At 41.6% G+C, this 126,507-nt stretch overlaps 12 protein-coding genes across 14 annotated transcripts; 3 read left to right on the top strand and 9 right to left on the bottom strand.

Annotated features, from left to right (window-relative positions):
- The first annotated feature begins 9,073 nt into the window (after positions 1-9,073).
- Positions 9,074-50,795, top strand: angpt4 (angiopoietin 4). The gene is given in 12 exon segments (XM_026307775.2): positions 9,074-9,495; positions 9,667-10,162; positions 10,164-10,535; positions 38,441-38,596; positions 38,672-38,793; positions 43,169-43,253; positions 43,635-43,782; positions 43,875-43,987; positions 44,630-44,731; positions 44,828-44,994; positions 46,175-46,308; positions 47,823-50,795. Coding segments are annotated over 11 exon segments (1,581 nt in total). The 5' UTR covers positions 9,074-9,495; positions 9,667-10,141; the 3' UTR covers positions 47,984-50,795.
- A 908-nt stretch (positions 50,796-51,703) lies between these two features.
- Positions 51,704-54,813, top strand: cox6c (cytochrome c oxidase subunit 6C). 3 transcript variants are annotated; one of them, XM_026307169.1, is made up of 4 exons: positions 51,704-51,796; positions 53,252-53,366; positions 53,658-53,790; positions 54,688-54,813. In XM_026307169.1, the coding sequence occupies exons 2-3, from the start codon at positions 53,262-53,264 to the stop codon at positions 53,781-53,783; spliced, it is 231 nt and encodes a 76-aa protein (XP_026162954.1). In that variant the 5' UTR covers positions 51,704-51,796; positions 53,252-53,261; the 3' UTR covers positions 53,784-53,790; positions 54,688-54,813. The 3 variants fall into 3 exon arrangements, with proteins under 3 accessions (XP_026162954.1, XP_026162955.1, XP_033181120.1); XM_026307170.2 differs by lacking the exon at positions 54,688-54,813 and adding an exon at positions 53,981-54,667; XM_033325229.1 differs by lacking the exon at positions 51,704-51,796 and having other exon boundaries at positions 53,233-53,366.
- Positions 54,814-55,516: 703 nt separating this feature from the next.
- On the top strand, positions 55,517-83,288 carry LOC113130186 (serine/threonine-protein kinase 4-like). Its single transcript, XM_026306569.1, has 11 exons — positions 55,517-55,902; positions 59,921-60,001; positions 61,475-61,603; positions 62,240-62,354; positions 62,726-62,890; positions 63,526-63,693; positions 63,921-64,058; positions 64,413-64,541; positions 64,843-65,056; positions 74,390-74,541; positions 79,697-83,288. Exons 1-11 carry the CDS (start codon positions 55,865-55,867, stop codon positions 79,853-79,855), a joined length of 1,488 nt encoding a protein of 495 aa, XP_026162354.1. The 5' UTR covers positions 55,517-55,864; the 3' UTR covers positions 79,856-83,288.
- A 3,770-nt stretch (positions 83,289-87,058) lies between these two features.
- On the bottom strand, positions 87,059-98,498 carry LOC113130185 (potassium voltage-gated channel subfamily S member 2). The gene is made up of 10 exons (XM_026306568.1): positions 98,441-98,498; positions 93,204-93,380; positions 92,966-93,099; positions 92,674-92,838; positions 92,424-92,595; positions 91,387-91,470; positions 91,151-91,312; positions 90,251-90,334; positions 87,799-87,891; positions 87,059-87,520 (listed from the first exon to the last, which is right to left on the bottom strand). Exons 2-10 carry the CDS (start codon positions 93,372-93,374, stop codon positions 87,059-87,061), a joined length of 1,527 nt encoding a protein of 508 aa, XP_026162353.1. The 5' UTR covers positions 93,375-93,380; positions 98,441-98,498.
- Positions 98,499-99,570: 1,072 nt separating this feature from the next.
- On the bottom strand, positions 99,571-103,570 carry LOC113129984 (odorant receptor 131-2-like). The gene is made up of 5 exons (XM_026306266.1): positions 103,425-103,570; positions 103,108-103,248; positions 101,924-102,188; positions 101,366-101,737; positions 99,571-99,636 (listed from the first exon to the last, which is right to left on the bottom strand). The coding sequence occupies exons 1-5, from the start codon at positions 103,568-103,570 to the stop codon at positions 99,571-99,573; spliced, it is 990 nt and encodes a 329-aa protein (XP_026162051.1).
- Positions 103,571-105,189: 1,619 nt separating this feature from the next.
- LOC113129983 (odorant receptor 131-2-like) lies at positions 105,190-107,401 on the bottom strand. Its single transcript, XM_026306265.1, has 4 exons — positions 107,295-107,401; positions 106,850-106,988; positions 105,632-106,057; positions 105,190-105,447 (listed from the first exon to the last, which is right to left on the bottom strand). Exons 1-4 carry the CDS (start codon positions 107,357-107,359, stop codon positions 105,190-105,192), a joined length of 888 nt encoding a protein of 295 aa, XP_026162050.1. The 5' UTR covers positions 107,360-107,401.
- Positions 107,402-109,434: 2,033 nt separating this feature from the next.
- Positions 109,435-110,511, bottom strand: LOC113129982 (odorant receptor 131-2-like). Its single transcript, XM_026306264.1, has 2 exons — positions 110,410-110,511; positions 109,435-110,253 (listed from the first exon to the last, which is right to left on the bottom strand). The coding sequence occupies exon 2, from the start codon at positions 110,212-110,214 to the stop codon at positions 109,435-109,437; it is 780 nt and encodes a 259-aa protein (XP_026162049.1). The 5' UTR covers positions 110,215-110,253; positions 110,410-110,511.
- Positions 110,512-112,519: 2,008 nt separating this feature from the next.
- Positions 112,520-113,975, bottom strand: LOC113129981 (odorant receptor 131-2-like). The gene is made up of 2 exons (XM_026306263.1): positions 113,835-113,975; positions 112,520-113,215 (listed from the first exon to the last, which is right to left on the bottom strand). Exons 1-2 carry the CDS (start codon positions 113,973-113,975, stop codon positions 112,520-112,522), a joined length of 837 nt encoding a protein of 278 aa, XP_026162048.1.
- Positions 113,976-115,795: 1,820 nt separating this feature from the next.
- On the bottom strand, positions 115,796-117,219 carry LOC113129980 (odorant receptor 131-2-like). The gene is made up of 2 exons (XM_026306262.1): positions 117,088-117,219; positions 115,796-116,602 (listed from the first exon to the last, which is right to left on the bottom strand). Exons 1-2 carry the CDS (start codon positions 117,217-117,219, stop codon positions 115,796-115,798), a joined length of 939 nt encoding a protein of 312 aa, XP_026162047.1.
- A 698-nt stretch (positions 117,220-117,917) lies between these two features.
- LOC113129979 (odorant receptor 131-2-like) lies at positions 117,918-118,952 on the bottom strand. The gene is made up of 2 exons (XM_026306260.1): positions 118,797-118,952; positions 117,918-118,706 (listed from the first exon to the last, which is right to left on the bottom strand). The coding sequence occupies exons 1-2, from the start codon at positions 118,950-118,952 to the stop codon at positions 117,918-117,920; spliced, it is 945 nt and encodes a 314-aa protein (XP_026162045.1).
- Positions 118,953-121,057: 2,105 nt separating this feature from the next.
- LOC113129978 (odorant receptor 131-2-like) lies at positions 121,058-122,190 on the bottom strand. The gene is made up of 2 exons (XM_026306259.1): positions 122,041-122,190; positions 121,058-121,858 (listed from the first exon to the last, which is right to left on the bottom strand). Exons 1-2 carry the CDS (start codon positions 122,188-122,190, stop codon positions 121,058-121,060), a joined length of 951 nt encoding a protein of 316 aa, XP_026162044.1.
- An 884-nt stretch (positions 122,191-123,074) lies between these two features.
- On the bottom strand, positions 123,075-124,475 carry LOC113129977 (odorant receptor 131-2-like). Its single transcript, XM_026306258.1, has 2 exons — positions 124,326-124,475; positions 123,075-123,842 (listed from the first exon to the last, which is right to left on the bottom strand). The coding sequence occupies exons 1-2, from the start codon at positions 124,473-124,475 to the stop codon at positions 123,075-123,077; spliced, it is 918 nt and encodes a 305-aa protein (XP_026162043.1).
- Positions 124,476-126,507: the final 2,032 nt, after the last annotated feature.

Here is a 126,507-nt window from a genome sequence, read left to right as displayed (position 1 = left end):
AGGCTGTTGGGGAAGCTGGTGCAAATGTGCCTGTAAATGAGGCACTTCCTGTTTCTCCATCAGTGTTTGGGTGTGTGGATGTGTGAAAGACGGCATCACTGAAGTGGCACAATAGTGAAATCATAAAAATATGATAACAGTGAATCTCCCCTGACACACTCACACTACACACACCATCGGATTGTGTTGATTGTGCTGAAACCTACAATTTCGGGCCGTCTCACAACTAATAACACAGCTCATTTTTCTTGACAGTCCTCTCTGGGTATCTTGGCTCTGTGGACTGGGAGGGACACCCGCCTTATTTCACAAAACACTAATGGCTTTTGGCCGATGCTGTGAGTTTGGAGTCTGATAACATATATCGTCTGCTCCAAGTGAAACACGGAACAATGGCTGAGTGTGTGTGTTAATGGTTTGTGAGTGTGTTTGCGATCAGCGGGATTGCCAGCCAATCTGGAAAGAAAACACAGATAAGATAGAGGTTTTATATGCTTAGAGGTTTGAAGATCAAATCCAAGAATTCACACACACACACACACACACACACATACAGACTTGATTGGTGTTTTTAAAGACTCTGGTTGTGATTTATTGTGATTTATTAGTTATTTATGACCTGCTGGTGAGAAGAACATTTACAAGAGCGATTGAGTAAAAGCAGAAGTCTCAGCTAGAGTAATGAACCGCAGAGTTTAAAGAGGCAAGCCTTTGAATATGTTGGGTTTAGCTGATTTTGTTTTTTTTGGTTTTTTTGTTTTGCTTGTTTGGGGTTTTCTTTGGTGGATTTGTTTGCTTGTGTGTTTTGCTATGAAGGCCATACCTACAAAGTCCAAAGACCTGATTCATGAATTGAGATGGTTATCTGACTAACGTTGGTCTTAACTCCGGTTAATGAGGTGGCTCACTTTTAGTCCAGGTACATCGCCATGGTAACAGATGCTGCAGGATCTGATCGAAACGTCTCAACCACCTGAACAGCTCACATTACAGTGAAAGAGCCATAGATGTTTTAAAGATCAGCGCAGTCAGACCATTGCAATAATTCCTGCACTTGTTTACAGTCCATTGGTCGACCGTGCTGTCCAAGTACGATGGGCACTGTACACACATCGTGCACACAGCATGTCTTTGTTCACCATGTGTGAGGTTCGCAGTTGTGGAATGTAACTAAACACATTCACGGTACTTAAAGGTGCAGTGTGTAAAATGTGAAAGATTAACTGGCAACTAGTGGTGAGATTCCTGAGCAGCGCTCTCCTTTAAAACAAAACATGTCTGGAACTGTCCAGCTCAAACTTTAAACGTGTGGGATCTTGTAGAATATGCACTGCTGCAGATGAAGTATAAAGTACTTCAAACTGGTCCAACCTTAAATAACTACTGTAGTAAAGTTCAGCATGTACATTAATGCAGCAGGAATATTCCAAAAACATCAGATATGAACAGTGTTCCAGAAATATAAATCTGATTTAAAAGTTTGAGTAAAATTTTCCTAGTCCACTTTAACATCTCACAAACTCAGCATTTACTAAAAACTATGAAACTGCAAAACACTGATGTACCTGCTTTACTTGGCCAGACACCAGAGAGTAAAACACAAGAACATCGCTGGTATTTCAACCAAAGCTGGTACATCAGCACCCACACTGCTTAAGGCTAAACTTTATCATGGTTTATGGTTTTAATGGTCCTGTTTCAGTCAGAGACAGTGAGTTTGGCCATAGTGAAAAGATGAGGCAGTGTCAGACGCTGTACATGTTTGATGAACACACAGATGGTTTTGTAGTGCTTCTTAATTGGCCTCTATAGTGGCATTTGATTTGTGTCAAAGTGAGTAATATAAAAAGTATGTGGCAGCTTTACATTACTGAATCATTCCAGAAGAATCTGTCATGGTATGATATACAGGAGCCCGATGTGTTAGAGAGTGTAGGCACGTCACTGTGATGTTTGATGGATGGGGGTTAATGTCAGCCCTCAGATAAGGAGCTGTAGCGTGTTTAATGTTTAATTAGGGATTTAAAAGCCTGTCGGCCCCAGTGACCTCCTGCAAATTCCACTCAGTCAAATGTGCATGTACTACAGCCAGTCCAGCCAGTGCCGGCCCACAGCGAGCCTGGATGCTCTGTACTGATTTCTAATGTGATACAGCCATTTAACATGAATAATCCTGCAGTCTCATCAGTGCTGTATTTAATTCCTGTAGTGCCACTAATAAGGTGGGAATCTTGCTTGGAAGATTTATCTTTTCGTTTGTTCCGGTATATCATTAATTCACAGCCTCTGTAGCTGCTGTTATCAGGCTCTGAATTGTGTGAAGCCGATAATGAAATGTAAACATGAACTGTGCTAATGGTGGCAAATCTTTTTGCATTTATGTTTCTTATGCCAAATATCTAAGAAGCTGAAGTCTTTGTGAATATATAACTGCAGTAAATTTTCCTTTTGAAAGTACTGACGTGTTTTTCCTCCCTCTCTGAAAGCATTCCTGCCTCCTTTTCCTTCCTCCCACACTGGACGAGGAGTTTAGTTTACATGCTACTGTACATAAACTTTTCATTCAATAAAACATTATGTCTTCAAGAAACACAGAACATTCCTGACATGTTTGAGCTTTTCTGTAGGGTCCCAACAGTGCATACAAAAATATTCCATTAATTGCTTTTAAACTGTGAGATATGAATGTTCAGTTCACACCAGGAGACATTCAGCTTCATTAAATCTGAACACAGCCTGTCTGTGCATGGAAATACCCAACACTGTCTTCAGGGTCTTCGACTTATTTTAGGGAATGAAAACAATTATGCAAAAAGTCAAATCCTTAAAAATGCATTTATTTACATTACATTTACATCAGTGCTCTACCACATCATGCCAGTGCTTATAAACGCTTTAGGGAAGATGCAGAGCTTCAAATTGGGTTATGTTTGATACAAACTATAGATAGAAGCTGTTGGTGAATCCCAACTTTGGGATTTACCTAAAAGATTCTTTGCTTTTAGGTTGTTTTTGTTCTAAATTGTCATTAGTTGTCACTTAGATGGTTCTAAAACTCCAGGGAGTGTTTTGAATGTACCGCCGCTCTGATTTGTGCCAGTGATTGGTTACAGCAGCTAGGGCTCATGGGTACTGTAGTTTTTACAACCATGTAAGACTCCTCAGAAACAACAGGTTAAGTTGATTCATGTTTCAGGACATGTAAAGCTCGTGTCCCGATCCCTGTCTGATGTGTGAGTGTGTGAGCTCCGTCAGAACGGTCAGACCAGAATCCATGTGGTCGTTTTAACGTCTCCCTCCTCTGCACATGTCGCCTGTCGTCATCGTTCAGTGTGGGAAACATCAACATGGAGGGAGGGGGGGGGGGCAGTGGAGAGACCAGGACGCTTCACATTGGTTGGACTTTTATGGAGAAGCTGCTGATGGAGCCAAACTGGAAGGAACATATGGGAACCCAGCAGCTTTGGAGGAAACTGCACAAATGACGTTGTTGTTCTTCACATTTCAGTTCAGTCTGTGCATGGTGGCAGTTTAGGAGCTCAGGGGGTTCACACTGGAGCCTGGTACATGTCCCTGACAGACATGGATAGGAAACGCAGACGCAGAATGATCAGAAATGAGCTTTAGGTGAAACATCCATCCGTCCATTATCTATACCTGCTTATTCCTGTTTAGGGTCGGGGGATCTGCTGGGGTACACCCTGGACAGGTCACCAGTCCATCACAGAGCTTTAGACCTGAAATGTTAGTGTGTTAGTTAACCAAGGACCACCTGTGGTTCAGTTGGACTTACGTCATAGATTTAATGTATGCTCCTTATTGTCTCTTTTCGTGTTCGTGTCCAGAGTGAAGTCAGAAATCAACTGCAGAATATCTGCACTGTAGCTTTATTTTTATCAACGTCATTTAGCGACACTTCTTTCAAATGAGTGTGGAATCAGTGTGGAATGTAACTGCACAAATAAACAGCTGCCAGAGTGTCGCTTTGCTTTGTTTCTGCTTAATAATATTTAATAACAACAGATTTGCCTGATGTGGCTCAGTAATTAAATATCATACAGGAACTGAAAGAATCACTTAAGCATAAAAAAGGTCAAAACCAGCCACAATATCTGCAGTCGACAGTTTGCTGCTCGGTTCATCTTTGGTCTGCTTCATGTGAAATCATAAATACTGTCTTTAATCTCAACAGATATGTTTGAATGACCATATTAAGTAAAACACAAGCACAATCTTCAAGACAAACATAAGTATGCACTTTAGCATTTATTATCCTGAACCCTATTCTGTCCTGTTCTGTCTTTGCATTTGTAGTTTTCAGAGCATCAGTCAAAAGCACAGTAGCTTTCAGAGCAGACTGGGCCTGATAATTAGGCTGAATAGCAGTTTGGTGTCTTTTTCCAGTGATGTTTGGCCCTAACCAGTGCATCACAAAGCACATATCCATCCTGTCAGTCGACCTGGAGGGTGGAGTGGTTAGAGGAGTCAAAGTGGAGTTTTCATGACCGTCCAACAAATTGTCAGTTTCAGTTCAGTTTCTCTAAAATGACGTCATCTCTACAGCTCGAGCTCTGTTTGCTGTTTTTCATGGTTTCAGCTCAAGAGCTTATTGGCCTGTAGTTTTCCCCACCAAAAATAAAATGCTCATGTTCCCGTTTCCAGTTTCCATTTGTATTGATATGTATTAGCTATTTTAATAAAGAAATCCCTTAGATAATGCCAGAAAATAAGACAAAAACTGTGGAAATTATGCATGAAATGTATAAATGTGGGCGGCACGGCGTGTGAGTGGTTAGCACTGCTGCCTCACATCAAGAAGGTTCCTGGTTTGAAACCCATCAGGGGCCTTTCTGTGTGGAGTCTGCATGTTCTCCCTGTGCTTGTGTGGGTTTTCTCCAGGTACTCTGGTTTCCTCCCACAGTCCAAAAACATGTATGTCAGGTTGATTGGTGTCTTCACGTCCTTGTTCATGACCCTTTGAATTTGTTTTGTGTCTGTGTTTAGCATTTTTTACTGCTTTACTTGTGTGTTTCTTATAGTTTTTATCAATTTTTCTGTTTTTCTTTTTGTACTTGTTTGGCTGTTTTTGGTGACATTTTCTGTCTCGTTTTTAGTTTTTTTATGTCTGTGTTGTTGACTTTTCAACAGAAAGTGTGTGTGTAAGCCGTCCATATATCGGTCCGTCCTCCACTCAGTGTGTGTGTATGTGTGTGTGTCCTTTGTCCTGGTCCTTTGTTTTTGCAGAGACTAACAAAGTGTGTCCATCAGGTTCAGACATTACTCCACAATGAGTGTGTGTCCACATATACGATACACTACAAAGTGTAGTGGAGTACCAGAAGGAAGCAAAGCATTATGGGTCAGCAAGTATCTGTCCTGCTGAAGAATTAAAGGTGAGACGCTGAAGCTGTCGATGCACTGACCATGACATGTGACCTTTTAAAGGAGTAAAACGATGAGATCTCATATTAGATTATATCCCAGAGGTGATGCAGCCATGGTCTTACATAAAACAAAATGACATGTATGAATTAATCACTTACTGTAGCATGAGCTATACAAAGAAAGTGAAGTTGTATTGAAATGTTTTGTCATTATAAAACGTCAACAGGAAATGAGGACACTCTTAGAAATGTGTTTACTTACATTATATCATCTTTATTTCTGGAGAGTTTGGCTTTTAGCTCAGTTTGACAGTGTTTTGGTGCCTCTTTCAGATGTGGCCTGTTGATACTCAGCCCAGACAAACTTTTTCTGGTTTCTTGTTGGGTGAACATGGTGACACTGCCCTAAAGTATGTTGGTTTTGGCTAAGGCTGTGTCATCTGGCTCGCTGTGAGATTCTTGTTGCTTAATACTCTGCCATGTTTGTGCATTTCCCTGACAACCAAAGCCACGGTGGATTTGTTGTGTCTGCATTTGGGTCGTTCGGCAAACAGACCTGCTTACATGTGGTGCTGGGAACATGAGGCGGCAGGTGTGATGCTGAACCTCTATCACATGATCATTAAACAGCAGCAGGTGGTGGGGATGCTATAGTAAACTTACATTTCACCATTTCACAGATGGCACAGACAGAACAGAGTCTTTTTCCATTTGGATTCAGCCACTGCATGGCCTGTGGGCTAGTGTGTGTGTGTGTGTGTGTGTGTGTGTGTGTGTTAGTGTGTTAGTTGCATTATTTTCATGTTTCTGGCATATGTGGACACTTTTCTGTAAAGTCATGACTGCGGTCACACTAGGTCAGACCCCGTCAGTAGAGATGCTCAAGATCCCGGCTGCTGCTGCAGGACGTTGTTGTCAGAACCAGAACCAGTTTATTGCTGAGTAACATTACACACACATTACAAGGAATTTCCTTTGTCCAAATAATAACTATAATAATAATAATATAATAATATCTATAGTGGACTTACCAACCACAACAGCCTCAGACATCATTGCTGTGTCTCTGTCCATCCCAGTCATGGGTACGTCTGAGTGAGTCCATGAGGGACATTAATGCTAAAGTCACCTGTGTGTGAATGAAAGAAAGCTGTTGCTTTTAATAGACTGATGAAACCAGCAGTGTCTGTATAGGAACCATTGTGATCCTCTATAGTAAAGAACTTATTTAAATCCAAACCCTGATCTTTAGTCACAGTATTACCAGCAGTGAGTAATGAAAAAAACAGAACGTTTGTCATCAGGTACAAATGCAAACATGAAATAGAAAAACATTTCTTGGTCTTTCTGTTTGTAAGGCAGTGAATGATTCTGCAGACTTTTGTCAAACTTTATTAGAGCCAAGATGGGTTTTTTTTTTTCTTGTAGAGACTCTGTCATGTGAAACCTCACGACAGGAAACCTTTTTCTGCCCTCCTCTCTTTCACTCTAAATCTTTGTTTCACCGTCCTTTCTCACCACCGTCTCTGCCACACATGAAGAGAAACAGTATTTTAAATGCAAGTTTATCATAGAGAACAAAGTAAATTTAGGAAAACATCCAAACACCTTCTTTCTTGTGACTCCAACCGCATGTTGTTTTAGAGGTGGTTTTAATAGCTGAAACACCAGGTTTCTACCTAACAGGAAGAGTGACAGCTGAGAAAACTACCACCAGAGGACCAAAGCACCAAAACAGTAGTTTTCAGACAAACATCAACATCAAACGTCATTTAGAAAAGGGGAAAAAGAGACTGAGCTGAAATCAAATCCCGAATTAAAAAAGCACATCCTCATTCATCCGTCCTGTTCCCACAGAGGGAAGGTGAAAGGGCTGGTTCATGACGGTTCATGTGCCCTCCGTTATTCCTGATATCAGCCTGAACAGAAGACAGCACAGACACCACCAGGACACAGAACCACAGACAGTAGAAAAGTCTCATCCTGTGTCGTCCTAATCTTCATGGGCATCCTGAGCAACAGCTGAAAAGTTATCATCCAGTCACAGGAACCCGCTGGTACTGAACCCTACTTTAGTCTTAACCACTGGGAATATTATCAAGCAGCTGGTGTGGTGATGAGTGCTGAGCCCTGAATAAATAAACCATAAATAAACCATAGCAGGTAATGCTGATGTCACATGATGCTGTTTTTTGGTTCTCATTAAACACAGATCTGCCCTCAATGCTAACAGCTGTAGCACTGGTTAGACAGATGGTTTGTGTTTTATCTAAAAAAAAAAAAGCTAAATTAAATCAACCTTGGCATCTAAGAACAATATAAATAAACTGGAAAAGTCACATCACTGATTTCAGAATAATCCAATCACTGCATTGATCAGTATTACTATTAATATTATTACTGTGTGTTCAAACTATCATTACTGCCAGGCAGTTAAATCACTTCCTGGACCCACACATGACTCACAGGTAGTTTATAGCTACACATTACACGTCCATTTCTCTCTGTTAGTTTGTGTGTCAGTGTCATGGCCGAGGGCATCAAGATGTCATCTCTAATCCATGAGTCAAAACTCTGCATGGATAAATGAAAACATAATTACAAACACGCAGATGGAGGAACCGTGAACTGAGGCTTTTTAACTTGACACAACACATATTGTCTTTGACAGAGACTGACACAAACTTTTTAAAACACAAAATACGAAGCAGATTGCAGCAGATTTTGAGCAGGAACAGCAGCTCTATGTGTTGCAGCTCTGTGCACCAGGCTCTCCATCCGCTCCTGTTCCCATGAGAATGATCTCTGGTTGGGGCAGAAGCCATTGGCTGCGTAACCTCTGTGTTTTTCCCCAAAGACCAATTGGCCAACATTAAGTAAGCGACCTGGCCCAGCCAAAATTAAGATCTGAGTGGCAGCACAGCGGTAACAGTAGACTGAGGTCAGGCCGTGCTGAAAATAAAACTGTGTTATGTCAAAATAAATAAGTGGGCGGTGGTGAGACGATGAGAGCAGCTTTTTATCCTAATGTCCTCTTTGACCAGCAGAGGATGGTGCAGTAACACAGCCACAGTCCTTTAATGCTCTTTGTATCTTAGCTTCCTTTGGCTGTTTTGAGATGCCTCTTTAATACTTGTCAGGATTTTTATCTCCTTGCGTCTCTTATCTCTCTGTTAAAGTATTTTATCCGTATCTGTATCAACCTCTGCAGGACAGTTTATCACTGTGCAAATAAACAGGAACATCGACATCTCCCATTGTCCCAACACATGTAGAGCTGGTGTTTCACAAGCCTGGGACCAAGCCATTTATCTGGAAATAATCTTGCTATGTATTTCCACGCAGAGTGCAGAGCAGCTGGACAGATGAGACGCAGTGAGGACATCCATCCCGCGACACAGTCAGACAGTTTTTAAACCAAATGATCAGGGACTAGTGGTTTGCTTCGACCCTCGATCTCCCATGATACCCCAGGGGGCAGCTCTGTTTAGTCAAATCTTCAGCTTCCAGTTGCTGACTCAGTGTGAATGACCATACAAGGCACCGGGATTCTGGACTGAGAGATCAGTCTGCAAAGAAGATTACAGCAGCTACTAGCTCCCTTTTAGGTCTCTCTTTCTTCTTCTACTCTCACCATTTCTTCCTGTCTTTCCTCTCTCTGTCAACGGTCTAGCTCCTTTTTCTGCCCTCTCTTTCTCGGTGTGTGTCTTATCTGCCTGTTTGTCTTTTTACCTCCCCCCTGTCTGTCCCTCCACTTATTTACTCCTTTAATCTTCTCCTTTTACTTTTTTTTGGTCTGCTTCTCATTCCTTCTTTTCTTCTTCCCTCGTTTCTTTTCCTTTCACCCTACAAATAGAGAGTGGACTGATAGACCTCCCTCAGGTCTCCTGTCCTTCCACTCCTCCCTCTCCTTCTCAGCCTTTTCTCTCTCTCCTCCTCCTCCCCCCTCCCTCGCTCATTGCTCCTTTTCTCAGCCAGCCCCAGATAAGAAGGGGGCAGAAGTATTTCTCTTTGGCCACTTCTGAAACTGGAGCCACCAGAGAAGGATAGGAAGCAGAACGATTGCATTTTTCCTCTCCTCTTAATTATTTTATTCCCTGACGTCTGAGAGGTTAATTTTTAAGTGATCGATCTTTCATTGAAATATAACTTTACATTTCTCCCTTTCTTAAGTTTCACCTTAAACATGCTTTTAATTGCTTCACTCACTTTGGACTATAACTAGTCTCCATCCTCACATCTTTTCTGCTTCCTTTGTTGTCTTCTCTTTTCATTTTCTTAGTTTCTCTCCATCCAAGATTATCCTGAGTGGATCTGGACCTGCACCAGCTACATTGAGGACAGCAGGCTGAGGAGTGGACCTCAAGAACACCATGAAAGACCTGGCCAGGCTCAAGCCAATGGACCCATCGTGAAAAATGATCATCAGCACGACAAACTGGACCACAGAGACAAAAATTCAGATAAAGAAAGCAGATGGACCCTTTCCTTAATATACATCTTGAGCACAAGTGGGAAAGGAAGGGGAGATGAAACAACACACGACTCCCTGCTCTTTAGGAAAAGTCATCTGAAATTTAAGAGAACAAGCTGGAGACGGTTGGTGCAGAATTAGACCTGACTCGTAAATTCAGAGACTCGTACGTTTGTCCTGCACACAGATTTGTTCTTCAGGTGAACTGAAGTCAAAGTGTGAACTAACTTCTCTTGACCCTCTTTGCACTGAGAGAAGAAACTTTAATAGAGTTGAGGACATCATGAAAGGCTTAAATCTCAGCTCGGGGGTTGCTGGTGCTTCTGCTGCTTTGGACTCTGTCAGCCGTTGCTGATGCAGCTGGTGCTGCGAGCGCAGAACGAGGAGGAGCAGGAAGAAGCCAGAGAAGAGGAGGAGGCAGCGGCGGTGGGGTCGCGGACAAAAGGAGGAGGTATCACCGCATCCAACATGGCCAGTGCAGCTACACCTTCATCCTCCCGGAGCTGGACGCATGCCACGGCGGAGGACCGCCATCACAGACAGAACCATATAGCGGTTCTCAAAGCAGGGCGAGCATCGTGCAGAGAGACTCGCCGCCCATCGATGGTGACTGGTCATCTCAGAAGCTGCAACACCTGCAGAGCACTATGGAGAACAACACACAGTGGCTGCAGAAGGTAAGACACAAACTGCCCTACCTCTGTTTTTATCTTCAGACTGATGTCTTACACTGGCCAGTGTGAAGTAGAATTGTGGGTAAAGAAAAAGCAACATGCACTGAATCCTTCACAGACGACAGATGCAAGTTTTCAGGAACGTTTGTGCTCTGACGTTCCGCTGCCTGACAGAAAGGGGAACTTTCAGAAACTGTGCAGAGTTTTTCACTTAACTCTGAAGAGTTTGTCACTGCTGTTGCAGAACAAACACATATCGTTTTAACATTTTAGCAGAACATGCCAGCGGGTGCATTAGTGGAATTTAAATAGTACACACCGATAAGAGGTTGAGTCCATCACCAGAGTGTGTTGGCTCGTCTTGCTGAATGATTTATCCTGGACAGTTTAACGCCGAGAAACAAAACTGAAAATGTGTTGAGCACAAGTACAAGTACCATGACTCAGCATTCCTTCAACACAAACTGCATTTTCCTCAGCAGCTGTGTACACAGTATGAGCATGTTGTTACTTTAGATCGGAACAGCTTGGATTTTCTTGCTTGGTGAGCTGTAGGATAAAGATCAAAGTTTCAGGTTATGACAGGAGATGAGTGGCAGCTGCTTCCAATAAGGGAAAAGCTGTGAGTGTTCCCTTCTGTTGTCCTAACAAACTATAACTCTTTCCTCTGTTGGTTCACTAGAGCTCCGACTGCATGTTGCATAAGTGGGTTCCCTCATTATCTCAGATCTATACTGAAGCAGTGCTGCAGAAAATTCTTGCTGTACAAAGTCATTAAGATGTGGCCATGAATAACTGACTGCTGTGCAGATGTGTAGGATCAAGCGTGAGTGAACTTTACACACACTGGTTGTTTGAGCCTGAACTCAAAGCATGAATTACAGGTCTCCGTTTTAAATAATATCATTTTTATACAAGTTGCAATGTAACGTGACTGCAGACAGACTGTGCAACCTGCAGACAGACTGCGCAGCCGGCATGACACATGGTCTCCAGCTACTTACCTTCACCTGCCAGCGAAGAACTTGCTTCAGGACAACTGGGAGGATATAATGTGTAGGTGGTCCATGGTAGTCTCTCTCTCAGGTCCACTCCCACTGTGCAGGAGTCCAGACAAACCAGCAGGAACTGCCACTGCAACAACAAGGAAAGAAGCCCTCACTGGCTTCCCACCCCCCCCACACACACACGCAGCCAGGATTCACAGCTCTCTCTCTGTGTTTGCTGCAAATTCCTCAAAATTCAAAGCTGTCCAAACTGTCGGGTCCAAACAGACACATGCAAGCTCAAAAAAACTCTGCTAACATCGTGTGCAATCAAGAATCAATGTGTTTATTTGAGTAGTGGAACAAATCTGCTCTGTAGATCAGCAGCACGAATTCAGAGAGATGGCACCACAACTACCTGCAGTTTTATCAGCCACCACAGGCTAAACTGTGTCAGCGACGCTTATTGTCCCAGAGCAGATGATCGAACTCTGAGCTGTGTCATCAGAGAGGTCAGGGCCCACATCAGCTCCTGTATCGTTTCCCCTGCTGGAAGAACTATTGACCACACTCAGACACAACATCTGCATCAGTTTCCTATGACTACCGTCTTGTTTAGCATGTTCACACTGATTTATTGCCCAAAGTACAGCAGAGACTGATGGGAATGTTTTTGTAAGATATAAACCGAATATTGGATAAATTGGGCCCAGTGATAGTGCAGGATAAGCGAACTAATACCAAATCAGTACCAATCCATCTCGTATATGGTGAGCTGTCTGAATAAGTGACAGGTTTGTGCTGATGGTCCTTCAGAGCATTAAGGGGAATGATCAGAATCAGCGTCTGTGCGAATTCCGGGCAAAATAGTGAAGTCATTGACAAACCAAGAGCTGAGCTGACGGCAGGCTGACAGTAGTAAGACCAGAGCTTTTTATTTCCTGTTAGGGGTTTTCACAGCAGATGAATTGATCCACGTGATTGATTTGGCAGTTTTACACCAGATGCCCTTCCTGACGCAACCCTCTCATTTACTCGGCCTTGGAACCGGCACTAAGACCACACTGGCTTGTGTAACCTCATTGGCTGAGTCTAATGGCCCCTGGTCTTCCAAGGCTCCCATCCAAGTACTAACCAGGCCCAGCCCTGCTTAGCTTCTGAGATCGGACGGGATCAGGCACTTGCAGAGTTTTCAAAAATAAAAGAGAGCAAATTACATGAGTTCATCAAGCGAGCTGAAGGGTATTTCTGTGACAGTGATGGCAGGATCTGTGTTGTACCTCATTATCACCTCTCTGATTAGAAGGTCCATTAATGCCTGAATGACTCTGGTTTAAATAATATGCTGTTTGAAGATGCACAGATATCCACAGAAGCCTTTCTCTAACGTCACCCAATAAAACACTCTCTGGCCTGTTTGATGGTTTTCAAACTGAATAGATTCTGATCAGCCATGAGATCCTGATTATTTCTGTACAGCAGTGGAGGACAAAGATAAATGAGGACCGATGCAGCAGCGTGTCCACATTACATAGGCAGCACACAGTGACTGCACAACCTCTGTCATCTCCTGACAGTCAGAGTCCTGCTGATGTGCAGACTGAAGTGGTTTAGGTGCAGCAGGTGATGTTGATCCATGAAATCAGATTAGTGAAAGAAAACATTTTTGAAAGGAGCCTGTGTGTGGGGAGTCCCCATTTGTCATCATTAGAATCATTCAAATGTTACACAAGAATGAGACCCACGGCATGAATAATGCTTCTGTTGTAGAGGCCAGAGCTCGTATGCATCATAATTCTTAGAAGAGGAATGTTGAGTTAACAGCAGGTTTATTTAGCTTTCTGAACGTTGGGTATATCCATCCATCCAGGCTTCAGACATGTTCTGAGGAAAAGATAAAAAAACCGAAGCTTCATGCAGGAGGTTATCTTGGATATGTTATATAAGTAAAGACTTTATACATGTCATTAATGTCTATCAGTCCAGTGAACATTAGATTATTGTGCTGAAAGCTGCTGAGGTTAAAGTTGTTCTGTGCTGCCTGACAGTATCTTCAGTGTGAATACCAATCCCTGTCCAATCGTCAGGAGCCATGTTTGCTGTAAGATTTCTCACAGATGGACTAAAGGTTCAAAGCAAACTGGTATCTGTCGGCTGCAGTACTCCGTCATTCTTGTCTTTGTAAAGTACAAATAATTAGGATGCCACACATTCCTCCTAATCTGAAGTCCCTCAGTATCACCTTGTTAGTGTCGGTATGTGGAAATATCATATTAATTACTCAAATGCAACCTGACAGACTTAATAACAGTAAATGGACCAGTCGTGTTTTATAACAAGTCGAGCATAACAACAGATATAATCAAATAAAAAGCATTAAGTGTTAGATGTGTTAGATAAATGGGAGTGTTCGGTTTGTTACAGATGTTGACTGGACCAACAAACAAAGAAGTAGTTGATCAACTGAAAATGAACTGGCAGCGATATTGGTAATCAATTAATTTACTAATTCCACACGATTACTTTAGACTTTTTCTGAAATGTTATGTATTAAATGTATTGAGAGCATAATCACCAGGTGAACTGAGAATAATTGTTAGATCCAGACCAAATTCTTCAATGAAATTGTGAGAAAAAGTGAAAAATGTGTTACGTGTGAAGATGGAAGAACAAACTAGAATTTATTTGGATGTAACGTCTTAAACATTTGACCAGTTTTCATGTGTGAACATTTGCTCCTTGTCGTTACCAAAGCAGAGGGGTGAAAAGACCATCGTGTGTTTTCTTCTGCTTTATCAGACTCTCTGCACAAACCCTTAAATCAGACCTGGTCTCCACATTGTGTTGCACTTTAGCTCAGCCTGTGATTGACATGCTGAGGGGTTTTAGTGTACATGGGCCAAATGAGAGTTTCATTATTTCTGAGTCTGCCCACCAGAGTCGATCCTTTTCTTCCAGTAGCTGAAGATGAGAGTGAAATACTTTCTGAGTGATGCTTGACTGGATTAAACCGCTGAGATTTCAGCAGCACGTCTAACCAGCCGGTGTGTGCGTGCCGGTGCATTTACCACCCACAGTGTAAAACCTCAGAGGAGGCTCGGGGTCAAGTCCAGAGTTGAAGTGTGCGGCACCCCGACAGGAGACAGAGGGCCGACCTCTCACCTTGTGCCCTCAGGGTTCAGTCGGGGTCAGCCGTCAGTATCTAATCGCTCTGTGCCTCCTGGACATCAGGCCACGTTTGTCACGTCAGGGCTTTAATTCAGTTCAGATAGAAGATAAACACGTCTCTTTTCTCTTTGGTTCTGTGTCCTCCTCTTTGTCCTTTGGTCTGCTTTAGTCTTTCGACTCCGTCCTCTGCTGAAAATTGCTGCACCAAAGGTGTTTAAGGTTGGGAGTGAAAAGATGAGAGAGACATGCAGACATTCCTTCAAACCGTCTTTTTAGCTGATCTCAGTTTATATCTGTGTAGTTTGCTTCTGTTTCTACAGGACACACTATCTGTTGTTGCCAGTAAGAGACATTTTCACTTGTTTATTTACCCGATAAAAGGCTCATTGAGATTACAGTCCACTTTTCAAAGGAGAGCTGGCTCCACTGTGGCGTAGAAGCAGCATTAGAACAAAAATACCATATAGACAATATGAACAGCTCCTACACTGCATACACTGAAAACAAGCAACAGCTAATATAACAATCAATGATATTTTACATGCTTGCTTTAGAGCTGCAGCCATGAGTACTTTCATTTTTATTTCATCTCCCCAATTATGTTCTAGATTAATCGATATCTTTTGTGGATATAATGTCAGAAACCGTGAAAAAAAGATATTTGCCAAAACCCAGAATATCATTAAAAATGATTTAAATTGCTTGGTTTGTGTGACCAAGTCCAAAAGCCAGAAATATTCAGTTCACTATAGTGAAAGGTCAGGACAGACAAGCCACTTTTGAGAAGCTGGAATCGGAGACGGACATTTTTGCTTGAAAAGGGACTTAAATGATTATCGAATTATCAAAATGTCTGCTGATTCATTTTCTCTAGATTGATTAATTAAGTTTAGCTCCAGTTTGTTCTAAACTGAGGCCAAATGCATTCACAGGCCTTTCAAAACACAGCTTGTTTTTCTTGTGAGCTGCAGACACAAGTGGGATTTTTGAAATCATAAAAAAAAAAGATGTAAAATTGCACAAAGCAAAGATTTCTGTAACAGCTGTCTTGTTTCTAAGTCATGAAGTCGAGCTGCAGTGGAGAAATGTATCCCATTCCCTGACCCCCAAAACTGGGACACAGCAGATTCACTCCATTTGTTCTGATTCTTCTCAATATTTGCGTTTCTCATGCAGTCACCGGTGGCAAATGTTTGCTCTCAGAGCTCAGGAAGTCACAAATCAGATTTTGAAGCCGGAGTCCTCAGCTTTGCTCAGGTTCAAACGGCAGCACAGATGATGGAGAATCTGCTGTGGCGTTTGTCAAGTTGCTGTACCTCGTTGTTTTTGGACCGAGGCGGCGATGTGAACCGCACAGCTGTGATCTGACAGAGCGATGGTAAACGGGCTGGTGGTCCAACAGCTCTGTCACGCTGATGTTAAACAAAAGTGACGTTTGCTTAAAGTGTTAGCGTGCTGGCATTAGTTAATTAGCTCTTAATGCAAACTGCAGCTGAGGCTGATGGGAATGTCATCGGTTTTTCAGGTATTTGGCCGTAAAGCAAAGTGCTGGACGCTGGCACCAGATGCAAAGTCAGAAAATCACCCAAGTCAGTAAAATTCATTCTCTGGAGAAGGTGAATGTCATGTTGAGATATTTCAGTCTAGACAAACGTGCTGGACTGACTGACCGACTGACTTACCAAGCACAGGGCTGTGCCACTGGTGTGGTTAAATAATGCTGTGGTTTTAGGAACAAAACCAGACATTTTCTAAGCAGTGAGGGGTCTGTCCAGAAAATGCTGACCTCACCATCAGTGGCTCTCTAAGGAAAAGAAAATCTGCATATTGGCAGCACAGCCCAGTGTTTTAGCCCGGACCAAAACACCCACTTCACTTTGAGTATTACTTTCAAATGGTGCAAGATGTCTGCGAGGAACAATAAGCACATGTTTCTGTTCTAAAAATGAAGCTGATGACCACCTCTTTAGCTATAATATCAAGTCAAACCCATATAAACCCAGTGTATTTCTGCTGCAGCAACACTAACACCAGCAGAAAGTGCAAATTTGTTTTTCTCAAGTTTCACCACTCGCTCACTCATTCCTTGGTTTCATGGGGCAGTGTGGCCTCTGCAGCAATTTGGTGTTTTTCTCCAGAGCCTCCCTGTAACCGGCAGCCAGCGAGGTGCTTAACAGGGAGCTTGTTTAGTTTTCTGCCAAATGACAAACTTCAAATGGAGCTGTGTCTGAGACTGAGAGGGAGACAGGAAAGCCACTGTGGTTAGATCACAGCGCAGCTATCAGCCACTGCTGCTGCTGCTTTGATGTGGTCAGGGGCTGTTTCCATGATAACCCTCTGCAGAGAGAAAAGACAAAGACAGACAGTGGCAGCTGATGGGATAAGATGGAAAGAAGTGGGTTTTAAAGAGGGAGAGAGAACAGATAAACTATAACCTCTGCAGTAGCTTTAGCAAAAGGTAAATGAACTCAGTTTGATGTGAAATGTGCAGAATATTCTGCAGTTTTTTTGGGCACATACAGTGGCTGCATTATAACGTTAACAGATTGCACATGTGAAATGTTTATGATGCAAAAGGAGTGAAAAACCTGCACCTGGTGAATGTTTTCGTTATAATTTAAGTGGCAAAGCAGCATCTGAGTGCCTGTTGAACATTTCTTTTCCTTTTCTATGTAGAAAAGCTAGAAAATGAAGCACAGGAAAATTAAGACAGAGCCAAAGAAAATGTAAGAAGTAGTTTATCTTTATCTTTTGATTCAGTTGGATTTATGTGATGCCACCAGCAGCAGGCAGCTGGACAACCCACTGTACAGAACAGACTAGCTGATGAAGAACGTGGGCATGTTTTTCCACGTTCCTGTCCGGAGTTTCTCGAGAGAATCCTAATGCCTTAATCTGAATGTGTTTGGAATATGATAAGACCCAAATAAAAACAATAATAAAACAGACAACACTTTACCCTCTGCTGATTGATACATGGCTGCTGATTGTACTAATGATCAAATCTCCCACCAGATGGTTTTCATCAGGCTGAAATGAGGAACAAGTTTAGAACAAGTTTGTTCCATTTAAAAACACGTTTGTGAAGCTGACCTGGGACATTTGAAGGAGCCTAAGAGAAAAAGGTATTTGAAGGTTTAATATATGAATATGAAATGTTCTTGTAGGGCGCCCAGTGTGAGTAGAATAATGTGAAGCACTGAAGCTTTTGAATATTAGCTTGATTGCAGTGTGGAGGAACACCTGGTCTGTGCTTCATCATCCTTCATCAAACATCTGACAGCACTAATAACAGCCTAATGACAGCCATTATCTGCAGCCTCCTGCCGTCTAAACACAACTGAGGACAATTCAGAGCAAATTCAGCCTCCACTGCCTTTAAAGGCATCATTAAAGGTACATTCCACTGTAAAAACTAGGAATCTGACCTTTAATTGAATCAGGAGGAAAAGTAAAATCCCTCCATGAAAGTAAATGTCCTGCTGACTCCTCTGTGATAGTCCTGATTTCATTTTATTTATATTTTCACAGTTTCAGTTTGTGATAAGTTTATATTCTCCATTATAATAGTTTGGGAATGAGAGCGCAGCTCCAGTGAAGTCTGATGGATGGAACAGTTTAGCCAGTATTATTATCTCTAAAGTGAATAATGACCACAACTGTAAAAATAAACTCCATGTTGTAATAAACCAGAGTCATATCTAATGTGTTCACTTAGTCAGTGTGAAGATGATGTTTTTCTTTTAATCACAGCAGCCTCCATGTTTCCAGTGTGACTCTTCATTTCCGTTTAAGTAGCCTCAGTGACATTAGAGCCCAAGATAAATATTTTTACATCACACATACAGTGCTGGATGTTCTCACTTTATTCCCTTTGTTCTAATTAGAGACCTGTATGGCTGCAATATTAGATTCCCATCATTTGCAGCAGGTTTCATACTAATAACGATTCCTCCCTGTATCTGTGTGTGGTGTTTTAATATTGGAATCATGTGAAAGGCTGACAGAGCATTTCAAAAACTCCATCCCTGTCCCTTGAACACAGCAGCCTGAGGACAGGAACACTAACAGTCTAGAGGAGCTCATGGTTCACTGTGTCCTTGACTGATTTCAATCGATCGATTGTCTGAATTGACAGTTTGTAGGTTTTTATTTCTGAGATTCCATCTGAGCTTATTGCTCTGTTGGGAATGGTTTGGAATGATTATTGTGGGCAGTGGGGATGTTTGGGAATGGTTTTACCTCAGCAGGATTTGATTGTGTTTCATGGACCTGCGGTGGAGAGGTGGGACTGTGTTGGCGAGTTTGAAACAAGCTCATAAAACATTTAGAGCGGCTTGTGCTGGCTGAGAAGCTGGTGCTTTAAGAGCTGATAATGTGCAGGCCCAGTGTGTTGCTGTGTGTGTTAGTGTAGCTGTAATGTGATAACTACAAAAATAACCTGAGCCAAAAGACGTCATGGTATTGTTTTTGTTTTTTAGAACGAGTACTGTATTGCACAACACAGCGTACGCTCCCCAAAACCAAGAGAAAGCTATAAAAGCAGATTCAGAACTTAAAAAGCAGCAGGAAATGTAGTCACAAGGGAAGTGATTGTGGTCATGAGTGGGAGAGTTCAAGTTTCTGTTTGTGTGAATGTGAGAGTCATTCAAATAAAACCCACAAGAGCCGACAGACCGAGGTAGACGTCCATACATGGTTAAATACTTATCGGCGCTAAATTCATCTCTGGACTCTTTTTTTAAAGGCACATTCCTCAGACACAGTTTTTGTTTGGGTCTTCAGTGTGTGGTTTGTTTACCTGCCATGAACAGCAGTGTTTATACTGTATGTTCATTATTTGATAAAACATTAGTGATGAGGAAGAAACCAATCAGGTCAGACTTTAAGATGGGGTGTAATACACAGCAAATACTCTTTATTTGTTGATTAATGAAGTGCAATTTATTTCTATTTATATTCCATGAGAATAATCTGGTACTAGTTCTACTCTGAACAATGTCCAGTTGTTGCTAAATGCTAAGCTAGCACTTTTAGAGCACACTTGTCGAGCTGCACATGTCAAACTGTGACAACAAAGATTAAATTCACTGTAAATGAAAAGTGTTTTCACTAATAAATGAATGAGTAGTAAATATTTCCTATTAAACTCACAGAACTGACTAAAACACCATCTCTGAGTTTGTCTCAGTGCTTCCTGTAATTACGACCAGGAACAGATTCTTTCTAGGAAACTTTCAAGAAATTTTTGGGAAAGAGCACATGTGTAAAACACTGTTATCTACAAATCGTATACAGGCACACAACTCCCCGAGCAAACCATTATATACCGTGCTGTGTACGAGTCGGCGGCTGCTGCCGTGTGCACCTCGCCACGTTATCGTGAGCAGCAGGATAATCACGCTCTGACCACATGCGGCTCATTTTCAGGCCCGAATGCTTTAACTGCCCCGTAAAGAGGAAAACATAAAACCACCACTTTACAGGGGTTTCTTTTAAACGGGGGCCAGCTGATTACCGGACTCTAATCATCACACTGAATCTGACTGGCTGCTGCTGAAGACACACTTCAAACAGGCTGAGAAACCGACGCTGGAGAGGAAATACAGAAGGAAACAAATTTTTAATAATCTGCTAAAACATAAAACAACTTTTTCCAACGTCTTCAGGCTCACATGTTGAACGGGACTTCATATGGAGGAAAGAAGAAGACATAACAAACAAACTTTCTCCACCTTCTAAATATCAATGGATCTAACTTTTATCAGTTTTTTTAGCTTTCTCTCATATTAACACTGAAGAAAATCTGCAGAGACCAGCTTGAAAGGAAGATCAGTGGCAGCTGCTTTACCAGGACGAGGGCGATGAGGCTAATGACAGAAGAGACTGAAGAGTCCCTGGAGAAAATGCTTGAGTTGTTGAAATTAAAATATTAAGCTGCATTATGAATCACAGTGTCGGTCCAGTGTCTACAAAGGTTTAGACAGAGAGAGGGAGTGTGTTAGACAGAGAGCACTGACAAAAACAAAATAAATGAGGATGAAACAGAGGAAGACATAGTTCAACACTTCCAGACAAGTCGCCTGTTATCCCATAACTCACTACAGTGAAGATGGAGAGGAACAAAGAGAGTGGAAGAGATAAAGTTTAGATAAATGGGTGTCAGAGGAAACTCAGGACGGAAACAAAGAGAGGGAGGAAAGAGACACAGATAGTGGAGAACTAGATTTATACCTTATCCAGACTGTAGCAGCTGGACCTGTATACTGAGGACGACACTGATGAAACGTGCAAACGTTTTAAACTGGCTGAAGTAGCATCACATTACTAAAAATCTTCTGGGTTGTGTCCAGATTCGCTCCCTGTTTACAACACACTTCACTAAAGTGTGTAAATGTGCAGCGGCAGCAGCAACTGATGTCCAGGCCGGTCTGGAGCTGGACTGGTTGGTGCTGAACCTTTTAGTTCCAGTTAAGGTAAATCTTTATCTCACAGTTTGTATTTATCTGATTGGAGTGTAGTGTGTTGTATAGATCGTAAAGCCTCTTGGTTACGTGGATAAATTTTCTGCTAAAATCTAATGAACTGCAGTTCTGACTGGGAGCCAACATCAGTGTTGGACCTCATTGAAGTGAATGGGAGCCAATCCCTGCAGCAGGTTCAACATCTGCTGGCCAGGCTGAAACCACCAGAAGGACCAACACTGGCCCTCATGCTGGTCCTGCCCCTTTATACAGAACCACAAATCTCCCAGTTTGAATGTGCAGTGTACAAGGTGCTACAGTCTCACTGTCTGCAGAGAAACATGGTTAAACTCAACTGGACAATGAGACATTTGTTAACTGGACTGTGTGTGCATGTTCAGTCACTGCAGAGACAAATCCATAACATGATTTCAGATAACTTCTTCATGCTATGTTCTGCAGCTGCTTTTCATCTCACTGATTTTTTAAAATTGGAGACCTTTTAATAACGCTTAAATAAACCCAGATACAGAGATACGTTATATAAACACACACTTTTCTTCTAATCAGCTGATCTGTTGCACACTGAACCACCATGATTACATGCGTATATGAGATTACATGCATGTATGAAAACAAAAACACTGTAAAACGGCCTTTCTCTCTGCCTTCATCTCTCTCTCTCATACAAAAGCCCATATTGTGAGTTGGCACAGAAGTATGCACTGTACATGCTGTCCCACTGATCAGTTGATTCATTACTCATTGGTCACATAATCAGAAACGCTGTGTGTCCCTCTATAATCAGCTGTTGTGATTCCCATATTTGCTGGGTTCATTTGTCTTTGAGCTTTTCCCAGAGAAAGGCTGCTGTCAGGAGAACAGCTGGACCTGAAACAAACCCACAGTCAGCAACTTTCCCATTACTGCCCTGAGAGCTGCCTCTGCTCTGTGTGTGTGTGTGTGTGTGTGTGTGTGTGTGTGTGTGTGTGTGTGTGTGTGTGTGTGTGTGTGTTATAAAGTGACATAGTGACATTCAGTGGTTTGATTAAACAACAACAGTTAGATCAGTATGCAGTGACGTACTGACTCATTAGTGGACCAGTGACAAAGCTGATTCTTGTGTCCTGGACTATGAGCAGGAACCAGAGTGTTGTTTTTAATGATGAACAGCCGTTTGCTGCAGGTTCAGCTCTGAGCTGCTACTGTTCAGACAGAAGGGATTTTGGAGCTGGTGTGAATGTAAAAACACACACAAGGTAAAAATGTTTAAACCTGAGTGAAATGTGATGTTATGAATGTGTTTCTTAAGTGTATGGAGGGAAAAGAGACAGTGCAGCCCATGAAGAACAATGTCAGTCTGTATTAAATCATAACATTTGTAAATTAAAACCTGTCAGACAGGCACAAACCTTAATAAGATTCTTTTGTTTTTGAACTAAATCCATGTTTCTTTAGTAGACATGATGTTCCCCTTAAGCTTATTCGAAACAGTCTGATATAAACCTGGACCAGATATGGTTCTGTCGCCTTTCAGTCCAGTTTTCTTTGTGTACTTTAAGTGCTTCACGTCAAAGTGTTGCAAAAACCTGCCATAACTCAGAATCATTAATCAATCATTAAGTCTGAATCACACGAGCTGGTTTGATGTCAGTGTTAAATTGTTCTGTGTCATTTTAAGCTGCTTTGATGAAATCCATGTCTGCTGCCAAAACAGGTGGCCAAGTCAAACAGAGATACGATGTTATTTAATCATGATTAGGAGCAGTACTCGGGGTCGAAGTGATTTTATTTGATGCCTCAGGCAACATATGTGCTTACATGAGCACAAATCAATCACTACTTGTAATAGTGTACAAACAAAAGGCTATCAATCGCACAAACACACAGCATGCCAACTCTCAAGATGGATGCTGATATTTCATCACTGACGTATTTTGTGTTCTCGGAGTAATACAGTACGTGCCATTTATGTTTGTAATGATTATTCAACCTGTCATCGAGCGCTTAGGCTACTGCCATTAGCTCAGTCCACTTAGCGCTACGTGCCGTGTGACAGAGCCAGCGGCAGCAGGCTCGGCTTTTATTAGGTCCAATTATGTAAATAGTCGATAATGATGCAAAAAAAGATCAAACTAATTCTGTTGATTTCCCCAGAGGGAACCTGGGAGATTACAGCCGAGGTGGAGCCTGGTGCATGAAGAGTAAAAGTTGCTGAGGACTATAAATTTAAATAAAAGGCACAGTAAAGCCGTCCATCAGTCGGTACTGTCACTGCCAACACAAAATAATTCTACAAGACATTATTTTCTCAGGAAACAGAGAGGACAGCCAGACTCAGGCAGGAGGAGCTGTGGACGGGGACATGGAGCCTCCAGAAAGCAAACATTTAGTCCTGAGGGGAGCATAAAAGCCTTGTCTGTGAATCCAGAGTTCTGGCTTCTGAGGTCTTGTTCCAAAGCATACTGCCTTGTTGAAGATGCTGTTGGAGAGCACTAGAAAGTGTAGCACACACAGACAAAGGCAGTGCCCAGTGTCCTGTGTCCACTGGGGTCGACGGCAGCCGTTTGAAGTCCAGTTTGGGATCACAGAGTCAGAGCTGAGGGCAGGGGGCGAGGCAGACAGGCAGACGACACGGACTGGCTTTATTAGACGTGTTTATTTGCAGTGTCGAGATGAAAAGCTTAGAGGGCGCCAGGAACAGGAAGCCATTACTGAAACAGGTTACAGGCAGGTTGCAGCTCTAAACAACATGAGAAGATGAAGAAGTTGACCACCAAGCAGCTCCTTGCTCAGCTCTGCACAGCTGACTGCTCAGTGCACACAGAAGTCATGATGCTGCTGCTTCAGGAACGATCGTAGAGAGACATGCCCGAATCAGAAAGGTGTGAGGGAAGGAGGACGTGAAGTCTGAATGAACTGGACAAACAGGGCTGATCAGTGAGTGAGCACATCCAGTCGGCCAATGAGTGAGAGCAGGAACAGGCTGTGACAACCAGCCAACGTCCGAGGACGTGCCATCACTTTGTGGGGTCGGGTGTAAACCCCCAAATGCTATTTCCAGCCAAAGATACACACATCCAGGACTTAAATAACACATCCAACCATAAACACACAACCATCCACACACACACACACACACACACACACACACTCGGGTGTGATTAGAAAACCATTATTTTGTCATTACCCTGGTTTTCTCAGGACATCTGGTAATAAACATTTGCTGCTTTCACAATGTCGTCACCGCTCCGATCCAAAGAGAATGTGCTGGGTCGACGATGTGCGGAAGGTGAACTGCAAAACTGTCCTTAGAAACTGTATCACGCAACATGGCTACTGGTTTCACTGGGCATTGCAACACTGATCTGGTCTTCCTTTGGATCTCTGGATTTCCTGCGTTTGATGCTGAGTTTCAGGTAACGGGTGTTGAGTCGGTGGAGCTGCACTGTTTGAGGAGTGTAACTCTTCCAGGCACAGGCGTGTTTCCAAAGCGCTCCAGTTAACATGTGTGAGTCTAATCGGACTTTAATCAGAGACAAAACACGTACCCATGGGCGTGTGTTTATTCCAGAACAAACTCTATACAGACACTTTGGATCCTTTCCTTTGATGTGCCCCCACCCCACATCATCCACTGACCTCATCTCTGCTGTTTGAGTGGAAACTTTCACAGTTCCATGGTCCAAATGTTCCTACTGTTTATATGTTGGCAAATCCCACAGGTGCTGGTTTCAAATGTCCTGTCCTGCCACCAGTTTCCATTCAACCTCCTGTTTTTATAGCCACTACTGTTCCACTGTTCTCTAGTAGCCTGATTGTGTTTGTCACATTTATTTTGGTAATAACTGAAGTAGACACGAATCACACTTCTCAGTGTTGCTCTCATTCAGAGGCAACAGTAAAAAGAGGCTGTGATCAGGGGAGTCGTTTCTACTGATGAACATTCAGCTGAATCTGCAGCTTCACACTGAGTCTCTGCTCGTTGTTTAATGTCCAGACACAACTTTGCTGTTCTGGTTCTCCCATCAGCTGCTGCTCTCTCTAAGCCAGACATGCTAGCAGGGTCAGGCTGGACTCGTGGTCCTAAACTGGTCTGGGACTTCTCACTTGTTATCAAACATGTTGCGTGCTTTGACTGTAGTGGTTGGACAGGCCAAATCGTCACTTAAAGTAAGAAATTAGAGTCAGTGAAGCCAGATGTCCTCCTACACAACAATGTCTACTTGTATCTGCCCCATGAAGCTGTAAAAACTCACACAGCTGGGTCATCGGTGTCTGAAAAATCAAAATAGAGTAAAATTAGAAAGGCAGGAATCTCAGCAGACACACACACACACGTTAGAAAGAGTCCTATTGAGGGTCGGTCATCTGAAAGCAGATCACAGTCCTAACGTCCGACCTGCACAAATTTCCAGCACCTGGGCAGCATGTTGCAGGTAACGCTGAGAATATTTTAACATTTTTAATGACTAACATTTTTGAAGAGTGCTGACCTCAGTCCAGTTGCTCAGTTGTGAAGGAGTTTTCACTGAGCTGGTTACCCCTGAGTATTCTCAGTACTTGGTTTCGTCGTACTGTGCCTCTGGCTGCTCTGTGGCTGTTTATGTGAGCCTGAGAGAGGAATCTCTCCTCTTGGCCCAGCGCTGCTCTTTCCCTCGGAGCAGCCGGGTCAAAGCTCCCAGGCCCAGTTTGGGGAAAGCCTGCACCATCTGAATTGCAAAGAAAACAGAAAATCCACTTCAGGCTCAGTCCGAACTTTACGATAACACATAATTAATCGGCTGGAATCTGCTGGCGCAATCAAATGTAGGCTTAACCCTGCAGCTCTGTGTAATTACTGGTTCAGGGCAGAGAACATGAAGTGTGTTTTGGGGGGAAATTGCTTTACTCAGAGGTGCTTCAAACGAACAAACAGCTGAGAGGAAGTGTCTGAGCAGGAACTGTTGACATGTTTTGCGTATTGCAGGATGCTTGGTTTGTTGATTTGCTTACAGCACTCTCAGTAATGAGGGAGTGTCTGTGGGGGGGGGGGGGGGTTGGGTCAGGTGGATGTTCAGAGCTCTGTCACTGTTCGCTGTGCTGAAAGGCTCATGTCGCCCAAGTCACCAGACATTTTCTCTTTTATCTCATCAGATATTCAGCCAAACATAAATCCCTGTTAAAGTCAAAGAGCCCATGAGTTTTTATTAGAGTAGGATAAATATTAAAAACTAAAATGATATGCTTGTATTTTATAAAAATTCCAAACAAAACAGTGAAATCCTCTAAAATAAGTGTATTGGTGCAAGAAGTGCAAACCAGAGCTGAAAACTGGTAGCAGCTCAGCCGTTGTAGTAAAAATGTGCAGAAACATCTCGGCTCTGACTGGTATCAGTATGTCTGACCCAAACTGCTCAGTCTGTTGTGATTTATTTAGCAGGGGAAGGACAAAGGATGAGTTCAGTTTCCGCTGTTTGAGTTTGAAGTTCATGGTTAATTTCTGATCTTTTTCCAGCCGACAGACGAACTTTAGTGAACCAAGTGTGTCCGCTGCTGTTCAACTCTTTTAATTCAGGCTGTTAAATTAACTTCCTTCCTGCACATTTTATGAACTTTCAGCAATTTCAGATCATCGTGCTCATTTATTGTCTGATGCTATCAGCTTCCCCTCCCTCAGCAGGTGAGGGGTCAGGAATGTCATCCATTCACTGGCTGCTGTGGTAAAGCAAACAGTGGCCCCTCTGACCAACAGACCACCAACATCTTTGGAGTAAACAAGGAATAAACAAGATGCTTCACAATAAACTATCTTATGGGACAGCTGCACAGGGACAGTGGCTACAAAGGGTCCATGATTATTTGGATGTGGTTCTGTACTGTCTGGGTCTTTGAGAACAGTTTATTAGACACTTTTATTTTTCTTCAGTGTATTTGGACTGAGATCTGTTGTTATTTCTCATGAGCAGGCCTACAGCACCTTTGGAATCTGTTGTTAGATCATCACTAATCCTGTTTTCTGCGAGAGATGTTTCTGCAGAAGCTTGCAAATTAGTTTAAGTCGATTCCTGTGAATATGTTGTTCAGGCAGCTGCGTAATAAGCATGAGAACATCTCCTTTTCCAGTTAGCTCTTGAAATGTGTTCAATAGTTGTGTCAGAAGCTGCTGTGGAAGTTAAACAGTGAAACTTTGCAACCGAAACCAGTGGTTTTAATCAGGGCCCCTGTTGACTGTCTTTGTGAGCCATGTTTGGGGCCTTAAGCCAGACATTGAGTCACAACGCATTAGATGATGAATAGGCGAGAGGAGGAAATGGAGAGAGACTCTAAGTGAGATATATCTTCTGTTCAGAAGGCCACCAAATTTGTCAGCGGAGGAGACAGGCTGTTATCAGCTGGACGGGGATGATATACTCCTCCTCAGTGTGTGTGTGTGTGTGTGTGTTAGAGTAAATGGTGCTTCATTTTGTTTTCAAATCCCAAATGAATCAGGAGTCATTCATCACCCTGCAGCTGTGAGTGGGCACTGTGAGAGATTTCAGTTGCCATAGAAGTGGACAGGCCGAGGGCACGGGGAGGATGGAGGGACCAAGACGAGGACAGCTGGGTGGTAGAGCTGTAGAGCTGCACAACAGATGAAAGTGAGGAGGTGCGAGTGGTGGACGGGGCGATGAAGAGGAGAAAAGAGGGGCAGCGAAGGAGGAAGAGATTCCCAGTGACTGGTGGCCCAGTGCCAAACTCACCACAGTCAGGCAGAGCTTCTTGGAAACATGTAGAGCAAACACACTCACAAATGCACACTGAGCCTGGCCTGAGGCCAAGCACCACAGCCTCTGAAGAGATTCAAACATTCCCTTTTTATTGACCCTAAAACGAATGAACTCAAAACCTTTTCTCTCTGCTCTCGGCTCTTTGGGGACAGCAGGTAGTCAGAACCAAAACCAAACACACTCCCCAAAGAGCTTTTCTGTTCCACACGTTCAGGAGTCTATTTGGCTTTTTTAGATAGTTGGACTATGAAGAGAAGCAGGAAGGATGGGTGAGCAGGGAGGAGGGAGAGGACGTATAAGACAAAAGTCCTGCAGCAGATTCAAACCCTGGACCTTACAACCCACCAGACCCTGCAGCAACAACACAGAGGCCTCAATGTTCAATAGTCCACTTATTCAGGACTGCTGCCAGGTGTGTTTACCTTAGATGTGCTACTGTTTTTGTAGGTGACTTTTTCTGTTGTAATCAGTCAGTGGTTTATCCAGCCCCTCCAATAATTTCTTTATCTTTTATCTTGTCCTTTGTATCTTTTTTGTCATTGTCTGTATCAGTGGCTTTGTTAACACTCAGTGGTTAATTTATTAGATTTACCTTCCTTAATGCCCAGATCAGCCAATTCAACAAGCTGCTGGAAATGTCCCTTGTAGCTTCGGCTCCATGTTGATGTTTGAGCTTCACAGAATTGTTGCTGCTTCAGAATGAACCTCATGGGTCTGGTGACTGTATTTTCATCCATAGTACCCCCACTTACTGGAGACTGCTGTGGTGAAAACTCCAGGACACCAGTAGCTTCTAAAATACCGACTCTCCCTCTGCACAGTGAAGCTTTTCTTAAATCTGAGTGTCACATGATTGGCTGGTCAGATAATTGCATTAACAAGTCAAACCAGTGGCCACAGAGTCTGCAGAACAATAACACGCAGCCAGTTTATTAACGCAGTGAGGGATAAAGGACACTACAGGTGCACTCACTGCTGCTTCACCTTTCACTCTTACAAGAAGAAAAAATAAGAAGCGATGCCTTATTAGTTCAGACAGCAGCTCAGTCACATGCAGTGTGTCAGGAGTCCTCATTGGCTGTGGACGACAGAACAAACTGTACTGGGGGATGGTTTTTAACATTTCTGCTCACTCTAACTACCCTGGTCTTTTTAGCCAATGAACTACATTTACCAAGGTGCTTTGGGGGATGTAAGTCAGATATTGTTAGCTGTGGGCTGCAGGTTTAGCTCCAGTTTTTGCTATAAATACCAAATTATCGTCATAGCAGTTCCTGTGTGCAACATGTCACTGGAAACTGTGAACATCCTTTTTCCATGATCTATGATTTATTGATCAGTATTTCGTGTCTGTGTTCAGGTTTGACTGAACTCAAAGTGAGGAAAGTGTTACTGTAGCTCGCTTTCCTCCATGAGCCGTGAGCTGAGGTTTGTGGTTTAGATATTACTGGTGTAGATGAACATTGGACTCTGCTGAGCAAAGGAATGGCAGTTTTGAAACATCATTACAACTCAAATATGACTAAATCAGTCAAAAACCCACCATTTTGGCTCCCTCACCAACCGCACTGTTATTTTCTAATGGTTGGAAGAAGCCATCAAACAGCAGAAACTACACTGTGACGCTTTTATTGCACCACAACCACAGTCTTTTGTTTTCTCCACTGAGGACTGGAACATCTCTGACCACAGGCACCTTTCCTTCCTGTTTTACCAAACTGATGTCAGCCCCACTGTCTGTCATCCAGTTAATGACTCCATCATTGAGTGGTCCGTCCAGCACCATCTGTTCAAACACGCTGACAGTGGAGCGCTCTGACAGGCCATTAAAATAAAACACCGGCTTTATTTATTGTCTTAGTAAATCGATTGGGACGTTCAGGTGATGCTACAGACTTGTTGTCGATGTCTTTCTTCTCTCCAGCTGCAGAGCAGATTTCAGTCAGGACACATCAGGCCCAGAACATACCTGATCTGACTTTTTCAGCCAATACCCCCTCACCTTAAATCCATCACAACTACCACAGCTAGTCACCTAAGCCCAACCTGAACCTGAACCCTAGAATCAGGTCTAGACCCTCTGAAGAAGATATGAAGCTCAGACATGTCCTCACAATGGTATCAATCTAAAACATGTCCAAACAAACATAGGAGGACGTGGACACACATACATACATGCAGCTCAACACACAAACATTAAAATACACATTAACCTCTCAGGAAGTGTCAGGCAGTCAGACACAGTCCTGCTGTTGAGTCTGTGTGTGTGTGTGTGTGTGTGTGTGTGTGTGTGTGTGTGTGTGTGTGTGTGTGTGTGTGTGTGTCATTGTGTTGACTTAGCCCATCTGGTCCTGATTGTGGTGAGATGATTGAGATATTTGTCGTGGCTCATTTGTGGGGGCGTAGTGGAGACCTGGCAGTCTAAGACACACACACACACACACACACACACACACACACACACACATATGTATGTATAGCTATATGTATGTGTTGGAGATGCATTTCCTGACATGCACACATCCATTTACACCCACAACAGACAGTCAGGAGGTCACTGGACTGTCATATTTGGGTTAGTGACACAACTCGGAGACACAGAAAACTGTGATATATATTAACCAGATGCAGGAAGTTGTTCTTTTCTTTGTTTTATTTTCATTTCATTTCATCACTTGTCTCATCTTTTGTGCATATTTGTTTTGGTGCTGGTGTCTCTGGTGGGAACTGAAGCACAGTATTTGTTCTTTTTCTCCACTTACTACACTTTTATGTAAATCATGCATCAGAATAAAAAGACTGAGAACCCAAAGAACCCAAAGTTCTTTAGAAAATATTTACTAATAGTGAAATATTTTTATTTTAACAGTAGCTGTGCAGCTTTAAGTCTCTAAATATAGTTAACACTAAACCACCATGCTGTTCTTTATTATTATATGTTGTGTGTGTGTTGTCATGTGAACAGTCATGTTCACTATCAATCAATTAGAAAATCTTTGAGTTTTCATTTGGCATCAACAGGTCAAACTTTTTCTAAAATGTTGCTTTATGACCAGATACCTGCACATTCCCATCAGCCTCAGCTGCACTATTGACTTAGTGTTAATTAGCAAATGTTAGCATGCTAACCTGCTAAACTGCTGCTTGGACAAACTGGAAAGTGTAAGTGCAGATGAGTTGAGAAGAGCAGAAGTGCCCGTAGACGTTCAGACGTGTTGAACTAGACCAAAACCTCCACTCAGTGGCTCGATCTGGAGAATCAGTTAAGGTGCTCTGAATAAAACAGTACGTGTTCTCTGATCTGCCATATTACTACAGTAGTGACTTTAATGTAGGACAGGGAGACGACAGGTGATAGATAAGGGGACGTGAGTTCCAGCTGTGATTGCTTAGATTTTATTTCGAGCTTGGTACATCTTATTAGGAAGAGCTTTGTTTGTGTCTGATGCACAGTCCTCATATTGGCATCCTGTGGGAAAATGAGTCAAAATAACAGGACCAACTTGGGGCCTGTTATGTCCAGTTCTTTCCCACTCCTACCCCTTCCACAAATTTAGTTTTCCCATAAAAAGAATTAAAACTCACTCAAGGTCTAAATTAGAGAAAATGAAAGTCAAAATTGCATCTGTTTCTAGTTTTGTTCCCCTCTGTCCAACGCAGAACTGTCAGCTCTGATAAAGATAGAGAGAAACTTTAGCAGCGTAAATATTTGAGCAAAATGTGGCCAAAGGAAAGTGTCCACAGGGCCACTGCAACTTGGACTAAATTTACATAAAAGGTTAATCTGTCATTGACACTGAATTAGGAGAAGGGTCCATATTATCAGTTATAGCTCTAAAATGTGCAACCTTATACACACACACACACACACACACATTGACATGGCCTCACTCTCTCAGAGGGGGTGTTGTAAGTGCGACAGTTTTTGCTTGCAGCCAACATAAACACGACGGGTTGTTAAAGAGGACTGAAGTGAATGTCGTCCCCCCTGGAGATTTTTCCATTGCACTCCCTGCGTGGTACCAAAACAAGCAACTGCGAGGTCCACGTTGGATTTAAGAGCCAGCCAAGTGACCCCGACACCCTGCAGACTGAACTGTTCTTCACTAAGAATAGTTCATATTAAAATTCATTACTGTTCTACTGCAATCAAAGTACAGTAAATTGGCTGTTGACCTGCTTGCAACTTTTCCATAACTGTAGAGATAAGAGCTAAGCTGTTGCTTCCATGAAACACAGTGCACATGATCTTCATCCTGTGATCGTCCGAGTACCAAGGCCTCCTGTACAAAAGCTTCTTCTTTCAGAAACAGTATTTAAGGAAAAGCTTGAACCTGAGCTTGACCTCTCCTTCCTGGGGATTTCTGTAAGATTGTCAGTCTAATAAAGATCACGTTTGCTGCTCCAGTCGCCCTCACAGCACAGCTCTCATGCTGTTGTTACAGTATATTCCCCAAGAGCAACACGTGTAAAACATCTCGGCAGTGGTCTGGTGTTTTAGAAAACACCTGTCAGGAGATGTGCTAAAGACGGAGCGTGTGAGGTGTGAGGAATGAAAACAGCAGCTCAGTCTTATAACAGAAGCCGACAGAGGAACGCTGAAGTTAACTCTGGCAGGTGGAAAAACACGGCACAGCTTACATCTGACCAGTATCTGCCCTGTTTGATAGACATGAGGCCAGGAAGGTTTGAGCTGTGGAAATTAAAGGGAAGTAACATTAATGTGGTCAGTCTGACAGTTTTCAATCAACTCGACTCCCACAAGGTCCGAACAAAACAAATCTGAGCACAGACCCTCATGAAACTAAAGATTTTAGATATTATAGACTGGTTCAGGTTCTGGCTCTGACTGACTTTAAGAAGGAAGGAGAATATGATTTTTTTATTAGGCATAACTCCAAGGATGGAAACAAGTTTGTTTAAACCTTGGACTTTTTCCTGCTCTACATTTATCTGATAACTTTAGTTCCTTTTCAGAACCAGATGGATCCAACAAAATACAGACTGATCATCAAACTTTATTGATCCCTGGTGGGAAATTCCCAAGATACCCAGCAGTATATAAAGTACTTCAAATTAGAAGTATATAAGGTAGTTAACGTCAGCTACTTTTACTTTGGATACTTCAGGTACATTTGGATGATGATACTTTTGGACTTTGTGACACTTTGAATGCAGGAGTTTTACTTGGAGCAGTATTACACTGTAGTACTCTTGCTTAAACTAGGATCTGAGAGCCCAGTACAGGTACAGGTGGGTCTGAAGACTGGCAGCAGATTGACCCCACACTGTTCCTAGCACTGCTTTGAGTCAGTGTGCAGAGCAGAGGAGTTTTGGGAGCAACAGTAATTCAGTGTGAATATTGTCAGTAATGTCCAAACATCACAAAGTTATGGCAGAACCTCCACAGATTGTTATCATGTCTGTTCGTCTCGATGGGACTGATAAGATTAGAGTCTGCTAAAACAAACATGAAATATCTTTTTCTCTTAGCAAAGACTTTGAGAAACATATTCCCTCCTGTTACCAGATAAAAACCAGTCAGAAACAATATCGTCTTGTGTCTCAGTAAAAATTTACTTGCACAAATAAAAGGGACAGTGAAATCCAGTAAAACACATCCAGCAATGTGTCTTTCCTGGAATCTGCACTGCTCTGTGAAACCCTTTAATAAGCTACTTGAAGGTTTCTCATTTTTTGATGGAGGTGTTTGTTAAATGATTTTCTTTGCCTTCCAGCCAGTCCTTACCTGAATATAATGTTCTGGATATTGATTCCCTTCTTATCCTGATGAACTCAGGTGCTTTGAGGAAGCACAAACCACTGAGGCCTCATGAGGAGATGAAATGTTGAGATAAGGCTCCCTCCATCCAGACCACCTTTAGGGAGTCCTGTCTGTGCCACAAAGGCTCATCAGCGTAAGAAGAAAGAGTGAAATAGACAGAAAGGTTTAACATCATATACACATTTATGACCGTTACCTAAACCTAAACCTTAACGTTAAACTTGAGATGTCTGTTGTGAACGTTGTCGAGCTGCTTTATGCTTCAAAGTTTTAGTAGAAAATATGGTTCTGTCTCCAGGTTGACTTATAAAGAAGAATAGAGACGCACAGAGATGCCCTGCACATCGTCACATACATGCATGACGGGGAAAAGAGAAAGCATGAACGATGCAGAGGGTGAAGGTCAGGCTTCATGCAGAGACATATTTCCCTGCAGTGTGCCAAGTGCAGCAGAGCTCAGGGACCAGGCCTGAGGCTGTTGGCTTGTTCTGCTGGTTCATAACATCCAAAGGTTCAGCCAAAACATCTGGGCTCTCTGACACTTGGTGACACGCTGCACTAATATAACAAGCTCTGCAAGTATGTGTGTGCATTTTGGTCCTGTATCATGTTCAGATTCATCAGGCTCATGGTGCATATGTAAAAAACAGTATCTGAGAACATGAGGTCACAGATACATTTCTCCTCAGAGTTATTTTTAAACATCATCATGCTGATCTCTTTGACCACGATGTATGAAAAATGAGGTCTGTTTACGGCTATTGGCCAATACTAATACTGCAGGTGTGAAAGTAGTAGTATCCTGTAGTATCTTAGTGTGTGTCCTGGGTGTGATCGTGTTAGAGGACTGTCCCACATAGCTGGCCATCAACATCCAGAACATAAACAAACATTAAGAGCTGTGTGGGTGAGATGGATGGACATGTTTCCTCAGTGAGTGTGGAAAATGCTCCTGTCTTCAGTCTCAGCTGCAAATCAAATCTTCACGCGTTACTGATGAAACAGGCTTTTATGAACGTGATGAGTGAAGGGAACTGAAACAGTGACTCAGTCTGAGCAGACATTAAAACAACTTAGTCTTGATTTAAAAACATCTTTGCAGCAGTTTGTAAGACCTGTGGTCACTCAGACACTTTCTGCCCCTCCACCCACCTGGACCACCCACCTGCAGGAGGTGCAGAGTTGTAAATACGTTCCTGCAGGTATGGGAACCACCATAAAAAGGTTTCAGCCCAAAATAAAGTGATGCCAAGGTCGGAGTCATGGCTCTTGGTTGAGTGCAGGTCACTTCAGAGAGCGGTCAGTGGGAAAGACGGGACGTGACACGTACGACCAGCCTCCAAACCTTCACTCCTCACTGAACTATGACGTGGGTCGTTTTTAGATTTTTGCCCCGTTCATTCCAGTCGCGCAGGATCCAGCTCAGATCCCGACACACTCCTGAGTCCCACAGTGCACTTGTTACCCCAGATCTCTATCGGTGCTTCTCGCCTGTGCGTCAGTCTCTGCCTGGTCACCCGCCCCCTTGTCGGTCCCCTGCCTCCGTTCCCTCTGTGAAGTCACCCAGAGGGCCAGATCACAGTGAAGCCAACATGTGGTTTGAGTTAAGGGCTCAGAAACAAGCCCTCCATACGTGGGGCTGCCTGCGTATTCCCAGTCCTCCGTGTTCAGCTCCGCTTGTGTAGTTTATAATTATGAGTGTGTGTGTTTGTGCTTCTATAAATGTATGCCAGTTTGTGTGTGTGTGTGGGTAGTTTTAATTCAACAGCAGGAAGTAAGGGTCAATTAAAAGTCAGCACATTGTGTCTCTAGAGATTCAACAGAAAATAACCTGCTGAACTTTGATTTTCTGTTTGTTTCAGTGAATCTCAGATCTTTTTCTTCTTCTTTACTCTTTATTTCTCTCTCATACTCACTCACTCATACTTGTTCATAGCTGCTGCCTGGACTCAGGTGGAGGCTCTGGCTTTCGTCAGAGTTTATCTGTGCAGCATCACAGGAAGCAGAGCAGGAGGGAGAAAGGAACCAGCTCGTCCCAGCTATTTTCTCCTTCTCTGATTATTTAATTAACTTCTCGCTGCGTCACAACATCAGCCTTTTCCCTCTCTCACTCCATGTTAGTCCAGTTTGTCTCCTCACACAAAAGTCCCCCCAAAAAGCCACTTGGGTCTGTGGCCACAGCGATTGGTATCTCTCCACTCGTTTTCTGATTGAACAGAGCTCCTCTTGTTAAATCTGAGTCTGAATTGAAGCAGACTAAACACAATTGTGCTCAAATAACTGTAATTGGGCAGTGAAAATGAGTAATAGTGCCGTCGGCATGAAGAGTGACGATAAAGTCAGTCAGTGTTGATAACATCAGCAGCTGAGAGGAGTAAAAACCATGAAAACTAACTTGGAGGATTAGTCGGCAGTGATGAAAAATGAATCAGCTGTCAGCCTCCTGTAGCCATAACAAACGCTCTGTGTCAGCGTCCATCTTCAGCCGCTCTCTCAGGGTTTCTGCCTTATTTTCACCACGCTGGGCTTTGGTGTTTATGTCTCAGCAGTTTGAGCGGTTTCATTGAGGTTTGGTGCCAAGTTTGGCCACAAGTTGAGAAAAAAGGATGTGTATGTGGTCAGGATTGATGGGGTCTCAGTTTTGTGAGTACCTAGTCATATTTCATCTTTTCTCATAAACTGCTCCATTTACTTTGCCTTTAATATCTTTGATCCAGGGGCAAATTGAAGTTTTATCAGTTGGTGTCATAACAGTTAATTTTGTGTAACAGTCAGTTATTTCTAGTCATGTTTTTAATGTGTCCTTTGTGTTGAGGATTTTTGCTCATTAATCACGTTTTACAAACCAGCCCATAGTGTGAAGGTGGACTGATTAAAACGGACCTTTCGTTGAAGTCCAAAGTCCAGAAAACCACGTTTATCTCACTCAGCTGACCAGTTGTTCAGCAGGTACACTGCTCACAGAGACATTATCATGATTACAGAAGATCTAATTAAATGATCATTAGTATTGGGCAGTTAGAAACACTCTGAAGTGTCTCCAGACACTTCAACTGAGCCTATTTCCAGGTTTGTGACACTACACAAACTCCAGCCTCACTTCACAAACCTGATCCCAGTGTTAGTGCAGGATTTTGGTGTTGGACACACTCGGGGTCCAGAACTGTCCCATATCATATAATGAGAGTGATTCCCAGTATCCTGGACCATAGTTTAACTAAACTCCCAGAAAGATTCACTCATATGAAACCTGTTTCGTTATTTCAGCTGAGTAAACACAAAGCGAGTTAGACTTTCTGTCTGTAATTATTTATTAATCAGTGAAGATGCAGCAGCTACTCAACATGTATGATAACTGACCAGTCTTAGTGCAAGATTAGATTATTTAGATTAGATTAGATTAGATTAGATTAGATTAGATTAGATTAGATTAGATTAGATTAGATTATTTAGATTAGATTAGATTAGATTAGATTAGATTAGATTAGATTAGATTAGATTAGATTAGATTAGATTAGATTAGATTAGATTGTTTTTAAATATAGTCCCTGCTGTGTTTGTAAGGCAGGTGTAGCGCACCTGTTTCCCTTCTCATGTCCCAGAATCCTTCTCACTGCCTGAACACTAAACCCAAACCACCCAAATACTGGTCTGCAATGAGGTCCACAGCAGACCCAGATGTGAGCTTCTCCTGCGATTCATCAAACAGCCTCCATGCTAACTGACCGTCCCACCGGGACCAATCTGTTTGTTGCTGCAGGGGTATATTTATCAACGCTCAGTGCTTCTCAGTGGCACTGATATCGTGGGGACGAATAGCTGGTTGGATGGATAGATTATTTATTTGTCAGGGGTCAAAGGTCACAGCATGCCAGGCCGAGTTGGCATCAGTTGATATTCCCAGACCTGCATCTTTATATACCAGACCTCCTGACAAGTTTCATTATATATGTTTGGTTTGGTGCACGCTCAGTGGGTGGTTTGAGTGTTCAACGTGCAGTATTTCAATGCTGAGTCTCTGGAAAGACTCAGTTCACATCACATTTCACAGAGTTATTTGCTAATGAGAATATGCGTCTGATTTACTGTCAGTAAGTCTCATATAGACCATGTTTGTGTTTGTCTTTGTGTCACATGTTCTCAGGTTTTTGTGGGTCCTTAGAAAGTGACTTCTTTAATGTCACATTCATATCAGTCGGGCTTTTGTGTGTTTTTGCGGTGACAGAGTCGAACCACCTGTGTTTCGTCGGTTTCATGGTGTGGTCCAGCTCATCACCCTGAACTGAAGCTACAAAACCAACATGGAGCCAGAACATCTGAAACTTTGCAGCCTGGTCAGAATTTGTCAGAGAACAAGCAGCTTGTTGTGTGGGAAGACGTAGCGTGGCCTCCATCAGTGGTTGTTTCTGTTACTTTCATCACTGTAATTTGTGGAAGTTCAATGAGAGCCTTCACAGCTGCTGCAAGAAACCACTGAAATGAGGAACTTTGGGTCTAAAGAAAGTGGAGTCACTTAAGAAGTTAGAAAAACACAAAACCCTTCTCAGTGTCTTCCAAACAACACTGTTCTGTATCACAGGGTTCAGCAGGTTCCATCAAGTCCAGTTTTGTAAGACCTTCTTTGGACTGTCTTAAGTCTTCCATTTACCTTGAAGAAACCTTCTTTCTCTTTTGTCTTTTTTCTTTCTTTTCTTGCAGTTTGACTTAATCTCTGTCACATCTCTGACTCTGACAACATGAATCTTTTCGTCTGCAGCTGGAGAGCGTCATCCAGAGAAGCATGAGGCCCGACATCACCAACATACCGTCACATGTCGTTCACAACCAGACGGCCGCCATGCTGGAGATTGGAACGAACCTCCTGACACGCACAGCGGAGCAGACACACAAACTCAACGTGGTGGAAGCCAAGGTAACGTGTTGCCCGTTTGTGGATCTTGTCGTTCGAAAGCAGAGTTCCTGTGTTTAATGTTGTTTCCTTGACCAGGTGCTGAACCACACGTCCCGCATAGAGATCCAGCTTCTGGAGAACTCCCTGTCCACCAACAAGCTGGAGAAGGAGCTGTTACTGCAGACCTCGGAGATCAGTCGGCTACGAGACAAGAACAGGTAGAACAGTTTTCAGTCCCGTCGCAGGCGTACATGGTTTTCATACTGTACACCTTAATTAAACTAACACATCTACACAGAACCAGTAACAGCTTCATTTTCCTCCACACTCTGCTCCTGTAAAAACAACCCAAAGTGTATTTTTACCCTTCAAGTCTATTTTCTTTGTGTGGAACTCCAGTGATTGTGTACTGAGCTCTGAGCACTTCCCAAACAGGAAGAACCTACAGCTCAATACAGCGTCTGTGAAACAGCCCATTCAGTGGTATCAGTTTGTCAACAGGAGCACAGATCAGCTAGTAGGCCCGACTCCACCTCCAGCTCAGCAGGGAGTAATCGTGCATGAGGTCTTTGGTGTCGAAGGTTTAGGCACAAACTACCTGGTTTTGTTCAGGGAAATGTTAAAGAAACTGTAACAATGCTGTCTATCAGTTTGAAACTGGAAACAAACAGCTGCTCCTGCTCCAGCCGGACCTCCTCCCTGTGTGGACTCTAACACACGTACACCTATTGGGCAACTATTGGCCAACTTGGCATTTCTGAAGCATAATCGTGAAAGCAGCAGCAGGTTAATTGGGCAATAACTGTCGAAACAGCTGGTGTCTTCTGTGTTGGCACGGTGCAAGTTTCACATGAGACTCTGGGATTTAGGATGAGCTCGTCCTTCAGATGACCTCGGCACATTCGTCGCTCTGCACTGTGTCAGAAACGTCCAAAATGTTCCTGCAGATCCTGGTTTTGAGCTCAGTCTTGAGTGGAGCTGATCTGAGACGTCATAAAATAGTTTTTACTGCAGCTCCGTTCTTCAGCAGCACGAGTCCATGCTCAGCTTCATTACTAACAACATATTTCGGTGATGTTCCCCCGAGGCACATGAAAGACTCAAATACTTTTTGTTATAATCCCTTGACCCAAGTATGAGCATGAGTTTAGAAAACAGCCCTTTATCAGCGAGAATATTTGAAATACAAGCAAGTCAGAACAGATGATGGCAACGCGTCCACAGCTGTCGCTGCGAGACACGCCAGTGTTTACACTGACAATATTTTCTCTGTGAGGTGAAGTTGGCCTGTTCACTGTGGTGAAACATGCAGACTAATTATCAGGCGTGGCCTTCGTTTACAGGAACAGATATAAAGTAAACAGAATGTGTGTGTGTGTGTGTGTGTGTGTGTGTAATTACAGCCCCAGCTCTACATTTAGTCTAAGTCTTACAATGAAAATATTTATTTCTTCTTTAGTCCAGTGTTGCAGTTTAGTCTCATTTCTGTTTTTGATATTTATGTCCTGTTTGTGGTGTAAACTTCCTCTTGTCGTTCTCATCCATCACAGCATTAATGAAAAAGACACTTATGTCTGTGATTGTTTCGCTCAGAAAACACTGTTTTCATTTCCAAACCAGCAGTTTGAACAGGATCTGTTGTTCCTGCTCACCTACTTCCCTCATCCAACACATCAGGTCACGTTCCTCACAGGGACAGTTCCAGGCTGGAGGAGAGGCAGCTGAATATTTCTGATATTTTGGGCAGAGGAGACACTGATTTACTAACCAGGTTGTGATTTAATAAAACTTTTCATTAAATTGCTAATTAATTCATCAGTCTGTTTATTCTAATTGTGGTTTAGTTTTTATTTGTAATAGTTATTATCAGATTGTTTGTGGTTTTGTCATGTGGAAGTTGTTGGTGTTCACTGATGAAATCAGCTCTGGTGTGTGGGTGAGAACGACACAGACAGTAGTTTTTAATGTGTGAACTCGTCTGTGTGGGTGGATACAAATGTGGATTTCATGAGCACATCTTTGACTCAGGCGACGTGTTTTACAGTGTTTCAAGTGCTGAACACGACGCACTGACTCACCTGACTGTGTCTTTGCTCCTGCACTGTAGTTTGTTCTGGGACTGTCCCGCAGACACCTCTGGTTTTGATTTTTGTGCTCAGGTTTTCTCAGTTTGTGCAGACACAACTTCACCTCACTTCCTCCTCATCAAATTAACATCTGCTCTCTTCCACGCCTGTGTTCGCTTTGACCTTCTACACTTCTGCTGAAATTCAAATTTGTTCTTCCCTCTTCAACCTGTGAGACCACATCTCGTCTTCTACCAACACACTTTATGTTGTTTCCTTCCTGAAGCTTCACCACAAAGTTTTACTTCCTTAAACCTGATCAAATCAGAAAGACCTGTCAAATGCACAGAACCAAATTTGGCTGAGTGACAACTGAAGGACTAAAAATAGACTCTTTGAATTGCAGTGCAGACAATCCACTGGTTCCTAATGAAACAGAACAAAAGGAGCATTTAATCCCTTAAAATGCCCCAAAACTTAATCCCACAATAAATTCATATGAAGACGTCCAGTCTGCTCAGTTTGTGTCAGAAAAGTGTTTTAAATGCTTTTTCTGTGTAGTAGGAATGCATACGTGCACACACACACACACACACACACACACTGTGCAAACCGCATCACCACAACGATCAGCGGCTCCCCATCAGTCCACGTCACAGGAAATGATGTCGCCTCGTTCCTGTGCAGGTCAGCATGTTGAAGTGATCAGAGCCAGGAGCTGATCGTGTGCTGCGGCTCTTAATACGACCACTAATGTGAACTAATATCACTCATAGGTGTAAAACAGCTGCTGGAAACATCTGGGTATGTGCAGAATGATGGACGGTCGTGTCCGAGTCTTGTCAGTCACACCTCAGCAGAAACTGGACCTCTGACTGAAGAGCCTGGTTAGACAGACATCACTAGCACATATTAGATCACCTGCACACATCATGTGGTGTGAACGTTAAAATCCAGCAGTTTCCTTGGTGCAGTGTGAGCAGGGTATTTGCATTTTCCATAACCAGAAGCATTTTCTGAGACAACAGTAACAAACGTATGTATTTTCAGCAGGACACAGCTGTAGGATGCACAGGGACAATAAGTGTGTAAACCACTATGATCCCTCACTTAATATTAGTATGTTGAAGTGTAACTAAGTAAATAGAGAGGGCGTCCCTTCATTATAAAGCAGCAGTCGCTCCTAGGTTGTGTCCTGTTAGTGTTTTTTTAGTTTAGAGTTTAGTTTTATTGCATTTACTGAGCAGAACGGTTTAAATTAATGTCTTCAGGTTGTTTAAAACATGCTCCAACCGGAGTCTTTTCATTATAAACTGTTATCACTATGATAAGTCTCATGTTACTCCATGTATATTTGTTTAAATTATGTCTGTATGGTTTTGATACTGTGCAGTACTGATAATATGTAGTAATGACTCAGTGAAATCCAACCGGAGCAGGATGATTAAAGTATTTCACTGTCCCACATTTTGCTCTGAAGCTGCTGCGGCTCCTTTGTCAGGTTTCATTCATTTGGCTCGAGCGTTGTTGATCTAACCGTGGACTAGAGTCTATTTTCAGCAGCTGCTCTGCTGGTTCAGCTGCTCAGACATCGAGTCTGCTCTCAGAAAGACTCACAGTCATTCATTTCACCTTTTCACAGCTTCTCTAACAAGAGGCAGAATCAGCAATCAGAGCGTTGAACAAATAGTTTGGACGCGTCCTCCTCCTGACACACATGTACATTACACAGTGATATTAATATGAGGCAGTCCAGGGATGACTTATAGTTTTCATAGTCCTCGCCTTCCTTCTACCTCCCTCCTTCTCCTCTTGGTGATTTAGTGGTTTCCTGCACTTCACAGAAAGCCTCTGGCAGCTGCTCTGTCTCTACTGTGTGGTACATGCAGGTAAAGTCATGTGGTGAGTTTACAAGGTCTGAGTTGGAAAGAGCTGCTGTGGATCTTTCTCTGCCTCTGCCGTCACGAATTTAATTCAAATAAAAACGCTTTGCTTTTGAAATCAGGTTCTGCTTTTGTTTTCTTGAGACTAAAACATGTTTAGGCTTCAGTGACAGTGCCCTCTAGTGGCTGCAGTAATACAGCAGGTGATGTGCGTCCTTGAGTGTGCACAGGACCAACAAAACATAGACAAACAGCTCAGTTTCAGTTTCACAGGGAACCTTTAACCGACTGCTGTTTGCTTCCCAACAGTCCCTGTTATTTTTCCTTAGAAGCTTTTACCACGCATTTTTGTTAGTATGATGACAAAGCTCATAACCTTAACAAAGTTAGAAACTTAACTGAAACCATGTTTCCCTGAACCTAACCAAGTCGTTTCTGTCAGACTCAAACCAGACCCTAGACGAATATGTCAAACCAGCAGATTTTACAGTTTAATTTGTAGAACCTGTTTTATTAGAAAGTTGTAATTTCATCTCATGTTGTCCTCAGTAACACACACAAAGGCGAGTGCACTGAGTGGAACCAGCTCATTTGAAATCTGAAGTGAATCTCTTGTGTTAAAACTTTCTTTTTTTGCCTTTCAGTCGTCTGGAGAGTAAAGTGCAGATGTTGGAGTCTCAGCAGAGAGGAGAGCTGGAGGACATGAGGGAGGAGAAGAACAGACTTCAGGTACAGCCAATAAAAAAAACACCACCTGTATGTTTTACAGCCATAACTGCAGCAGGCATCTGTGGATTTATTAACTGTAATCTTTATGGATTTCATGTTTACAAAGCCAGACTCGTGAATGTACATTTTACAGAAATGTGTTCAGAAGATTTGAGGATTTATTTCACTGGTTCAAACAGCTTTGGTCTCAGCTGGATGACATAAAGATAAAACATCCAAACTCTGTGACCGCAAAGTCGAACTCACACAGTATGAAAAGTAAAACATAAATAGGAATAATTAAAACTCCTTCTCTTGGATGGATGAGTGTGGATGATTAAACAAATGGAAGAAACAGAGGCTGGTGATTGTCGTTATTAACCTGATGAGTTTTTCTCCCAGTCTGTCATCAGGACTCAGATGGCCGCCATCGAGTCCCTGGAGAAGCAGCTGAGAGTCGCCAGCAGCAACAACTCGGCCCTGCAGAGGCAGCAGGCTCAGCTGATGGAGTCAGTGCACACACTCATTAACATGGTGGCTAGTGCTACAGGTACACACACACACACACACACACACACACACGTTTCCATACTGTACGTTTGTCCATTCAGACTATACTGATTTGTTTGTTTGTGTGTGCAGGGTCCCCTCCCAGGGCCCAGCTGTGGAGGGACTGTGCTGATGTTTACAAGGCCGGTCAGTCCGTCAGCGGCATGTATCACATCTACCTTGGCAACAGGACTGAACCGGTGCAGGTAAAGTCCGACCTGCGGCCACGTCTTTAAAATCATTTGGTACACTCTGTGGATGCTGTTAAGGCTGAACTGAGCTGACACTCACCACAAATGTATCCCAGTGTTTCGGACTAAATATCCCAACATGGATATAATGGAGCTGTATTTTAACAACAGCAGTTAATACAGCAGGTTAATGGTGTTCTGCTGCATGTGCATGTGCCAGATGTGGTGCAGACATGACTTCACTGAACAGCTGTGGAGAAATTTACCTCCAGTCAGCAAAGTCAACCAGCGTGTTCCTCAGTTTAACAGGAGCATAAAGTCAGACACACTTTAACTTCTGATACTGAGGAGTCTCTGCCTCATGTTGCGTTTCCAGCGTTTCAGCAATAAACAGTTAAGTCAAACTGGAAGTTCACAGTTTCTCTTCATCATTGACTTTACATCTGATAATCACAATGCATTCCACTTGTCTTATAACATTAGTAGTTTATAGCTAAGTGTTATTCCAGGTAGTACCAGTTTGAGTGTAGACATATTCAGATTTATTCACCTTTGCTCTTGTGCTCGTCGGGGTCAAGTGGTTTTAAGTTGCTGTTCCAGCTGACGTAGATGATCCCCGACACTCTGACAGGCCCCTGGTGATTTCTCCACCTGCAGGTCTACTGTGACATGGAGACGAGCGGCGGCGGCTGGACGGTCTTCCAGCGGCGATTTAACGGCAGCGTGGACTTCCAGAGGAGCTGGAAGGAGTACAAAATGGTCAGTGTGTCTCGAGGGAGCGATCAATCAGAGTGAAGTTTAATATAAGACCTGTGAGTGTTTCATACCCGAACCTGACGTGCTCCCCTCCTGCAGGGCTTCGGGGACGTGTTAGGAGAGCACTGGCTGGGGAATGAGGTTTTGTACCTGCTGACCAGTCAGGGTCAGTACTCTCTGAGAGTGGAGGTCAGGGACTGGGAGGGAAACCCCGCCCACGCCCAGTACGACCGATTTTCACTGGCCAGTGAGAAGCAGCAGTACAGGTGACTAACTCTTCCACTCAGCTTCCAGTCCTGCAGCACAATTCAAAGTATCTGAAGGTTTTTTATTCACATATTTCTGTTTCAGCCCTTTTGAGAAGGACACATCTCCAACACTACCAAACAACTGAAACTGTGTTTTGATGTTGTGCTTCATCTACACTGCACCACCTTTAGCAGAACAGGTTCAACAGCATCAGTGTCACTGACTCAAAGTCTTTTTCACTACATTAAAAATTTGACTGGACAGAAGAAAACGTGTTTTTGAATCTCACTCTGACCTGCTGATGAGACTCAGTGTGTTTCTAAATTCTCCCAAATCTTCAGTATCAATAAAGACTAGAGTTGTTCATGTTGGCCTCACATTTTTGGATCTGTCACTGATTGAATTTATGGCAGAAATATCAAAAAGCTTCCTCAGGCTTAAGGGATTAAACTAGTTTTCACTGTTTTACTACATTTCAAAGGAAAATATTCTTTTCTTTTCTTACTCCACTACATTTATTTGTCATCTATAGTTTCTACATACTTTGCTGATTCCAGTTTTAGATACAAAAATATCTGATCAGTGTAGAAGATATGGATATGGAGGGCGTGTGGTGGTTAGCTCTGTCTCCTCATGGGAAGAAGGTTGTGGGTCTGAACCCAGGTGGACCCGGGGCCTTTCTGTGTGGAGTCTGCATGTTGTCCCTGTGTCTGTGTGGGTTTTCTCCTCCCACAGTCCAAACACATGCAGGTCAGGATTAGGGTCTGAACCCAGGTGGACCCGGGGCCTTTCTGTGTGGAGTCTGCATGTTGTCCCTGTGTCTGTGTGGGTTTTCTCCTCCCACAGTCCAAACACATGCAGGTCAGGATTAGGGTCTGAACCCAGGTGGACCCGGGGCCTTTCTGTGTGGAGTCTGCATGTTGTCCCTGTGTCTGTGTGGGTTTTCTCCTCCCACAGTCCAAACACATGCAGGTTAGGATTAGGGTCTGAACCCAGGTGGACCCGGGGCCTTTCTGTGTGGAGTCTGCATGTTGTCCCTGTGTCTGTGTGGGTTTTCTCCTGTCCGTAGGTGTCAGTCTGCAGCACAGACAGAAAAGAAACTACATTTATTCATACAGTTGAACTGTCCACTAAAAGGACTAACAGGCTCGATTCAGTCAGGTACCAGCCCGTCATCCCGTCTCTCCTCTGGCTCAGGTTGTATCTGCGGGGTTACACCGGGACAGCAGGGAGGCAGAGCAGCCTGGCCACACATGGGACCGGCTTCAGTACCCGAGACCAGGACAACGACAACTGCGACCACTGCAAATGTGCCCTGATGCTCACTGGAGGTAACGTATGTCCTGCCCGTCCTGCCTGAGCCGTCGTCCAGGTCAAATTTAACAGTTTCTGTCAGTAGGAAGACTAGGACTCAAATAGTCTAAGGAAATCTAAACCAAAGGCCTGAAACAAGTTTTCTTTGAATATGTGGTTTCATAGGGTGGAAACACAAAGATAAGAGTTTGATTCATGTAATAAAAGTTTTATTATAGAGTCATTAAATTATATCTCTCTTTCATAAATCACCACATATAAGAAAATTCACAATGATTCCAAAAATACATATTTTGTTGTTTTGAGGATCAGAATAAGTGTTATTCTCTCTAAGTCTGGTCTTTCAAACATCTGTCTCCATCACCCTCCAGCGCACTGCCCTTCACCCTGCGTTAACGCCAAGACAAACAGCTCTTTAGTTCCCCTCGATGGTGATCGGTGATTAACTTAATCGTTCCGGCAAAACCTCGAGATCTCTGAGGAAAAGTCTCCAGTGGTCACCATTCGTCATTTAGGAGTCATTAAAAATCACTGCAGTTTAGAGAGTGACAGGGTTGCCAAAGGAACAACGGAGGGAGGAAAAGAGACGACAAAAAACAGAAGCTCCTGAAATAAAAACTGAGAAGTGGACTCGGGTTTGTCAGTAATTAGGATTGTTTTATATTGAATTTCAGCATCAAACACTGAGGACGTTATTACATATTTTATAAATGCAACAGCAGCTGTAAATGAAACCCATACGGAGCAGATGTCCTTCTGTTCTTTAAGCTTAGCATGAACCAGAAGTTTCCTATTGTGATGTACAACATGTTGCAGCCTGTGTCATGTCAGGAGACTGTGCATGTGCAAGTGTTTGACTTTGTCATAGAGGAAGCAGGAGCATGTAGTGACCAACAGCAGCTCTACTGGTCTAAACCTTACCAAGCCTCAAACACTGACGTGGCACAGCTGCAGTGACAAATGATTCATTTTTGGTCTCTTGTGTATGAAGACATGTTGGTTGGTAACTAGAGACAGACATGAGAGACAAAGACACGAACAATGGAAAAGAAAGTCAGACACAAATGATAAATAAATGTCAGATATGAAGAAGGAAGCAGGAAATGTTGTGTGATGTCGATAATAGATCATCTGACTCATCACCGTTTGGGACCCTAATGAAGAAGGGCAGTGGAGATGAGGCAGGAGAGGAGAGCTAATGGGCCATTGAGTCTTTTTCTGGAGGGTTGTGGTTTTTCCACTGTAATTAATTTGCAATAACTTCAAACTCTCTCCCTCGTTGCTTTTTCCTCCTGCTCTTCCTTCTCCATCGCTGCTTCTTAACCTCCTTTTTCATTGCTCTTCTTTCATCTCTGTAATTCTTCCTCCTTCTTCCCTCTTTTCAAACCCCGATCTTGCTTTTTTGACCTTCATCCATTTCCTCTCTTTCCATTTCTTTCCCCCCATTCTTCCCTCTTCCTGCCACTCCATCTTTTCCTCCTGTCTACTTCCCTCTGTCTCCTCCTGCTCTGCCACACCTTCTCTCCACCAGGTTGGTGGTTTGACGCCTGTGGTTTCTCCAACCTCAATGGGATCTACTACTCTGTCGGGAATAACATCAGGAAGCTCAACGGCATCAAGTGGCACCACTTCCGAGGTCCCAGCTACTCCCTGCGTTCCACCTCCATGATGGTGCGACCCTACGACTTCTAACAACACGGGTCCTCCACCTATAGACTTCCAGTGTTATGGTGGTACAACCGTGTGGCTCCCAGCATTCCTTTAAAAAGCCTTTGTAATGATGTGAAACGTCTAAAAACAGAGCTCAGCTCTGGCATCATGATGGTACAACCCTACAATTTATAACGACCCCCTGATCCACAGTGGTGCCAACCTGGTTTACAGCTATGTTGTCATGAGCACCTGTCTGCTCCACCTTCATCCTCATGAAAGTCTTAAATGTCTCCTCTTTGGGATTTTGTTTTCACAACCCACCCTGGATCCGCAGGATCCACTGGATTACACTAGAAAATAACAGGTCGGTACGACTTTTCAGAGAACGTTCATGTTCTGTGGCCACAGTCTGTGGTGGAGTAAAACACAGAGAGGTTCCAGATGCGGCAGATGTTGAAATATGAAGACAGCATTGCAGAGATTGAGATTGTTGTGGCAGACGTTGTGAAACATCCTGATCATGTCCTCCTGTTTTTTGTCACATTAAAACCTTCCTCTCTGACATGATCAGGCTCTTTAAATAAATACGATGCTCACGAGCTCTGGAAATTTAACAACGTGGAGGTCAGTGGTGCAGAACGACAGATGGGATGTGTGATAGTTTTCCAATACAGGAGCAAAATAATATATGCAGTGGCACCAAGGATGGTATAAAGTATAAACTTGACCCTAGCTTCTGTTTTCCTTGACATTATGATGGTAACAAGGTGAAGAAGAATTATGGATATGTATATGTATGTGTATATGTATGTGGATAGGAAAAGCATAACTGGGTAAAATGTGCAATTTGGATGAGAGGTCAGCTCATTCCAATTGCTTTAAGTTTTTATAACACTAATGTTTACACATATTAATCAACAATTCTTTACTCAAATGTACGGTGAAAATGGTGCAGCTTCAGAAAGGCAGAAATACAGACTGTGATCGGTCTGGTGGCATTACTGAAGCCGGTATGGAGGAATCACATCAGGAGCCACAACCTCCAGCAGGATGTGATTTTCTCCTCCTGTGGTCTGGTCTTGTTGCAGCGGGGTGTCCGGGCTGCCCTGAGAGGGGACCCACAGGCTACTAAAAAAATAAATGTCCCTCCCAGGATCATGTTTTCTTCTTCAATACTCAAGGGCACCTGAAAACCACAAAGATGCTTGTGATTTATGGACATCTGAAATTCCTTAACAGCTGAGCGGACAAACACCAGAGCAACTTCCATTTTCTGTTTCATTTAAATCTAAATCTCTCTTGGGTGCTGCTAATTAAAGCAAAGAGACGCAGAGACCTGTACATTTTAAACTGAAGGACAAGCTACTATGAGACTTGCAGCCTGAGAGATGCTGGACATTCTGGTTTTAACTATTATTCTGGAAGAGAAACAATAATGGCAGCCAGACTGAATTTTTCATGGATAAGTCATCAGACTTTCATGCCATAGGCCAGAGGATGGACATGGCAACACTTTCTGCAGCCTCCAGTCTGCATTTCTAAACAATGGAGCAAACAAAGAGGAAACAAAGTCAGAAAATGGAAAGAACAAAATAATAAATAAAAGTCTAAGTCAACCTTTTGTTTGATTTACTCTGTCTGGTCTGGTCAGTGGAGTAACAAAGGAAAAAGAAATAAAAAAATGTCCACATAATGATGTCCTAGTTCTTAAGCTGAGAAATGTTGCTTTAATTATCGTCATAATCCAAACCGGCTTGTTGTTCCTCTGTGTCTTGTACTGAGCTTTGGTGTACATTCATACAAACCTTTAAATGAATTTAAATTTATGGGACATTTTTATCGTATCAATGCATTGGACTGTCATTGTGTTTTATCTGTTTGAAACACACAAAAAGATTGCAAAGAAAGAAGTGTCCTCAGCTTCTTCAGGTTGTTGACATTTAGCAGGTGGTTTTTAGTTTATTGGTATCAAATTGTGAAAACTGGACTGTGTGTGTGTGTGTTTGACAAAGAAGCGAGCCATCATCCGTCTTTGGTCAAAATAGTTTTTGTCATTTATCAACCAGCTTCAGAAAACTGTGTTTTCTTAGAACAAATAAAAGAAGCAGCGACACAATACTCTTATATTTACAACGTCTGATCAATAACTTCAGCCTGATTGATATTTAGGTCAAAGTTAACTCTTATTTACTAGAGAGTTCAGTGAAGGTTGAAACAAACTCACAGCATAAACTGCTCTCAGAGCCTCTTCACACAGAACATTAAAAGAGCTAAGAGCTGCCTCACCGCAAGATTTTATCCTGAACAGAACGACTGAGGGACCTGAGGGCTCGTCCTGGTTCATATTTGCAGCATGTTGGACAAATAGGGTTTTGCAAGACCATGAACTGCTTTAAAGACAAGTTAACCACTATTGGCAGGAGTTCTTGGAGTGATATCTATCTCTCCAACAAAGTAAATAAGTATATTTCACGACATATTGATTGAAAGGACAACATTCAGCTATTCTTTAGACAACACTGACGGTGATGAGGCTGATGTCGTGGTGATCCAGGTTTTCCATCCAACAATGATCAATTATTTCCCTTTATGTTGACAATACAGGTCTGTTTATGATGTTTTAAACAAGTCTGTCCTTCACCCTTATTAAAATGCACTTTATAAAAAGATAATGGTGACCTATGAGACAGATGGAGTTTATAGTTCAATCTTTGTTCTCACTGCTACGGCGTGTTGTGGTGAAGCTGTTCCAGGATACTGCTAACAGTAACAAATTACACTTTTCAGGTTCAAACTTGTCTTGTATTTACTGCATACGTATATTTGTACAATAAAATACGCTGATAAAACCCGTCTGAGCAGGTGTGGTTGGTCACTGACACAGCTGTCCGGCAGTTTGGAGGCGGGACAGGAAGAAGATTATATGTAAATTCAACATTTTACCTTATTTCATTAATATATTTTAATATAACACCTTTTTTATTTTTTACCACATTTATTGGAAGATTATAACTCATGATGTGTACAGATGTGTACATTCATGCAATGAGCAGGGATGCAGTGAAAGGTTGGTGTAGCCTTTTTTCATCATTTAGTTCTTTTAAAGTCAAAAAATGAGAAAATAAAGTATAGCTTGTTTCCATACATACGTATCCTATAGAAATGTCAGGTCGTCCATGAAGATGAATAAAAACCTCTAAAGGAAACTGACACCAGTTTGATAAAGTCATTTCAGTGCTGCTCTGCCTCCCTCTGATGTTCACTCTGTGTTAGTGCAATAGATTTAGTCTGTGGACACCAGGCTGCTGCTCTGAGGCTTTTCTTACCACAAGGGAGTGTAGAAGAAATACCCAGAGCCTCAACTGAAGTATAAATACTGACATACTGCATTACAAAAGTCAAATCTTTAAAATTTTAAGACAGTAAACAAAGTAGGTAAACATATTAAACATATCAAAATGGGGGAATTTAGGAACCACAGGTATCTGTATTTTTTATCTTTTACTGTTTAGTCTTTATTTGTCAAACCACCAGCAATATAATGAAGTGAAACATACAATATCTGTGTTCAAGTACAAATATAACATAACATGGAAGTACAGAAAGCTATAACAAATATTACAGTTACAGTACTATTACAGTGTGGAGGTACAGAACCCATAAAGATACAAATGGACCCTGATCCAGATTTTGTTCCAGGATTAATTTCTCACTGCGCATTTTCTTCCCATGACCTTAGTTCGCTTCTGATGGGATCAAGTTTGTCCCTCCGTGGCTGCAGTAAGTCTCTTCCGTTGTGGAAGTGTAGTTGCGCCGTGTTAGCTCTTTCTGTGAAGGTCGTGAGTCCAACCTGTGAGTATTCCCTAACATGGCCATAAATGAACCTTTAATTGAGTTAAGCATATAAGACGATGCATTTTCATACAAACATCTAGACCTGAATTCTTCTAACTTCTCAGGATTTTGACTCGTGTTTCACATTTTGTTGGATTGCTAACACTTAGCAGTCTCGGGCTAGCCAGCTAGCGTTAGCTCAATGCTAACCGCAAATAGCTTCTTCTTATTAGTTAAAACGAAAAGATGAGGTTAGATTTAAATGAATGTTTTCTGTCATTGTGCTGTTGGAGAGAAACGTTTGCACAGTGACGCAGTTTTTATTTGGCTAATTTGACCCTGAAACTTTCTTCCTGTTCGGGTTCCCTGAATTATAAAATTACTAATATTATTAGAAATGTATTAATGACATTCCCTGAACACTGTTTATATATTTATATATAATGTGTGGAACCACATTTTAAGTACAAGCACATACCACCCAGAGGTCACACCGTAGTTTGAGTGGTGACCTGCCCTCAGGAGCTAATTGATCAGATATCTACAGATATTATCAATTTATCTGATTGATTATTAAGAGTCAGTTGAATTTCTTTCTATGTATCTGAAGAGAAGAGGAGGTAAAAGTAAAACATGATGGTTTAATCTTAAAGAACATTTGTAAATTGCTTTGCACCTGATAAAATACATATCACACAACACACACAGTGTAGGATGAAAAAACTAAACTAGAATAAGATAATGTGACAGCACAGTTATAGTGCAGTGCTATAAAATGTTGTGCCTGTCATTGTTTCATTAAGAAGCAGCCTGTGTCTGAATGTTGAAATTAAAGAAAAAAGAAAAGCGATGGCTGATTTTGATGCAATGACTCAATATCGACTGTTTTTATGATTTCAAGTTTGGAGCTTTGTTGGTTCACTTTAAACGAGATGCTAAGATGTTTGGAAATCTCTTAAAGATAAGACGAAGCTTTGTTTGTCCAGCAAATAGAAATAGGAGGAAACATCAGCCTAAAAATTACTCATAATTGTCAAGTAGCTGCAGATTCACACACTGTTGTGGTTGTATATAAAAAACTGAATATGCTGTTTCATAAATGTATTGTGAGCTGATTTCTGTTTGACTGGTTTCTGTGACAGGTTCATAATAGTCCTGGCTCAGTCTTGAAAGCGTTAGGAGTTAATCCTCTCCCCGTCAGTTAAATTGTTGTAGGAAACAGCAGTTATGTCAGGAAGTGTGTTACCCAGTGATCTGGCATATTGAAAGATATTTGTTTTATATATTGACTGAGATTATTAGTTGATCAGAAGAAAATCATTTGCTATCTCAATCTCTAAAACTGAGAATTTTTATCTGACTGGGGCTGTAGAGTCATTCCTTGACTATCTAGTGTATTTGTGTCATGGGGATGCAAATGTTGACTAAACTAATTTTCCTCAGCATTAGATTAAGGTGTTTGTCTCTGTGCAGGTGATCCACTATGTCTCTGCCAAAGCCTGTGATGAGGGGGCTGCTGGGAAAGCGCCTGAGGTTTCACCTGCCCATCGCTTTCACTCTGGCTCTGGGAGCTGCAGTAGTGTTCAAGGTGACACGCGGCCAAAGATTTATTCTGATGGTGGTGATATAATGAGAGCTAATGTTTTAATCTTTTCAGAGCTAGTTTACACATCCTTCCAGTAAAAATGTCTGTATCACATCTCTGACGCATCTTTGCCATAAATTCACCCTCACAAACTGGCACACAGAAATGTCTTCAGCTATTTAGTTGATTTAACATCTTCTCTGAATCAGGTGAATTAATATATAAGCATCCCCTGTTGTTTTAGGTTTGACTTGAAACGGCAAAATAAACAGATTTGTCTTTTGTTCTCCACAGTATACAGTGACAGAGCCCAGGAAACAGGCATACGCTGATTTCTACAAGAAGTACGACGCTGTCAAAGAGTTCAACGCCATGAGGGAAGCTGGCGTCTTTGAGAGCGTGCGGCCCTCTGGGGAGTAAACCCACCGTGAGTCTTTTCATGTGTGAGGTTGGATTAATGGATCCAATTTTTTAATGGGACTAGAACACTGTCAAGCAACATGAAAAATACTGAAAATGGTCAATGTGACACACTGAGGTACAGACTGACCGTGAAGGACCAGTATTTCATTTCAACTCAGTAACAGTCCTTATTTATTCCCTTGTCTATTTTACAGCAACAAATAACAGAAACACCGTCCAGACACACAAGGTCTTTTGGTTAGGCTTTTAAATCAAAGTTAAAATGTCCAAACAGTTGTCCCAATAAACAAAATCACCAGGAAGAAACAAAACAAACAAGCTGTGAGAATCAGAATCGGCTCTATCGTCCAAGTATGTGGGAGCTCGAAGTGCTTCATAATCAAAAGAACTTAATAAGAAAAACATAGAAATAAGCTGTAATATAAATATACATATTGGAAATGTCTATAAAATGTACACAGTCATGTCAATATCGACATAAGTCTGTTTACTTGTATATGTTATGTGTTATAGTTATCTTGGTTTCCAGACCAGGTCGGTGTGATTGTAAATACAAAGTCACTGTTTGTGAATTCAGATAAGTGAGTTACAGGTTTTGCATTAGATGCACCAATTGTGTCAACATGGTAAAAACATTGGTCAATAGCAGCTTAGACAATTATAATCGGTTGATTATATATTGCAGCTCGTATCTTCTGAGTTTTTAGTTTGAAACTTTCACATTATAGTCATTAAAAGAGACTGTTAAATGTCCTTTGTTAATTGTTTCTTCCTATATACATGCTGGGTACAAAGGTACAATGAAGCAAAGGCTCCTATTTTTGAACACAAATACAAATGTTTTAGTTGGACAGGACAGGAAATAGTTTAATTAATGTGGTTTTGTGTTTTCTTCCTGCAGCTCTTCATCTCTGCCTTTCATTCCTGATCTCAAGATACTTCTTGTCCCCTTGGCTGTAATTTACTGATCAGATCATTAACATCTCTGTTATGTACCTCGAAAATAAACTATTCTGTTAATGTGAGAGCCCTTTTGTCTTCCTTCTCTTCTAGTGTTGAAATATCAGCCTGTTGTTTGCTCATAGTTAACATACAAGGAAGAAATTCATTTAATAATTTACACTACCTGGACATATCGAAATATCCACCAGACTCAAGTTAAACTTAACATGGGGCAGAAAATGGTTTTTCATAAGTTTTATTATATCTCCTGCAGCAGTGTCACCACCACCTACTGTCTTATTAGTGATTTTAACAAGGGCTTAACAACAACATACAAAAGACATGACATATTAAATTGGTATTCGAGAAGGGAAATGATAAACATTAAAGGAAAGTTCAGAGAATAAAAAACATGATTGTGTTTTCTATCCATGCAGCCCACAGGTGTCAGACTCCAGTCTTTCTGGTCCACTGTCCTGCTTATTTAACAGCTATCCCTGCACTCCTCCTGCTGATTACCTGGATCAGGTGTGTTCATGCAGTCAGAAGTTGCAGGGGCAGGACTGGACTCTGATACTCCTGACTGGGTCACCCTCTTTGTTTAGATCCATAAACAGACTCTGGACTTGGGGAAATAGTTAAATCTAGTTAATAATGCAGGGGACTGAGTATTTCATCCCCCAGGTGGTTGGTTATTACCTTTAAACAAACGGATGGTTAACACCGGGGTAGTGTCGGTGGCGCCCCCTGCCGCCGCTCCCCGGTACTGCGGCCTTTGTTCGCGCCGCCTTCCTGCCGCTTCCTGGTTGTTTCTGTCTCCGGTTGTCAGACAAGTCCGAAGTTATCCAGACTCGGGAGGAGGATGAGCCCAGGGGTGGGGAAACGGCAGCCGGGTTAAGCCTGTACATCGCGCGGACTCGTTTTCACCGAAACGATGACTGGTCGTTGTGTTTTTGGCGGCGGCCGCTTCACCGGGGACGCTGCCGTGGCTCCTGCTAGCTGCTGCTAGCCCGTTAGCGTTAGCCTGCACACGGTGCTCGGTCCGGTTAGCACCCAGGGGCTGGGCCGAAACCGACCGGACTCAGGTTTGGACCGCAGACTATAAAAAAGTTTCTGGGTTTGTAGAAGAGGACGGCATGGAGAACAAAGTGCAGATGAGGAATCACCCTCGCAGGTAACGCCATGCTAACACACACCTGAGCTGTAATTAGCTGGAAATTAGCCTAAAACTAACTAAACTAGTCTTTATCAAGTCACTAACCCGGGACAAAGTTTATAAAACATCACGTAACCCACCAAAGAAACCCGGGTTATTAGTAGGAAACTAGTGGAAAAGGAGAGGACTCACGGAAGTCAGGTCAGCTCAGTCAGGTCTCTAACTTTTTACTTTAACCGACTTATTTATCACATGTTTGACCTGTGAATATAAACAGTGTTTCATTATAAATGACAGATTTTACTCATTTTATTAAGCCCCGAGTGTTCACAAAACCAGAGAAACTACGAGGCAGGCTAAAGCAAAAAGACTCAATTATATAAAAACCCAAATAAACTAAAGTACAAATTTAAATGGACATAAGGAGCAGAGTGTAAAGGTAAAGCCATGTTTACATGTGAGTATAGGATTGTCCATGGATGTTAGACAGAATTAAATGAGTGTATGTTTCATATATATATAGTCACTTATATATAAGCACTTGGACAGTAAATGAAGTCTGATATATAATCGATATATTGATACATCGTGTGATTGATATATAAAAGTCTAAGTCCTGTTCAGAAAACAGTGAAATAATAATCGTTCTTATAGTTTATCAAATACTGAAGTGGCATCTTGAAATCTGAAGTTTATTATATCATGTTACACAGAGAAGACACAAATTCTCACATGGGAAATCAAACAAATTTTTTGATTATCAGAATAGTTTTATCGATCAATTGACCGATGCTCTGTTTTTAACTGCATTTTTGTATAATGATAATGAAAGAGCAGCACTGGAAGTGTTATGACAGGACTTACTTATGAGTGTTGCTGTGTTGTTTGCATTTTATTTCAGTATTACTGTTCACCGATACATTTTCACACATACACACTTTAAACATAAACCACAATGCAATCTCACGCAGTGTAAAGACGCTACAGACAAATCTACTGTTTGCAGAAACACTTTGAAAGAAGACGATGAGCGTGAGCTCAGGTCTAGTCTCTGTCCTATTCAGCTGCTGTTTCTCATCCTGGATTTGTCTCTACTAAAGCAGGTGATCCAGTTTAATCTGTTTGTTGATCTTAGCTTAGTCACTGTAATCTATGCTCAGTGACTCGTGTTTGCCAGGTCGATGTATTGTGTGTGTGAAACAGTCTAAAAATATAAGGCAGCGTAGTGGGGCAGCGGTTAGCGCTGTCGCCTCACAGCAGAAAGGTTGTGGGTTTGTACCTGTTGGCCAGGGGGGTTTTCTCTGTGAAGTTTATGTGTTGTCCCCGTGTCTGTGTGGGGTTTTTTTCCCTCCCACAGCCCAAACACAGGCAGGGTTAGGGTGACTTGGTGACTCTAAACAAATTACTTGAAGTGATCTCCATGGATGAAGGCAGAATTAGTAGAAAGACTAAAAATGCGATGGTGCTCTGTCGGGTTCCAAGTATTGATTAGACACAAGATGCAATCTCGAGGCGTCACCTTAGACCCTGAGTAATTATAATTTGTTAAAATAAGAAACTGATTTTAAAAATGAGCACACCAGTCATCATTATCTGCAGCCGGGGTTAGAAATTGTTCCTGTTGCATTTCGGTTTTAGGAAGCAAACAGCATGAACAACAGCCACTCATTAAACAAACAGCCTGTCCTCTGAAATAGCACTTCTGCTCTTCTCAGTGAATGTTAATGTTTTATTCTACTTTTTCTGATGTTAGTGGTGATAGGAGTCTTTGTTTCAGTGCTCTTAAAACTGTGGTATAACCCTGATAATACCCCTCATAAATATTTACTGGGTTGTAAGAAAAAATTGAACAAATTAATTTTTATGAAGGTAAAACAGTAAAAGCCATAGAAACACTTAAAACTAAAAACAAGCTCAATCTCAATTACTCTGTTTTTATGGCATCATAATGTTTTACATGGATTATACCCAGAGAGTCATTAACATGTGAACTTCACTGGTTAGTTTAGAAACCAGTTTTTCAGCCCAGTTTGGTGTGTGTGTGTGTGTGTGTGTGTGTGTGTGTGTGTGTGTGTGTGTGTGTGTGTGTGTGTGTGTGTGTGTGTGTGTGTGTGTGTGTGTGTGTGTGTGTGGTGGAACTGAGAAGTTCCTTTTCTCTCCATTTATCATGAGGATGCTGGTAAAACACGCTGCTCTCTGATTATCGTGTCCACTCACACATCCAGTGTTTCCTCATCAGTCTGACGTAATAGTGGAGTTTTGAGTTCAGTCCTTTATGTTGAGGCAGGAATCAGCCTCATCAAAGTTACAGCACAGTGTGTCCTGAAGGCTCTAGTCATGTTTAGTCATTTTCTTTAGTATTAGCAGGAGCAGCACTTTTTTTCAGCCCATCTTTATTTATTTATTTATTAATTTATTTATGTGTTGACTTTACTCTCGTTATGAGTGAAAGGCCTTGTCGACTGAGGAAAAACATGGACTTTGCTTAAATTTGCACAAATTAGTTTGTCAAATGTCCATCAGCAGCTTCAGCGTGAGGTTTTTATTCTGATGTATGTTTTGTTTTTCTAAGGGTTTCTACTCTGCTTCAAGTTAGGGTTAGCATCTTCTCAAACCTGCTAACTGTGAATGTTTCAGGACATTTCTTTATTTTAATTCTTAATATTTTGAGTGTGCTGCTGGTTTATAGAGCAACATTATAAGCAGCAGTTATTTCTGAGCGAAGGAGGCAGATCAGTAGTACTGCCACTGCATGCCCATCAAAAACTGTAGTTTAGAAGTAAAAGGACGGAGACGGAGAACGATAATGTAAAATTAGAAATGCAAACATTTGCTGTGTTCATTACGTTTAGCCACAGAATAAGCACACATGCATTTCTAGAGGTTTTCAGAGCCCACTTGAAAAGCAGATTATGGGCTGTTCTGGTAGATTAGCATTTCAGCAGGCAGCCCTGTGCCTTCTGTGGCTGGCAGTGGGTGCACTGGGTTTAAGACCACGCTGAGTGTACAGTTTGCTTTAAAGAAAGTCTCTAACTTTCTGCTAAGTCAGCTCTTTTACCAAACAGACACCGCAGAAGATGAGTTTCAGTTTGAGGAGAGTTTTTTTTTTTTTTTTTTTTTTTTCCACAGCTTTTCAGATGATTCAGATTGGAGCTTTAGCCATTTTCCCTGTGTGTGACTGCAAATAGAGGAAACACTTGACCTGTTTTCTTTTTGTAATTCAAGTTTTATTCTTTCAGGCATTAATTGAATTAATTCAGCCTGAGACAGAATTTGCAGTCGTAGTGCATCTCTGTACGCAACACAAATGTTGTGTAAACGCATCAGTAGATACACGAGTCTTTCTTAAAATAAAATCGGACTTCTCAGAGCTGATGCACCAAAAAGTGGAGCAGCAGCCTGACCGCGTGTCTTTGATTTAAAATGGACTTAATTTGATATTTCCTCCTGTCTTCCTGTAAGCTTCCTGACAATGCCTTGTCAAAAACTGCATCTAGGACATGTCTGGTTCTATTTTTGTTGGTATGATGAGGTTATTTTTGTCTCGTAGCTTATTAGATGTCTGGAGAAGTTTTGTAATAGCACTCACAGGAGAGAGAAAACGTGAATGTTTGCACCCAGCACCCAGCAGGAGGATGATTTCAGTATTCAGGCTGGATTTATTAGAACAGCACATCCGGACAAACTGAAACAAACTCAGTCTTTAACCAGATGACTGAAATGTTTTGCGTTCTTCATTCATTTTTCCTGTTTAACTTGCTGTTGAAGAAAAGAGGAGCACATATAAACGAAAGCATTAAAAATCTGTTACTCAGGAATAATGAGTGTTGACTTTTCTGTTTTTATTATAGTAAACCATTTGTTTTTGGGTTGTGTTTTGTTGGTCAGACAAAAAAGTAAAACACCAACAATATAATTAACCATTAGATCCAACCCTGTCCTGAAATATTTGCTTTAAAAGTTTAAATTTAACTTTCTGACTTCCCCTCTTGTCTTGTTCTTTCCCCACCACTGACACCTTCGTCTGTGCGTGCAGGCAGTTCAAGAAGCTGAGCGAGGACAGTCTCACCAAGCAGCCAGAAGAGGTGTTTGATGTCCTGGAGAAGCTGGGTGAAGGGTGAGTCATTCACTCGCACAGTGAGTCAAATCAGTGGGACGATGGGCGACGCAGAAGCTTTGCACGGTCCTGATGGACGGACCGTCTGTGTTTACAGATCTCTGTCTGTCTGTCTGTCTGTCTCTGGCCCTCTCACATTCTCCGTCCCATCTGGTATCTGTCTTTGTGTACAGCTCCACCCTTCTCGTGCCCGTCAACATTGCTGCTTCATATCCTGTGTCTCAACACTCTTCCTGTTCTGAGCAGCTCTGTGTGTGTGTGTGTGCGTGCGTGTGTGTGTGTGTGATGCTGCTTTTCTCATTTTCAGTGACTAACCCTCCAGCGACTGTCACTCAAACTGTGTGTCGCTTCATTCTGCATCGGGACACTGGTGTTAATATTCACAGCAGTTTAAAGTGACGACACCGCTCAGTGTTGTCTGTTTTTAGTTCATGTATGTATGAACAAATTCATATGTGTGAAAAGCCACAACACGAGACAATAATCCGGAACATCAGCAGGAAGGACATTTAAAGCATTTAAAGTGACAGATGTTGACAGCTGTGCTTACAAAAGACAAAACCCAGCATAACAAAACACAGTATTATGAGACAATGAATGTGAATGAGGTTCATACCAATGGTGGCTGCTCATCCTGACTGGCTGATATTCCTTTTATTAGAATGACTGGCAGAATTTGTCTTCTCCAACACATAATTCTGCAAAAGATGTTGAGACGGGTCCTGTGGGACAGTTCACACAGAGCTGGTGTTACAGCAAAATATGTTATCGATCTTTATCATTCTGTAAACATGTGATTTTAATGAAGTCTCACAACTATATTAATCAAACATTTAACTAAATCATTCAAGAATTAGTTTGAAACCTCAAATCAGCAACACAGACAGGTCACCACATTAAAACGTAATGCAGTTCGTCTGTCGGGGCAGCCCGCCCAAAGAGAAACTCTCTTTCAACCTCCCAGCCCCACATCCGGCCGCCAGGCCCCCCATCCCTGACCCACTACCCCGGGGGAAACGCTGTTAATGGATCTGTAGAGACGGAGAGATCACATCGCAGTGTTTCTCAAAACTGTGTGTGGTTGTCACAGAATCACTTCACGCACCATTAGGACTCAGTTATATTCATATTCTAGTTAATGACAATTTAAAGATTTATGGTAATTTTATTAATGCTGGGCAGAAATAAAGTAAACACAGCCTGCCAACATTAGCTGCTGCAGCAATATAACTGGTATTATGGCCTTTAGGTGTTTTGATGATTGACAATAGAAACACAGAGAATTTGACTGATGCTGCTTTAAAGTTATAAAGTTATAAATACAGGATGTATATCACAGGGATCTGGGCATTTGCTCGTTCTGCATACAAAACACAAAAAGTTTCTAATGGTTTGATTGGTGTCCGGAGATTTACTGGTCACAGGCTAGAAAAGTAACACAAACATGTTACACAACTGTTTGTGTCTGTGCAGGTCGTATGGCTGTGTGTTTAAAGCCAACTACAAAGAGACCGGGGAGATTGTAGCCATCAAACAAGTTCCTGTGGAGTCCGATCTTCAGGAGATTATTAAGGAAATTTCCATCATGCAGCAGTGCAACAGGTATTTGTACACATGGTTTATATGACATCAATAACCATTCAGCTTTATCTGGCAGAGGGTTTGTGAAAAATGTCTCGAAAGTGCCTTTAGCCTTCATAGAAATTAGAATCAGAAACACTCTTATCGTGTTTTTGGGGATTTCCTATAAGTTCACACCCTCGACTCTTCCAGGCAACATGGGTGTTACTATAAAAACTTTTAGGGGAACCACTGGACTTTGTGATTAAAATATTTTCTTGGGTTTTTACTCAACTTGATGCTTTTATTCACTGAGTAGGAGGGACGTACTCCAAACGGTGGCAGAGATATTTCGATAGGGACTGTTTGTGTTTCAAGGTTTCAGTTTGACTTTAAAAGCAGTTGAATTTGTTTACCCGAAGCTGTTTGTGTGTGTGATGCCTGTCACACTGGTGTTTACTGAGCACACTGCTTTGTTTTCACTATTACCATGCATAAAGTTTACCTTCATTGTTTGGAGAAACATTACTCTTTCATGCGTAGGTAGAACACACATTTAGACCTGCTATAAGAAGAAAAGAAAATACACTTGGAAAATTAAAACTACTATGTGATACTTAATATGTGTGTGTGTGTGTGTGTGTGTGTGTGTCTGTGTGTGTGTGCGTGTGTGTGCAGTCCCCATGTAGTGCGATACTATGGCAGCTACTTCAAAAACAGTGACCTGTGGATCGTCATGGAGTACTGTGGAGCCGGATCCGTGTCTGATATCATCCGGATGCGCAACAAGACGGTAAAGAAATACACAAACATGCTCTTGCACTCATGGTTTGCATGAAGTGTTTCAGAGCAGGTGCTGTTGCTGATGTCAGACTGTGACAGTACAGGGTAAGAAGTGTTGTTATTATGACCTTTAGGTGCTGGCCCAGGCTTTTACGTGTGTGTTCACTGTGTGTATATATATATATATATATATATATATATATATATATATATATATATATATATATATATATATATATATATATATATATGTATATGTATATGTAAATCTCCTGTAGGTGATACGGTTTGTGCGTATATACACCTGAGGACAGGTGGACTTTTGCTAGGATTTTTTTAATACTCTCACAGAGGTCGTCCTCATCTCGGTCTGTCTTGCAGCTAACAGAAGAGGAGATAGCCACCATCCTGCAGTCGACTCTGAAGGGTCTGGAGTATCTTCACTTCATGAGGAAAATCCACAGGGACATTAAAGCAGGAAACATCCTGCTCAACGCTGAGGGTCAGGCCAAACTGGCCGACTTTGGAGTTGCTGGACAGCTCACGGTAAGGAGAAAATAAAATTTGCTGTTTGTGTATGCAGTTTTTTTCCCAGCAGACATTTTGACTTGTCAAAACACACTGTGCATATCGACTGCAAGTAACTTTACCAGAGCAGCACCTGAGGTGACTGTTTTGCTATTTCTAACCTCTGGAGCGTTGCTTTTTTTGGTAAATACAGACAGGTACATGAAATTTTGTTCTGCATTTGACTTAATGTGCAATGAGGCAACTCGACTCAGAAACAATGAACATAAAGACGAATGTCAGAAATCGTTGGTGCTTACAGTGAATTAGAAGATCGTAAATGAATAATAAAACTTTAGTCTGGGTGTGTAGTGTTTTTTATGAGGTTGCTATTGTATAAATATTTTAGAGCATGTTCCTTAAAATTAGTCCAAACCTGAAAGAGCTGAAATAATTTGTCGTTATTGTCCTCATGCAGTTTTCTAAACCTGCTCTTCAAGTCGTTTTAGTTAAATATTCAAAAGATCACAAACACCCTGCACCTATATCCACATAGAAGAACTATCAGTTCCCCACAGCTGGATATGCAGGAGAAAGTGTTTATATCAAGGCAGCACAGGAACAGGAACACATGACAGTTTCTGCATCCCCCCTTCTTCATCTGTTTTCCTCAGGACACAATGGCGAAACGAAACACGGTCATCGGCACGCCGTTCTGGATGGCTCCAGAGGTCATACAGGAGATCGGCTACAACTGTGTGGCCGACATCTGGTCTCTGGGGATAACAGCTATAGAGATGGCTGAGGGGAAGCCCCCCTACGCTGACATACACCCTATGAGGGTAAGAGTGTGTGTTTACGGTGTGTGTGCTTGTGTTGATAAAGTGTGAGACAGTGTTTGTGAACAGGAAGAATTGTGTGGTTGTGTATTAGAGCATTTGCTTCCTTTATGGAAGCAGAAAGAGGGATGGGGCGAGTGTTAAATGAAATGGTTTGAATGTGAGCAGGTGACTGAACCTGTCATTAGTCACTACTACCTGGATGTGCTGAATTGTGTTTCCTCTTCTAGGCCATCTTCATGATTCCCACCAATCCTCCCCCAACGTTTCGGAACCCAGATCTGTGGTCGCTTGCCTTTCGAGAGTTTGTTGGACAGTGTTTGGTGAAGAACCCAGAAAACAGGGCGACTGCCACGCAGCTGTTACAGGTGACACCATCTGACACCTTTTTACACCATCTGACACCTTTCTGCTGAGTGTAGATGGAGCAAGCTGGTCCATAAAACTTCAGATGGGACACTGAAATTACAGCAAAGCATCTTACACAACAATCAGCAGTGTGTGTGTCAGTCAGGGTGCACGGGGACAAATAATAGTAATAACAATAATCTGTTGTTTAGTTACTACAGTCCATTTTTACATGCACTTTGAGGATTAAAGGCTGAATTTATACTGCAATTTAAAAGCCATCAAACTAAAGCTTCATCAGGAAATGTGTTGGAACCTGCCTCCTCCGTCTTTTGTCAGTTTCATCTTTCTGTCTTTGTCTTTTTCGTCTTCAGCATCCATTTATCAAGTCAGCCAAGCCCAATTCCATCCTCAGAGCCCTGATCACAGACGCCATGGAGATCAAACTGAAGAGACAAGAGGCAGAGCAGCGAGAGCAGGACGCAGACGACGACGACAACTCGGTACAGACTTAAAGAATCAAAGAAAGCTGGCGAATGGAGAAGGTTTACTTCTGCTGTAGTAGTGTTTGAGAGGCAGAGCTTCTCTGTTCTACAGCCCAATGAAACCTGCAGAACAAATAACTAGAACTAAGAAAAGCTGGAACCTTAACTGATGAGAATGTGTCACTCTGGTCGATTTACTTTGCAGATATTGCTCTGCAATGGACACTTTACTAAAATTATATTTGCTGTTGGCAGTAATCACTTAATCAGAATAATTACTTAATTTAAAATAAGCCTTTGCCTCCTGCCTCTGTTTCAGGATGAGGACGAGGTTGACCAGGGGACGATGGTGCGGGCCGGGACAGGCGACTCAGGAACCGTCCGGGCCGCTGGTTCGTTATCAGGTCCGCTTGGTGGAACGGCACGGACCATGATCGCACACGACGACACGGGGACCCTGCAGTCACAGTTGGGCACCATGGTCATCAACAATGATGATGATGAGGATGAGGAAGAAGCCGGTACCATGAAAAGTAAGACCCCTTTAAATACCCTAGTTGGGGCAGGACATTAAGTGAATTCATTTGAATTCTCCAAACCGAACACAGTGATTCTTAAAAGTCCTGTGGAAATGCACTCAAGCTGATGCAGAGACAGATCATCGTGTCTGATGAAGGTGATGAGGAATTGGATTCCAGTTTACTGAGAAATGTAGAGGAACCAGAATTGATGAGGAACATACTGACACTATTTAAAACAGAGTCTCTCTGTTGACACGTACTGGTTGTCATGACATGTAGTCCTGCTGCTGCAGAGTAAATCCTAGTTGGCGTCCGAGATCAGATTAGATATGTTTATGTTTCTGATTGAATTCATTGTCTACCCATGCACTGTTTAAAACTGATGTAGTCGTGGTGTTGAAGGGCTTTGCAGACAGTGCTGACCAATAAAAACCAGGATCACAAAGCTGCAAAACTTCTTAACTAGAGTTTTAGCAAACCTGCCGAACGGTATTGACGTTCTTCTCGGAAGTCGATCAACAAAGAAAAAGTCTGATAAGGGGAAGGAGATGTAGGCGTCCGAAAGTGTAGCTGTAGTTTGTTTTTTATCCATTAGGGGGCGCAGTATGACCATCACACTGAAGGTTCCCTGATTCACCTGTGACCTGAAGGATCCCTTGTGTGTGTGTGTGTGTGTGTGTGTGTGCGTGTGCGTGCGTGCGTGCGTGTGTGTGTGTGTGCGTGCGTGTGTGTGTGTGTGTGTTCATGAACCCATTAACCAACACTGACAAAAGTGTTTTCTTTCAGAAGCCTGAATGTTAAGTGGCATTTATCATAGTCTGGCCTTGTAGCTTTTCAGTGTGATCCATGGTAGCAGAGTTTATAAAGCACAGTTTATAATCCACTATACCACAGTAGCTTCAGATTCATAATGCAAAGGTAGATAAAACTTGTTTTGTGAAAAATTAGTCGGTGACTCATTGCAAAGTAGTTGAAGGCAGTTTTCCGGCACGAAGACTATCTGAATGTGACCACAATGGATTATTTACCTAAAATACACAAAGTAGTTTCAGGCTTCATGTAGAGGAGCCGTAGGATCAGTTTGTTGTAGTGCAGGAATCAGGGGAAATGTCTCTGAATTTGGCACGGTCAGATATCAAGAGCCCGAGCACCCAGGGGAGAAGCAAATGCTGTTTATTATCAGGTGGCCAACAGAGTCGATAAACTTCTGTCTAGATCCCACTTCATCCAGTGAATATATTAGCCTGTGCTGTAATTTACTGAGAGATATGATGGTGCTGCATCAGACTGTTGGAGTCTTTCTTTTATTGCAGTGTGGGAGTTGTAAGCGTTGGATGTATTGGTGCTTTTGGACGACAGTCTCAATAAGAGTTGGATGGTATTCATCGGTGCTGGCAGTCTGTGGGTGTGTTGTATGTGTTTGTTTTTATACGCAAAGAATTAACCCCTGTGTGTGTGTGTGTGTGTGTGTGTGTGTGTGTGTGTGTGTGTGTGTGTGTGTGTGTGTGTGTGTGTGTGTGTGTGTATTTGCTTTTTTCTGTGTGACTCCCATAATGCACAACACTGAGCATCTCTAACACCAAATCACGGGACCAGGCAAATTAATCTGCTGTGGAGGTTTATGTCACTATATTACAACTTTTCCACCGGATTTAATGAGAATTATGTTTCAGCATTGGCACCGTGGTAGATTTTTACAGCCACTGATCAGGATTTCCCACCCTTCAGTGCCGTGCTTAACAAAATTGAACCACAGTCTAATGAGCCATCTGCAGAGTGACAAAGCAGACTGTGGACACAGTCACAGACATATTAAAGAAGTGATGGCTTTTTCTCATTAATTCACAGGTGACTTTTACGTTCACTTTCCTCATGGCGTCATTCAGAAATGGCTGTACATTTTCAGAATGAGAGGGAGCAGAGAGAAAACGGCTTCATGTCTTAAAAGTTATTAGATGTTCTCTCTCATCTTGTTTCACTGATGGAATTTAAAATGGTTTTTTTTGCCATCGAAGCCTTAAGGGCTTGAGGTTGCGAGCCAGAGGGACGTTAAGTTGGGACTCCTAGTTCCAGTTTGCTCACGTGTTGTTTGTGAATAGTTTTCCTGTATATTCAGTTTAATTATCACTGCAGTTTGCACAGATGAACAATAGAAATATAAAACTGTGCAAAACATCTTAGACACCCATCACACAGTCTCGTCAGGAGGCGTCTGATTGGCCCCTGATTGATCATGTAGCCTGACACTGAGCCCAGACCTGCAGCAGATGGTGTGGCCCCCACAGAGTCCTGATCTCAGCATCATGGATTTAGTCTGGGATCACATGAATAGACGGTGTGCTAAGAAGACCAGGAGCTGGTTTACAAGAGGGTCACAGTAAATACTGATCAGGTTTTGTGTTTTTGTTTGACTGATCTAATAGAAGATCAATTCGTTGCGTTCTCTCTGACCGGCCGTAGTCCAAGTTCAGTCTCATCAGCTTTTCTGCTCTTTGTTTTGGTTCCCGTCTCATTTGCAGCTGTGGCTGTTGGTGTGTTGTCGGCTTTACTCGTCGTCCTGTCACAGACGGGTCCAAGCTAACAGTGTAGTCCTGTGGATTATTCATATTTAGCCGTGGCTGCACTGTACTGGTGAACATGAACCTGCAGAGAGACACGTGTACGCACAGTCATGTGCCTCAACACAAAAACTGGCAACTGACAAATCTCTGACACACATCGTCATAAATACACACACACACACACACACACACACACACACACACTGTCTCCTGTCTGGTGTCTTAGTATTGGGTTAGTATGGATCTCCACTGCTGGCAGCTTGAGCCGCATTAGCACAGGAACATTCAGAGTTGATAATTACATTAGTACCCCAGTATCTTTCAGTTGTGTGTTTGTGTGAGTGTGTGTCTTTGTTGGGGCCTTTAATGTTGTGCTTTAATGTCTGCGTCAGCGTGTGTGTCCCAAACTAATGAGGCCCTGAGGATTCAGATAAGGTATTAGATCAGATATTGATCCTCTCCAATGGTGCTGAATAATAAACAGCCATTTAATTTGTACTGATTAGTCACCAACCTTCACTCACTGGAATCCATGTTGTCCTCTGTATGTCGCTCTCATCTCTCTTTGTCTTCTGCACTCCTTCCCCCATTCATTCACAGACAGGGTGGATTTATGACATGACAAATGTGTTAATGTGACCAACAGGGTGTTAAAATCCACCACAGAACATTTATCATCGTAGAAAACAAACATCATTGGTATGGGTGGGATTCACTCTTTTTTTTCCAACAGATAGCACAGAGGCAGATACTGAGAGATATGCAACATACCGATAAACACAAATTATGACGGTCGGTCGGTTTTATAAACTGTTCTCTTTCCCATTTTTCAGGTTATTAAATTGTCAGAACATAAATGGCCAATTTCTATGAATAGGAGACTCCTCTTTGTTCATTTTCCTTGTTATTGCCTTCTTGGTTGTTGCTATTAGAGCAAAAATGCAGTATATTCTGCTGTGCCATGTTAATTGTCGCACAGTGCGTGTTTTGGGTAATTCATAACTTGATGTGATTTTCATCTCTACCCATTTCAGTAATTTCTTTATTCCAGACATTCATCGATTTCTCAGAAAAGGTTTGGTGTTTCAGTGAATTAAAAAATGAAATAACGATTTTACTATTTTTTGATATTAAATTGAGTTTATATCCAGTTTGAAGAAAGAGTTTATCTACCATTACATAAAGTGGAATCAGTGATCTGCTTGGTTCACTCTGATGATGATGAATGCATTTACTCAGTATTATGGACTGTACATTTTGCAGTTCGTGATCATTGCGTTAACCCTCAGGCCACCCACACTTCTCAAGGAAGTACAGTATTTAAAAAAAGAGATAAATTAAAAGGTCAAGATCTCTGTAAATTTGTTTTTAATAAGGTTGTTCTTCTTTCCATTTTGTTCTTATGGATCTCAAATTTAATTTCCTTGCAGAGGCGTGGATGTAGTGCTGTACTTTATGACAGCAGCTGCTTCTTTTGATTCCTTGTCACAGCCTCTGATTTGGTTCATCAAACATAATAGTAATCTCTTTTTGAATTTAGATGATATTACACTTTCAAAATATCAGTTCAAATATTTATAGCAGCTTATGATGTATTTTTAGGCTTCCGGTTTTTTTCTGGTCTTGCTCTTCACAGCAACAGACACAAAACAGCAGCGTAAAACAAACGGTAGATGCAGCCATGACATTAGTCTTCTTTCCGTCTTGCTGGAGCGTCCACAGACTCTGTACGAACTGCAACTGGCATCTAAAGTGCGAGTGGTTCAGACTTTCCATCTGTTGTTTGAGACGCATGTAGACAGAAGCATTATGTTGACTTAAATGAATTATTTAAATTGAGTTTTCCATCTCCGAGCCTCAGCGATGTTCTCTAATTATCTGATGCTTAAATGCTTTGTTCTGTGAATACAGTCAGTCATTACACGCTTTAGCCTTGTTCTCATTCAGCGAACAAGTACAAACAGTACAGTGACCTGTGCACTCACTCAAAATAAATAAACGTGTGTGTTTCTGATAACGCCTTGATAAGAGTTTTACTTATTGGGCTCAACAGCTCCATGTACAGCTCTCACATGTATTTATTAAAGTTTTGTTTTGGAAAGTTGCAGGAGCAACTGGCAGTCATCTCTCGAGGCCACACTGACTTGGCTTTCACTTTAAGTTCAAACCTTTCCTTTTCTAAAGTTGTGTTTTATGCTCGGCCTGGTTTAGAGGCTGCAGCATTTATGTAACTGAGTAGAAAAAGTATTAGCACTGCTGGTGTTTGGAGATCTTAATCCCTCTGAGGTCTGTTAGTCGTGACGTACCTGCAGAGCATCATCACCTCAATCTGCAGCTAAGTTTTACGGTGACTCTCAGCTCATTAATTGGTGTCTAGACCACAATTGTTTTGATTTACTCTCATAGTGTTGTTCCTCGCCTCAGTGTTTCAGCAGCTGTTTCTAGAGCTTTAAAAACACTGTCCTCTACCTGCTCAGCAGCAAATAGCAGCTGGTGAACATAGTGGAGCATTTAGCAGCTAAAGAGCCAGAGATTTCTCTCAGAAGGTGGTGGAGACCAAACCCAGAGCTCAAACTGAGGGAACACTGGGCTGAGACTCAGCAGGTGGACCACATGGACCAGGAGGTTGGTCTGTAGCTGCTGGAGATAAGAAACTGCTTGGAGAAAAGCTGCTAGTGTCGACTATTATGTTCACAACTTGTTTTTGCATCCCCCAAGTGGCAAAAAATGTAGTTGTTACATTTGAAAACATGGAAAAGACCTACATTTATAATTCAAAGTAAACAACAAAACATCTCCTTCGTGCAGGGATGTGACTGCTGTGAGGTGAACTGGTGGTCTGATTGGTCGGAAAAGCCCAGAACAGAGACAAGTCGGTGTCAGAGCAGAGGAAACAAAATAATGGGCTTATCAGTGGGTGACAAACAATAATGGCAGAAAACATTTTTAGTTCTTTTTGTTTCTCTTTTGTATTTTTGGCTTCGGTCTCATTAACCAGCCAGCTTGTCAGACAGCCTCTCCAAACCTTTCCATGTCTGTGCGGTAATACAATTAAATTCTAAAATTAATCACACAGTTGTATTAAAGTAATTTTAGTTCATGTTGCTTCCAGTCAAAAGATACGAGCACTCCCTCTTCTTCTCCCTTCATTCTTCAATAAGTCTTAACCATCTGTTGTCACAATGTGGAAAAATGACAAAGCACCAATGTCATGAGAATCCTTTCATTAGAAAAAGGCGTATGAGCATGACAGTGACTGAGCAGCTTAAATTAATGGCAAATCAGTCACAAAATTGAGTTTTGATGACTCACTCAGCTCCCTTTTATTTTCTTCATCTACCTGTGGACGGGAAAAGGTCAGGTAGGAATATTCGTGCTACTTGCAGCTCCCCCTACATTTCTTCTCTCATTAGATCCCACAGTTTATGTTCTTGTTTTATTCCTGAGTGCAGAACTGCTTTGTCACCCATCACAAGGCTAAAGCTCACTCCTGATTACACAGAGAACTGATCTGGGGTCAGGATGTGATGTTTGGAGGTCAGGATGTGTTTGAGGATCTGCTCTGTGACTGTGCATCATGGAAGTTATTAAACATTTACATTAGGATCCAACAACACTGGACCAGTACAACGTAAGATCAAACAGATCTGCTGTTTTCTGCATTGTCATAGTACACCACTTTATGTTTTTCTCCCTGAGGCTGATGTTTAAAGTGGAAAATCATGTTTGAAAACCTCACATTTTAAACATTTAGGAGTCTAACTCTTACTCATGTTGTCTTTTTTTTATATAAAATAAGCCTGTGTGGGCAGACACTTCTTAAACTGAGTTACATCACAGCTAAAAGAAAGAGAAACACCAAGTTTCCTAAAGCAGGAGCCGTGAGAGTGTAAAGCTCTTCAATGGAAAAACTGTGTGGTCATTTTTACATCGCGATTCATTTCACTTTAAAAACTACATGAACTTTCATACAACTTTTCTTCTCGAAGGCGAGTGATGTTCATACAGTTGCGACAGAAATCAACACAGTAATGGGAACACTTAAACGACACTTCCTCACACCTAACAGGAAATATGAAACTGTACACGAAGAAGTATAAGACACAAGAAACGCTGCTTATTAGCTTGCTTGCCTCCACATGTGGGCTGGCATAGCAGCCATCAGAGCACAGCAGGTCACAGTTTATTGGAATGTGAAGCGCAGTTGGAAAGAGTCTTCGACTAGTCAGATAATTGCTCGAGTTACCCGACAACACCAGACACCAACTTAGAGTCTGACACATCGTGATCTTTATGAGACTGACCTTCTTCCATCTGATTATGTTGAAAAAAAAAGTCCATATTGGGAAAGCAGGTCTGTTCTTGGCAGCTTAATCCGATGCCACAGCACCAGGCAACAGGGATGGAGAACAAACAACCATTAACTGTGCTTTAAATTTATTCTGAGTGAAAACATGAGGTCATGAGATCTTAGAAGTGTACTGACGTGAACTACTGCTACTACAGTGCTCTCCGTTACCGAGCAGAGAATTCAGTCACAGCACGTCTGTCTGCAGATCTGCTGTTTTTTTTTTTTTGCAACAGGTTTGTGTCTTTGTGGATGGTTGTGGTTTGACCTCTAGGAGACAGACAGTCTATGAATCAAACTGACAAGAAGACGACATACAATCAGTTTAAGTGCTTCAGCAATCCACGACTGCAACTAACAATAAGTTTCATAATCGTTTCATCATCTGCCAGTTATTTTCCTAATGAATCATTTGATATATAAAACATCTGAAGATTGCCCAGAGCCACGGTAATGTTCAGATGTGTTATCTTGTTTAACGGTTTAAAACTTTACTGTAATGTGTCGCCATATAACCAAGAAAAAGCTGTGAATTATGAGATTTGCTCAAATGTTTATCCACATCAAAACAGTCATTGGTTATGATTTTTTTCTATCACCTAATCATCTGATCGTAACGCTATAAATCACATTAATACCTTCAGCAGAAACAATGTACTACAGAATCTCTGTTGCAGTAATACCTTCACATGCACTGAAAAAACCAGCTTGCTGCAATTATTTTCTGAAAATCTTAAGACTCCCTTGATGATACTTTCAGTTTTAAGGGGAAAGACCCACTGCAAGGTTAACTCCTGTCAATTTTGAGAGCCATTGTCGGTGAAGTGGAGCTGCTTGGTTACATAAATTAGTGGAAAATGTTTGCGAGCTAGTTTGAGAGTGTTGACAGCCAGGTTACAGAGAAATGTGGTCAGGGACTTGGAGAGAGCAAACACTGGGGATGTTTATCTTTTTACACAATAAAGATCAGTTTAGTCAGTTATTACATAAGGAAAACTCTTGACCTTTCTAATGTAAAAGCTACACAATACTCAACTCTCAATATATCACTTTTTACAGCAGCTGAACTCTGACTCACCATCCTGCCGTTCTAGTTATTACCCGTCCATTTATATAAACTGACTATTGGCCGTAAATACACACACATAAACCAGTTATAATTTCCTTTAGGTATGACATCAGATTTTCCCCTGTGTGATAATAGAGGTCTGCCCTGTAAAATGAAAACGCTCAGGCTGAGAAGAGCAATAAATCTGACTAATCCCAGGTTTATTAGATATTACCAATTAGTAGTATAAAGACCAGCTCAAAATGGAGAATTGTTCAAACAGTTGTTGTTGTTGTTGTTTTCCAGAGCGTTTACAGTGTGGCTGTATGTGATTGCACTGTACATGCAGCTGGCGCCTCTGTAACAGCAGCTTATTGAAGCCATGAATCAAGCTCTGAACTGCACTGAAGCACTCATTGATTATTATGAAAAGAGGTCCAGCCAGTACAAATGCGGTTGATCATTAAAATGACAGAGGAACTGTAGTGCCAGTGTTTTACACCTGATTTTATTTAGTTTATTACACTCCTGAAAACGTATTGATAGGCAATTACAATTAATCCTTAGTATTAAAATTGTGTCACGATCATTAAGGCTGTATTTTGTTGACTTAGTCACATTTAAGCTGCCAGTAAAAACAAAACTGTTGACTTTTAAACTGACTACAAATTGTCTTTCTCGTGCTCGGTCACCATAAGAGAATATGTGTAATGTTGACCCCTGTATCGTCTCGACTGCAAGAGAGTTTTAAATGTCTCAGCACGTTCGATTCACTTGTATTGATTAATGATTCTATCAAGTTAGTGCGGATATATTAAAGTGATTTTGTTCTGTAATCGCTTCCTCTTTAATAATGCAACATCTGATTGATCCACAGAAAGAAAAAATGTCTTTACATTTGTCCAACCAATACTCTGCTTAAGGATTCAGGGACATCTGAGCAGGGGAAATGCTGATGATTGAGTTTGCACTGGGGTCGTTTGGTTTCCTGATAATCGCTATTCTAATTCTGTGCCATTTTATGTGTAGATGTGACTGTTTGACAAGAATTGCACCAATTCCTGTTTGGGTTGTGAATAAGAAAGAGAGTGAACAGAGTGGGGGAGGGAATGTTAATATCTAAACAAAAATATTTAAAGTACCTTGTCCCTGCCAGTATCAAAGTACGATACTGTTGTTAAAAGCAGAATATGTTTATTCGATGTACCATCCAGAAATCTGAAATTCACCCAACCCAACATTTCAACCAAGCAAATGTCCTCCTGCCAGGAGAGCCATGGGGGTGTCAGACAGTACGTCTGCTGTTGAGACTACAGTCTTTTTATGGTTTAAAATGGATTCCTGTGCCTCTGAAGTCATTAAGCTAATGTTGTTTCTGTCATACACAGGGAGAGATGAGACGATGCAGCCAGCTAAGCCGTCCTTCCTTGAGTACTTCGAGCAGAAAGAGAAGGAGGCCAACAGCCATAATGACGGAGGAGGGAGAGGAGATGCCAACGCAGATAACCGCAAACTGCCCGGGGAGGGAGATCTCGAAGTGGTGAGTTAGAAGCATCATGTGTGGATTGTTATTACTCCTGATGTGGGTCTCAGCTCAACCCCAAAATGTAAATCAAGACCTTCCAGGGTGTTGACCTGGTTTAAGGTTAAGGATAAGTCTCCAGGAAATTCATGTACATCAAAACCATGTGTGGTGTGAAAATGGTCGGCAAATGCTGCTTTGGTTATGCTTTGTATATCTGCAGTACAGGTCTTCCACTGTCCCTTTTTGAATCACCAATGCAGACTACCGCCCCCTGCTGGTGTGGAGAGGTATTTCGTCTCACCAGGTGCAGAACGTACAAGCTGGTTGTTCGCTGGAGTGTGTGTGGTGTGTTTAAGGGACACACACAGAGGCAACGTTCGGAGGCTCAGTAATTCCCAAGTTGCTGCGCTGCGGCAATAAATTCCTTATTTTTATATTTGCATAAATGTCATATACATCGTTATCTGTGATCTGACAAAATCAACAGAAATCCATGTTCTCGCCCACGGTTCTGCCGTACGTTCAGCTGTATTGGCGTTTTAATCTGATCGTTAAAGAGCATCACGGGGGGCTGGTTGTCTTCTTGATGTTAAAGCCACTGATTCACATCATTTTGTGAAATTTCTGTTTACCCCCGTGCGTCACCAGTTCAGGTTTACTCAACATCAGTGCAGGAGAAGGTGTTTGATGATGCAGGGCAGAGTCTTAACTGTTAATGTAGTCGAAGCGACGCGTGGCCCTGCTGCGGCTGCAGTCTGTGGTTGTGTTCTCGCTCTGTCTCGGCGTATTCGGGTCAGCTGCTGAGTTGAATTATCCTCAGGTCGGTTTAGATCAGGTCTGCTGTCCTCAGACCAACCCGTGAAGACCCCTCATCTAAAAGGGATTCTGAAACAGCCTTGTTTTCCACTTTTCTAATTATTTCCTAAGTTGTTCACTCCCTCAGGGGTAAAGAAGGATTTTTACAGGCTAACGTTTACATATCACCTCAGCTTGAACGACTTGGTTCTTGCCGTTTTATTGTCGGCACATTTTAGAGCAGTTTTCTGACGCCTTGGTGGAAAGGGTCCTCCAACCAGTGATAAAGCACAGGGTGTTTCTCTCACACAAGGAGATTTAAACAGGACAAATGGCTGCTGTTAGAATTAAATATTAAATATGTGACCTTTTAAATACGTGGTGGTTTCTCTTATCACACCACCCTGCTGCCTGTTGAGCTTTAGATATTCAGAGGACACTGCAGCCTCTTCCCTCACATCTGCTGCAAAGCAAAAACTGAAACGGATATTAGAGCAATAAATCTTTGTTCTTCAAACAGCTGTTTCTTCTTCTCGTGTTTTTTAAAATGAACAAAATTAGTTTTTTTTACAAGAATTTTTTTCATAGTTTTAGCAGCGAAGGAGTGTTTGGATACTGTTTACATGGCTGTTTGAGCTTGTTGTCTCAATCTGTACAGGAACACAGCTCTGTGTGTGTGTGTGTGTGTGTGTGTGTGTGTGTGTGTGTGTGTGTGTGTGTGTGTGTGTGTGTGTGTGTGTGTGTGTGTGTGTGTGTGTGTGTGTGTGTGTGTGTTGCTTATTTGAAGCTGTTACACTAACAGACAGTGACAGGTGCCCCCCGACTGACCCCGAGTTACTCTCTTGTTCTCCTGGATCTTTAATACTGAAAACAATGAAACACATCGTCTCTCTCACACACACACACACACACACACACACACACACACACACAGACACACACACAGACAACAGACACACTGCAGCATCTTCAGTAGGGATGCAGATCATGGCTGTCATATCTATATATATCAGACTTCATACAAGAACAGGGTTTCTGTGGCTCCTTAAAAAGTCAGTTTACATCTAAAAAATTCTTTAATTTGACGATTAATTTGATATTCTCTTGTACCTCTCTCGTACCGCCTGTAAGACGTTGGTTCCATCTTGCGGTTCTCTTTCCCATCTGTTTGTCAGGCTGGAATAAAACTACAAAGCCAAATTAAAACTTTGCAGCCTGGTGCGATTTAACCAAAGGACACTGAGCGAGCACATTGTGCTGTGTGATGCAGAAATGAATTGGACAAAACGGTTTATAACTTAATACAAAATTAACATATTTTAACAATAAATGATAAAATAATGAAGGAGCTATAAATAAATCAGACATCAGCCTCAAAACCACCACTCTGACCTGGTTTACAGTTTTTAAAAACGGAGACGAGTTAAAGGATTTTGTCCTTTTGTTACTGACGCAGAGACAAACTGAGTTTGCAGAATAATTCAGTGTTTTCAGAGGCAGCAGGACCTTATAGTGTTTAACACCAGGAGTAAAATAAATATCTGCACCCCTTAGAGTTTCAGGCAGCTAGAGGAAAATCTAACGGACTTTCCTTGACGACATAAGACCCACTTGGGGGGATTAATTGTTCCATTAGACTTGCAAATGTGAGGATAAAAAGCCAGTTCTTTAATACTTTGAGGCAGCTTGTTGACAGCTTGACTTAATTTTAGATCTGTCTACTCTCCTATTTCTGTGTTTTGCCACCAGATGTTTTTTTAATGAAGTAATTCGGGACAGTCGGCTCGTCGTCGTGCTGGTTAGAAGCTGTTTGTTGTCAAGACGTGCATTTATTTCAACTTTTTGATTTAACTGCGTGTGAGAGACAGTTTCTCTTCAATAAATCTCTGGTAATTGTGTAGCAGCTACAGCAAAGGTCCCACTAGTTTTAGCACTTAGTCATCCCTGTGGTTGGTAACAGGCTCATATTAACCACGTGTTCTATTGTTATACACTATATGCTGGACTTAAAGCCTGTGTTTGGTTGCCTCTTCTTGATATTTACTATTTTATCTGTGGCTTATGCCTCAGTCAGCTCGGTGGTGTGACACTGCAGCATAGAACATGTGGTGGGAAACCATTAAGTTTCATTATTCATGAAACCAGACGTAGAACAACCAGTCTCCCGCTATTGCTCCATCCCAGCCTCCCCCTTTTCTCTGTTTTCCTCCATTATCTATTTTTATTCTTCCCTTATTGGTTTTTCCTTTTTCCATCTCCCTTCCCTCCTGCCTGCTTTTTTTTTTTTTTTTTCCACCCGTCCTCTTCTCAAGGTGAAACTGTCTCTGATAGATCCTGACAAAGTTAAATCTCACTCATTACCAGCCCATGAGCCCACCATCAGTCACTTTCTGTCACTGTGTCCTTGGGTTTGGACAGCTCAGCCACAGATGCTGTTTTTGGTGTGTGTGTGTGTGTGTGTGTGTGTGTGTGTGTGTGTGTGTGTGTGTGTGTGTGTGTGTGTGTGTGTGTGTGTGTGTGTGTGTGTGTGTGTGTGTGTTTTCACTGTGGTACCAGTCAATCCATAACTCCCAGTTTGCTGCTGGAGCTTGTACCAGAGACTGCACTGATTTGAATTTTGGTTAAATGGACATGAGCTCATGTGTGAGCTGATGTCTTCTTGAATTAAACATCTGTCCCCCCACATGTTTAAAATGAAGGGAGCTCTGCAGTACAGACTCATCCTCAGCACCCAGAGGCTTGTTGACGTTGAAAGACGACAGCCTTGTATGTTTCAAATCCAGAATCTGAACAGGATTTTTTACCAATAACGAGGAATCTGTGCAGAGATATTTTAACCTTGTCGGTGTATTTTAGTTGAGGGCTAGACTGCTGTCAGCTCAAATCCTAAATGTTTTTCTCTTTTTGTTTGCTTAGAAAATAAAAACACTGCAGCTGCTACAGTTATCGTGCCAAGAAAATATTTTCAGAAGGAATTTTACTGTTTTTTTGTTTTTGTTTTTTTGACCTAATCCATGCAGAGGAAAAATCTGTTTTACACTCAAAATCTGTGGTTTGTGTCCTGTCACACTTTTCTTCTAAATGGTTTTTGTTGTGTTTATCAAATTATCCATAAAGATATTGCATCCAGAAGATTTTAGGTATTTTTTCCATTCATATATTATCAATAGTTGTCAATTAACTCATCAATTCATTGTTTCGACTCAAAATCCACCAAAGACTTAAAGAAGACGTCTTAAATCAGCCATAGATATTTCTCACAATTCCTGCTGTTGAAATAAGGTAATTTTTTTTTTTTTTTTTTTTTGATGAGCTGATTGACAGAATATTGATCTGCAATTATTTGCAGAACATAGACACTAACCTAATACACTTCTCTGCTGTTGATCCCAGTCAAAGAAATGTCATCAGTAAATCATAGATGAGTATTGGAACCAGATCAGTGGTGGGAAAGAGGATTATGTGTAATTGGACTGTTCCTGTAATCAATAAGCCTCATTGATCACGGTGTATTCACAATGAAAGATATTACAACCTTTAAAACTAATTTGAGGTTCAGTTTTTCAGTGCTGGTTTCACCTTGGGTGTAGTCCAGCTGTAGGACCTTCCCTTCCCTGTTCACAGTCACCTGTCCAGTGGACGTGGACGCTATGGTTATTTTAGCTCCATTGATTGTGGGTAATAAATAGCTTGGGAGCAGAGGGCTGCTGGTAAAAGCTGAGAGGGGGAATCCCCCAGGGAGAAGCTGAAGCTAGTAGCAGGTCCCTGTTTGAGGCCTCCAACACCGGGAGACTGAATAATAGTGAGCAGCAGCCTTTGAAAGCCACTAAAATAGAGACACTTACCAGACACCTTAGTTATCACTGCCATGCATGAGATATTTTTAGGCTGTGGTAAAGATTACCCTGATGTACTTGGGATCTCTGGAATTTGAGTCCTGGAGCCTTTCGCCTGCACAGGACAGTACCAAGAAGGAGTTTCACTTTGACTTGAATCTGACTCCAGTGGAGGCTTTGGAAAGAACAATAAGTTCAACATGTTCTTGAAGTGAGACGGAGCATTAAAGGTTGGACACGTATGCACACACAGCGGCCCAGACTGGACGTCACAGCCACACACAAACACACACGTTGTCGGCATTAAATGTTTTTTTTCCTGTGAGTGATATTTTATTTTATTTACTAAATTTACCTCCAAAAAAAAAGCATCTCTAGCGTTTGTGTAGTGTGTTGGCCAGAGTTGACGTGCTCATTACCGACTGACGAGGACTAACAATCTGGGGCAGTTGGTGGAAACAGCCGTCAGTTGTCTCTGCCTTTAGCTGCACACAGGTGAGAATATCTTCCTTGACGCTGTTGGATGTGTCTCCATGCAGGTGAGCACGTGGTCAGCGGAGGAGCTGCGGCTGCGTCTGGCCTCTCTGGACCCTCAGATGGAGCAGGAGATCGAAGAGATCCGTCAGCGCTACCAGGCCAAGCGACAGCCAATCCTCGATGCCATCGAGGCCAAAAAACGGCGGCAGCAGAACTTCTGAGAAGGATCTGCCGAACTCCTTAACAGCAAAAACGGCATTTTTATCTTTTTCTGTAGCAGTTTGGTGAAACGACTCTGACAGAGCCGACGTTCACTGGTCCTGATAACTGGTCATGAGATGACCCAGTTGGATGTGACGTGAGGTGGAAAACTGTCCGAGGACGTCTGATGATCAAGAGAACTTCCAAAGAGCTGTTCTCTGTTTGACAGAATGACATTGACTTTTGTTCAGACCCACATTTCTTTTGATAATCTTTGAGAACTGTTTTTGCATTTCTGGTTTCATCAGTTTAAGAAATGAGTTAATTTTGATATCACGATCAGCTGATCCGGCTTCTTTCTGGTTATTCCACACTTCGACTGTGACACACAGTTGACTGAAGCCACAGTGCTGATTGTGAAGAATACCTTCAGGTTTTGTTTTTTTTTTGTGTTAATCGTGTGGTACAGTATCATTTTAACTGCTGACTGTTCACCTCCGGTACTCTTCAGTTTCCTCCTCAGCTGCTTCCTAGATGCTGCTGCTGGACTCCAGTGTTTCCTCTCTGGGCTGTGAACCTCCCTGTTTGTAAGTTTGTGAAATTCACCAAAATGCAGCATCTGCCTCTTTTTTCATAACATGTCAATATGAAGCTACATTTTATCGTCACATATCATAGTATAGTTTCACAGCATGATAAACGGGAACAAAAGAGAGAAGATGAGGATTTTATCTTTTCCTTTTAGCGCCCAGTCCAAGAAACTAGACTACTTTTTATTTTGAAAATTTGAAATTTCACTTTCATACATGTTCCTGAACATGCAGCTGATGTTGACATCCCTTGTCCTCATCTTGTAGTTCTTCCAATAATTTCTCGTGTTACATTGGAAAAGTTTACTCACAGTTTGTGTCTCAGCAAAATCGTTTTCTTGCCTAAAATAAAATGTGATACTTGTGTTTGTCCTCGTCCTGCTGCAGCATGAGGCCAAACTGCTCAGTAAAGAGGTAGGAAACATAGTATAACTAAGTTTAGTTGAAAGGAGACTAACCAGCTGTTTGTCTCGGTGAATAACAGGCAGCTTTCCTCTGTATGACCCATGTGCAGAGCTCAGACAATGGAAAAAAGTCTCTCGTCAACTGGAAGTTGGTGTTAAACCGAACTACAGTGTTGACATGGGATGCACTAGGCACAATGCATCCTGGGTGTTGTATGATTTCTGGGAATAAGACGTCCCTTTTCACTGTTTCCTCCAGTCAAAGGGCATTAGTGACTTTTATTCTCCTGTCTGTCCACGTTGTATTGAATGATCATCTATGGAGCAGTGAATTATTCCTTTAATGGAAACAATCTGACTGATTTTTCACCTCATTTTACTTAAGTGACACTTAAAGCCTGAATGATGAGTGCACTTATTTTACCTGACAATGTTTCACTGGGGCAGCGTGTGAGGATTAAGCCTCCAAAACAACAATAATGCAAATATCTTCATTTCAAACTGGACGTTTGGTTCAGCAGCAGGTGAACGTCCAAAAAAAGCTCAGCTTGCTGTTCAATGATCACCATGAGTTTTCAGATGAAGATGTAGAAACTCTGTGAAAGATTTTATTTCTTCCTTGTATTCTCACCTGCAGTCAACGTTGTGGTTACAGTTTCCAAACCAGGGGGCACGTTATGAATCTCTGGGGTCCTGAGATGACTGACAGCTTAGGAAAGTGAAACAGGAAAAAATATTTTCCACATTAAATTCTATATTTTTATGTAACTATTTTAAATGTTAGAGCCGCTGGCACAATATGGGCCAATTTTGGAAAACATAACTGCACATGCAGAACATGTGTCTGCCTTTTTAATATCATAATGATCATTGATGCCCTTTAAACAGGGCTGTGCCAGGGGAGCTACCCTGTGTTAACATGTCTGAACTGGCTTATAACACACTATAATGTAGCTGTAGACACACAACGTTTATTAATCTACAGATTCATACAGAATTATAAGGAGTTACATTTGCTAAACACATTATTGTGTGTTATAAACCATTTATTACATGTGTATATTTGACCTGTAGCAGCCAACTATGGAGAGATGTAAGAAAATTGAAGATCACCTGAATATATTTTCACATCTGTGGGTAATTTTGTCTCTTGAGGTGTATAAATAATAATTACTTGTTGATGAAAAAGGTTGGGAACATACAGATGCACATATTTTTGTCTCAACGTGGGGAAAAAAGCCCTTTGGCCTTTGTTTAACCATCAGTGCCCCATTTATTGTTTTTAATTTGCTGTTTTTATTTTAATGTCCAGGGTTTGTTTGTTTGTTTGTTTTAAGTAAGCTCTAGAAAAGACCTGGGTCAGCAAATCTACAGAGCAGCTTTTAGCAAAGCTTTTATTTCTCAGATTTATGAGAGTAATCTGGCACAATGCAGTCAAAATAAAATTACCTCCAAAGAAGTGCCAGGAGTTGCCGGACTGAAGCTGGCGTCCACCCAGGTCTGATTCAACTTTACTTCCAACATTCCTCTGAGCTGGTCCGGCCCAAAACAACACCAGAGTCCATTTCTATTTTTCTACATGTTTAGTGGTTACACAGCCAACAAGGAGAGTTTGGTGTCGGTCACAGGGACGTGAGGCAAAATGAAAACGAGCTTCTCAGGTCAGAAAAGTCTCAGGGTGTAAAATACTGTCAGCGATGACGACACACTCAGTCCTGTCTGTATATATGAGCACCTGTATCTGTATATTGTGAGGAATTTGCTGAGGTGAAGGGTCCAAACAAGAATCTTTCCATTAAGTTATTACTAAATGTTAAATGTCTTTTTGGAGGGAACCTTGAGACCTGATAAAACGCTGTATTAACCTGCAGACCTGCTCTGTGCGTGCAGGAGGTTTGTGTGTTTCGTTTTCTGTCATGTTACAAACTAAGCACAGGGTTTTTATTTCTGCCTCACCAGCTTTGATGCACTGTTTTGTTTCCAGTCATTAGCCGATCGCTCGTCTATATGTAAAAACCGGTTTTGCTGACTTGATTTTTGCTTCAGTGATACTGTGGAGAAGGGAAACATGGGCAGTAATGACACTTGGTTGTTATTGAGCTTGAGCCGTTTGGTGCTGGAGTCACTCAGCTGCTGGAAAAGTCATAATCACTGGAATGACATAATCATAATCACTTTATGTGCTTAATGCTGAGTCAGCACCTGCAGATGAGCAGCATGAAGAGTTAGAATCTCCACTCACCAACACAGTTTCATGGTCATGGTCTTAAGTCAGAGTGATGTTTGAGTGAAATTTGACTTTGGTTTGTGCTAAGAATTATAGTTTTTAAAGGCACCAACTGGTGATTCTGTGTGTCAATGAGTCCAGATCCCATCCAGAGACTGACAGCAACAAATGTGGTGTCCTCAGCGTAATGTGTGTGAGTCCAGAACCTGGTTCAGCTTATGGGTCTGTGCCGTAGACCTCCATTGTTGTCCTAAAACTATTAAAAACCCAGCAGGGAGCCACACCGCTGACCTGGCTCACATGGTTCTTCCTCACCAACAAAGGGAGGCCCGTCTGTTTCCAAAAACCAGCTCCAGACGCTGAGAACGGCCGACACAGTCTCTGAGGGAGCAGAATCCACTGGACTCTGTTCTGTTCTGTGTGACTCCCTGAGGTCAATGGAGGTCTACGGCACAGACCGATAAGCTGAACCGGGTTCAGGATTCACACACATTGATTGGTGCTGTCCGTCTCTGGATGGGATGTGGACTCAGTAAGACACAGAGAATCAGCCGTCTCAGTTATAAAGTGTAAAACCTACTGAAACATACAGAATCTGTGGATTCATTATTTCTCATGTGTTACCACTGTTAAAGCTGCTCGAGTGTCTAATTTATTCATTTTCATCTTCAGGGGTTTTTCTGTTTTCTGCTCACAGGCGCAGATTTTGGATGTTTGGTTAAATATCATGTAGAAACACAAACATCTCAACAATGAAATGTTCAAACACGTCGTCACTGGCTTCCATATTAAACTGTGATACCTGCAAAAGTGAAAGAATAAATGAAACGAAGGGAAGTGGAGGGAAGAGCTCAGACTGTTGTCACAGTAAAGACAAATTCACATTCAGCAGCAGTTTCAGCTGCGTCTTTGCTGTTTAGGTGAAAAGTTGTTTTTCAGCCTTTTATGTGCAAAGCTGTTTATTTTTTTCTAGCATGTACAGATCTGCTGTTCACTGTTTTGCACACTTTGCGTATGATGCCTGATCTGTCGTCCACAGAAAGTTTCTGATGTATTTTTGCCTTAAAATATGTTTGGTTGTGTATCTTATCGTTTTGCTTGTCTAAACAGAGATTAAAAACTAAAGAGGGTCAAAGTGTTGGTCTGATTTCACATTTTTACACGAGTGTGTCTGAAGCTGGATTCAGTTCAAGTTAATGAGGCGTTTGGGTGTTTTCAGGATAAACCTGGTGATTTTCAGGATTTTTCTTATTGTTAAATTTGATGAAAAGGCAAAAAACAGTAAATGAATCAAACTGGGTGCTGTATCACACACACTACACAAACACACACCGTCCTGCTACCACCAATACTCAGAATGTGGATTCATCCGCTGCTGAAAGTAGTCCCAGCAGATGCACTGTTTGAGTCACGCTTGTTGAAAGCAGCAGTGAGCAGACGCAGTCATTGTTGGGTTTTCAGATTTGTTAAGACAAATTAGGATTAAAAACAGGATTGTCCTTGAAACATGATCATAACCAGGACTCAACACAGTAACACTCCAGGTTATTACATATCAGAGGGCTTCTGACGTTCGATCATAGATTTTTTTATTATTTTTTTTTTTTAAACATCAGCTCTTTATCGGTTTTGACTGACTCACTGTTTGTCCGACTTCCTGAAAGTCTCGTCTCGTCCTGTCTCATCCGTCAGAAACACTGGAAGCTTCAAGGTGCAGCTCGTTCCCTTCGTCTTCTCTGAGTCCAGAGTTCTGTCCGCCAAAACAGCAGAGATGAATTTTTAATCAGCGAATCTGATCTCTCTGCTTCACTGCTGTTCCTCTCGGTGCAGAAACAGAGGGAGAGGCGTGTGTGGCCACTTACGTCTGATCTCAGACATGTTTACTGGATAATTTAATGCATGTCAGATTCCCTGAAAGCCCATGAATAACCAAGGAAGTAACAGTAAGAAGTATGAGGTGTACTTCAGTCTGTGAACTTCATATCCAGGCCTCCTCAGCTGAAACATCAGCTGAACAGAAAACTGGGACATTAAACACATTTTTACTGATCTGTTGAAGGTAAAAATACCACCAGGCTAAAACCTGAGTCTGGACCAGTACCAGGTATCACTGACACACCTGGCCCTGACACCTTCCTGTGCTCCAGACTCTAAGCAGAACTTGATCCCGTCCAGAGCTGTTTAAAGTCCTAGAAAAGAGCTGACAGTTATTGAAGTGTCGTGTTTCTGGGATGAAACTGGATCGCAGTTTGGCGTATCAGCACATGAAGGAAGTAAATGTGATTTAAATTCCCTTAAATGTTTGATTAGATGAGAACTAATCACAGGAATTTGTGATGCATCCTTTCATGCATTAAATAAACAATAATTTGTATCCTTATAATAAAGAGCTACTATTCAGAAAGAACAGTATTTTTCTACAGAACATGTAGTTTTATTTTTGATACTGCCAGTACATTTAACTAATACTTCTATGTTTATATTTTCACATGTAGCGCAGTATTTTTCTGTCGTGTTGGTACTTTAATGATAAGTGCTGTCTGACGTGGAGCTTGTGCAGCTTCCATCCACAGCCTCCTCTGTGAGGATCTTAAGGTCTGGTCCATTTTAAACAAAGCAGCTGGATGTTTCTCAGTAAATTCCGTTCATGCATCTGGACCAGTCCAAGGTTCTTATGAGAGTACATGTAAAACTTTTCACAGACACTCACTGCTCTTGTGTTTCCCTGAGGGACATTAGTCTGACTGAACCCTGGTTGTTACACAGGTAATGAAAAGGCCACGTCATCTCCGGTCGAGCGGCTGAACTTTGGTTCATACCACAGAAACCAGTGGATGGGTTTCCATCAGATTTCATATCAACATTCACATCTTCACGGCTTTGGCGACCCCGACTGCTCCTTCTGCTCCACCATGCTGACTGCGAGCTGATTCATGAAGTATGTATGACTGTGCATGCATGTGCCTGCTCCAGAGGAATTCATTAGTGAAGTCAAGACTGTCCCAGAGGAAGTGTGAGTAAATGTTTTGGTGCATTAGCAGCCACTTTCTGCTACAACCTGTGCACTTAAAAGGGTTTTCTCCTGTGCTAATGCAGCATGTGTTTCTCTGCTGCCAATGCATTACTGCACCTGTGTTACATCACATCTGTTATCTTTTGTTTTAGCCACAAATATTCAGAGGAGCTACAGTACACTCAGGATGTTATTTGCCTTTCAGCTCACAAAGTTGATGCTTTGGGAAGTTGGTTATTTGTGCAGATCAACTCCTCCCTCATGTCTGTTCAGGAAATAGCAGCTTAGCAAAGCTGCACTATTTCTTCGCTCCGAGCAGGTTTCAGGTCTTTGAGTCTCCAAAAATTCACAGCTCAGAAAACTGGTTTATAATCCGTGTAAAATGGGTGGGTCATAATCGTAATGACTTTTTATTTTCACAGAGCAAACTTTATAAAGTCACACTTCTGTAGTTACGTTTTATTAACAAAACAATAAAACGTGTTGCAGTCCCAGCTCTGGTCCTGTTTTAATGTTAAGCTAACCTTTAGCTGGCTGTATCTTTATTTTCTCTCTACTTCAGAAACAAAAGTACTTTTTTCAGTTTTTTATTATGTTTTTATTGTGTGAATTTCATTTGCATGCATGCAAAGTTCACTGTTCAGTTCTGCAGGCCTTTATGCTCCTTTACAAACACGTCCACTACCAACGAACTTTCCTAAAGCAGGACAACATGCACAAACAGGTGACAACAAACCACGAGAGTCATGTGACATGGAACGCCGAACGTTATCGTCCGCCTCCTTCGGGACTTCAGCCTTCCTGATTTGCTGTCCTCCATGTTTGTTGGGCTCAGTGCAGTTTTTATGACAGCTCTCGTCATGGAGTGACGTTTTCCTTGGACCAGACAAACATCAGATTTATGACCTCATATGAACTGAAAGAATTTGATCTGTGCCCCATTTAAAGGAAAAACTGTTTGAGTTGAGCAGTTTTAGTGCAGCTGGTCCTCACAGCTGATGCAGCCCCTTCTTCCTCACGACTGACGTGTAGGATGGATGCTCCACGTAGCTGTAATTTATTACGCCTCCTTCATCCTCGTAATCTATATCATCGTCCTCGACCTCATCACTGTCATCATCCAGACACAGACTGTCCCCGTCTGATTTCTCCTCCTCCTCCTCCTCATTGTCCTCTTCGTCCCCGGGCTCGTTCTCGCAGCTCATCCTCATCTTCCTGCGGTTGTTGTTCCTCACCGACGCCTCCAGAGCTTTCTGCTTCCGGTAGAAGTGGGAGAACTTGTTGAAGATGATGGTGATGGGCAACGCCACCACCAGGGTGCCGCCAAGGATGCAGCCGCTGGCCGCCAGCTTCCCGGGCACCGTGACGGGCACCACGTCCCCGTAGCCCACCGTGGTCATGCTGACTGTCCCCCACCACCAGCAGGCAGGGATGGTGTCCAGACCCACATCCTGGAAACACAGAGACATGTATGTGAGTTACCACTTTACTAACTTAAAGGTGCAATGTGTAAAATGTGAAAGATTTAATGCCACCTAGTGTTGAGACTGCAGAATGCAACCTTCTGGTCACCTCACATTGAACCTTCGGAGACTAACGTTATTAAACTTTCAAAAATAAGAGCAGGAGGTGTTAACCTCTGGTCTCTTTAAACAAAAAAAGCAGGCCAAAGACAGAAATCTCTCATGTTCAATAATCAACACTGTTCTAACTTTAGCAGAGACCTCACCTCTTCATATTCGGCGGTGTAGGCGATGCCCGAGAAGACGGACACTCCGACAGCCAGGTACAGCAGCAGGATGCCGACCTCACGGTAACTGTGCTGCAGACACACGGGGGAGGGCGTGTTAAAAGTTTATAGCTGCAAACCTCAACACGCTGCTGCCGCATCCTCAGTCTATTCACAATAAACCAAGTGAAGCCACAGCGGAGAGATTTGGTCCTTATCTCACGAGGTCTACAAAATAAAAGTACATTCTTGTTGCTTCCTCTCGCACAACTTATTTCAGTTTACTGAAAACAACAAACCTTTTTCTTTCAACCACGAAAAAGAACCGAAGTACAGGAAGGTTTTTGTTTGTACTCATGTTGGGACTCCTAATATTCACCCTGTGTTTGTGTTTATTCTAATACTACAATTAGAACATTTGAAACATTAGCATAAAGTTCAGGGGAATTCTGCTCTACTGCACAAAACGGTGGTTTAAATTAGGATTAATGTTCATCTTGTTCTTCTGTTTTTGTATTTCTGTGTCTGTCCAGGGACACAAACTGTTCTCAGACTGTTCAATCTAAATCTTCCCTTAATGAACTGATGCTGCATCATTTAATACTAAATATTTGGTATTTTTATAGAGATTATAAGATTTAGTTTTCCTTTAAAATGAGTTCAAAGGAAAAAAAGTTTTGCTTTTGTAATTTCATATAATATTCTGTGATATTACTTTAAACAAATACACATAGTAAACCATCACATATACATTATACACATTAGATTAATGTAATGTAGGAAAGATTTGCACCTCTATAGTTTTAATGTTCTTCAGTGTATTTATGGAAAAAACTTCAGGACTAATTTAAAGTACTGTGATACTTTCTCATTATCTAATGTATTTTGAAGCAGCAGCATAAAAAATTCAATCTTCCTGCGGCAACAAACAAAAGTAAAATTCGAGACTGAATGAGCCTGTTTATGTTTTTCATTAGGCGAAGTGTTGCTCTTCTGTATTTATTGTGTTTTGAGGTTAACGTTTTGTCAGCGTGCCCAAGTCCTTCGGATTGAAACTGATGTCTGTGCGTGAGTTGATATGCAGGGAGGAGAGCAGCAAAGCTCTCAGCGTTTCACTCCTCATGCTGATCACGGATCAGGAGCATTTATTAAAGTGCTGCTGCAAAGTAAATGTAAACACGATGCCTCCTGATCCATTCAAGCAGCAGCATTTTAAAAAAGCAGACAAATGATTTAAGACAGTGATTGATCTATTTCCATTATATCTTATGCATAATGAGGTTTTTCATCCAGATAACCCACTCTGCATCAGTCTGCTGGGTGGACTCGGCCTGATGGTATGATACAGACGATAGATGAGGCTGTAACGTGACTTCAGATATTTCACATCTGGTTTGAAGTGGAGCAGATGTAATGAAACCTCGTTTGTGCATCAGGTCTAGTCTGTGCTGGTGTAGCGGGCGTTTCATAGACGAACCACATTAGATGGTTCAGCAGCTAAATCCTGACAGTGAACCTGAGAAGAGTCCTTCACTGAAACACAGCTTGAAATGGAAATGTGGGTGTCAGGAGGCTCCTGCAGATGAAGATGAACTTTACTAATCCCATTTAAATCTCACAAGCATCATTTTCACTGCTTTAATTGTAGAAGTGCAGACTAACGGCACAGAGCAATTAGCATCATGTTTGGTGCCGCTCCGTGAAAAAACAACCGTTCCTTCCAGTTGTCCTCAGACATGTTTAGAAGCTGTTTGCACAGGATCATTTAGAAGAAACAAACACATTTCAACCGTTACACCGACATGAAACCTCACAAACAACAGTGAGTGTGAGTCTTAGATTCATCCAGTCAGATGTGACAAAAGACATGAAAAAGAACTTTTAGAATATGATCTAATGTAATTTGCTTCTGAGCACAGAGTTATTTATAAAGTTTACGCCTCACGTTGTTCATTCAATTCATATTTTCCAGATCAAACAGCATTTTATTATATTTTTACATCCAACTTTGTTTCACTGCGACTAAGTTGAACGTTACATCACAAGAAACCATCTCAAAAGACTTAAATCCAATGAAAGAATCTCTACTGTCACTGTTTGTAGAAACTAATGAAATGGGGTCAAACTGATGGCTGCCTCTGCCGAGCAGTGACACTCGCTTGGGTCTCTGCTGTGTCTCTGATGGATCAATAACAAATCATCGGATTCGAAGATTTAACGCAGGTAGGGAAAGTACAACCACAACAAAATCCAGAAAGAGAAAGTTAAAGGTCGCCTGTGGAGTTTTTGACCACTAGAGGTGCTACTGAGCAACGTGTCTGTCAACACAAAATAAAACAATGAAACCTCCTTCACAAATGTTCTAACAGGAAGGACGTGCAGTGAACACATTGTCAGCGTCTGTGCTGCTTTTAGTACAACCTGAAGCTGCACATTTGAAAACTTCACTCACCCGTAGTGTCGCTCCCAGGGACCGCAGGCCTGTCGAGTGTCGGGCCAACTTCAAAACTCTGAAAATCCTCATCAACCTGAACACCTGACAGAGAGGAGAGATGGTGCTACAAACTTTTAAAAACAGCCCAGGTAACTTTGGCTATGGGCTATTAGCCTACATTTCCCATGATCCCCTTCAGTTAGCCATTTTAATGATGTCATCATCAGGCTGTGCTGTGTGTTTAACTGTTGGATTTAATGTGAGAAAACACTTCACACACTGACTGATCAGGCTGATCAAACACCAGCGTGTCGATAAATTCAGCTTTTCATGTCTTTGTTCAAATGTTTTAAACATCAGTTTGTTGTGAGAAATAAAAGAAGTCTGGAACCACCAGGACTCGTCCTGGAGTCAGGCCTCAGTCAGAGTGGAGAGCGAGAACTCTGCGGTCCCTCTGGCAGAGCTTCAGGAGTCCTCTGCAGAGGGGCAGACACTGCAGCAGTTCTCCATGACACAGTGGATGGATCGTGGGTTACTGAGGTGGATCGATGGGCAAAAATGTTGTTTTTATCCATCAGGGTTTAGTCAACAGCACAAAGTGTGCAGAAGGAACGTGAAGGCGTCTGAGTGTCACAGTGCTGATCCTGACAGGCAACATTAGTTAGGGAGCGTCTCAAAAGTGAAGGCTTTGCAAATAGAGTTAGCGTTTTAAAACAGCTCTTCAAACTGAATTAATTTTCATCTGGATCTCTTCCTCTTCCAACCTCACACTTTTTCTGCTTCATCTATTGATTTTCTTTTGGCCTTTTATTACAATTATAAGTTACGTGTTTTTAATTTAATGGTTCAGGTACATGGTTCAGGTGTGGCTAAATGTTTAGCTGCAGGAGAGAGGAGTAGAGTGGCAGCAGAACTAACCTGTATGAGTCGTCCCAGGTCTCCCAGTTCAGACTCTGACCCCAGAGTCATGTCAAAGATCAGGGTGATGTAGATGGGAACCACCGACACCATGTCGATGATGTTCAGAGGGTGATGAAAGAACTTCTTCCTGTTCGGTGCCAGCAGCAGCCGCGTCACCACCTCAGGAAGAGAAAAATTGTGTTTCTCTTCGGTTTTCACTGATACGTCCGTATGAACCAACGCAGGACACTCACCTCGAAGGTGAACCAGCAGGTGCAGAACACCTCCAGAGACTGCATGGTCGGGTCCTCGATCAGCTTCCCATCGGAGTCGAACGTCTGGGAGGAAAGAGGAGAAATGTAACGATCACATCTGAGACGTTCGGTTCTGGGTTGACTGAGCTGTAACAACACACACCCAGCACAGTGTCATTATTTCACACAGGCTTGTAGTCAGGTTGTAGCTCAGCTGTTAATGCACTCATCCTTTAATTCTGTTATCTCTGTAGCTTCACACACACAGCTCTGAGTGTCTGTCTCATCATGGTCTGGCTCAGCTGGATCTGTGCAGCACATCACTTTATTCACTGAGACATTAACAAGAACGCTTCCTGCATCTGATTGCACTAATTCACCTCTCACTGGGCTGGTGCTGCTTTTTACTTCCAGGTTTCACACCGAATGAACCCACCAGGGTTCCTTCATCATTAGAACGTTTCTGTGTAAATTGCTGTGTGTAGGTTTAGAGAGTTGGGAGATATAATTAGAGAGTTTTACTGTGGGCCCTCCCTCAGATAAACTTCAAACAGCTGTACCACCACATCCCACACCAGCCCTGGTGTCATTCTGAGAAACTGGCCCCGTTCAAAGTTTGTGGAACCAGCTATTATTCCCTCCTGTGTGAGGATGAACAGTCAGGTGTCAGTGAAATACTGTGATACTGAAGGAAACCTCTGCAGTTTTAAGAAACATGATTCTTCTTCTGTGGTTTCTACATGGATTTTTGGACATTTATCAGTGAAGTGGGGACAGAGAGAAGTAGCAGAGTTTTAGGTGCATTAATTTGCTGCAAATGGTTTTGAAGAACCTTATTTGTCCCCATCAGCTTCATGATCTCAAATCAAGAGAACACATGCAGTAACTAAATATTTGTATTTGTATCTGTCCATGTTCCCTTTCTAATTATCATCACCTTCAACCTCACCAGGCACAGTTTGGGAATCTCTGTGAATATGTTGCAGACTGAGCGTGTGAATCGTGTTTGGCTTCGTGATCTTTCCCCCTGCACCGACCTGATACTCTGGGATGCTGTTGATACACATGGTGGCGATGGATGTGAGCACCACCCCGATGGAGAGCAGACTGAAGAGCTTGCTGGGGATGGAGTATCCTGGGTTCTCCAGCGTCAGCCACAGGCACTTCCGGACGTTCCCGTAACGCACCTCCTGGAAATGCTGCATGTCTCTGTGAGGATGGAGGAAAACTGTGAGTGCACAATTAACAGGAGGAGATGAGGCAAAAACCTTTTCTGGCGTCTTTTACCTGTTTAGGTCAGAAATCTCGTCCACAGATGTGTCTATGCTGCTGACGTCGCTCTCGTCGTCCCAGCTTCGATGCCGGCTGCTCTCCAGCTTACGGTCATGGTAGCGATAACTGCAGCAACTGTCCAGGAAGAACTCGTTGATGCCCCAGTACTCAATCTCCTGACTGTGTAGGAAACACAAGTCAAACAGCAGAAAATCCTCCCAAAAACCAGAAAACCTCTGACAGAGTAAATGGACTGAACAGAAGGACGTAGATTTAAAGTTTGTGAGGCAGGATGATGGTGAGAGACCTGAAGGAGAAGACACACAGCTCCTCCATGACGTGAAGTTTCCCAGTCTGGTAAAAGTGCAGGACATAAGGGAAGAGGCCAGGATTCCTATCAAAATAAAACTCCTTCTGCTGCACGTCATAGTCATCACACACCTACAGGAGGGGAGAGAGGGGCAAAGGGCAGGACGAGGGAAATTATGAGCAGAAGAAAGAAGAAAGAAGGACTGTGGGTCATCTGTCAGTCTGTTCTGACTAACCTGCAGTATGTCTTCCTCTGAATCACATGCCAGCAGTTTTCCCAGCCTGGTGTCAGGGAACTTCTTCAGCGTGCTGGAACAGAGGCTGCTCTTCAGGCCGCCGACGTTCACGTGGACGAGACCCTCGTCAGAGTCCTGGTGGACCCAGCCGGGCAGACTCTCCTTCACCATGATTATCTACACACACAAGGAGAAATGGTTAGAGCAAGAACCATAATTGAAGACAGAATCTGTCCTTTAACCATATGGGCAGTGAAGATGTCAAACCTTTACTATACTGAGCACAGACTGCGTTTGCTCCCTGCTGACACATTTATTCAGTGTCAAATCTGAAGTTTTAGTTTTTCCCACGGTGATATTCAACTATTTCCCACGTTCACACTCTTTTTCCTGATCTCTTTGCCCCCGAAAGCTTATAAATCTGTGAAACTGTGTGTTATTCCTGCAGCAAGTCTATGTGTCTGTTCTGTATGTCTGAAAATGCCCCACAAATGTTTGTAACCTAAGGACCAAATATTTTTCATTGTTCGTATAAAATTAGCCTCTAATACTGTTTATGCAGTGAGAGCCGCACTGGTTAGGATCTAAATTTGTGTTTAATCAGATGTGGCAGGGTTGTGCTCCAATGAAGAAAAGCGGATTAGATAAATAAGAATCGGACTGAGGCACCTATTGGTGCTCATTTTATTCTCATGTGACTGTAACCTCAAAGATCAGCTTGGTCCTTTCATGCATTTCTTCACCTTCGAATGGAAACCTCGCTCCCTAATCAGTGACAAGCAGAGACGACTATTAGAATCAGAAATGCAGTTTTTGCAGGTCTCCTGCAGTCTGCTGATGCTGCAGCGGGGCATCACTTTCCTTAGCATCTTTTTTTGTATGTTTATCGACGTATGTTTGACATGTGATCTTTCTCATTGAGATTCAGTTACACAGGAGCTGCATTATAATGTGACCACTATCTTCTAGTGAGGGAGGGAGTTTGAGTAACACGCCAATGAAAGACGATCTTTCTCCTTTTTACTATTGCTCATTCAGACTTTGTGCCATATAATACATTTATTACTCCCCAGAGCACCACATGTGGATTAATCCACTGCTGAAAATAGTCCCTCAACAGATGCATTATTTCCTCCTGTGTGAGAATCTGCAGCGTCCAGCTGGTTTAGGAATTAATTCAAACAGTTGTTTTCAAAGCTAAATCTGTATAAGCTTTAAATTGGTCAGTAGCGACACATGGACAAGGGGCTGAGTCAAATATACCTCAGAGACAGACTAACACAGTTGTGGGTTAAATGAGATTCGTTGACCCTAACAAAAATATAAAGTAACTCCAGTGTTGTCCTTTAACTGCAGCGTGTGAACATTTTGACAGCTTTACTGCAACTTACTTTTTGAATCACGACCTGGCTGCTGGCTGAGATTCAGATCTCGTCCTCTCCTTCACTCCTCTGTTTCCTTTGTCTCAAGCTGAGTCAGCAAACACTAAAACCTCCCATGAAGAGCTTCTGACAAGGACAAGCTTCACTTTTATGTTCTGCTCTAAACATTTAATCTTCTAATTTTATAACGTCGATGCTTGAATTTCACCGGATGTGTCAGATGTACTTCTAATTTCCTTCTATGTCTGAACTGTCTCTGTGTGAGTTTAGTTAAATTCACCTGATAGTTCTGTTAAAAAAAAAAAATACTTCAATTATTCATTATTTTCTATTAACACTCACCACGGTTGCAAAAACTTGTCTCTGTGTGATAAATATAAAAAAACACAAATGCAGCCAAACAGAAACTGACTCCCACTCATGCTCATCTACTGTACTCCCAGAACAATCACCCACATAGTGCACACGCTTTCACAATAAAACTACACTATAAAATCACTCAGCAGACAAATGAATGTCAAACTTATGAACTGTGGGAAGATTTTCAGACGCAGTAAAGTGAAACGTTTCAGTTGATCTCCTCCACAAAGACCTAAAACGTTCCCACCGTTGCCTAAAATATGTTTTCCAGTGAAATGTTAATATCACTGCCGGGAAACATCATGGAGCTCAGTTGGCAAATGTTGGTTTAATATTGTTTAACAAGAAGTTTCAGAAACTTAAAGGTGGAAAACAACAAGTACATTTACTCACTTAGTGTACTTAGGTCCAGCTCTGAGGTATTTGTACTACTTTGTATTTCCATGTTGTGCTACTTCATCCTTGGACTTCACTACATGTCAGAGCCAAACCTTGTACTTTTTCCTGCTCTACATTAGTAGTAAGCTAATGTACCCAGCAGTATGGAAAGTACTTCAAATTAAAAGTATATAAGGTAGTTAACATCAGCTACCCAGCGGTATATAAAGTACTTCAAATTAGAAGTATATAAGGTAGTTAACGTCAGATACCCAGCGGTATATAAAGTACTTCAAATTAAAAGTATATAAGGTAGTTAACGTCAGCTACCCGGCGGTATATAAAGTACTTCAAATTAAAAGTATATAAGGTAGTTAACGTCAGCTACCCAGCGGTATATAAAGTACTTCAAATTAGAAGTATATAAGGTAGTTAACGTCAGCTACCCAGCGGTATATAAAGTACTTCAAATTAGAAGTATATAAGGTAGTTAACGTCAGCTACCCGGCGGTATATAAAGTACTTCAAATTAGAAGTATATAAGGTAGTTAACGTCAGCTACCCGGCGGTATATAAAGTACTTTCAAATTAAAAGTATATAAGGTAGTTAACGTCAGCTACCCGGCGGTATATAAAGTACTTCAAATTAGAAGTATATAAGGTAGTTAACGTCAGCTACCCAGCGGTATATAAAGTACTTCAAATTAGAAGTATATAAGGTAGTTAACGTCAGCTACCCAGATCAGAGGACTGTTACTCTCTGGTATTTCTACTGTTACTGCAGTAAAGGATCTGAGTACTTCTTCCACCCCTGATATCTGGATCATAATTTTAGTTTTCATATTATTATTATTATTTTTTTTTTTTTATCAGAGTGATGCCTCCTGGTTTGTAATATCCACACATCACCAGCTGTTCCACATGTAGCACTCGCTCTAACGGGACTGGAACTATCCGTCCATTTGGAGGCAGCAGAAAGTGGCTCACTTCAGGTAAAGTGTAGCTGTAATGTAACGTAATAAAGTTATATCGTCTCTAATTGTATGGTGTAGGAAATGGCCTGAGGAATCACAGGCAGGTGTTAACCTAATGTCGACTTAATGGTGTTTCAACCAGAGCAGTCTGACTTCATCATGCTCTGAATCTTTCACTCTCTTCCTGCTGCTATTTAATCAGGTTTCTCTCTCTCTTGCTGCAGCTCAGTGGATTATGGTCACATGACCTGCCTACAGTAAAGTGCGGCAGCCCAGATCCGTCTTCATCTGTCGGCGGCATGTGTGTGTGAATTTGGAGGTTGGTGGTGGGTGTGTATGTGGGAACTGAAATGGCAGTGGTGGATAGTAACCAAGTACATTTACTTAAGTACTATGTCTAAGAGGAAATTTGAGTTTCTCAATTTTATACTTCTACACATCATAAGGAAATGTTCTTTCTACTTCACTATGAGAACTTTCTGTTTATACTGTAGTAATACTACTTTAACCCACAAAAACTGACTGTTGTGACCACTTGACCACAGTGAAAATATGCTATGAACTCAACTCTTAAATATCATCACCCTTTAGATTGATATGTTTAATTTGTGAGTAAACATACTCACACCCATCAGGCACAGGTCCCACCTAATAAATCTCAGCCCGGTGTTCCCTCAGGTTGAGCTCTGGGTTTGGTCTCCACCACCTCCTGAGGGAAACCTCTGGCTCTTTAGCTGCTAAATGTTCACCAGCTGGTCTCTGACTGTGTCTGTCTGCTGTCTGCTGCTGAGCAGGTAGAGGACTGTGGCTTTTTAGAGCTTTTATTTTGAAAATAGCTGCTTCCTGCTGTGACTGAAAAACACCATAAGTGTGGTGAGAGGGAACCAGAACAGTAAGGTTGTGTCCAGACACTAAACAACGAGCTGAGACTGTAGAGCTGCTGACCTGATCGTTGTCTTTAGGTTTATCATTACCAGTGACTCCATTGTTGTTGTAAAAATGAAGATCATTGCTGCTTTAAGTAAAAAGCTTCTATATGTTTTTTACTCTACTGAAAATGTGAATTTTGGATCAGAAATGTCTTATATGGAGTCACTTTACAAAATGAATTTCAGCAGCATCGGATTCAACACATCCTCAGCTGAAACGCGATAGTCAGACAGGACACGTCTTCAGGAGGACGAGCTGCACCAAAAACAGAAAATGAGCCAAAACAGAAGTGATCCAGCTGGTCTCTGTTGCACCCCTAGAACTCTTTAATATTAGGATAATTTATTAAAAAATAATTACTGCTCTTTGCAGCTCTCGTGTTCTTGTGAGTGTGTGTAAACAGGTTGTGGAAGAAGCAGAGAATTATTTGTCAAATATACATAAAGTATGATAAGCCTGGATCAGGGTGTAATGCTGTGGGGGGTTCAGTTCTCGTGGTCTCGTCTTTGTTTTAGTTGAGCGGTTATTTGGGTGCAGGTTTGGGTGGATCACCTGCGGACGCTGTGTATTTGCAGGTAAAAGTACAGTGTGTAGTTTCTGATGACCATAGTAGCTATGGAGTAATATGATTTTCAGATATTCGGTTTGGTCTTAGAGGAAAAACAGAAGAAAAGCTGGATGGAAACTGTGTTTACTGTAGAAAACGATTAAAGCTCAAAGTTCAGGTTCATTTTTGCCTCTTGTTTACATTTGTTCATCTCATCTGGACTAAAAGTCTAGTCACTTCCACCATAATCTCTTTTTAATTTCAGCATCATTTATATTAATGTTAAGGACTCAGCCAAGAATGTGAATATTTTATTAAACTGTGAGTTTACGACGAGATTATTTATTTATCTATTTGTTTTCTGTGATTATATTTAACCTTTCAAAGTCAACAAAGCGAGAGGAGAGGAGCGCACAGAGGGACGACGGGACTCTGAGTCTGTAATTACATGTCGGGGCCACGCTGAGCTCTCAGGGCTGCAGCCACACAGAAATAAAGTTGATCTATAATTCAGCATCGGAAAAAAGCGCAGCGGCTTCAAATCACAGCGGTGGAAAACTGCATCTCCAATAACATGCAATGAAGTGAATCAGAAAATAAGACTCAAACTGCGGTACAGGCTTCTGTGCTAAAGGACAGGAAGGATTTACCTTTATTGAGACTCACCTGGGAGTTTTGTGTGGACGCTGTTTCATCGCAGGATCAGGAGGATGCCAGATTCAGCCCATGATGCGTTTCTAAGTTTTTCACTTTCGCGACAGAAAAAAAAAACAAAAACATTAAAGACGAGTCACAACGAGTCGTGGAAACCGAGAAGAGACTGTGAGATTCTTCTGGCAAAAACTTCCAACAACCTTCCCTCAGCCTGCGACAATAAACTGCCGTGTCCGCCGTGAGGAGGCAGGTCTGCTCCATCTGAGCTGTTTGTCCGTCTTCTGTCGGAGGCAGCCTTCGGCTATTTCCGCCAGTTTCCGGAAAAGGGGCCTGACTCCGAACGAACAATACCTGTAATATATTTATTTGTCAGTGATGGAAAGTAACTAAGTACATTTACTCAAGTACTGCACTTAAACACAGTTCTGAGTTATATGTACTTTTTCCATGTGGTGCTACAGTAGTATATAAAGTACTTCAAATTAGAAGTATGTAATACCTTATATATACATCAGCTACCCAGCAGTGTATAAAGTACTTCAAATTAGAAGTATATAAGGTAGTTAACGTCAGCTACCCAGAAGTATATAAAGTACTTCAAATTAGAAGTACATTTGGATGATGATACTTTTGGACTTTTACTGCAGTAACAATGTGAATGCAGGACTTTTACTTGGATCAAAGTATCTCACGTGTCATTTAACAGATGTGTGTTTTTATATTCTATAATTATGCCTCCAGTACTGACAGAGAAACTACATACCTGGAAACACCTTATGTTTCCCACTAACTTGAGATTTAATTATGCTGTTTTATTTATTTTTATAGCCAACTTTTTAAAAGTAATTTCCCCATTTAATATAGTGAAGGAACAAGACAAGTTGCAGAGACCTCATAAATTAAAGCTGCAAAGTCTCATGAAAGTAGAAAACCAGACAAACAGAAAAAGACTATATGTATCCACATCTGTCTTATGTCTTTACAATATTCATGCCTCACACCTGTAGACCTAACCTTTTTTAGAAATGCACGTTTATTTATAAGGACATAGATCCACCTAGTGGCCAAAATCTGGTTTTACATCTCACTGTCAATATGTGGACCTTTACCCCTGCTTCATTTTTTTCATAATTGACTTCACACTATAGAACCACGGGTCTGTGATAGTTGGCTCCACTGCCATGGCAGCCAGGTTCAGAGGGCTGTTCCTGGAGAATACAAATAAAAACACAATAATGATTTGTTAAAGGTTTGTAACACGTCATCAGTGTATACATTTCTATGCAGCCTCTGGTCTACCAGCAGTTCATATCATGTCAGGCAGCAGATTTATACTTTTGATCACCACAACATGAAAGTGCAAATGTCCTGCTGGCAGCCATGAAATGGTGTAATGGTTAAAGTAGATATTAAACAATACATTTACTCGCTCAAAGCAGAAAAGGGTATTTGGTATTTAACGATTAATACTCGCTTTTCTTTCAGCCATATAGACTATAAACATGTAATATTTTCATCTTTGTGTTTTTGTAGTGGAGGAAAGTAACTATTTATTCAAGTACTGTCCTTGAGTACCACAGTGAAGTACTGGTACTTTTCTATTTTATGCTGCTTTACAGTGTCCTCTGCCACAAAGTGACATGACATCCTCCACACGCCGGAGATTAAATCGAGCGCACCTGCTGCAGTAATGGCGGGTTTTTAAAACCGTCTCCGCCCCAGCGGCTTGTTCGCAAACACCTGAGAACACCTGAGAACACCTGAGAACACCTGAGAACACCTGATGCTGAGGTTTTACCGTTCCTCAGGTAAGTCATTTTTCCGACAAGCTCCGTAAAACGATCGTGTTTCCTCGGGGATGAAGTTTTTGTTGCTGGTCAGTCGTTGTTGTTGTTATTAATTGACTCATGGCGACGATTGTTGTGTCTTCGGTTTGTTGGTTCCCTGACCAAACATTAAGCTAGTTGGCTAATTGTTTGTGGTTCTGTGTGGATTTGTTTGTCAGCCCAGAGACTGTGTTCATGTACCGGGGCCTCACTCGTGTTGTTTTCTCCGCCCTGTTGTTATTCACCGTCAGTTGTTGTTGTTGTGGTGCTAAAGCTGTGCTAGCTAACGCTAGCCCGTAGCATTAAAGCTAACTTAGTCAAAACTTGTTAAGGGTTCTTGTCCTTCTCTAAACACACGAGAACCACGAGAACCCAAAGCATTTAATGCTGAAACTTAGAGGAAAACACTTTATTTAATATTTTAAATTACATGAAGTATTTGTAGATAAAGTGAGCATGTTGTTAGCTGATGTGTTAGCTAATGGTAATTTGCTACAGCTCATTTAATTTTCTTGTTTTGTTGGATTAACAGTTTGTGTAACCACATTAACCACCGCGTTATTTTTAAAATCCTCAGAGTCTTAGTCATTTGGATGGAAAAACTATTATAAGTTATTTACTGCACAAGAAAATATGTTTTAACCTTCTCAGCACTTTGGGCCTTAGCCTGGCCTAAATGGTATAAAGGCCATTATTTTGTCTGGGAAAATATTCATGAATAATACCAATATAAGGAAATATAGCACTAAGTAGTATCAGTAAAGACAAATAGATATTGGACATGGACATAGATCCACCTAGTGGTCAAAATCTGGTTTTACATCTCACTGTCAATATGTTGACCTTTACCCCTGCTTCATTTTTTTCATAATTGACTTCACACTATAGAACCACGGGTCTGTGATAGTTGTTTCTGTTTAGAACAGATGAGTTTTGGATGTTAATAAATAAAGACCTTTAGATTTTCAGGAGAACAGAGTAGAACTTTACATGTATCCTTTAATGCATGTGCATCAGTGGCATTTGGATAATAGAGTAAAATATTTTTATAAAATCACATGTAAAGTCTTTTAAGGCCTTTCCCCTGTGTGGACCTTCTGTGGGGTCCTACCGTCCTGTTCAGCCTCTTTTCTACGGAGTTGCAGCATTTAGAGCAGAAGTTGAGTCGGATGTGAGCGCTGAACCTCTGGTCTCGGACGCCGTAGATGAGTGGACTGAGCAGACGTGGAAGCACGTTGGTAAACAGGAAGGTGGTGAAGATGATGTTGGTGCGGTTGCGGGGCCAAGTGGTGACTAAGATAGTGATGAGGAAGGGAGAGATGAATGACAACATGCAGAGGAAGAGCTGGACTCCGTGCAGCAGGATAGTGTTGCGGGCGTTTCTGGCCGACGCCTGGTTGGAACCAGAAGCTGCTTGGGCAGTGTAGAGGACGTTCAGGTAGGTGATGATCAGAGTCAAGAACACAAATGAAAACAGAAGGACCTGATGGAAGGAAAGGAGGCCACAAAATCACTACAGTCTGACATTTGTGTGTTTTGTGTCAGTTAATTGTCTCCTGCTGTGTGTGTACTGTGGTTTCTGGTCAAGTCTCTTGCTGAGCAGCTCTTGTGCAGCACAGTCAAATGTCAAAGCTTAACTTATAAAACCAATGGAATAATGATTCTTCACCTGGACTGTCAGACTTTGAACCTCGTGGTACTTTGTGTTGTACACATAGGTGGGGTAACATAGAACAGCTCCAGAGAAGGCAGAGAGGGGCTTAGTGGCGAGGAGGATGATGATATCTGTGAGGGCCAGGATGAAGGAGACACCCCAGATCAGTGCAATCAGGGCGTAGGCTCGCTGCACAGTACAGATGTGGACGTGGTGCAGAGGTCGACAAACAGCAATGTAACGCTCCACTGCCATGCCAGCCAGGTTCAGAGGGCTGTTCCTGGAAAATACAAATAAAAACACAACAATGATTTGTTAAAGGTTTGTAACACAATTGTATAAATTTATAAAACTGAACACTATTATATCTGCTGGACAAGAAAATAAATGTTTTAACCTGCTTCTCACATTCAGACTTGCTGTGCAAATTGTATAAAGGCATTATTTTGGCTGGAACAATAAACATAAATAGATATTAACATTTTCTGTTTTGGGTTTTCAGGTTAGAACTTATTGAGCAAAGACCTCAGCCTGGCTGCTTTGTTTGACTTGAGTCGTCACTTCTGAAAATGGTTAAGTTTGTATTTGCTCTAAAGGTTTCATAAGAAGGATTTAATGTTCTAAGGTTTTGACATTACAGTAAAACTATTAAATACTATTTGAAACCACAGGCATTCATGTATCACACAGCATTGTTTCATTCAGATGTCTAGGGTAGTCTGAGTAATTTGAAAATGGCTTTTTATAGCTATTGGTTTTATTTCCACATTGGGGTTTTTGAAAGATTGTTCTGTGACTTCAGTGTAATTGCATTAACATTTGGCACAGAGGGGGCTCCAAGCTGCTCCAAGCTATTTGCTTTTCTGACTTTTAAGGTGATAACTTTGATTTTTCAAATGAGATCTAAAATTTTCATAAGTGCTGATTTTATTGTTTGTGGCATATTGTGACAACAAAGATTGTTTCTATACTATTCAAATAATCCCATTCTTTTGGAGCGGTGGCTGTCCATATATTGATGCAGCACATTTTGCCATGGGAAATTCTGCATATTCGATTATAATTTCAAAGCCTCTTGTAGCCAAATATCAATTGGACATTTGAGTTTGACAGGGACACAATGACAAAGGCAAGAAACATCGCACAGAAACACGTGTGGAGTAACTGGCAGATTATCTTGAACACAAACACACACCTACTTGTTGGTAGTGACTAAAATGAGCAACATGATGCAGCAGGGAGCAAAGGTCAGAAGAGTGGTGTAGGTCAGGATTTGCAGCACCACAGAAACAGTCAACATGATCATGTCATTGACCACTAGATGGATGTAGAGAACATACCTGCAGGACATCAGAGTGCAGTAGTTAGGACAGGGGGGGTGACAGATGGGTTTATGGGGAAAAAGATTGATATTTACTAGGCTCCAAACTAACTTAAATTACTGAATCACCCACAGTCACAATATTTATACAAACCATAATTTCAATTAATATTATTACAGTGTCTCCTCTCTCACCTGGGGTCATGCTGGAAGACCTGACCCTTAAAGTAAGTGTAAACAAAAGCTCCGTTGATACAGTTGATGGTACAGCCGAGAGCACAGCTGATAAAGTTTTTTGAGAATGCATCATCCACGTTGTCTAGACGTGTGGTTGAGTTCATACTGCACTTTCTCTTGGTTGGTGCTGGAAAACTAAAGTTCAGTTGCTACAGGAAAAATGTGAAAATGGAGACTCTCACTTAATGTTTAGAAATTAAGATTAATAATCGCCCTGAAATACATATTTTCATCTCTACTCTTGCTCTGCTAGCAGTAGGTCAATTTTCCATGAAGTGCTTTAGAAACATTTGATGAAATTTCATATACGTAACAAGAAACACAATATAGGAACAACATATATAGAAAGAACGCCTGAATAAAGTGCAGTATCCTAAGATTAAATTCACAATAAGTTTGATTCATTTAAAATACATCAGAAGCATCCCTATTTATGTTAGAATTTCATTTTTTTATAACTGTTTTGTAATAACACCAGTACACATAGTAATACTGTATGTATTTATTATATAGTGTAGTCTGCAGCTTGTTCATTTCAAAGCTGTATTAGTGTCTGTGTTCTGAACAGTAGCTTGATTCCTTCTTTTCTTTACAGAGACAAATTTATACTTAAAGTAAACAAGTAAGATCTCAGTAACTTTTTAAGGTATTGCATGAAACAGAAAGTTGAAAAGAAATCAAACCTACCTCGGCACTGCGGTTGCTGAGCCTGTGTCAGTAAAGCCAGGAACAGGATCTGTTACCAGCTATATAGATTTATGCTAGTCATGCAGTAAGTTGGGGTCATCCCAGAGAGATGGTGATGGGAGTGATTTTAGAGACTGACGAAGAAAAACTGCAGAGACATATTTAATTTTAGTGGTGTCAGTAATTTGAATCCATTGTGACCTGTTCAGAAACACATCTATTGCTGCAAGCCAGTGACTGTCAATGTGGTATAGTGGTAGTAGGGAGAAGGCCCTCTGATGTTGGTTTGTTGTCACAAATCTGATGCAGTTTGTCTTTATGGTTAAATAAAAAGAAAGTGTCAGTGATTAGAAATTGCTATAAAAAAGGGAGAGATTGTAAGAATGAGCTCTGGACATTGGGTATCGTATAAATGTTAAAGTTTATTTGTATAGCGTTTTACAAAATCTAAGCAGTGGTGAATGTTCTTTACAGAAGTGAAACATTAGAACAAAACCAAAAGACCAACAATGAAACCAGTCGATAAACAGATATGAAAGAATAAAATGCACCAGGCATTGAAGGCCAAACAGAAGAAGTCTGTGGGGGTGTTACTTTTTGTTTCTAAAATTAAATTTAAAACAAAAAACAAATCTAAAAACTAAAAGTACTCTTAAAATGCAACCCTTTGACTCCTGTCTCTTTTAAACCTATGTGTTGTAACAATCATTAATATCAAGTCTAAAACTTAGATATCAAGTTTAAAGCCATGTGTGAGAAAACACTACATGTTTTTCTGGAAGCCACTAGAAGCCTCCCAAACACACGTTCTTGTATCAGGTTATGTTGTATGTTCAACCTGTCAACAAACGTTTTATTTATTTCCACATCCAGACATTTATCTCTGTGTTTAATGTTTTCTAGGGGGCAGTTGCTTTTGCAGCTGCATCTCTAAAACCAAGTTAATGCACCAGATTGATAAAATGTGCGAGGGAGTTGCATCATAAGCAACAGAGCTAGACTGGACCAGGAGCTCACACAAGGTTTTTGGATGTAGTTATTTCACCTGCAGGTTCGTTTTCAGTAACACCGGCCTGACTCTGGTGGTACTGAGACTCCAGTTAGTCAGGTGTCGGGTCCAATACTTCCTGAACTGCTCATCCCGAAAACCATAGATGACAGGGCTGAGGAAGCGGGGAATGATGTAGACGAGCAGATAGAAGATGTAACGTATCTCCAGACTCAGGTGGGGGAACAGGTAGATGAGTGCAGCCTGGAGGGAGGGAACTACAAATGCAAGCATGCACAACAGCAGCTAAAACAAAAGGACGGGGGGGACAAAAATGTACGGGAATCTTAATGTTGATGAACAGTCAACTTGTATCACTGCATCAGGTTGTTCAGACCGGCAAACCTTTTGTATTATAACACACAAAATAACTAATACCAAGAATAATAGCTGCATTTCTTCCTATGTGTGTTTTTCCTACGGTACATACCTGTACCCCATGAAGCAGCACGGTGTTCCTGGCTTTCTTTACTGAGGCCAGGCCTGTGGACGCAGCTTGTGCTGCGAGTATGATCTTACAGTAGGTGTAGACCAGCGCCAGAGCCACAAAGGACAGGTACGCCCCGTCAAACACACAGTTCTTGTAGTAGATGGACCGGTCACGAAAAAGAAGCGAATGGTCGCAAAAAATTGTGGCGCTGAAGAAACTTGGAGGCTCCTTGAAGATGGTGATAAGGAGGTCGGTGATGGGTGGGGTGGCCGTGAGGATGAGGATGACACAGATGAGGAGGAGGGTGCGAGGGACCGTGCACATCTGGCTGTAGTGCAGGGGGAAGCAGATGGAGACGTAGCGCTCCACAGCCATGCCGGCCAGGATGAGAGGGGTGGACCGGGTGGTGAGGACGGCCGTCATGATCTGAGGGAGTCAAAGTGGTGATAGTGTGGTAGTCAGCTCACTGGGTTAAAGGAAGAGGAGCAGACAAAATGGAAAATTAAGGGAAACATATGTAGGTCCCGACTGAAACAGCACTGACAGGTTTGAAAATGTCCCGCTGTCATTGTCAGGTAGATGGATGATGTTTAAGATACTTCAACTGTTTGGGGGGAAAAGGGGCATTTTGATTTTCTATATCTTCCTTATATTTATACATCCTTTTGTATTTGAAATACACATATTAGGAAAAAAACTTGACATAACATTTTATTCTGTGGTTTATATTGTAGTATTAAAAAAATACAGAACAGAACCAAAGTACATGTTTGGTCAGCACTATTTTTTTCTGGAGCCCAGATAATTTAATTTTAATATAATTTTACCAAATGTTTTTCTGTGATTTCCTCCTGATCCTGGAATAGTGAAGGTGCTTTGGATGTTCTGCAACACAGCTTGACATGACATAGGACTGACTGTATGTTGACTGTGTTCACCATTGGACCAGCTGTTGTCACTTGATCTGCATATGTTTCAGATCTTAATTTCTCTGTTTGACACTGCACATCCTGTAATGTGACTATTGAGCCTGGAAACGTCGTGCAGCCCTAGTTCACTCCTCCTCCATGCTGTGCTGTTGCTGTTCTGTGTGTGCTGGATCCAGAAATTTCGCCGCTTGTCTTCATACATTTTACGGACTGAAGGGCAAAAATTGGAGAATCGGCTTTTCCGAATGTTTGACGTGTTACATGTGAAGGTGATGTAGTAGTGACTCACCAGAAGGCAGCAGGCAGAGGTGTGGATCTTCTTGAAGATGTAGCTGACCACATACAGAACTGTCACAAGGCTGAGCTGCAGGGCGTCATTGGTCACCATGTAGATGAACATAATGTACCGAGGGTTCTCATAGAAGAGCCTAGGGTCAGATAAGTAAGAGACAAAAGCTTCACTGACTATTGTATGACTACAGATAATTGACAATCAATTTTAAGTATGAAGACTCACAATTCTGGTTTTGGACCCTTTAGTGGCCCTGAACTAGGGATGTTAATAATTAACCGTCAGTCGGATTAATTGCTGCTAAGAATTTAACTGATTAAAACACTAACACTTTGCTGTAGAGCTCAGGAGCTCACAGATATATTAACTTGTACACCACCAGAGGGCGCACTCTCAGTTCAGAAAAGCTGCACATAGAGACATGTTTGAGACATGGCTGTACCTGTGCTGTAGGAAGGTGTGCACCATGCTGCAGTTGAGGATGCTGAGGGCCAGCCATACCAACATGGCCACTGTGTTTTTAATCAGAACACTAGAGAAGTTCTCCTTAAGCACATCCTGTGCTCCCCATGTTAGTGTAGAGCTGATGTTGCTGATCAGCACGTCCTGGTTGATGGAGGAGGTAGAGTTGAGCATCAGCAACATCTTGGTATCTCAGAACTGAAGGAAGAAATCTGATGTTTTACAAACACATGCATTTTATCATATAATGGGATACCATTAATTTCATGGTGATAGTTAATTTGATCTTAAAAGCCAAATATTTAAAAGGTTGCACTATGTTTTGAGAACCTTGCACATCAAGAAAGTCTATAATAGAAACATTAAAAACAAACATGTTAACCTGTACTCACCTACAACCACAGATGCCCCATTCACGCCGTCGGTTCAGGGCTCAGCCCGTCCTAAGACCCAGCTCTGAAATCTGCAGGAGGACCAGAGGACATGCATTAAGAACTTTTAAAGAGCCATTAAAAACAATTAGCTCAGTTCGCTCTAAGACTGATTTTTATTCCACTATACATTTTTACAACAGGATGCAGTAAAAGTAAGATTTTGTTTTAATTCATTATTATAAGTAAAGATTTAACATTAAAGCATCAAAGACCTTAGGTCTTACAGGACAACAGGAAACAGTATATGTACTAATAGTGAAGCTTTAAGACAGTTTTGCAGTATAAATGTAGTACAAATACACTCACATACAGACTGAAAGATTAACTTTGTACAGCAGCTCATAAATATTCACTTTCTAGTCTATAATGAAAATGAGGAATGCATTATGCAAATGTTCCATCTATAACATCATTGTCATCAGAAAGTTCTGTGTAAAACATATATTCCCATTTTAAACTAAAACACCAAGAAGTAATTAGTATCAGCTTGTACCCCAGTAATGATCCCCCTCTCACCTGTTCAGTCACTGATGGTGTCAGAAACCTCCTTTAGCAGCCTGCTGCCTCATTTATAAGATTGAGTGTTGGTGTGTGTGTTGACCAGGTTGAAATAGTCATGATGTCACAGTCATTATCTGTTCCCTGCAATGTGGAGGCTTTTGATCCCAGAGAAGATGAACAGCTCTGAGTTTCAGCTCTTTTTCAGATTTAATCTCTGGCACTGCTGTAATCTCAGCTGGTGCACGAGGGCGGAAGAGGAACCTAAAGAAAAATCTGCAGCGTAGTTGTGTGTCTCCATGTCGTTTAAAAGTAGTGTATGATGCTCACTGGCAAATAAACAGTCAACAGTGATGATGACCTTTAGTGAGAGACTGTTGTCCCATGGCTGTTAGAAAATGATGTGTACCACTGTTTTTGTTTTTACCTGCAGATGCATGTGTGCTGTCACGTTCTGTTTAATTTGGCAGCATCCAGAGTCATGTCTGCTGAGGGATGAGTGTTAAAAATGTATTTGACATATTGGTACTGGTAAAAGTACAGAGCTGAGCTGCCAACCGAGGTTTGAATTCATTCAGAGACAATGTGATATTTCTACTTACAAAACTCAAAAAGCTGTTCATCTTATAAAATATGTGCATATAACAAAACACAAAAACTGAAAAAAAATTCCAAAGGATCTGGATCAGTATTGGTTTATGTTCAATAAACTACTGGGCCCCATGAAATCTGTGTTGTCAGGTTATAATCACAATCTCAACAGTCTGACGGCTCTGTTGTCAAAACTCATGACATTATTTTCATATTAGCAGTTTATTGTGACTTTTCACAGTTTCCTTTACAATAATCTGCACTAATGTTAAAATAAGATCTAAAAAATAAAGAGGAGTCAATACCTTTAATGAAACTGTTAACATTCTGTAACCACAGGACATAACCTGTAGGTTCTCAAAGTGGAGTGAGGATGTTTTCAAATGTTTTCAAAGGCAGTGCTGAATAGTGAATATTTACTGATTAACTTCCCATAAAGTACGGAGAACCTGCCACAGTTCTGCTTATAGTTCTCTACGACTTTGGTTGGATGTTTTAAGCTTGTTGTTGTCATGCTTTGGAATTAATGTGGTTTCTCAGACCCCCCCATTTTGATAAAAATCTCAACATCAGTGACAGGGACACTAGTAAAATCTGCTACTTGTTGTCTCTTACATGTAGTGGGGCCACTGTCTGCACTTTTTTCCCACACCTGTTGCTCAGAATGTATATTTTGAGGTATGTCCTGAACTTTTTGTCTCTGACACCATAGATGATCGGGCTAAGAAACCGGGGCAGTATGTAGACAATCAGGTAGTTTGCGAATCTGATTTCCAGGATTTTACCGGGGATGATGAGATGCAGAACGATCTCCACACTTGGAGAAATGTAGGAGAGCATGCACATGGCCAGTTGAGCCCCGTGGAGAAGTATGGTGTTCCTGGCTTTCCGAGCGGACATCCTGTCTGTGGAGAGGGCCCTGGCCGCAAACAGGATCCTCAAGTAGGTGAAGACCAGAGTCAGGAACACACAGGAGAAGTAGATGATGTCAAAGGCTTGTCTTTTGTGAGCCAGGACTGGGTCTTTGAACACATTCTGGCGCAAGCAGAACACTGACTCATGAAAGAAGCTCAGGGACTCATTTGCCAAAGTCACAAATAGATCTGTAATGTCTGGTGCCACACATATAAACCAAATCAACCCGATGACAATGTAGGTCCTCCTCACGGTGCAGATTTGAGAGTGACGTAAAGGTTTGCAAATAGCAATGTAGCGCTCTACAGCCATGCTAGCTAAGTTGACTGGGGTGTTCCTGGTGGTGAAGACAGCCATCAGGACAAAGAAGCAGCAGAAAGACACATTGATCTGGTAGAAGATGTAGCTGAGGACAAAAAGTGTGACGGTGACAGTCAGTTGGATGCAGTCATTGATCACCATGTGGATGAAGAGGATGTAACGAGGGTCTTCATAAAACGTCTGGAGGAAGACACAAGCCGATTTAGGTATTTATGCAGCAAATAGTGTCCTCATGAAACATAACTTGATATTATTCTGTATTTGAGCCTGAATGAATGGAATTGGCCTCAGCACTAAGGCGTTACGTACTGTGCCCATGGCTCTGTTTGTGTGTACCTGGTGTCTGACAAAGGTGGCAACTAAGGTCCCGTTGATGTAACCGAGGATGAGCCAGACCAAGACCACAATCAGGTTCTTCACAAATGCTGTGGTGAAGGTGTCTCTGGCAAACATTAACTGATCGAGCAGCAGAAAGAGCCAAAGAGACAGAAACAGAAATTACTATCACAGGCACTGGATCAATAAGTATCTTACTTCTATAACTGTGTTTGTTTGAAAAAGGCAGAGAAATGTCTCAGGTATCAGGACTAACAGGCATTTAAGCTTTTTACCTAAATACACAGAGCAGCTTTAAGTCAGTATAATCTTATGTATCGTCTGCAGCAGTAAAGAACAGTTTCATGTGCTTTCTAATATTTAGTCAAGATTGTTTTGCATTAGAGTTTGTCCATGAACATAAACTTATTGAGGTTGGGTCATTATTCAAAATTAAAACAGGCACAACAGTTTTTTTGTTTTGTTTTTTTTTTACTAAAGGTATATTTGTTAATTACTATGATTCAGGAGCACGAACATAAACTTGGCAGTAATCTGGACTGGGACACTAAAGAGATTTTAATCTTCCCCTAAGAGCTAGATGAGATTCTTTTAGTCATGTTCAGGTCTTATAATTCAGGTTTTAGATACTGAGGATTAGAGTTCAGCAATGACAGGGACTGATGATTCTTTTCATTGTTTACCAAAATAAAATGTCATTGTTTATTTTAGATGTGGACATACCTGATAAAATCATGGTGACAACTAAAGTTTTCTTGCTTTTATCTTGTTAATAATTAACAGGCTGACTCAGACCTCTCTTCTCTGTATGTAGACTGAATTTGAAGTTGACATGTGGGAATAAAGACTTAAATTAGCAGTAAAAACAGTTTAACTACGAGCAAACCACAGATCTGTAAACATTTTCTCCGATGGACAGATTCATTCAATAAAACATTATCAAACACAAACCTGGTTCGTCACGTTGCCTCCAGGACTCAGTGATGAGCTCATACTGAAAGTAAAGAGAGAGAGAAAAAAACAAACTCACACTCTTCTGAAAGAATTATCCTGCAACAGAAGGTTTTACACTAACATGCCCACCACCCAACACATACCTGACATGTGCATCAGTGTTTGGTTATAATAGTAGACAGACACAGTACACAGACAGAGCGTTAAATACTTTGGTTGGATCACAGGTATTTGTTCATCACAAATACTGTAACCACAGTTTGCAAACAGGAGGGAAAAATCTAATTTGAGTCTAAAATAGCAGAAAAACAACTGACACATTTGTAGTGTTGATATCTTGTCAAAGAGTCGTATTGAGTCTGCACCATGTCTGTCCCGGACCACCTACCTGAATCCAGATGAGACAGTAAAGATGCACAGCGTGACACACCTTTATAACACTTCAACACGGGACGTAATTGTTTTTTGTTTTTCTCATCAACGTCCTCAGTGTTTATCAAAGATGATGATGGTGATTTTGATTGTGATGGTTGAAATATTCATGTTGTGATATATATATTTTAATTCTTCATTGGTTTTAAGTTTTTGACTCTTTGTGTAACGTTGACTGCAAAGTAGCATCTTCTGGCATAACAGGGCTGTTTTCTTCAGATTTAATTAAACATTAAACAGGAAAAGTCTTTTTTTTTTTTTTGACCATGTGGTTGATCAAAACATCTTTGATAGTTGATAGACATAGTCAAATGTCTTGTGTCTGAAAACTATAAGACCTAAATATATTCATTTGACAAAAATTTAAGAGACAAGCTGCAATTAGGAAAATTAAAATTTGGCAGTTTTGCTAAATGACTTTAATAATGAATGTGTTGGCTTTTGCTTTTCAGTGGATCAGCTGCTCTAATAAACAGAAAACACAGTGGTCACATTAATCACGTTTTGCTGCAGTATTGGAACACATGTAGTCCTACCGACGCACAGCAGCCTTATTTTAGACATGCTGTAGTGAATGCAAGATATAAAGCAAGAAAAACAGAATCATTGAAGGCATAAATGATCACATGCACTTTTGGTGGTAAATGATTTTGCTTGTTGTTCACTAACATAGTGTTGGACACTGAGAAACTAGTTGTTGCAGATTCATAGTTGGCTTTGTGATTCACTTGATGACTTTTTCTGGGCAGGTGCTTATCACTTTACAGAGCAGGTACTGTTTCGCATGTCTCCTGAAGGTCTGGTCTCTCAGGCCGTAGACAAGGGGACTCATTAACCGGGGCAGTACGTTGACAATGAAATAGGAGGCATGGAAACCATGGAGGAGGATGGTGTTTCTGGCTTTTTTAAAGTTTGCACTTGCTCCTTTGGCAGCAAACAAAATCTTAAAGTAAGTGTAGAGGAGTGTGAGCCAAACCAGCACAAGACAGATGATGTTTAAGGTATCTCTCTTATTCAGGCTGTAGGTGTTTCTGAACACGTTCTCTCTCTCACACAAGACCTGAGAGTGAAAGAAGTGCAGGGGCTGGGTGGCCACCAGGATGACGATATCTGGCAGCACAGAGAAGGCACTCGCAACCCAGATCAAACCGATCCCAGTGTAGGTTTTCTTGACCGTGCAGATCTGCACATGATGGAGGGGTAGACAGACGGCGATGTAGCACTCGACGGCCATTACAGCCAAATTTATTGGGGTGTTGAAAGTGGTCATAATGGAAATGATGAGTAGGACGAGGCAGGGAGGAACAGTCAGTGAGAACATGCTGTAGCTGATGAAGAGCAGCGTGGACAGGGACAGCTGCACCATGTCGTTGATCACCAGGTGGATAAACAAAATGTAACGTGGGTTCAAATAGAAAATCTGTAGGATAAAGTGAGGAAAGATGAGTAGAGAAGGGAATACATGTAACGCCACATAATTATTGTGACATTTGCCTTTTTCTCATAAGTATTTTATTTTCATTTTCTTTCCTGTTGCTTTTGTTTCTAAAACCAACAATTTTACTGCAACATGAAAACAAAAATGGATTTTATAACTTTTAAATAACGCATGTTAAATCTATTATGGTGATATTTAAAGATAAAGACACCCCCCCCTGCTGCTGGACGCCTCACTGTTAAATTGCTGTGCATAGGTATGTGCTGTAGGCTTTACATGGCAGAGTTTCTGGTGCAATAAAAAGATACACTGACCTTGTTATCTAGTAATCTCTCTTTTTTTCTTCTTCTTAGTTTAATGACTAATTAAATATTAGCAAATCAGTGCCCATGCCTAATCCAAATAATATGGATTTTTACCAGCTAATTGGGTCAATACAAGTAGTTTTATGTTGGACTAACATTTTGGCTTTTCTCACATCTTTTCAGCTCAATCAGAAAAAGATATGTAGAGAAACACAGAGGCCTTAACACGACAACACTCTTATATACACAGTCCTAATCATTCTCTAGTACTCATATATATATATATAACAACAGACCTGGTGCTTTCTGAAGGTGTGGATCAGGGTACCATTGATGTAGTTAATGGAGATGCAGAGGGCTACAACAATGGTAATCCTGCTCATGGTCTGCTGATTGGCAGCCACGTTCACGGTGCCATTGATGAAGGAAACATTCATGTTGGAAATGGAAGAATCCTTCCAGTCTGAAATTACCATATGTTGTTTTAGCTTAGGACAAGGCCTTCAAAGGTCAAGTTTAACAAGAACATGTAATAGTCTAGAGGAGTTAAGAATATTGCATTTCTATCTGATTCTTCAGTGGTACTCTCATTCCTTCTTATTGTTTTTTAACACCTGGAGAAAGACCTATAACAATAGAAAATAATATAGATCTTTCCCCTCATACATGCTGCCCTTAAATCACTAGATCCATCCCTGCTCTGAAACTGAAACAGCAAACTGCTGTGACCATTTCTGTGTAATGTCTGTGAGACAGATCTCTCTTCTGGAAATGTCTTCATCAGAAGCAGTTTGAGAAACGTGTCAAATCTGTTTTCTTAAGAGATCAGGACCAATAATGTCTGAGCTTATCAATACCATGGTCTTTAAAACATTAGCCCAGGAGCCAGCCTGATACTGGGCACCCATCCCTACAGTCTGTCTAATCACACACTAACATTAACCAACCTGTCATGAGATGAACTAATCTACAGAACAATAACCTTTTCTACTATTTGTTATGGTTTTAGCTGGAGAACAGATGGTTCAGGTAGATCCAGGTAACAGATAATCCTCTTTGAAGCAGCACTAACACTGTGGTTAAGGCACCTGGCCTCCCATACATGACTGCATTAAACACACATTCAAGCATTTCTGACCCACAGTAAAAGAAGCTACGACTGAACAATATCTATCAAATGCATTTCTAACACAGAAAAAATGTAATGGTATGTAATTTATGTTCCATACAATAAGACACAGAACGTCAGTACATACCCAGAGACAGCATCGATCTGTGGTGGTTACTGATGCAGGGACTTTATATAGGTTGGTTGAAGGAACCGTGTGTGTGTGCGTGTGTGTGTGTGTGTTATGCACACTAATTGAAACATCTTGTTTGTTAGGTTTAGTTAGCACCAGGCAGGTACTGTGTGTGGTGTTGCTATTAGTGACAGTGTTTTTACCCAGAACTATGTTAAAACCTATTCTCTGCCAATCTGTGTGGTAAATTTGGGTGCAACACACAAGTGATGACGATGATGATGATGATGATGGGCAGATATTGTTTTGGATTATGGATTAAACAAATCAGTCCTGGGAGGTGTATTTCACTTTGCAGAGCCACACTAGTTGTTTCCTCTAGTTTCATGTCTTTATGCTAAGCTAGGCTAACCATGGGCTGACTGCAGCGCTGTAGGCTACTAGATGCAAAGACATGAGACAGCTCACTCTGAATGAGTACACAAATTATTTGACCTGTTCCTTTAAGGCTATTGTGAATCTACAATTGGAAACTGGCAATCAGCCTTTAAGTCACATTACTTTTTCTTTTTTTCCCATAAGCACTTCAGGGCCGAGACATGACGCATCCTTGGCGTTCACTTGTGTAACCTGGAGAATGTCAGTCCAATATTCACTGTTTTTAACTTTGTGTGGGCGTTAGAGCAGGGTAGGCAGCATAAAATGGGTTTATCATTTTAAATGGAGCATCTGCTCGATGCAGCTGGGATTGAAACAGTGAGAGCAGTGAATCACACAGGAAACTTAAAGCTCTAACTGCAACTACAAAGGCTTAAAGTGCCATAGAGGTAGAAGTGACTGCTGAGTTATGTTTGTTGTTATGAAGAACGTTCACATTGAATCATTTCAACCACTGTTCATGTGGACTTATTAGGTCCAACTTTATTTTGGTACTTGTGTGTCACATATAAACAAAACAGTCACTTTCTTGGTTTTTGGTTCCTGTTCCCTTTAACAAAATCCAGTGCAGGTGAAAATCAGGACACTGTAACTTCCCCTTTAGCTTTTTGTGGAGGATTGTTAGCGTGTTTTGAACAGAACATATATCTTTTCAGGTACCTCCTGAACGTCTTGTCTCGTAGCCCATAAACCACTGGGCTGATGAGTCGAGGCAGAACCTGAACAAATATTGAGATAGCGAAGCGAATGGCCAGTACCCCCTTTGGAAACAAATATGTCAGATTTTCTATTATAGGATTATAAACGTATGTGAGCATGCACAGCAGCAGCTGGAAGCCGTGGAGGAGGACGGTGTTCCTCGCTTTCCTGGCGTCTGCGGCTGCTGCCTGCGCAGTGAACAGGATCTTGATGTACGTATAGAAAAGAGTGAGCCAAACAGTGACCAAGAACGTTGTGTTGTATACATCTCTCTTCACTGAAAGGGAGGGATTTCTGAAAATATTTTCCCTCAGGCAGAAAACTCTGCTGTGAAAAAATTCCATGGTTTCTGTGGCCAAGGCAACAAATAGATCTGGTAGGACAGAAAGTGTACTCAGCGTCCAAATCAGGCCGATCACGACGTAGGTTTTCTTGACTGTGCAGATCTGGGTGTGACGGAGAGGGAAGCATATGGCGACGTAACACTCTGCTGCCATGATGGCTAGTGTTAGGGGATTGTTTAGATTAGCAAACACAGCAGTCATAATCAATACTATGCATAGGGACACGTGGAGAGTGAACACAATGTAACTGAGGACTTGTATGAGGGTGAACATGGTCAGCAGAATGATGTCGTTGATTACCAGGTGGATGTAAAGGATGTAACGAGGGTTCAAACTGAACACCTGGAGGAGAGACAGGACTGATTACCAGCAGGAAAACAGTGTGAGTAGTAGGGCTGCAGATCCTCGTGAGCCTAATCAGGACTAAGGTATAGATGATGAATGGATGGATAGTAGAGCTGCATGATCCTGGTTAAAATATCATAATTAATCATTTCTGAGATATTTAAGCTCAAAAGCAGATTGTTGCTTCACTAAAACTTTTGATTTTACAAAGACAGAACAAACAATATAATTATTACTTAAATGAGACTGTCAAAACTTAAAGTACTAATTGGTTCTTACTTTTAGCTCCAAACGTCTGTCTGTAAAAACCCTTGACAATGAGAGAGAGAGCTCTGTCACAGAGCTGTGATGCAGCCATGCTACACGCTGGCATCGATTTTAAAAGAATACATCACAATATACTTACTACAAAAACTATAAAAGGTGTAACACCTGGTTATACGTATGGATAGAAGATGTATAGAAATAGACCATGTTCTGACCTGATGTTTTTTGAATGTATGCACCAGGGTGCCATTGACATAGTTGATGGTGATGCAGAGAACCACAGTAATCACATTCTTGAGTATAGAGGTTTCTACAGTGTCCCGATACACAGACGTTGTGAAATTCATTCCAGTGTTTGAAAGGTCGATGACGGGCTCGTCCACACCTGTTTGACCTGAGACAGCCGTAGGTCACGTTATGTTAGAGACTCGCTGTCACACAGTCACGAGTAACGTAAAACTCTTTTTCTTCTCACGTTACATGAATCCATTTTACAGCTATTACATGTTAAACTCTCTGCTGTGAAAAATGATCATCTAACGTTTACTGTTATTGGTAAAGCACCAAAATCAGACAAAATAATTTCTACCTAGAAAAAGCTTGAGCTCACACGAATAAGAAGATTTACATCATTTTAATGCACAACTTTATCAAATAGAGCATCAGGATCATCTGTGCAGAATCACCCACATACACAAACTATTAGTCAAATAAAAACCATTAACCACTGTCACAGCAATCACTTTTTATACACGGAGAATAGCACAAATAATTAGTACTTACCTTTGTAATATTACATGCAGCTATGTGCAGTACATGCTGATGTCTTTACTTTATATATGTGCACAGATATCATGGGAGACTGTTGTTCTACTGGGCTCCTACTCAGGGTGGGGCTTCTCATGCTTCACAAACACACAGAGCAAAGTAGAGGAGGCAGAAGTAAACAGAAAAGACAAAAAACATCAGCTTCACACCATCCGGGATCGACCCCAGCTGCCCCCAACCCTCAGAGATGAGTGTCTGCATGTGAAGGATGGATCGGCTACTGAGTGATGCTTCCTCTTCCTGTACACAGCAGATATTTTTTCAGGTGCTGCCTGAATGTTTTGTCTCGTAGCCCATACACAATAGGACTGACAAGTCTGGGGAGGATCTGGATGATGATGTAGCAGACAAAGACTACATGTACATAATGTTGTGGGAACCAATATGTCAGAGCCTTTAATAACATGTAACCTACAAAGGTTAGCATAGACAACATTAGCTGAAAGCCGTGAAGCAGGATTGTGTTTCTGGCCTTTTTTGTATCTTCATCTGCTGATTTTTTAGCTGCTCTAGCAGCAAAGAAGATCTTGAAGTAAGTGTAGAAGAGCGTGAGCCAAACCCCGATCAGATAAATTGTGTAGGACACGTCCCTCTTTTTTAGGATGATAGGGTGTCGGAAGAGGTTCTCCCTCTCACAGAATATTGTGGTAGAAAATAGCTGTGCAGGCTCTGTAGCCAGAATAATAAACACGTCTGGCAGCGTCGAGGTTGCGCTCATGGCCCAAATCCAACCGATCAGAATATAAATTCTTTTGATGGTGCACAACCTGGTGTGATGCAGTGGTAAACATATGGCTATGTAGCACTCCACTGCCATGACGGCTAGATTCAGTGGAGTGTTCAGGGTGGTGAAGATGGCAAAGGTAATAATGACACAACAGAAACACGTATTAATTCTGTAGAAGACATAACTAAAGACAAAGAGGCTGATTGTTGTCGCCAGATGGATGGTATCGTTCACCACCAGGTGGATAAAAAGGATGTAACGAGGATTCATGTTGAATATCTGAGGGGAGAAGAACAGGAATGAGTCGGGTCAAGCATCGACAACAGGAAGTATTGTGATATTACGAACGAACCCATAGAGAAATCTGACCTGGTGTTTTCTAAAGGTGTGAATGAGGGAACCATTTATATAGTTGATGATGAGGCCAAGAGCCAGAACGATCACAGTTTTGATGACGGCTGTGGCTGAAGACTCTCGATAGTTCAGAGAACCCGACACATTATACGTATCAGATGAGAAATTCATGAGGAGTCTTCAAGCCTCTGTTACAGAAGAAAGAACGTGTCAAATATTTAAATTTTATAATGAGATTTGTTTTGCAAATTACTGACGTTTTCTTTTGTTCCAAAAATATTCCAGTTGTTGAATAGTTTCCAAGAATACCTTGGTTAACAATCAAAGTAAATATGAAAGACCGGAAAGGAAATAAATGAATAAATGTGTCCATCACACTGAAGTTATTTTTTTTCCTGCTATTACATGTTAAACTCTCTGCTGTGAAAAATGATCATCTAACGTTTACTGTTATTGGTAAAGCACCAAAATCAGACAAAATAATTTCTACCTAGAAAAAGCTTGAGCTCACACGAATAAGAAGATTTACATCATTTTAATGCACAACTTTATCAAATAGAGCATCAGGATCATCTGTGCAGAATCACCCACATACACAAACTATTAGTCAAATAAAAACCATTAACCACTGTCACAGCAATCAGACAAATAACTGGTACTTACCTTTACCTTTACCTCATGTACAGCAAATGTACTTGGACTAATCCAGGCGCCTGTATTTTATATATGTGCAGATATCATGGGATCAAAAGCTGTCATTGGTTCACAGTGTGTAGGTGTGTTTACTACTTGGACTTCTATCTTTGTGAGGACCATTGTAAGTATTATTATATTGGAGTCACACATTTATATTGCAGTCACACATATATACATAAAGACCGTCAGGTGCCTGATTAATCCCAGATTCATAGTGTCTCCTACTGTGCAGGACAACAAGCCCATAAATTACACATTACAGTTCATGGAGAACTATTTTTAGGGACAAGAAGAACCAGGAGTCCTGCAGCAGATGGTCTGCAAATACTGATTAGACTCAGGTTTGGTTCCCAGAAAAGCAGCAAACCTTTAACCATTTGAAAAAGTGTTGTTCCAAACAAGCCAGGCTCATAATTAAATCTCTTGTAACGTTTCAACCACAGCTGCAGCCAGTTCTTGTCACTATGAATTAGGCATCTTCCATTTTTTATTTTCTTCATTCCTTCTTTAAAAATGTGGATACAAAAAAAGTCGAATGTTTACTTTTCTAAAATGTTTATGAGTGCGCTCATTATTCTATCATGAAAGTTTACAAATGTGCCGTTTGTAGTACTTCTTGTCTCGTGACCCGTACACAACAGGACTAACAAAACGAGGGAGGATTTCGTAGTCGCTTCGTAGTCTAACTGAGCTATTGAACCAAACATGAGCCTGACAGGTGTTTACCTGCTTCTCCCTTCATAACTTTTACGAGGCCTCAGTGTTTTGGGGAACAAGCTACTTGATTTGTGGTGATTTTTTTTTTTAAATTGTATTTTTATTAAAAATAGTGATCTTTAGAAACATTGTAGAATTTAGAAAAAAAAAAGAAATTCATTCTGAGTCCTAGTTCTGACAACAGCAGCTTTAAAGCAGTGATTTTACCCTTTAGAAACCTCCACATGGCGATGCTTTGACATGTGACATCTATGTTTATGCAGTCAGGTGCATTGGATACATCAGCCTGCTATAAGTCTGTTTGACCTGTTTCTAATTCAGAAATAAGCATAAGAAACAGTTTGACTGAAATCATGTTTATTCTCAGTTGTCTCTGAGGCTAATGTAGTGATATAGCATAGTTAGCACTAGCTATAGTGTCACTACACCCACTGAAATACAGCATGATCACAAAGACAGTTATCCTTTCATGGTCACGTGTAGATTAACCACAGGAGCTGTTAACAGAGTGATCACTGACACTCTTCTTTTCTTCTTCTTATGTGCCAGAATTGTGGTTTTGATCCTAAACTTAGATGTAAATGCCAAGGGCTGGGTCTAAATGCTGGCCTGGACATGACACTTTTCATGACCGCTCTGAAATGATGGAACACTTTGCTGCTGGTTATCTGCTCTGTTAAAGATCTATCCCAAATGAGTGAAAAACCTTTAAAACTAAGTAACAGTACATCCATATACTGTGTTTAGCTGCTTAATTGTCTGTGATAGTTGTTATGCTGATTATGTTTATGTTAAGCACTTAATATAAATAAAGTTTGATAATGTGGATAAATCCAAATAAACCTTATTGTATGACAGCAGCGTTATGACGGCATCTTCTGTTTGGTCTTTGGATGGATGTTTGTGGTGGCTGTACATAAGAGGTGCAGTCTGAAATACCTCCTGAAGGTCTTGTCTCGTAACCCGTAGATTATAGGACTTGCAAAGCGGGGGATGATTTGGTTTATGATAAAAATAGCAAAGTAAACAGATTTTTCAGCTCCTGGGAACAAGTATGAGAAAACCTGGTGTAACGTCGGCTGCACGTAGACCATCATGCACAGCAGCACTTGAAAACCATGGAGGAGGATGGTGTTTCTGGCCTTTTTAGCATCTGAATTAGCAGCTTTGGCCACAAACAAAATCCTGCAGTAAGTGTAGATCAGAGTGAGCCAAACCACCACAAGAAACAATATGTGAGACGCATCCCTCTTCTTTACGCTATAGATGCTCCTAAACACAGTGTCCCTGTTGCAGTGCACTCTTGAATTTAAGAACTCCAGAGGTTCAGTAGCCAAAAGGATGACAACATCTGGCAGCACAGAAAGTACACTCAGTGTCCAAATTACGCCAATTGCAAAATATGTTCTTCTGATTGTACATATGTAGTTATAGTGGAGGGGCGTGCACACAGCGATGTAGCACTCTGCTGCCATGAAAGCCAGATTCAGAGGAGTGTTTAGTGTGGTGACGATGGCCGGCAAGATGAACAGGCAGCAAAGGGAGACGTAGATGGTGTTGAAGGCGTAGAAGAAGATGAAGAGGGAAATACTGGTTGTCAGCTGGATCATGTCATTATACACCAGGTGGATGAACAGGATGTAGCGAACATTCAACCTGAAGACCTAAATTATACAAACCAACAGTTAGAATCCAGAGTATGGCAGACCCCTAACTATATTAAAACAGGAACATAGTTTCTCCAATGTGAAGATTTGAGATATTACCACTTATATTCAACTTCATACATGTGTCACCCTCTTTACTACAAAAAAAAAAAAACCTGTGGATATAATAAAATACACACTTGGTGCTTGTTGAATGTGTGGACCATGGTGGCATTGATGTAGTTGATGGTGATGCCGAGGACAACAACGGTCACGTTCCTCCCAACAGCTGTAGTTAAGACGTCATTCCCAGATCCTGTCCCATTTCTGTTCCCGAGTGTGAGATTCATGTCCACACCTGAGGAGCTTTTTTTTTTTTAATGTAAAAGACATTAGTAAAATAGTAATACTAGTAAAATAGATAGTAAAATAATAATATGATTAAATGTATTTATACAAGGATGCATGCAATAAAGAAGTTTTTCATTTTGTATTAAATTAGTAGCTGAGTTAAAAGATACTGACCTGAGGTAATGGATGAAGAACAGTCGACTGATATGACTGTGCTGCTGCAAGAGTTTATATGAAGAAGTGTTTGTATGTGTGTGTGTGCTTGTGCACACGTACGCGTGCGTGTTGCTGATGAGAGATACGCCCTCATACTGTAGATGAGTTAGACTGTTAAATCATGCATACAGGATATAGATATATATATATTTATATATATATATATATATATATGCAGACTTTATTACCTGCACTCTGAAAGCAGCACTACAGCTCTTTGTTCTGGGCAGCATCTTCACTTGTAGGAGTCATAGTTTAGCATGAACATAAACGTTTTTCCTTTTTCAGCTGTACAGTGTTAAATTCATTTGACTAATAAATGCACTAATAAAGCAAGACATGTTTATGGAAAATACGGTGATTGACAGAGACAGTGATCTTTGGTTGCAGCCCTGATTTATATTGTTCAGCAAGTAAAACAGTTGCACTGATCAGTCGTAACACAGAACTACAACAAACAGGTAAACAAAAAGTAAAAACCAAAGCGAGGTGAAGTGAAAGAATCACTGAAACCCACCTGCTGTACTGATACTTACAGTACAGCAGAGAAATTAACAAGAGCTCAGGTTTGATATTCAGCTCCAGTTTTAACACGTCACTTTTTTTGCTGTAATTTTCTAAACTAAACACATGACCAAACAAGAGGTTTCCGTCTGTGACGGGATGATTACTGTGGTCTCGTTTTACACAACAGATGCCTTTTCAGGTACCTCCTGAAAGTGTTGTCCCGTATGCCGTAGATGATTGGACTAATGGACCGAGGCAGGATCTGTATTATAATGTAACAAGCAAACAGGGAGTCAGAATAGTTCTTAGGAAACCAAAGCTGCAGGGCCTGTTTTAACAGGGGCTCTGCATACGTTGCCATACACAACAGCACCTGGAAACCATGAAGGACAATTGTGTTTCTGGCTTTTTTAACATCTTTGCTCGCTGTTTTTGCAGTGAACATTATCTTGAAGTAAGTGAAAAAGATAACAAGCCAGACAATAACCAGGTATATAATATACGTGATGTTCCTCTTCTTAATAATGTGGGGGTTTGGAAAGGCTGTTTCCCTGAGGCAGAACACTCTGGAATGAAAGAAGTCCAGTGGCTCTGTGGCCAAGGTGATGAACAGATCAGGAAGAACTGACAACGTGCTCGTTGCCCAGATTAAACCAATCAGCATTAACGTCCTCTTGACGGTGCAGATCTGCACGTGGCGAAGGGGGAAGCGGACGGCGATGAAGCACTCCACCGCCATGCAGGCCAGGTTCAGAGGTGTGTTTTCAGTGGTGAACAGAGCCAGCAGGATTAAGGTGGAACAGATGGAGACTTTTATTTTGTAGAGGATGTAGCTGATGATGAACAGGATGACGGTCAGCGTCACTTGGATCATGTCGTTGACCACCAGGTGGATAAAAAGGATGTATCGAGGATTCATGTAGAAGATCTGCAGGTTGGGAAACAGCATTTGGAAGCGAATTAAAGAGACGCTCGACTGTATCGTCCCTCAGAATAATTAATGAGGAGCAGCTCTACACATAAGTTTTATTCCTGTTAATGATGATATTACTTCATCTTTGTGCCCTTTCTTTCAGTCTGCTGTCACCTCATGTAAATATGGAGGTCAGGTTGATGTCATCTGTCATTACACAGGTCAAAGGTGCATTTAGGATACTAAAGACATATTGTTAGCACTGTTGGACGTACTTACAGTAAGTACAAGATTTCAACTGGCTATACTGTATAATAATAGAGAACAGTATTGGCCGTTCATGTGCTCGATAATTAACACCAAATATTTTCTGCACATATAAATACAGGTTCATTCAGATCCTAATTTGATATTCTTTATTTTAAACATTAAAATGTAAACATTTTTTACCATATTTCATTAGTATTATCAGTGTAGGTAATAAAAAGAGTATCAGACCTGGTGTTTGCAGAAGGTGTGGATAAGACCTGCATTGATGTAGTTGATGGAGATGCTGAGAACCACAACAATCACATTCTTGGTCACAGCTTTAGCCAAAGAGTCTCGATACTCTATAACCACAGTCACATTGGCAGATGATACGTTCATCTCTTGAAGTCTGAGAAGAGCCAAAAAACAGTCTCTTCACTAATATATGATAAACAACAAATTACATTGACTTAAGACCTACAGAAAACATGCTACTAAACATAGAGCATGATCATAGATAACATGGCTTTGTTATCTATAATCAATAACATGCAGTCCCTACATTTAATACCAGAAATTTCCAGAAAAAAAAACATTTCTTCCAATGTTATTATAAAAGCAACATATTAAAATATCCATCCATCATCTGTACCCCCTTAGTCCTAACCAGGGTCCCAGGGACCTGCTGGAGCCTATCCCAGCTCTCTTTGGGTGAAAGGCAGGGGTCCACCCTGGACAGGTCACCAGTCCATCACAGGGCCACATAGAGACAAACAACCTCACACACTCACACTCACTCCTATGGGCAATTTAGAGTCACCAATCAACCTGACATACATGTTTTTGGACTGTGGGAGGAAACCAGAGTACCTGGAGAAAACCCACACAAGCACAGGGAGAACATGCAGACTCCACACAGAAAGGCCCCTGATGGGTTTCAAACCAGGAACCTTCTTGATGTGAGGCAGCAGTGCTAACCACTAAACCACCATACTGCCCACACATTAAAACATATACATATTTAAATAGAAAAATACTGTTAATTATTTTTAAAAACAACCAAATCCATCAAGTCAATGTTGGTTTAAACTTTAAATACTCACCTCAGACTCAGGATCAACTTAAAGGTAGAAACATTATTATTATTTGACATTTAAATGAAATGTTGCAGCTATCATGTAATATAAAAATATGTAATCAGCTTTAAAATAAGCTGATTAGAAATTTAAAAGTCATCACATCAATACTTAATAAATACATTTTCAGCTACATGACAGCACAAAACCTACCTGTGAGTGCATGTACAGCAGCACATCAACACTGTTGCCTGAGAAAAGCTCAGACTTTATATGAGGTCTAGTCGATAGGCATCCAGAGAGGGGGGGGTGCATTTGCGTGCGTGTGTGTGCGTGTGTGTGTGTGTGTGTGTGTGTGTGTGTGTGTGTGTGCGTGCCTGCTGAGTGGTTAGCATGGTGGTTATCATGGTGGGTGAGTGGTTAGGACTGTTGCCTCACATCAAGAAGGTTCCTGGTTTGAAACCCATCAGGGGCCTTTCTGTATGGAGTCTGCATGTTCTCCCTGTGCTTGTGTGGGTTTTCTCCAGGTACTCTGGTTTCCTCCCACAGTCCAAAAACATGTATGTCAGGTTGATCGGTGACGTATCAGATGAAGCCTTTGTTTCCTGGGGAAAGAAGCCACAGTCCAACTGTTGGACTGGACTGTTGTAATGTGGGAGATGGTTCTTGTATTTAGTCCAGCCTCACTGATACAACATAGGTGGACAAATTAATAGAAACAGCCCTCTGTTAAATGCAGAACATTTTGGACTGGACCTTGTGCTGCTCTGTTCTGTGTTACTCAGACAGGGGTTGAATACAGTAGCAGTCACAGTTGTCGGGTTTAGTTTTAGCTGTTCCTAATAAACTGACTAAAGAGTATAGGCCTTACTCTTAGAACAGTTCAGAGTAGAGTCTGCACCCAAGCAGCCTGATGGGACCAAATAAATATTGTGTTAAATCTTTCTTGTTCTCATAGTTGTATCGTGACTTATTAACCATGTGCTCCTGCAGTGTCACTCACTTTAACCATGACCTCCTCTCCTGTGTCGACTACCAGGCTGGTCTGTGTGTGGAGAAGGAGAAGAGGCAGAAGAGGCAGTGAAGGTCAAAGCCATGGAAACAGGGATGAGGAAATGAAAGAAGAAGAAATGACTGTAAGGAATGAAAATGGCAATGACACATGTTTCCAGCTGGAACTCGTGTTATGTTTTTATTTCACTCAGGGAGTGAACACACTCCTAGTTATTGTCCCTCTTCTGTTGTGTGTTTGTGTTTATATAATGATAAATACACAAACCCCACGTTCTGCCACATGTCATATGTCCTGGCCTTGTAATGTTAAATGGAAATGATTCATTTAGACTCAGGTTCCA

Source organism: Mastacembelus armatus, chromosome 5, assembly GCF_900324485.2.
Source record: "Mastacembelus armatus chromosome 5, fMasArm1.2, whole genome shotgun sequence".
NCBI lineage: Eukaryota > Metazoa > Chordata > Actinopteri > Synbranchiformes > Mastacembelidae > Mastacembelus > Mastacembelus armatus.
Note: the sequence above shows the minus strand (reverse complement) of the source record. Positions and strands in the feature narration are given on the sequence as shown.

Bases quoted from the DNA above. Each gene is read 5' to 3' on its own strand.
- cox6c (XM_026307169.1), top strand. From the start codon at position 53,262: ATGTCTCTGCCAAAGCCTGTGATGAGGGGGCTGCTGGGAAAGCGCCTG. The intron at 53,367-53,657 runs GTGACACGCGGC...TGTTCTCCACAG, and splicing joins GAGCTGCAGTAGTGTTCAAG to TATACAGTGACAGAGCCCAG.
- LOC113129978 (XM_026306259.1), bottom strand. From the start codon at position 122,190: ATGAATCTCACACTCGGGAACAGAAATGGGACAGGATCTGGGAATGAC. The intron at 121,859-122,040 runs GTGTGTATTTTA...TGTATAATTTAG, and splicing joins ACACATTCAACAAGCACCAA to GTCTTCAGGTTGAATGTTCG.
- LOC113129981 (XM_026306263.1), bottom strand. From the start codon at position 113,975: ATGAATGTTTCCTTCATCAATGGCACCGTGAACGTGGCTGCCAATCAG. The intron at 113,216-113,834 runs GTCTGTTGTTAT...TTTATCCTACAG, and splicing joins ACACCTTCAGAAAGCACCAG to ATTTTCTATTTGAACCCACG.
- LOC113129980 (XM_026306262.1), bottom strand. From the start codon at position 117,219: ATGAATTTCACAACGTCTGTGTATCGGGACACTGTAGAAACCTCTATA. The intron at 116,603-117,087 runs GTCAGAACATGG...TCTCTCCTCCAG, and splicing joins ATACATTCAAAAAACATCAG to GTGTTCAGTTTGAACCCTCG.
- LOC113129983 (XM_026306265.1), bottom strand. From the start codon at position 107,359: ATGTTGGTATGGCTGGCCCTCAGCATCCTCAACTGCAGCATGGTGCAC. The intron at 106,058-106,849 runs GTGAGTCACTAC...TGACTCCCTCAG, and splicing joins CCTCTGCCTGCTGCCTTCTG to ATCATGACGGCCGTCCTCAC. The intron at 105,448-105,631 runs GTATGTACCGTA...CTTTTGTTTTAG, and splicing joins TGCTGCTTCATGGGGTACAG to CTGCTGTTGTGCATGCTTGC.
- LOC113130186 (XM_026306569.1), top strand. From the start codon at position 55,865: ATGGAGAACAAAGTGCAGATGAGGAATCACCCTCGCAG. The intron at 60,002-61,474 runs GTGAGTCATTCA...GTGTCTGTGCAG, and splicing joins CTGGAGAAGCTGGGTGAAGG to GTCGTATGGCTGTGTGTTTA. The intron at 62,891-63,525 runs GTAAGGAGAAAA...TGTTTTCCTCAG, and splicing joins GAGTTGCTGGACAGCTCACG to GACACAATGGCGAAACGAAA.
- LOC113129984 (XM_026306266.1), bottom strand. From the start codon at position 103,570: ATGAACTCAACCACACGTCTAGACAACGTGGATGATGCATTCTCAAAA. The intron at 103,249-103,424 runs GTGAGAGAGGAG...GATGTCCTGCAG, and splicing joins GTCTTCCAGCATGACCCCAG to GTATGTTCTCTACATCCATC. The intron at 99,637-101,365 runs GTAGGACCCCAC...TGTATTCTCCAG, and splicing joins AAAAGAGGCTGAACAGGACG to GAACAGCCCTCTGAACCTGG.
- LOC113130185 (XM_026306568.1), bottom strand. From the start codon at position 93,374: ATGGTGAAGGAGAGTCTGCCCGGCTGGGTCCACCAGGACTCTGACGAG. The intron at 91,471-92,423 runs GTCGGTGCAGGG...CTTTCCTCCCAG, and splicing joins ACAGCATCCCAGAGTATCAG to ACGTTCGACTCCGATGGGAA. The intron at 87,892-90,250 runs GTGAGTGAAGTT...GTGTGTCTGCAG, and splicing joins CCCTGGGAGCGACACTACGG to CACAGTTACCGTGAGGTCGG.
- LOC113129977 (XM_026306258.1), bottom strand. From the start codon at position 124,475: ATGAACGTATCATCTGCCAATGTGACTGTGGTTATAGAGTATCGAGAC. The intron at 123,843-124,325 runs GTCTGATACTCT...CCCAACCTGCAG, and splicing joins ACACCTTCTGCAAACACCAG to ATCTTCTACATGAATCCTCG.
- LOC113129979 (XM_026306260.1), bottom strand. From the start codon at position 118,952: ATGAATTTCTCATCTGATACGTATAATGTGTCGGGTTCTCTGAACTAT. The intron at 118,707-118,796 runs GTCAGATTTCTC...TTCTCCCCTCAG, and splicing joins ACACCTTTAGAAAACACCAG to ATATTCAACATGAATCCTCG.
- LOC113129982 (XM_026306264.1), bottom strand. From the start codon at position 110,214: ATGGTGATCAATGACTGCATCCAACTGACTGTCACCGTCACACTTTTT.